At 37.6% G+C, this 120,867-nt stretch overlaps 8 protein-coding genes across 14 annotated transcripts; 1 reads left to right on the forward strand and 7 right to left on the reverse strand.

Moving 5' to 3' along the window:
* Positions 1-5,659: 5,659 nt before the first annotated feature.
* On the reverse strand, positions 5,660-6,871 carry LOC149001602 (salt tolerance receptor-like cytoplasmic kinase 1). Its single transcript, XM_089138488.1, has 2 exons — positions 6,491-6,871; positions 5,660-6,381 (listed from the first exon to the last, which is right to left on the reverse strand). The coding sequence occupies exons 1-2, from the start codon at positions 6,867-6,869 to the stop codon at positions 5,660-5,662; spliced, it is 1,101 nt and encodes a 366-aa protein (XP_088994614.1). The 5' UTR covers positions 6,870-6,871.
* Positions 6,872-10,984: 4,113 nt separating this feature from the next.
* Positions 10,985-12,133, reverse strand: LOC149001603 (F-box protein At2g26160-like). The gene has a single exon (XM_089137092.1). It carries the CDS (start codon positions 12,131-12,133, stop codon positions 10,985-10,987), a length of 1,149 nt encoding a protein of 382 aa, XP_088993218.1.
* A 7,015-nt stretch (positions 12,134-19,148) lies between these two features.
* LOC149001604 (F-box protein At2g26160-like) lies at positions 19,149-20,240 on the forward strand. Its single transcript, XM_089137094.1, has one exon. The coding sequence runs from the start codon at positions 19,149-19,151 to the stop codon at positions 20,238-20,240; it is 1,092 nt and encodes a 363-aa protein (XP_088993220.1).
* A 1,933-nt stretch (positions 20,241-22,173) lies between these two features.
* Positions 22,174-23,339, reverse strand: LOC149001605 (F-box/kelch-repeat protein At1g57790-like). The gene is made up of 2 exons (XM_089137099.1): positions 22,882-23,339; positions 22,174-22,795 (listed from the first exon to the last, which is right to left on the reverse strand). The coding sequence occupies exons 1-2, from the start codon at positions 23,337-23,339 to the stop codon at positions 22,174-22,176; spliced, it is 1,080 nt and encodes a 359-aa protein (XP_088993225.1).
* A 16,443-nt stretch (positions 23,340-39,782) lies between these two features.
* On the reverse strand, positions 39,783-40,856 carry LOC149001606 (F-box protein At2g26160-like). The gene has a single exon (XM_089137100.1). It carries the CDS (start codon positions 40,854-40,856, stop codon positions 39,783-39,785), a length of 1,074 nt encoding a protein of 357 aa, XP_088993226.1.
* A 10,994-nt stretch (positions 40,857-51,850) lies between these two features.
* LOC149001607 (zinc finger CCCH domain-containing protein 30-like) lies at positions 51,851-56,746 on the reverse strand. Its single transcript, XM_089137413.1, has 2 exons — positions 56,403-56,746; positions 51,851-55,601 (listed from the first exon to the last, which is right to left on the reverse strand). Exons 1-2 carry the CDS (start codon positions 56,419-56,421, stop codon positions 53,392-53,394), a joined length of 2,229 nt encoding a protein of 742 aa, XP_088993539.1. The 5' UTR covers positions 56,422-56,746; the 3' UTR covers positions 51,851-53,391.
* Positions 56,747-71,150: 14,404 nt separating this feature from the next.
* On the reverse strand, positions 71,151-106,179 carry LOC149001608 (folate-sensitive fragile site protein). Of its 7 annotated transcripts, none has more exons than XR_016170431.1 (12): positions 106,033-106,177; positions 105,882-105,949; positions 99,713-99,794; positions 95,365-95,448; positions 92,963-93,002; positions 89,516-89,561; positions 87,419-87,477; positions 81,643-81,710; positions 78,960-79,043; positions 78,724-78,788; positions 72,858-73,196; positions 71,151-72,636 (listed from the first exon to the last, which is right to left on the reverse strand). XR_016170431.1 is itself a non-coding variant. In XM_089138864.1 (12 exons), the coding sequence occupies exons 1-11, from the start codon at positions 106,086-106,088 to the stop codon at positions 73,102-73,104; spliced, it is 747 nt and encodes a 248-aa protein (XP_088994990.1). In that variant the 5' UTR covers positions 106,089-106,177; the 3' UTR covers positions 71,151-73,001; positions 73,071-73,101. The 7 variants fall into 7 exon arrangements, 6 of the variants coding, with proteins under 6 accessions (XP_088994990.1, XP_088994989.1, XP_088994988.1 ...); XM_089138864.1 differs by having other exon boundaries at positions 71,151-73,001; positions 73,071-73,196; XM_089138863.1 differs by having other exon boundaries at positions 71,151-73,009; positions 73,071-73,196.
* A 642-nt stretch (positions 106,180-106,821) lies between these two features.
* Positions 106,822-111,213, reverse strand: LOC149001609 (curculin-like (mannose-binding) lectin family protein / PAN domain-containing protein). The gene has a single exon (XM_089138281.1). The coding sequence runs from the start codon at positions 110,147-110,149 to the stop codon at positions 107,834-107,836; it is 2,316 nt and encodes a 771-aa protein (XP_088994407.1). The 5' UTR covers positions 110,150-111,213; the 3' UTR covers positions 106,822-107,833.
* Between the last annotated feature and the right edge of the window lie 9,654 nt (positions 111,214-120,867).

Here is a 120,867-nt window from a genome sequence, read left to right on the forward strand (position 1 = left end):
TATGAGTTATGAGTTATGTTTAGGGTTTTCTCTACCTAGTGCAGTCTGTTGCATGGTATATCTGCATGGAGTCATTAGTGTTGCATGGTTAGTGTGTCTAGGTATTTTGCATATTCTTTATTTGTTTTGTACTATGTTTTCTTTTGTCTTGTGTGTGCAGGTATACGTGGACGATGACGGTCGCATCCAATTCACTATAGTTAGTTCTTTGGGGATACAGATTAAGGGGGAGAATGTTGGGGTAATCTGGTAATCTTGTATTTAGTGATTGAACCGAACCGGTTTGTTTTGGTTCATGTGGTTCAAGTCTTATTATTAAGGCTGGGGTTTTTGGTTCGCACGAGTTATGTAACTCGGTTTTTCTGATTTCATTTTGCTCTCTGCTACGGGTTCTTGAAGCATCTTGAGGGTTTCGTTCATGGCTTCCATCTTCGATCTTCTGTACCTATGGTTCTAGGTGGTTGTTGATCATGGAAAGATAGGGCTTCTGATCGTGTGAACAAGGCGGTCGTTCGATGGTCTTATGAGAACCAGATACGTTGTATTACAGGTTATATGTTCCTTGCTGTTCTTCTTCTTTAGTTTGTAATCACCCAAACCTATAGTGGATTGGATTCACACTCGAGTCCCGGAGACGTAGGCTTAATAGCCGAACTCCGTCATCAGTTTGTTGTCTTCTCTGTTCTCTGTTTCGTTTTTACCCTTGTATGATTGGTCCGAAACGATTAGGGCATGAGGAATTTTGACCTTGCGATCACAATTAGGAACATCAAAGAATGTGAAGCAAACCCAAAAAGAACCCACCCTAAAAAAACAACCCCCCCCTGGGGGGGGGGGGGGGGGGGAACTTGATTTTGTTTGTAGGGGGGGGGGAACAAAAAAATTAACTCCTTCACAAACACGGGGCGGGGGGGGGGGGGGGGGGGGGGTGGTGGGGGCAAAAGAGGGAAAGTGGGGGGGGGGGGAGGGGGGAAGAGGAACCCCACACCAAAAAACAAAAATAATTAGATGAGAAAAAAATAAAATAAAAAATAACTTTTCACAACAAAACTGTTCTGTGGGGGTGGTGTTCTTCTTTTCTTTCTTTGGTTGTTGTGGGGGGTAAACATGAACCACCATCAGCTTCTTCATCGTTTACTACTACACTATTGGATTTGCGTCTAATCTTGAATTTCAGCAACTTGAAGCAGGCCATTATTGTGATTTGTGAAAGGTACTCAAACTTAAAGGAATCAAAGAAACAAATCTCTGAACAGAAGCTGTGGTCGTGAGGAATGGGATTATTAATACCACTGGATTCTTCTCAATAATGTATGGACGCCTAGTTGGTACGTTTTAAGCTGCCAAGAAAAAGAGAAAGAAAAAGAAGGAAATTTAATTCTAACAAAGGAAACTTGACATGGACACTACCTAGCTACTGACATGGAAACAAGCAAAAACACGAGTTTGTTGTTTAATTCAACTATTCAAGGATTAGGTGATTTGAAGAGTTAATCAAGATGGGAAAGGTTTATTAAAGGATTAATTAAGGTGGGAAAGATTTAATTAAGGTTGAGGGAGTATGACCTGACTCGAACACCCTTGCCAACCAGTAGTCATATCAGAATTTAATTCAATATATCAAAAGCCAAGCGTGTATAGAAAGTGTTGACCAACATTAAGATAATAATAACATTAAGAATTGGGAGGAAAAAATAAATAAAGAAAATTGATTCCATTGCCTTGGTTGTTAGCAGAGTAGGTAGTAGCAAATTGATATTCATGTTTAGATGAAGTCCACCATACCCATTGTATCCCAAAAAAAACATTTTAAATTCTAGAATAAGATAGAGATTACCAAACATTACTTAAAGAATAATGCAGAGGAATCTTTACCATGATAATATAACAATCTTTTAATCAATTTCAATTTGTAATTGAAGTGACAATATGATTAATATATGAAACAATGTGTGTATGTGTTTTTTTCTTTCATACAAAGTAAATGAAATAGTGTGTTTTTGGTCCCTCGTTTGGATGCCAAAATCTCTTTAAGGGATAGAGAGTTGGAGCTAGGTACATTATTGTGAGCATATCTCTTAATACTGATTGAAAATTTTCACTTTTATTTTATGAAAGAGGGTTTTAGTTAACAAGTGGGAAGGCATAACACACTTAATGGTCTCATAGGCTAAAAGACTACAACAATATTTATATGAGAAGATTCAGATATTTATAGAGACTTCAATAATCCTTAAATATGCTAGGAAAGATCAACAATTGATGTATAAATTTTGTCCCAAAACATCTAAATACATAAATACTTTGAGTTTTTTTTATTTATTTCTGCATTGTGTTCTTTCTTTCTCTACTGGTTGTTTTAAATTATTGGCTGAACAAAATCCTATTTTAAGTCTAGAAATTGTTTTTCTGCTTAACTCTCTATCTTGCTTTATTAGTTGGTTAGATTTCCATCTTGATCTCTGAATGAAACTGTATAGTAGGTTTAGGTTATTTAGTAATTTGTTAACTTCCTTTCCTTTTCTATTTCTAGTTTTGACTTATTCTAATTATATTTATCTATTAAATTCATGCCTTTCCTTGGGAAGTAGGTGGTGTAAGGCAATAGCTTGCCTCTGGCTGTGGCTGTCACGGTTTGTAGCTTTGTTTAATTTTATCATGAAGTTGCCTGCTTGGAATGTTATGGTTATTAATGGTAAATTCACTCAACAATGCATTGCAAAAATACTGATTAAAAATAAATCGTATCTTATTTTCCTTTGTGAAACAAAGTGTCGGGACCATCTAGCCTTTCTTTCTGCGAAGAGAAAACTCATTATTGGGTATACCCTAGTTGGTCATGATTCATGAAGCTAGCTCTAGTTCTAAAGGTCTACAGGATGAATCATGGTTTTATTTAATTTCGATTTTAAAGTTACACTAGTTCATTCGTATCCCTCCTCTTTTATGATCCGTTGTTATTCCAACAGGTATACCTACATTGTTGTGTTCATTTATGCCCCTCCTAACTATTTGGATTGAAAAGTCTTTTGGGCACATTTGGCATCCCTCCTTCAATCGTTAACAGAACCTTTTGTGATTATGCTAGACTTTCATGAACTTTTTGAGACCATAGATAAAATCATAGGCATTTTTAAAGCATCACTTACACTCTCTGCTTTAAAAACTATTAGCAATGAAGCCAATCTCACTTAAGTTTCTACACCTGGGAATTATTACACTTGGACAAATAGACAAAGACCCCCTAATCTTGTCAAGGAAAAATTGGATCGAATTTTTTCTTCCCCAAACTGGGTGATTCTAAAAATACAGGATGGAACACAGACCTCCTTTTGGTTCAATCCTTGGACACCATCAATAAGAACTTGTCTGACATCTTTACAAGATTTTTCTCTTTGTTCATGAAGGGCAACAATGGCCGAGGTTTTCCACGACTTTCAAACTTTGAACAAGGAGTTATCTCTACCTTCCTCTACTTCCCACCCCCTAATAACATTGTCAATATCACTAAGAATTCTCCATTTGGCATTGTCAATATCACTTTCTTAGTTAAAATATCTCTCCAAGAAGATTGAGTTCTTAACTTGGTAATTAAGTAATCCATCTGGGTAATCAAAACCCTTATCCTGAGCTAGAAGATCAAAGGGTTGTGATACATCTTTGCAACCTTAGAGGTATGAACTCAGTATATAAGCCAAATACTCAGTACAAATTAGGGTAAGCCCAATTACAATAATTCTGGCATTTATTCTCCTATAAGTTATAAAGAAGACATTCATTCATGGAGCATTTACTCTTCCATACGAGGATTGTGTCTTCTTGACATCATTGGAGGTAGTTTCCCATCCTCAGATGCGGTATACTCTCACTTAGATCCCGTTCTCTTTGATTCTCAGGAACCAAGCTTAGATCAGCCATAAACCAAACTACACTTAGTCAGATTTTGGAACAACAGAAATGAAAATGATAAATGAGGAAGCAGTGCAAGGAGAGAGTAAGCAAGTAAGTTCAGTAATCCCAATGGCTTTAGTAAACAAAAAAAAACAATAACCCCATTTGACAAAATCCCCACAAAATTCTCATTCTTAATTAACGTGAGGTTAAATTCAAATTAGGCATATAATCTGATTTCACAAGTATCCATAACAAGAAACAGATACAAAAAGGAAATAAAAAATCAAACCAATCTAGTAATCTAATTCACTGTATAGCTGGATGCCGCAAAGTTAATAATGAAGGAATAAGAAAAGACTGTAGCCAGACTAATGCGTTTCTTCTACCAGTTGACTCGAACATAGGAAAATCTTGGCCTTCCAAATCCTCTATAACACCTCTATAACGAAAAGAAGGTCCATGCAGTTACCTCTACATCTAGGGAAATCACGGGGCCACGGGCTGACAAAAATGAAGGTGGAACCAAACTTTGGAAAATATTTGGTCACCTAATCTCTTCACTTTTAGACATTTCTACCCAAAAAAAAACTCTCCACTTCAGTCCACTTGGCATTTATAATCTCGACATTTTAATAGGAAGTAACTCATCCTCAAAAGGAACTAACTAGTCATCATCATATTCAACCAGAAACGAATGAAGGTTCACAAAGATGGAACCTAGATGTTATTGTCCCAATATGTGCTTAATATTAATCTTAATGGTAGAATCTGTAGAACCACAAATGATGACAACTTTTTCAAAATGTCTTACTGTAACGTTTTGTTGCTTATAGAACATGACATCTAATGTGACATATTGATGTTCCTTTTCTTCTTGGTTGGGACTGTTTGATAATGCAGTTCGTCATGAAATGCACACGGCTTGTAATTGAATACGATCGACATAGAGATTGAGACACTTGGAAATCTCGTCTAATAACTCTTGTGGAAGATCTACCCAGTTTCCAGCTGCTGCCATTGTCAATACTGTGTTAAATTTGTAATTATGTTAGAACTCCACCCATCAAGAATTTCATTAAACTTGAGTAAAGTACGCATACACACACACACACACAAGAGACCTGGAGGAGATTGAGATCGACTCATTCTCAAGGAATGCTAAACGTAAAGAAGTGATTTGTACAATTCAAAGTAGGAAACTGGAAGAAAAAAAAAACGAAGAGATTAAGTGCAACTCAAACTGGGAAAGTAAATATATCGTAAGATGATAAGCATAATTCACAATTCAAAATTCAAAACTTACGTTACATTGTTGAGATATCTGGAGATCTGTTGAGAGAAGCAATGGTCATCTGTAGACCTGGTTTTCAGGAAGTTGCTAGATGTGATTATGACTTAGTCCAAATAAGAAACAAGTCATCTGAACTATAAGGAATTGACGAGAAAAGGGTACGTGTGCTCGGTGGGTACTGTTCTGGAAGATACAGAGTAGGTTAGTTTTCAAATCAAGGAGACTTTCGACAAAACAAACCAATTTAAGTAGGTTAATTTGGTGGAAACCTATTCAAAGTGAGAGTTCATATTCAACACAAAAGAAATTCATACTCGAGGTTCCTTTTCAGCCAGCGCTCTGGGGTTGAAACATCAATTCCAAACAGGTGCAAATGCTATGTACAAATGTTTATGTTTACATTCCATAAAACAACAACGAATATACAAAGAGAACTTGTTTCCTTACCAATGATTTTAATTTTAAAGTAAAGTACTATCGTTCATGGCCAGAAGTATACTTCAGTTTCCTTTGATTTGCATTTCCATCAACCTTGAGTCCTTCTACTTTAGAGACATAGGAGATGGGCTGGATCTTCTCCTTCATAGTATATATGATCTCAGTCATGGAAGGTCTTTGTATCGGATTCTTGGCAACACAAATTGTTGCTATATTAGCCATGGCTATGGCTTCTTGTGCATCAAATTGGCCTCCTAGACGAGTATCCATCATTTCTAGAATCTTGTTTGGATCTTGAAGTACTGGAGCTGCAATTGAAATCAGCAACTGTTCTTTTTCAGAGCAGAAAGCCTCCAGTCCCGTGAGTAACTCTAAGATGATCACTCCATAACTGTAGACATCATTCTTAGTTGATGGAATACCAGTCTTCAAGTAATAAGGATCCATATAACCTACAGAACCCATCATTGAAATCTTTGATGAGGGAACAACTGTTGATGAAAAACCCATCTTTGCAGACCCAAAATCACATAGCTTGCAGTTGAGTTTCTCATCAAGAAGAACGTTTGATGATTTGATATCGCCATTAATAATTTGGCCTGCACTGTTGGTGTGGAGGTAGTTGATGGCTTGGGCCAGTTGGTGAGCTATGGACATACGACTCTTCCAGGAAAGAACTGATCCTTTCCTTCCTTGATGGCGAAGCTTCTCGTGCAAAGTTCCATTGTTGACATATTCAAACGCTAAGATTCCTTGTTCTGCATCAAAATATTAATATTTTAATTTAGCTTTAAATGACTAAAATTAGAAACATCAAAGAATGTGAAGCCAACCAAGATAGAACTCATTCTTCAAAAGCAAACGCACCTTGCTCGTCGCTGTAGCCAAGAAACTTGACTATGTTTTCATGGCGGATGTGAAGCAATACTTCTAATTCTCTCTTAAACACTTCGCGGTTACGCTGGCTGTCACAGTGCATCTTGAGAACACCAAGAGTCGAATCTGGGAACTTGGCAAGATAGACGACACTGAACCCTCCAAATCCTATAACTTGTGAGAAGTTCATACTGAAATTTTCCATATCTTTCCAAGCAAATCTTTTCACCGAGGAAGTCGTCATCTTCTTCACTCCATCCCTGGTAGAATTACTGGATAAACATGAACCACCATCAGCTTCTTCATCGTTTACTACTACACGATTGGATTTGCGTCTAATCTTGAATTTCAGGAACTTGAAGCAGGCCATTGTGAAAAGAATTAATGCAAGCTTGAAGGAACCTCTGATCAGAAACTGTGGTCGTGAGAAATGGGTCTTATTAATACCATTGGACTCTCTCAATAATGGATTTTAAAAGATTTTCTTTGAATTTGGTCGTGTGGTTGGTAGTTGGTACGTTGAAGTACTGCACTGGAAGCTGCCAAGTGGGAAAGTTTGATTAGTGGAGATTCTAATGAAGGAAACTTAAGAAGAACACTACCCAACAGACATGGAAATCAACAGCAAATCACGAGTTAAATGAATGTCACCAGACACGCAGAAGCTGCCTTATGTTGTTTAATTCAAAGATTAGGTGATTTGGAGAGTTAATTAACATAGTAAAGGTTTATTAAAGGATTAATTAAGGTGGGAAAGATTTAGTTAAGCTTCAAGAGGAGACCATCGTAATAGTATATTAATATGACCTGACTTTGGACACCCTTGCCAACCAGCAGTCTGATCGGACTTCTATCGGTCAAAACGCAAACGTTTATTGGAAAGCTGTGGACATTTCTTTTAATTTTTCCAATGCATGGTGGTCAGGAAGGAAAATTTAAATAATCATGACTACACATTTACACTTACCAACAAAATAAAATAATAATGATGATTGCAAAGATATACATCAGTTATGAGAAAGAAGAAAAAAAAAATTCTTAAATCATTTTTTTTTGGGAATTGGAAGTATTTTATGTTAGAGGTCGAGATTATTATCTATAGGGGTTGGTCCAAGTGGTAAGCAATTTGGTCCACCTAAGCAAGATTTCGATATCAAATCTTTGTGGATATAAAAAATTCCAACTGGAGACTCACCCACCACAGCTAGGTGTGCGATAAAAATTAATGCCATGACTTATTCACTAAAAAGTGTTGATAATTATCGACGAAAGTTAATACCATGACTTATTCACTAAAAATGTTAGATAATTGTCAATTGAACAAACTTGTAATGATAGGACATATTTTTTAACTATTCACTGTGAGAACTAAGAAATAATGTGTATACTAATTAAAGAAGGCTTAAAAAATGATACATTAAAAAGTTTCTATCTCTCTTTTATTCTTATTTTTCTTTTAAAGGTTTCACCTTTAATTCAATTAAAAAAAGTGAATTCTTAAGTCTTATCTTATCTTTTTCTTTGAGTCAAGATTTCAAATCTATAGAATCTATGGAGTCATAATTTATAAAATTAACTGTTTGGTTAACCAAATATCTGAAATGAAATTTATGGATTCATCTGTTACGTTTATGAATGCACAAATATTTAGCATTTTTATAGTAAAGATGAAATCTCTGAATTTCCCCCTATACCCATAAATCTATAGATTCACATTTTCAAGTGTAAAAAGAAGAATCTCTAGATTTCATGAATCAAAATTTTCCCAAAGGGTAAATCATCTCCGATTCATGAACGTCCAGATTCTTTCTTGGTCGATTAAAGGTTAATTGATTTATCATTTATAAGGTCGGAATTTTATAGTTATATATTAATCAGACAGGGGAGAAATTGTGATCTAAAGGTTATTTTGAGAAATACAAAAACCTTTATAGTAGGTTGCAACATCTTTTCTTCTTGTTTGTGTGGGGTCTAGTGGATCCATCCTAATTTTTAGAATAAGAAAGAGACTATCAAAGTAGACACCATTGTTTATTCAGGAGGATATAACAGAATCTTTACCAAGATAATGTAGTCATCTATCAATTAATTGCTCTTTTAATAGAAATGACAATTTGATTAATTTATGATACAATTTATTCTTCTTAACCAAATAAACAAAACAATGTGTTTTTTTGTCCCTCTCCTTTGGACATGATTTATTTTCACAGATGAGAGCGATAGAGAGTGGAAGGTGTTATTGCAAGCATATCCTTCCTTCTTGATTGAGAACATTCACCTTTAATTAATGGAAAAGAGGGTCTGATTAACACAAATCGTGCGGCATAATACTAATACTATTTCTTCCACAGTTGAATATAATGCTGAGGAAAAAAATGTTCAACTGTGGAAAAAATGGTGTTTAGCAATGGCGTGTGTTTCATCTTCTTCTTATTCTTCGTGGCCGGCTTCGATGATTCTCTGATCATTAAATAGCTCGTTGGAGATGGGAATATGATATAACCCATGAGGCAATAAGAGAATATGTTGCTGAATCGCTCACCCACTTGGGTGAAGAATGAGATTAATCCATGACTTAAACCCATCACACCATGAGTGCCATGGAAGCTCGCACCTGAAAGACTTGGAATAGAGATTTGAAACCCACAACCAAGAGCAGAGAAGAGGATATTAGTTCTTCTCCAAATTTACTCCCTGAGGATTGGCTGGCCATGGCTTCATTCACTTATCTCCCAAGTCAAACATAAGAAGAGCTTGGCCTTTGGAACCCTCCATAAGAGCTACATGGCAATAGTAACGTCCGAAATATGAGCAGTTGCTTCTACATGCATGGAAATACCGTGTTGAACTGCAATTCCATTGTTGGTTTTACAAGATTTAAACTGTGATGTGAAGATTGTCGTGTGTATTGAATTTTTTCCACTGACTGATTTTCTGGTTTGGGTTTTTCCCCCTCTACCTAGTTCTGCAATCTGGTGTAATTCATTTGTACCCCTACCATCATATAATAGGAGATCTCACCATGTTCAACTTTCAGAGATGGGATCTCTACCTGATTGCTTACGTATGGTCTAACTAGGGAAACCATCATGATTGCTAGATTAATAAGATAGAGAGATGATTAGTGTAAACCCCATTATTTACTATGAGGAGAAAACAAAAGAACTTTTAATTACCCAGATACTAAAACAATTAATCTCTTTAATTATGTCTGAGTAGCTGAAGATCTTTCTTGACAAGGAAGAAAGAAAGAGGTACAATGGAAGTGTCCAAAGGACCACCTGGTAGAGCAGGTTCCAAATTAGATGGGAGATATCAGATATAGGCAATTACCTCTACATCCAGGGAAATTGCAGGTCTGAGAAATATGAAAAGAAGACTCAGTGGAGAATACATTTGATCACCAAAGCTCTTCACTTCCACCTAATTGCTTATGTAAGGTCTAAGGGAACATTAGCATTCAGGATTTTACTTTCCTGTCCATTAAATCAAGGGGGGAAGTTTGGGGTATCCAAGGACTCATATATAGAGGTCTTCAACCATGGTGGTTTGGTGATCATATGTGTGATCTAAATTAACAAATGTGTCCTGATTTTGTCAGAATCTGAGAGATCTATTCTAGCATAACATATTGTTTGGTGCTAAGTAGATCATCATCCAATAAACAAAGTCATTTTATTTTCTAAATAGAAATATGGATCATCATAAATCTAATCAACAACTGGAAAAGAACTTCACTTTGATTCCCTTGACAGTATGGAATTAGCCCTAAAAATAGGTAACAAAGATAGAGATTTTATTATATTTCTAGCTAGTTTTTTGCAGCCACTGACACAGCAGAGATTCTAGCTAGTTTTTTGTAGTCACTGACACAGTAGAGAATTGAAAAGAAGAACAAAGCAAAGACTTCTAGTGAAGAACATAGAAAGATGGTGAATAAAACTAAGGAAAATAACTGAGACTGTAGTTCTACACATTCGATGTAGAAGTGCAGAAATACTTAGTTCTTAGGACTGAATTAAGTAACAGCTTAATAGTACTTTGCCCAGTTTTTTAATTCTATCAAAACTCACGTACTTTTTGAGGAGAGCTAAAATTTTGGAAGAAGTTCAACAATGCCACAGATACTACAGCAGCATGTTTCAATGAACAAAAGCAAAAGAAGAATAAACAATTTACTGGACTAAGACAACCAGAACCATTGAGATGATGTTGTATGCTACAATGCACCATTTTTAGCAGGGAAAAAGTACTAATCACAAAGGATAGTATCAATACATAATTCTCAATCTTAACATGAGCTTAAGATCAAATAAGAGATAGCTGATGTAATCTCACCAATCATAACATGGAAAAGATACATGTTAAACTACCAAAGACACCATAAATCAAACCAATCTACTTAACCATCTAGCTAGATATATGCCACAAAATTAATAGAGCATAGGAAGAAAAAATTGCAGCTAGACAGTGATTATATATAGATTAAACTGGGCTTGGTGTAATCCAGATGCATTCCCATTTCCCAATGACTGTCCGAGGAAATGCTGGCCATGGCTTAATCCGATTGTCTTCCAAATCGAGCAGAGCAGGAGCATCATCATCGGAGAGGTAAAAAGTTCCCATACAGAGTGGGAAGTATAAGCAGTTACCTTTACATTCAGGGAATTCATGGGATGAGAAATATGAAGGTGGACTCAGATATGGAAAATACATCCGGTTACCTAGGCTCTCCACTTGAGACCACTCCACATTTATAATCCCTGTGCTGTGCTTGTTCCAATCCAACTTATAAACTGTATACCCTATTTGTGTAATTCCATCATCAAACCAAGACATCTCATTAAGAACTAACAAGTCGTCATCGTCACATTCGACCAGAAACTTATCATAGCTAAAATAGTTGGAAGCTAGATGTGGTGGTGGTTGCAGTATCTGCTTAACATTAATCTCAATGGTAGAATTTCTTTGACCACCAACTACTTCTCTTATGACAATCTCTCCAGGAAAGCATAGAGTAATGACTTGTTGCTTGTAGAATATGACATCTAATAAAGTACGTTCAGGTCGTTCTTCAATTAGAGTCCATCTCCTATCTTCATATCTACAGATTAACAAACACAAGGGACCAGAGAGAGAGGCAACTGCCATGAAATCAAAAGAAGATGGGCTTGCTGACAGTACTACCTTAGATAGTCTATGTGCATCTTCATAATATGTGTACACGGATGGAAGCTTTATGTGTGCTTTGGTGAAAGGATTGAAGAGGCCAAGGGACGACTTCTCATTCATAAATAGCCAACCATTGCAGGAAGTAGAAAGGAAATTGTTGGTGAGAATAGCCCCACCAGGGTAGTAAGTAGGAAAGAAATTCTTACTGATCTCCAAGGGAAAATCCAGGAAATAGGATTTCTTTTCGGCAATGCTGTAGAATTCAAAGGTTGTTCCTCCCATTGGATCACAAGGAAACATTAAAAGAGGGAACTGGCGAGGGAGTTGTTTGGGAGTCTTTGGTAAGACTGATTGCCATGAAATGCAGACTGCTCGTAATCGAATATAATCGGCATAGAGAGTGAGGCACTTTGCAATCTTGTCTAACAACTCTGGTGGAAGATCCGCCCAGTTTACTGCCATCGCCGATCCCCTCTGTGTGGATTGCTACGGAAAAATAATTTCTTGATTAGAAGGGTAGAGAAGTAGTAACCATGGAAGGAAATCAAACTGAACTGAATGTTTCATTTTATTGTCATAAAAATAACTTGAATCCAAGAAAAAAAAACAAAATCAGATTGTGGCATTAGATAACATCTGAGGTCAAGCATTAAGAGTGGTTCATAGAAATTTATCTCCACAGCAATCAACATCATAATATAAATACAAACAGTATCCCACATGTTTCCAAGTTAGAACAATTAAAGTAGACAACCCCTCACAAGAAAAAAACCCCACTCCACATGATTCCAAGTTAGAACTAGCCACTTTTTGGGCTCCTAATCATAAAGAGTTCCAAATCATGGGCTGAAACAGAGATGCAGATTAAGTGGAGTAACTCTCTGTTACTGAATTTGGGTCTAGTAAAGGTGCACCGAGGAGGGTTTGATTTCATTTTCAGTGACTCAAGACAATTTTTGTTAGGGGTTTGAACTTTCTAGTGTGGACCTGATTCCTAACTGAGAACATTACTCTGAAACAGAGACTACCCCAAGAAGCAAGGTTGAAGAGCTAAGTAGCTCTTACAAACCCAACAGTGCAGCCCTCATTAAAGTTCAGCAGATAAGAAAATAACAATCAATTTAACAGGATTTTCTACTAGTGAAAAGAAGAAAAAAAACCATGGTGATGAATTTGCCCATTTACCTTAATTTGATGTGCATTACTGTATCAGCGAAAAGTTGAAATCAAACAATTTGACCAAAAGAGAGAGAGAGAGAAAAATCAAACCTTATTGCTAAGGGGTTCTTCCGTGTCTCCAGACATGAAGCCAAATCTATCAACACTTTTCAAAATACCTGTTTCTGATTATCTGGAACGACTATCTGAAATGGCATAGATTCACTAAATATACAGGAGTACAAACCCATTTTATGAACACTTCATAAAGAACAGGATTTTTAACCCACAGAGACAGAAACAGAGAGAAGGAATAACAAACATGCTCAGATCAATCTTCTAGTGTTGGCAACCATCTTTAGACCCAAAACATGGGCAGATCAAACAAAAATACAAGAAAACCGGGGAAAAAAAAAAATTGAAAATTACTTTGAAATGCAGTGGTGGTGTTAGTCTTCATGACACTCTATTTCTAAGCAGGATTCGATTGAGATTTATAAGAATAAACTAAAAAACTCAGTTCAGAACTCACGATATCTAATGAAACAACCTTGAAAGTTTTCAAGCTCAGAAGTCCGGAAGAAAGCAAGCAGAGATTCTATGTGATCAACCCATCTAGGAATCTGGTGCTCTGTAGCCCCAATGCCTCTGAAAACCTATATCCCTTGCTTTGTTTGCCATGTTGAGTTGAGCTGTAATTCATGCAGGATATTTACTGTCACTTTTGGAGATTGCAGTGTTGATTCAAAATTTAATTTCCAAAATCAACACCTCTCACAACAACCAATAAACAGCCCTCATAAACTCTTATGTTCTACAATCTGGCGGAATTCTTGAGGTCTGTCTATGAATTGAAGCGACAAATGGTCATCGATTCAGAAATGATTCATAAACTTTGACTTACAGGACCTGTGCAGCATAAATAGGAGGCATGATGGCAGTTACACATCTACTTCAAATTAATAATTTTTTTACTAATTTATTTCTACTCATTTGCCTTCTTTTGTGCAGGATTGAAACTGGAAGTGGACCTTTGAGCTTTCACAAAACTAATCCAAAAAAATTATGGAATGAAAAATATATTCCAGAACAACTATAAATAATTTTATAATATATATTTTTTGAAATGAATGCAAATCGATAGTATTTAAGTAGAAATTAACAGCCTTATGTGAATAGAGAACATGAAGAGATAATATATTTAACTTCGCGAATTAATGAAAAATTACCAGTCTTTGTAATCTGTTTATAGTCTTTTAATCATTCACACACTCTGTCACATCAGATTTCTCTCTTTCTAGATCCTTAGTCACCCTAATCAACAAATGAAACAATTCAATCCAATAAAACTAAAAAGGTTGATTCCCTTCGATATGTATGGTAGTTTCATTAAGTAACAAACTCAGCTGATAAACGTTAGTCATCCCGACCGGGGGGGGGGGGGGGGCCCCCCCGGGGGGGGGGACAGGCACAGGGGGGGGGGGGGGGGGGGGGGGGGGGGGGGGGGGGGGGGGGGGGGGGGGGGGGTGATCCCCATGGTTTATCTTGCTTCAATTCTTGAATTAAGAGCCATTAGAGATGCTTTTCATTTTGCTTCTGATTTAAGTTTTAATTATATTCAGGTGTTCTCCAATTGTCAATGTGCTGTAACAGCCCTTAATGGGGCAAGTTCAATGTTTAGACTAGAACTATATGGGGACTGGTTCAGGAGATTTTATGTTTGTCAAATTGCTTTTGATTCATTGTGTTTTGTTTATGTGCTTAGGTCTCTAAATGTTAAGCACAGACTATTTGGGTATAGGGTCACATCTGTAGAGGTGGTCGTATTTTTGGTGGCAAAACTCACCAGCTTTTCTCAGTAAACTCATCATTTGATGCCTTAGATAGAGTCTTCTTAAATTAATCTCTTCTTTTTATAAAGCAAATCGACTTCGATTATTGAATAATCCACATCACTTCTGGTTCTATTGTAACAAAAGATTCTCTTTTTATATGGAAAAGGTCCAAATCAATAATTATGATCTTACGTATGGACAATTCCTCAATATCTTGTTCATTTGGTCTTCAAGATCAAAATTTTAAAAGAAAATTTAGGAATTGATGTTTTAGTTTTTATTGTGTTTTAATTTTTTTTATTTAAAACTAAGAAGAAAAAAAAAGGATGGATAATCAACCCAAAACGGAATACCAAAAACAGTTGAACTTGAATAGAGGATCCATGTATGTATCAATCCCAATTGAGTGCATCAATCCTCATATTTTAGTTTCTATTCGATCGACATAATCACCTTTATGTTTGCTATTCCTGGGAGTTGAGTCCTCCAAGTCTCTTGTGGCCACTACAAGTCAAGAATAATTCAAAATTCAACATGAAATGAAAAGCTAGGCCATCATTCTAGGGGTCCTAAGGATCAACCCAATGCTCTCTTGAATCCTATCCCTCACTTTGATTGCCGTATTGGATTGCAATTCAAGGTTTGGATTTTCAGCCCTATTCCCAGTTCTGCAATCTAGTGAATTTTTTTTTTTTTTTTTTTTTTTTTGAGGGGTAGAAATTTGGTGGAGTTGTTAATGCAGGATTGTTTAGTTGGTAAGATTAATACCAAATAGTGAATAGGTTTTAGGTTTGATTATTGTTGTTGGCATATTGGCACGGGTAATATTCACATTCCCTTTATATATTAAAAATCTCACTTGTACCCCAAAAAAGGGAAAACTGTTGAAGTTTTTTATACAAATTCTACGGTACTCTAAGTTTCACTACTATTAGGGCCTATTTGCAGAGACGGGTGATTGCAGAGAAACATTATCAACGATTTTCTTCAAGGTGGTTTGTAGAATTCAAGCCAAGGTAGAGATTGTTGGGTTTTGTAAGGGTGTCAATTTGGTTAAAAACCGAAACCGACCGCCAACCGAAACCACCGAACCGCCAAATTCGGCACGGTTCACCGATTTGGACGCAATTCAAGGCAACCGCGGTAAATACCGACCGTACCGACCGAACGAACCATTTACCGACCAACACCGAAAGATATTAACCCTTTAAAGTTAAACCCTAAACTATCTCGGAGAGCACGCCCCCGAAGAACGGAGGACAAGAGCACAAAGATAGAGACACGCAGGTTGGGAGCATAGAGAGTGATATATATAATGCTTGAGGTAAGTAACTAATCAAATGTTATAGATCTAATAATATTTACACCCATCCGTTGAAAACGTGGACATGGACAGCAAGCAAGAGACCCGAAGGGGCAATGGAATAGATAGAAATCTAGTGAATGAATTGGAAGTCTTGAGAGAAGAATTCCCTCTCCCTGGATGACAAGCGAAGCGAAAATAATGGATAGATTTAATGATTGCTCTTATGGGTTTTGTAGATCATGGCAATGTTGCTGAGCCAAGCATTCCAGAGCCTTAGCAATTGCATATCAAGCATATGTGGCTTCTTCCACCATCACAACTAGACAAAAAAGCAAGAACGCCCCACATAAAAACCCAACAAGGACAAAACAAGAAGAAGAGGGCAACGAGAAGCAAGACAAACCGAACAAAAGACCGACGACGCGTCCATCCGATTATACCGTCATACCGGTTTAAATCGCACGATAAATAGGACGGGAGTATGGTTTGAGGTTTTCAAATTCAATACCGTACCATATCGTCCGCGTTATCGAATCGACACCCTTAGGTGTTGTGGGTCAATGTAATTATAATTTGATTGTATTTAGAATTGAAACAGTGTTTGGGTCAATTACTAGTACATGAGTAAGATTTTAATTACATTGGAATTAGGGTTTTTAGATTTCCGTATAAATAGTCTCTGTGGGATAACCTATAGGCATCAATCCCTATAAGGGATTGGAGAATCCATAATGAAGATGAGGATTGGAAGAAAGTAAAAGGTAATACTTTGTGGGTGTGAGAATATACATAGTGTGGGTTTTCTGAAATAATAGAATTTCTTATCTCTGGTGGACGTAGGCATGGTTTTGTCGAACTACGTTAAATCCCTCTTCTGTGCTTTGTTTGTGTTATTCTCCTTTCGTAGTCGTGCATCTATTATCCCTAAAAGATTCAACATGGGGGATTGAATAATGAGACCTCAAATCACCTCTACATTGGGAAGCATTAATGTTTTTTCACCATACATATTATGTGAGACTCAGTGAGGTCTTATATTTGAATTATGTTATCATATTCAGTCTTGGAACTTATATGTATTTGTGTGGGACCCATATATTAAAAATATAAATAAATTATTAAAGGATCAAAATATAGATAACACAACTATAAGTATATTATTAAAATATATTAAAATAAAGCATGAAAGAGCTAAAATTGTTCGAGTAGATTTGTTAAACTTTAAAAAATCACGAAGAGCTGTTAGGGCCTGTTTGGTTACATGAATCCAGAGATTTCAAATCTCTGGATTCATGAATCTGAGAATTATACCCGTTTGGTTGTAAAAACCTAGATTTATGAAATCTATAGATTCACCTTTACACAAAACGAACAGATAGGAAAGGGTGAAACAGAGATTTAAAAAGATACATTGCATATTCACAAAAATCATGTTTATCAAATAATTTTTTAGGATGAATCCATAGATTTCATTCCACAACCAAACATTTAATTTTATAAATTATGATTCTATAGATTTAAAATTTATAGATTTGAAATCTTTAGATATTTGAAATCTCCAAACTCAGGTAACCAAACAGGCCCTTACTTAATTTATGAGTAAATTATTGAGAAAAAATTTTAAGATAAAAAGGTACCAGGACCGTGGTGACTCGTGAGAATTAGTTAGCATACATTTATAGAAATCAATCACTCATTTTAGTAAAGTAAATCTCACGAGTTGAAAAAACAAAGAAAGAGAAAATACTCCCATCCATAAATAAAGCAGGAAAGAAAAAACACCAAAAAAAAAAAAAAATTTTTTTTTTTTTTTTTTTTTTTTTTTTTTTTTTTTTTTTTTTTTTTTTTTTTTATGATTAATTTTTTTTTAACAAAGGGTCTATATTAAGCTGGGCTCAGGGATGAGATATTAATATGCGTAAGCAAGAGTCGAACCCATGACCTCTTCACTAAAATGTGTTGGTTTCAACCACTAGAACAACTCTGCGTCCGCTCAATGGTTTATGATTAGATCCGTTGAAATTCCAAATGTCCTATTAATGTATCAACACAGACATCATGTTACCAACTTCCCTAGATTTTAGATAGTTAAATCAATAGTTGAAATTACAACCGTTCTAAAAAGGGTGAGGTTTGTTCGCATTGAGAGAGAAGTGAACAAACCTGCTGACTAGATGTTTATGGTGCAACTTTATTCCTCATACCCATGGACATTGGTTTCAGATCCTTCAGTTGGGGTAAAAGAAATCCTCATGGTGGATATAGAGTTTTGTTTAAGTTAAATTTTCAGCTTTTTCTTTTGGGTTGTTTAGCGGAATTCGATCAGGTTGGACCATTCATTTCTCTCTAGGAGGACACATATCCGAAGGTTCAAATTAAATTAGAATAAAAAAATTTATATCTTCTAAATATTATCTCAATCTTTTGATATGATTGATAAACATGTACCTTTCATTGAAAGGTGATTTTGGAATAGCTTCAATGCACAGCCGTGGCAAAGCTGCAAACACTACCGGTGTTGTTGGCACTGTGGATTACTTTGGTTCGAGTCCGGATCAACTATCCGTCGGGGGAGCACTCTGCCGACAACTTTACCACCATAAATACAGAGGGACCCAGGGATTGGATGATGGGATTTTTTTTTAATTTTTTATTTTTTACCTGTGGGTTCCACAAGATTTGTTGTGGTAAAGCCGTTGGGCCTGATGGAGTGATCATCCGGATTCGCTCTTGAATTGATTCAAGCAGGAAAAACTTTTGCAAAAACTGATGTGTTTGGGTTTGAACTTTAAGTTCTCAAGAGAAGGAATAAGTCGAAGAATCCGACGCTTGTGATTAAATATAATAAAATGAAGGGCCAAAAATTGAGAAACGTCGAACTAACCTATTCTCACGACCGTTCAGATCCTTGACTTTTTCTTATTTAAAACTAAGAATAGAAAAACAAGGATGGAACTATGTTTTCAACTCAATCACGTTGAATGCTTAATCTAAATTTTGAATTTTGAACTTTGAATTGTTAGGATCCCTATCATATTACTTACAATGTATTCTATTTCCCATTTTGAGTTGCATATAATCTCTTCATATTTTTAGTTTCTTATTCTGAATCGTACAGAATCACTTCAAGTCTCTTATATGCATATATAACACAATCACTTCAAGTCTCTTGTATGCAATGGCAGCAGCAGCAGGAAACTGGGCAGACCTTCCTCAAGAATTGTTAGACGAGATTGCAAAGCGCCTCACTTTCTTTGCCGATCTCATTCGATTACGAGCCGTCTGCGTTTCATGGCTATCTGCGTTACCAAATACTCCCAAACTATTTCCTCCCCGGTTCCCTCTTTTGATGATTCCTAGTGATTCAACAGGAGAAACAACCTATGAGTTCTTCAGCATTGCAGAAAACAAATCCTACTTCCTCGATTTCCCCTTGGAGATGAGTAAAAAGAAGTTCCTTGCTAGATCCTCCCATGGTTGTCTTGTTATCAACGATGAGTCGTCCCTTGGCCTCTTCAATCCTTTCACCAGAGTTTACATAAGGCTTCCATCCGTGTACAAATATTGTCTGGGACATGAAGATTTTCGATTTAAGTTAGAATTCTCAGCAAGCCCATGTTCTGATTTCCTGGCAGTTTTGTTCTTTGCTCCCTTGCTCTTGTTAATATGTAGATGTGGAGATAAGAGTTGGACTGCTATTGAAGACGCAGGTTTCACAGAAGATGTCATGTTCCACAAGCAACAAATCATTACACTAACAAATCATGGAGAAGTTGTCATAAGAGAAGTCGTTTGTGGTAATGGAAATTCTAGTATTAAGATTCATATCAAGCAAATATTGCAACAACCACCACATCTAGCTTCCTCCAGACTTGAGTTTCTTTGTTCGTTCTTGGATGAATATGATGATGACTTGTTAGTTCTTTTTCAGTATGATTTCACATCATGTGAAGTTTACAAGTTACATTGGAACAAGAACGCTACAAGGGATATAAATGCCGAGTGGTCTGAAATGAAGAGCTTAGCTAATCGAATGTATTTTCAAGGTATAAGTCCACCTTCATGTTTTTTAGCCCGTGATTTCCCTGGATGTAGAGGTAACTGCTTATATTTCAGACCTTCTCCTTACTTTGCATCTCCTACGGAGGATTCAAAAGCCCAAGGTTTTCCTATGTTCGATTTGGCAGATAAGCGAGTGAAACCATGGCCAGCCTATCCTCAGGGAGTGTTTGAGAAGGAATGCATCTGGATTACACCAACCCTAGTTTGATCTATATATATTACAGTGTATCCACAATTCTTTCTTCCTGTATTCTAAACCTTGTGGCATATAACTAGATAGTGAAGTAAATCGAGACCAAGAAGGAACCACTGATCCCAACAAAAAGGGGAATTTTTTGGATACAATGATTTTGTTTTCCTGATCTCCATGATAATATTATCTTCTGATTGATTCAGAACATAAGTCTAACAATAGAATCTAAAAACCGAGTTTCAATACTTGATTAATCATCTCTTTTTGGTTTTTGATTAATGGACTGGAACCCCAAGTGATCTGAAGTCCTCAAAGCAGCAATAGTTTTTGACGTTTCATTCATAAATCTCATGTTCTTGTTAACTTTCTGTTCCTTTTTTGAAGAGGAGTTTTAACACATTGTAGGTCGATGGTTCTGTTCGTGTTAGTTCTGTAAATTGTTTATTCTTTTTTGCTTTTGTTCGTTGAAAAATAGTGTAAAGAAATGCTCAGAAAAAAAAAAAAAAGGTACTGATATCAATTGCACGTCCAGTACTGCAAGGTCCAATAAGATTCTGGAAATGATGATCCATCATTTAGGAAGCCATTTTGATGCAGATGAGGAAGCTCTAGCCATGGCTAACATAGCAGCAACGGTTTGCATAAGATTACGTGCACTCCCCCAAGAATAATAAAATGCTCCTAAGCACCGGTGGTTTGATAGTTCTCACGTCTCAAGTAGGGGTATAAATGGATCGGATTCGAATTAGATAGTAGTAATACCATCTCCGCATCTAATTCAGATAATATCTAATTGATTTTCAGACGGATTTAATTAGATTAGAATGATAACCGGATAGTTTATCTTCTTAAGTACATTCTTTTGAATTGACATGAATACAGATTGAATACAAGTTTTCAACTACCTGTTGGTAACAATTTGTTGCTTATAAAATATGACATCTAATATGTCATGCTGAGATAGTTCTTCAATAGAAGTCCAATTCCTATCTCCATATCTGTAGATTAACACAAGGCAAGGAAAACAGAAGAAAGCAAACTGTCAAGAAATCAAAAGAAGATGGGCTTGCTGATAAGACTACCTTGCATAGAGAACCTACAGCTGCACCTAGCTCCAAAATAAGAGGTATATATGGATGGAAGTTTTATGTAGGCTTTGGTGCAAGGGTTGAAGAGGCCAAGGGGTGAATCATCTTCATCTTTGATAGCAAGCCAACCATGGCAGGATGTAGAAAGGAATTTCTTTTGACTCATCTCCAAGGGGACAAGCCAACCATGGCAGGATGTAGAAAAGAACTCATTTTTACTCATCTCCAAGGGGACATCGAGGAGGAAGTAGGATTTGTTTTCTGCAATGCTTAAGAACTCATAGGTTGTTTCTCCTCTTGAATTACGAGGAAACATTAAAAGAGGGAACTGACGAGGAAGTTGGTTCGGAGTGTTTGGTAATGCAGATCGCCATGAAACGTAGACCAGTCATAAGCTAACATGTCTCAAGAGGAACTGATGAGAGAGTTGATTGGGAGTCTATGGTAATCCAGATTTATATGAAACGCAGACCTAGCAGGTAATGCAAAGCGTCCACGAATTTGTAAATGCATGCATAATAATCTTTTTCTTGGAATGAGGTAAACAGATAAAAGCTATTCATCTTCCAAGACACCAATTCGTTTACATACAACATTGTTATGCTTTTCGTTCTGAGTTTGAAGTGGGGAGAAAAAGCAAACCCAAGAACACTACTGCTGCGCTGCATCTGGAACTCTCAACCAATCAAAACATGAAACAAATACATGTTATGTAACCAAAGACACCAAAATGAAATAGATACACGATTAAACAACCAAAGACACCATAACTCAAACCGATCTACTTGATAATCTAGTTAGATACCACAAAGTTAATATAGGAAGAAAAAGTTGCAGCTAGACAGTGACATATATATAGATTAAACTGGGCTTGGTGTAATCCAGATGCGTTCCACCTTCCCAATGATTGCCGGAGGAAACGCTGGCCATGGCTTAATCTGATTGTCTTCCAAATCGAAGAGAGCTGGAGCATCAGCATCGGAATCATCCACATAATAATTCGGGTAAAAAGTTCCCATACAAAGTGGAAAATATAAGCAATTACCTCTACATTCAGGGAATTCATGGGACGAGAAACATGAAGGTGGATTCAGATATGGAAAATACATCCGGTCACCTAAGCTCTGCACATGAGACCACTCGGCATTTATAATCCCTGTGCTGTTCTTGTTCCAATCCAACTTATGAACTTTGTACCCTAGTTCATATTCAAGCGTCATCTCACTAAGAACTAACAAGTCATCATTATATTCAACCAGAAACCGTCCATAGCAGAAACGGATGGAATCTATATGTGGTGGTGGTCGCAGTATCTGCTTAACATTAATCTCAGTAGGAGAATTTCTATGACCACCAACAACTTCTCTTATGACAATTTCGGCTCTTTTAGCTATAGTAATGACTTGTTGCTTGTAGAATATGACATCTTGTAAAATTTGTTCAGATTGTTCTTCAATAAGAGTCCATCTCGTATCCCCATATCTACAGATAATCAAATGCGAGTGATCATAGAGAAAAGCAACTGCCATGAAATCAAAAGAAGATGGGCTTGTTGTATGCTTGCTGACAGTACAACTTTAGATAGACGATATGCATCTTCATAATACTTGTACACGGATGGAAGCTTTATGTGTGCTTTGGTGAAAGGATTGAAGAGGCCAAGGGACGACTTCTCATTCATAAATAGCCAACCATTGCAGGAAGTAGAAAGGAAATTGTTGGTGAAAGCAGCCCCACCAGGGTAGTAAATAGGAAAGAAATTCTTACTGATCTCCAAGGGAAAGTCAAGGAAATAGGATTTATTTTCTGCAATGCTGTAGAATTCAAAGGTTGTTCCTCCCATTGGATTACAAAGAAACATTAAAAGAGGGAACTGACGAGGGAGTTGTTTGGGAGTCTTTGGTAGGGCTGATTGCCATGAAACGCAGACGGCTCGTAATCGAATATAATCGGGATAGAGAGTGAGGAGTGCAATCTTGTCTACCAACTCTGGTGGAAGATCCGCCCAGTTTTGGGCTGTTGCCATTGGCGATCCCCTCCTTGCAGGTCGCTACAGAAAAATTATTTCTTGATTAGAAGGGTATAGAAGCTGTAAGAATGGAAGGAAATCAAACTGAACTGAAATTGTTTCATGTTACTGTCATAGTATAACTTGAATCCAAGAAAAAACAAAATCAGATTGTGGTATTAGATAACATCTGAGATCAAACATTAAGAGTGCTTCATAGAAATTTATCTATAGAGCAGTCAACATCATAACATAGATACATAACAGGATCCTACATGTTTTCAAATAAGAATAATAGAAGTTACCCTCACAAGAAAAAACCTTCACTCCATTATTCCAAGTTAGAAGCAGCCACTTTTTTGGGCTGAAACAGAGATCCCAAATATGAATCATTTCACCGGGATCAAATAAAAATAATACTGAAGCAAGGTTGAAGAGCTAAGTAGTTTTTATAAACGCGACAGTGAAAAAGTTAAATAGATGTGTAATGCTGTATCAGGGAAAAGTTGGTATCAAACCTGAAATCTAAGGGGTTCTTCCCTGTCTCCAGCCATGAAAAGCCAAAACTATCTTCACTTTCCAAAACATCCGCAGATATAGTATTTTCTATTCTTATTATCTGGAACGAGTACCTGAAAGTACACAGACTAAATTTACAGATGAACAAACCCATTTTAAAAAAAGGATCAGATTTCACAAGAAAAACCCGGGCAGATCAATCTTCTAGTGTTGGCAACCACATATCTTCAGACCCAAATCTTGCGCGGATCAAACAAGAATACACGAAAACCGAGAAATAATTCTAAGTGAAAACTACTTTGAAATGCAGTGGGTGGTGTTAGTCTTAATGAAAGACACTCTATTTCTAAGCAGGACTCCATTGAGATTTAACTCAGTTCAGAACTCACGGTATCCAATGAAACAACCTTCAAGTTTTTGAAGCTCAGAAGTCCGGAAGAAAGCGAGCAGAGCTTCTTATGTGACCAAATCCTCGGATCAGACAGAACCCATCTAGGATCGTTCTGTGAGCTAAAGGGTGCTTCAGTGGCTATTTCATTTACTTGCTGCATGCAATGTTTTTCAGCTTGCAATATGTTCCTTTCTGAAAACCTATCCCTAGCTTTGGTTGCCGTGTTGAGTTGAGCTGTAATTCATGCAAGATATTTACTGTCATTTGGAGATTCCATGTTGACTGAACTTTTTCCACTGAGTGCGATTTTCAAAATGAATAACTCATATGTTTAATTTTCCAAAATTAGCACCTCCCACAACAACCAATTGAGTGTTATAGACAGCACTCATAAACTCAGTCGGTCTCTAGTTCTGCAATCTGACGGAGTTCTTGAGGTCTGTCTATAAATTGGAGCGACAAGTGGTGATCGATCGAGCGAGAAATGATTCATGAACTTGACTTTAGAATCCCTACATGAACAGCATAAATACAACGCGTGATAGCAGAACCCAACCTGCCTAAGTCCTCCTTCTTTGATACTCACTTAAGGCATCACACACGACCTGTTCGTGTCAGGCAAGGCCAGTTTGAGAATATATACTAAAACACATACAAAACGGAAGATTTATCGGAAAAAAATGAGAACAAAAATCCAAGGTTTGAGTGAATTATCGACACAATGATACATCGATTGTATCAAGACAAGCTGAGTTAGATCCCAAATCCAAGGTTTGAGTGAATTATCACCTTATTGATCAAAGTATCACATCAAGCATGACCGAATAGCAATAGAGATCTTCTAATGCACCATGAGCAATGCAAATTCAAAAAGCGAAGCCACCCAGATGCAAGAATATTTCTTGAATTAAGATGTAGTACCCACAAAAATATTTAGATGCAAGAATTTGAAAAAATAGCAGGTAAGCTAGTTTGTCAGACACACATAGATTAAAAATACTATTTTTTTTACTAAAATAAATAAATAAAATTTAGAAGACTAAATTACTATTGATTTACTTGTTAACAAGGTTTTGAATAGGGATTTCTTCTTTTTTAATTCAATAGGATATTAATTTATCAAACAATTGTGAATGAAAATATACTTACCTATGGCTCAACTTTGAAGATAAACTTCTCATTTATCAGATCCCTTCTAATGTTTCTAAATTTACAAAAGAACTCCAGTGTGACCTTCTCTACAATTAGATTGGATTTTCAAATCTGTCTAAAGTTAATTTCAATTATTCTCTCTACCTAGTTCTCTTTCATGGATAATCTCTACTCTTTGCCTCTGGAGGAAAATCATAAAAGGGAAATATAACAGAAAAGAGAGAGGGAGAGAGAAACATGGGGAAAGATAGACTCTAGTTGTCACGCCCTCCCAGCCGGTACCCTATCTGGCATACCCGAGAGTGTGATCCACAGCCCGAAGATCAGGTATCGAGTGATTAACCTCCCACATAAACAATAACATAATCATGAACAACCATAACAAGAGTGCGGAAGATAAATCATAGATCCAATAATGAAAGAATGAATCATAAAGGAAAGGAAAAAAAAAAAAAAAGGGGGGGGGGAAAAAAAAAAGTAAAGTGAAGCAAAAATCCCACTTTACATCCAGCGGAAAAGTAGCTCGAAAGAATAAACTAGATAAAAGCTAATCCCAGTAGCAAGTACATTGGGTAACTAAATTATTCTCCACTTTGTAGACGACATCCTTGTAGGTGTAGATCTCATAGATAGCACAAGGACGCTTCCACTCAATGGTCGGACTAAGCATCGTACGGAGCATAACCACCCGTGGAATCTTCAGAGTAATTGTGGTAACCGCAATCACCTTCCCGGAGACATGCCTCTTCGCCTTGCGCTTCTTCATAGGGACCGTCATAGTATTCCGTACTGCAGGATAGTCTAACAACATTGTACAATAAAGGAATGAGTTTCAAAGAAACTCAAGAAGGCGCTTAAAATCCATAATAACATAAATGGCGTAATTCCGAACAAACATAAATGCAATATGATATGAGACAAACAATGAATGAATGATTCTAACTCTATGTATGCTGGTCTCTATTGCAGACATGCTTTAAGTCATAGCACCGTACTTCTTTAGGAAAGTCCACTCACATCCTCAACCATTTAAGATATCTTGGATTCCCTCCAACCATTTAAGATATCTCGGGCGACCGATTGGTAATGGGTCCTTCATCCCTCGAGACAAACCTTGGCGGGGTTAAGTCAACACACTCTCTCACAACCATTTGGTATAAGTACCGGCGCATGTCGTGGTAATACCTAGCCAAATGCAAGTCTTCTACTTGGTTACATCAAGTCAGATCCAGATACTTCCATTCCTCGTCCCCGACGATCCTTTCCGGTATCCTTCACACTAGAGTCCTCATAGTCCCCGACTACGGACTCACCAACCCTATTGATCATCCACATATGGTAAACGGGAAGCTCTCACGTCCTCTCACGGGTTGGTTACCGGTCTTAAGCGCCCGTGAGCCCAAGTCTAACCATATGCAACCCTACCAATAAATGGCCCCCACAATGTGATTCCTGTCCTCTCACGGGTTGGTTACCGGTCTTGAGCGCCCATGAATCCCCATTGCTACCACGGGTCGTTCGGTCTCAATACCCCTCCGATTAGGGTTCGACATAACAGACATCCTAGCCAAACACTACTAGACAATCCATATATGTCATCCAACAGTTTAGGAAGGTGTCCAGAGGGCATCTCCGGAAACATCCCATAATATTCCCGTAGTAGTCCAAGGACAGAAATGTCAAAAGGACACCTCTCCTTTCCAAACCATACGTAAGCATACACATGCATCAATTCATATCATCACATATATGGTAACTCCATATATGGAAAGAAATCAATATTTACAATCATTTGTATAACATTGGTAAGTAAATCATACATGAATCAATTCAATATGAATAAGTAATGCTACGTAATCAAAGTTATGCAACAGTAGTATATCATTGTAAGAATCTAATTTAGGAAACATATTAATGATATTCAAATATAGAAACTAGATTCATGCTATCTATGTAATTAAGGAAATAACCATCCTTACCTTTTATAACTCGCAAAGAATCCTAAGAAATCAAGTAAGATCTTGGCAAACTTGAGAAGAAGGTCCTAAACAAGTATATACAACATATTAGGAAAGATCCCTAACAGAAAATATAGCAAAGCATCCAAAATGACCAATCGGAGTTCTGTACTCATTGGTCGAGTGGATTGGTCGAGTGGTCCGATCGACCAATCGATCGACCAATGCGAGATGATAGCTTAGAAAATCAGAGTTTTGAGATATGAAATCCGAATTTGGTGGTTCAAAAGGGTACTAATCAAGGGGTAGACTACATCAGTAGTATTCTAGCATATAGGGGACCTCAAAACACTAATCAAATCAAGGTATCAAGATCCAAATTAGGAAACAAAAAGTTACCATAAATAAATCAAACATGGATCTTGATGAATTTTGAAATAGAAAACAAGGACAAGAACAATAGGAGGATGGATCATCGCTTTCGGTAATGAAAACATGAAAACATGCATAGGTCTTCATAGAATAAGGCTTAGAAGCATAAATCTAAATAAGGAAATAAAACCTACCATATATGTACTATCATGCATTATGAAGAACACATAGTAAGGTAGAAGAGAACAACTAGAATTCTATGGATTATGGATCATAGAAAGAAAACACAACCATTAACCACTAACATGATCAATGAAAGAAGATCCAAAGAGATCAGAATTCAGATTAGGAAATTAACAGAGATTAAATCATGGTTTGATCATGAATCCTTCAAAAGCTTGCAATGATCATGGTTAAGATCATTGTTCTAGCCTTAAATCCTTAGGATGATCATGAGAACATGTTCAGAGATGTTTGCAACAGAGGATGCAGCATCTCTTCTACTGTCTCAACTCAAAAAGGAAAGAAAAACAAAGATGTAGGAGAAGAAGAGAGAGTAGACATACCTTTTGATGCAAAAAGAAGAGTTCCGACGAAGATCCGCCAAGAAAACTCCAAGGATGCAAGAGAGATGACTTGCAGAGGTCTTTGGTCCGTTCCAGAGGGTTTGGAGGCAGCAAATACGAAGTGGACTCGAGGTTAGACTTAAATAGAGCAAGAATCAACCTAATTGCCAAAGACAGACCCATTGGTCGAGTGGATTGGTCGATCGGCCCGCCGACCAATCGGTCGACCAATGCAACAAGAAGGCCAAAACAGGGAATTGAAGGCCCAGATCAAATCCAAACCTAAAGGGGTTTTGCACACAAGTCAAGTGACTTACCTAGTAGGTAGAAATGCCTTCAAACCAAGATAGAGAGCACTCCAAGTCCATCAACTAATTAGATCTTCATCGGGATTCTGTTTCCATAAATAGAACCTCATCATCAACCTTCATGGATTCAAAGCCGACATCAAGTCCTCTCTTGGGATGGCCCAAAGCTGACTTCTTACTTTACTTCGGGTCATCGGACCTACAAATAACAAGGTTTCCGGGTCAAGGTTAGGGCTGGGTTTCACATTCTCCCCCCTTAAAGAAATTTCGTCCCCGAAATTGAAAGCGTACTGTGCTTCCAAAGAGGTAAGGAAACTTCTCCTTCATGTCTTCTTCCTTCTCCCAAGAAGCTTCTTCAGGGGTATGGTTCTTCCACCGAATCTTCACCAAAGGAATGGCGCAATTCCGCAGCTGCTTGTCCTTCCTATCCAGGATTTCGGCCGGTTCTTCATCATAGGTCAAATCAGCACTAAGTCCTTCAGTGCTTGCTGCAAAATGTGTTCCGGATTCTCTATGTATTTTCGGAGCATCGAAATATGGAACACATTGTGCACACCAGCAAGAGACGGAGGTAATGCTAATCGATACGCAACAGTCCAACCTTTTCCAAAATCTCGAAAGGTCCAATGTAACGAGGGCTAAGCTTACCCTTAACATTGAATCTCATCACACCCTTCATTGGTGAGACCTTCGAGAAAACTTTCTCTCCAACTTGAAATTCCAAATCGGTCCTTCTCTTATCAGGATAAGATTTGTCCCGATCAAGGGACTTAATCCTTTCTCTTATCATATCTACCATAGCACTTGTAGCTTCAATCATCTCGGGACCTAAGACTTTTCTTTCACCTGCCTCACCAAGACAAAGGTGTCCTACAAGTACTACCATACAAAGCCTTGAATGGAGCCATGCCTATTGTTGCTTGATAACCGTTGTTATAGGCAAACTCAACCAAAGCTAGGTGTTCATCCCAATTACCACCCATATCCACCACGCAAGATCCGAGCATGTCTTCCAATGTCTGAATTGTCCGCTCGGATTGTCCATCGACCGTGGATGATGAGCTGTACTCAAGTTCAATTGGGTTCCCAAGGCCTTCGCAAACTGTTCCAAAACCTTGAGGTGAACCTAGGATCACGATCCGAAACAATACTCAAAGGCACACCATGCGGACAAACCACATTATCCACATAAAGCCTGGCTAGCTTATCCAGAGTATGAGTGATCTTCATAGGAATGAAATGGGCTGATTTGGTCAACCTATCAACAATCACCCACACAAGTGTCATTGCCTTTACTTGTCCGAGGCAAGCTAGTCACAAAGTCCATGGAGATATCTTCCCACTTCCAACTAGGAATAGGAAGGGGTTGAAGTAATCCGAGATGGAGGTTGTCGAACGGCTTTAACACGTTGGCAAGTCTCACACTTGGCAACAAAATCGTCAACATCCGCCTTTAACCAATCCACCAAAAATGTTCCTTCAAGTCCTTGTACATCTTGGTGCTTCCCGGTGTACAAAGAAAGACCGATCGGTGTGCTTCCTTCAATATTTCATTCTTAACTTCATCGTTTGGTGCACACACAGCCTTCCTCTAAACAACAAAGCACCATCCATGGATATACCAAAGTCGGGTCCGACTCGGGATTCAAGAAATCTTCTCAACTTTGGTCAAAAACTCGATCGAACTCGCAGAGCAACAATCTTATCTCTAAGACCAGATCTTGCCGTCATGGCAGAAAGAATAAAATCGAATTCTGGGGACGATTTCCAAACCAAAACTCTCAATAGAAGACCACAATGGTAAACTCAAAGCATTTAAATCCAAAGTCTTCTTCGGTTCTTCCTACTAAGAGCATCGGCAACAACATTTGCTTTCCCAGGATGATACCGAATATCACAATCATAATCGGAGACGAGTTCCAACCATCTCCTTTGTCTCATGTTCAACTCCTTTTGGGTAAAGAAGTATTTCAAACTCTTATGATCCGTGAAAATGGCAATCTTCTCACCGTAAAGATAATGTCTCCAAATCTTCAAAGTAAAGACAACGGCGGCAAGTTCTAGATCGTGAGTGGGGTAATTCCGCTCATAATCCTTCAATTGCCGAGAAGCATAGGCTACGACCTTGCCATGTTGCATCAGACACAACCCAAACCAATCTTTGACGATCGGTATAAATCGCCATACCACCGGAACTATCGGTATAGTCAAAACCGGGCACTTGTCAATCTATCTTTCAACTCTTGGAAATTCTTCTCACAAAGGCGCGACCAAACAAACTTCTCTTCTTTCCTGGTCAACTTAGTCATAGGAGCAGCCAACCGAGAAAAGTTCTCAATAAACCTTCGGTAGTAACCCGCCAATCCAAGAAAACTTCTTATTTCCGTTACTGACTTCGGTCTCTCCCAATCAGCCACAGCTTGGACCTTTTCAAGATCGACACGAATACCTTCGGCTGAAACTACATGACCAAGGAAAACCACTCTCTTAAGCCGAAATCACACTTGCTAAACTTAGCAAAAAAAAACGACCTCTGAATAGATAGGCATCAATGAAAAATAAAAAAGAACAGGCAGAAAGGGCAACAAGGAAAGGAAAGGAAGAAACGACCACGGAAAAAACCGATCAAGAGACAGAGGTGATACATCTTGATAGTCAACTATTCAACAGGGGATAAGTGAAGAGCAAAACACAATGAGCTCATTAATGACCTAGGCAAAGCTAGAAGAGAAAGAGATCAATAGAGAAGAAGGGAGGCAGAAGAATGGAAGACATAAAGAAGAGATTTACTAACGAGAAGATCATCCACAGGCGAGGATTAAAACCAAAAGAACTATGAAATCTTCTTTGGGAACAAAGGAACAAGAGGCCAACAATCAAAATAACATAAGTCCTGAGAACACAAAATGGCTAAGTTCTCCACCAAAACAGAAGATAACCCCTATGTAAGAAGGTGACAATCAAAAAAACAGACAACGGGATTAGGTAGTCGTGAAATGAGGAAGAGAGAGAAAATAAGAAAAGAAAGAGAAAAGATGAAAATATGGGAGGGAAACAAGGAGAGCACAAGGGAGAAGAAGACTAGAAGAAAGGGACAAGGAAAGGAAACAAAAGCAACAGCATGGTGGGGAAGAAAGGAAAGAACACAAGTAGGAGTGGGGTAGGGTGTAGGCACAAAACATGGTCCAGAACAAAGGCGAGCACCGTTTCCCAACGCGGCCAAAGGGGGGAGATAAGCTAATGGGGATGAAGAACTCCGAGGTCTCCTTTAAAAAGAGCAAAGAAATGAATGAACGTGACAACAGAAAAGTGAGGAACAAAACGCTGCATCCTAGCTGAAAGTAGTCAAAAAGCCTTGAAAACCAAGAAACAGCAAACCTTCCAAGGAGTGGAGATCCACAGCAGCGGCAACGAGAAAAAAACTGAGCGAGAGGAGGAAAGCCTAAAGTTAGAAAAAGGGCAAAAGAAAGTGGGAGATTGAAAATCCATGAGTATGAGGAGAAAGAGGACAAAGAGGGCTAAGAGTCATGAAACAAACAGGGAAGGGGGATATAGCAAAAGGAAAAAACAAAGAGGGGAAGAGTAGATGATTTGGAAACGGGAACCACCGGATACACCGACGGATTCACAGCCCACCGAGAAAGAAAAGAGAACATCAAAAAGAATAAGATAACATAAACCACAAGTCCAAATGATTTGAAAACTAAATCATGCTCAAAAATATCCATATAGTCATCAAACAATATTCCATAAGGAAAAATCACATTTTCCAAAAATCAAAGCAAATGAGGTCACGGACATTGGTGAGTGGTGGTAGGAGAAATCGACAAGAAGAGAATAGAAAATTGATATAAGCATTTCCACATCAACCCATTCAACTTCTTCAAGGTAGAGAGCTCTAGAAAATATCCAAGAGTTCAAAGTGTCAGGTGATAGTGCAACAACAAAAACAAACACCACCACAAACAAGGAAATCCATCTCATTTCATCTTCTCATGTGCATTTCAATAAAACATGCTTACTTGTATCCAATCTAGAAATCATGTAGGAAGCTAGAAACATATTCCAGGTAAACACAAGAAGAGAAAAGTTTAAACATGGGCCATCGAAAGTTAAGAAAGAATAGAAAAAGTTCTAAAGGAAAGAGAGATAAAGCTACATGCCAAGATGACATGAGATAGGTCCATACAAGATTTAACAATTTAACTTTAAAAAAATTGACCTAAATGCAAAATAAAGAATAAAAGGATCGATTTTCATCAAAAAACTAAGAAGAAAAAGTGTGACATGCTAGTATGTCAAATCAAATTCCAAATGAAATTGAAAAATAGAAAATACCAAATCTGAAATAGCACTAATGGAAGTTGTCTCATACATCATAGAGAGAGGAGGAAGGTAGAGGGATGTAGGAGGTGGGAGAAGAGGAGGTTAGGAGACGGACCTGAACACAGGACAGGCTACACAGAACATGAGATGGCACTTCACACGAGCGAGCGATAGGTGACACTACGGGGACTCACCCAGAGGAGGGATACGGAGCTAGTGAGGTTGTTCTTGGAACCTACACAGAGGAGGCTGGCGGACATCCACTGGACTTGTCCTGGAGGGGGTCCAGACTGATTGTCCCAGAAGGAGATCTGGGTCCCACACCACAAGGGGGGATACGAGGAGGGAGGAAAGATGGTAGAGCGAGATATGCCACGCTATGGGATAGCGGATGCTTCACACCGTGGACAGGGAGGATGACGGGTGCACGATACGGGCATAGTGGCGGAACATCATGCGAAGGGACATCACCATCGGGTCACGGTGATGGAGGCCTGGTCATTACGCATCTACATGGGCTTGAGATCGATCTCTCCTACATCATTCAGCAGGTCATGGGACTTAGTTCTGCGCAGATAACCGCTATGGGAGGCTGACTTTGATCTTCGGGCATTTGGGGTGAGTTTGAGGATACCCGATGGACACTAGATCACGGGATACCCCATTGGGACGGACCATTCGAGGATGAGACTACATCGGAGAGAGATCTGGTAGAGGGTGAGGATGATGATGAATCAGAGGATGAGGATGAGGATCGGAGGATGGAGGAGAGGATATCGGTCGATAGTGATGATCAGGGGAGATGATACGAGATATGCGGAGGGAGCCGTGCATCACGAGTTTCCTTCATCACACTTCGAGGCGGGTGGCCCTTCACATGCGGTTCCGGAGACTCGGATCTTAGTGCACGAGATGAGATCGATGACTTCCATGCTGGAGAGGATGGAGGTCGGGACGAGGAGCAGATGTACGAGAGGATGGAGTCTCGACGGGACGAGATAGAGCATCGGGTGACTCGGCTAGCGAGAGGAGTTCGGAGCATATAGAGATCGAGTAGATCACCTAGATAGACTGTACCTTAGGATTTCCCATTTATGCATTTCAGATGTAATCATTGTAAAAACTTTTGAAATTAATGAAGTTCATTTTGTTTCTCTTTAATTATTGTATGTTATGCACTTTTCTTTTCCTTGCATTAGTGTCATTTGTTCAAGTATAATTATGGTATGTTATTCGGAAATGTTTGTTATGCCTCAAAGTTCAAGTTTCTAATTCGGTGTTCTATTATTCACTTCTAAGAGTAGAAGAGTCATTTCAGATCAATGACTCGGGAATGTTCGATTGTTGTCTTTTGTGGTTAGGATCTCCTCGAACCTTGGGCTCGATACCAATCATCACGCCCTCCCAGCCGGTACCCTATCGGCATACCCGAGAGTGTGATCCACGGCCCAAGATCAGGTATCGAGTGATCAACCTCCCACATAAACAATAACATAATCATGAACAACCATAACAAGAGTGCGGAAGATAAATCATAGATCCAATAATGAAAGAATGAATCATAAACGAAACGGAATAATAGATATAATCGAGTGTCAAACAGATAAGTAAAGTGAAGCAAAAATCCCACTTTACATCCGGCGGAAAAGTAGCTCGAAAGAATAAACTAGATAAAAGCTAATCCCAGTAGCAAGTACATTGGGTAACTAAATTATTCTCCACTTTGTAGACGACATCCTTGTAGGTGTAGATCTCATAGATAGCACAAGGACGCTTCCACTCAATGGTCGGACTAAGCATCGTACGGAGCATAACCACCGTGGAATCTTCGAGTAATTGTGGTAACCGCAATCACCTTCCGGAGACATGCCTCTTCGCCTTGCGCTTCTTCATAGGGACCGTCATAGTATTCCGTACCTGCAGGATAGTCTAACAACATTGTACAATAAAGGAATGAGTTTCAAAGAAACTCAAGTAAGGCGATTAAAATCCATAATAACATAAATGGCAGAATTCCGGAACAAACATAAATGCAATATGATATGAGACAAACAATGAATGAATGATTCTAACTCTATGTATGCTGGTCTCTATTGGCGAGACATGCTTTAAGTCATAGCACCGTACTTCTTTAGGAAAGTCCACTCACATCCTCAACCATTTAAGATATCTTGGATTCCCTCCAACCATTTAAGATATCTCGGGCGACCGATTGGTAATGGGTCCTTCATCCCTCGGGACAAACCTTGGCGGGGTTAAGTCAACACACTCTCTCACAACCATTTGGTATAAGTACTGGCGCATGTCGGGGTAATACCTAGCCAAATGCAAGTCTTCTACTTGGTTACATCAAGTCGGATCCAGATACTTCCATTCCTCGTCCCCGACGATCCTTTCCGGTATCCTTCACACTAGAGTCCTCATAGTCCCCGACTACGGACTCACCAACCCTATTGATCATCCACATATGGTAAACGGGAAGCTCTCACGTCCTCTCACGGGTTGGTTACCGGTCTTAAGCGCCCGTGAGCCCAAGTCTAACCATATGCAACCCTACCAATAAATGGCCCCCACAATGTGATTCCTGTCCTCTCACGGGTTGGTTACCGGTCTTGAGCGCCCATGAATCCCCATTGCTACCACGGGTCGTTCGGTCTCAATACCCCTCCGATTAGGGTCGACATAACAGGACATCCTAGCCAAACACTACTAGACAATCCTATATATGTCATCCAACAGTTTAGGAAGGTGTCCGAGAGGGCATCTCCGGAAACATCCCATAATATTCCCGTAGTAGTCCAAGGACAGAAATGTCAAAAGGACACCTCTCCTTTCCAAACCATACGTAAGCATACACATGCATCAATTCATATCATCACATATATGGTAACTCCATATATGGAAAGAAATCAATATTTACAATCATTTGTATAACATTGGTAAGTAAATCATACATGAATCAATTCAATATGAATAAGTAATGCTACTGTAATCAAAGTTATGCAACAGTAGTATATCATTGTAAGAATCTAATTTAGGAAACATATTAATGATATTCAAATATAGAAACTAGATTCATGCTATCTATGTAATTAAGGAAATAACCATCCTTACCTTTTATAACTCGCAAAGAATCCTAAGAAATCAAGTAAGATCTTGGCAAACTTGAGAAGAAGGTCCTAAACAAGTATATACAACATATTAGGAAAGATCCCTAACAGAAAATATAGCAAAGCATCCGAAACAGACCAATCCTGGAGTTGCTGTACTCATTGGTCGAGTGGATTGGTCGAGTGGTCCAGTCGACCAATCAGTCGACCAATGCAGACAGTAGCTTAGAAAATCAGAGTTTTGAGATATGAAATCCGAATTTGGTGGTTCAAAAGGGTACTAATCAAGGGGTAGACTACATCAGTAGTATTCTAGCATATAGGGGACCTCAAAACACTAATCAAATCAAGGTATCAAGATCCAAATTAGGAAACAAAAAGTTACCATAAATAAATCAAACATGGATCTTGATGAATTTTGAAATAGAAAACAAGGACAAGAACAATAGGAGGATGGATCATCGCTTGGTAATGAAAACATGAAAACATGCATAGGTCTTCATAGAATAAGGCTTAGAAGCATAAATCTAAATAAGGAAATAAAACCTACCATATATGTACTATCATGCATTATGAAGAACACATAGTAAGGTAGAAGAGAACAACTAGAATTCTATGGATTATGGATCATAGAAAGAAAACACAACCATTAACCACTAACATGATCAATGAAAGAAGATCCAAAGAGATCAGAATTCAGATTAGGAAATTAACAGAGATTAAATCATGGTTTGATCATGAATCCTTCAAAAGCTTGCAATGATCATGGTTAAGATCATTGTTCTAGCCTTAAATCCTTAGGATGATCATGAGAACATGTTCAGAGATGTTTGCAACGAGAGGATGCAGCATCTCTTCTACTGTCTCAACTCAAAAAGGAAAGAAAAACAAAGATGTAGGAGAAGAAGAGAGAGTAGACATACCTTTTGATGCAAAAAGAAGAGTTCCGACGAAGATCCGCCAAGAAAACTCCAAGGATGCAAGAGAGATGACTTGCAGAGGTCTTTGGTTCGTTCCGAGGGTTTGGAGGCAGCAAATACGAAGTGGACTCGAGGTTAGACTTAAATAGAGCAAGAATCAACCTAATTGCCAAAGACAACACCCATTGGTCGAGTGGATTGGTCGACGGCCCGATCGACCAATCAGTCGACCAATGCAGACAAAGGCCAAAACGGGGAATTGAAGGCCCGGATCAAATCCAAACCTAAAGGGGTTTTGCACACAAGTCAAGTGACTTACCTAGTAGGTAGAAATGCCTTCAAACCAAGATAGAGAGCACTCCAAGTCCATCAACTAATTAGATCTTCATCAGGATTCTGTTTCCATAAATAGAACCTCATCATCAACCTTCATGGATTCAAAGCCAGACATCAAGTCCTCTACTGGGATGGCCCAAAGCTGACTTCTTACTTTACTTCGGGTCATCGGACCTACAAATAACAAGGTTTCTGGGTCAAGGTTAGGGCTGGGTTTCACACTAGTGAAGTTCGACCACTCTATTTGAAATTGAAAATTGAGATAAGGTTTTTTTTTTTTTTTTTTTTTTTTTGAGATTATATATAATAACCCTAATTTTTATCGAGTAGCAAATTAGAAAACCCTAGAAAAGAGGGATTGCACTATTTTAGAGAAGACAATGAACTAGGGACAACTGATGAAGTGGGACCGCACAATAACCTCAAACAAATTGAAGAAGATGACCTATTTTTCAATATATATATATATATATATATATATATATATATATATATATATATATTACACCTTAATACCATATCGACAACTCATATTGCACACAAGCTTATGCTGCTGCAAGGTGATATTATTTTTAATACTTTAATACCATATGGACAACTTAGATTAGACCTAAGTTTTTTTTTTCTTGTATAAAAACTAAGATTTTAATAAACACAGGATTATGTATTGCTGTTCAAAACTAATGCCAATCTGTCAGCCCAGTCAAGGACAATCAGGGAGGGAATGGGCTTGGCCTGGCCTGTAGAGCTTTGGGTCAGAGACATAAATCATTGGCCCTGAATTAATATGGTTAGAACAGAAATGGGCATAGATTAGAATATATAGGGCTAGACTTGAGATTGTAAAAGCCCGGGTTAGCCCGTCTCTGCTGCAGCCCTATCAAGTGTTCTAGACTTCTATCACACTAACCAATATATTTTGGTATAATATAATACTTGCCTTCGAAAAAAAGAAAAAAACGTAAAAACAAAATCACACATAGATTGATATTGATTGTATTGTATCCATTGTATTCAATATGGTCGATTGATTTAGTACTTTTTTTTTTTCTCTTTCTTCTTTTGGCCACAGCCAAAGAAGCTGCCATGACCTATGATGAAGCTGCAAGAGAAGTACGGACTTGATGCTTACCTCAATCTACCATACCTCCAACCGTATTCGACTCCTTGACCAAATCCCAGAAGTTCAAATGGTTCCATCCAGGAACGTCTTCATTTCCATATTTCCTTCGTACTGCATGCTAAATTAGAGTGCCCAACCCAGTGCTCGTGACATTCATCAAAGAATCGAAGAGTTCAAGAAAATTTTGGCTCAGAGTCAATCTTCACCATCATAATCATCCTCATCTCTCTTTGACTTGAAATCTGCGTTTCAGATCACTGATGATAATGTCCACATGGAAAATTCACTAAGTTATACTACTTTCTCTGCTGTCTTCCTTTGTGCAGGATTGGAACTGGCAGGGAATTCTATATTCTTGATGACTCGTCCAATTAATGGAAGGAATAGATGCCACTGGGTGCTGCTTTTGGCACTTGTACCTGTGGTATCTAGGCTGTGCTGTATCTTTAGTTGTTGTTTAGGGTATACGTAGTGATGCCCGTCACACTTCAATATGACATCTTTGTAACCCTCAAATTGTTTCTTCTGAGATCAAATGGAAGAGTCATTCTTTAAATTTAGTCATTCAGTCCCAATAATCCTGTATATTTCAAGTGATTCTTCTCAAGAATGTTGGATATCTTTTACAAGGATAGACGATTATGGTCCCAAAGATCTAGAACCATTTGATATTGATGATACATTATTTTCACTAACCTACGAAGGAGATGGACTGATCTTCTTCCCAGTGTATAAGATCTCGGTCATGGGAGGCCTTTGGGTTGGCTTCTTTCTTATGCAAAGTGCTGCTATGATAGCCATGGCTAGAGCTTCGTCTGCATCAAAATGGCTTCCTAAATGATGGATCATCATTTCCAGAATCTTATTTGGATCTTGCACTACTGGTCATGCAGTTGATATCAGTAACTGTTCTTTTGCTGAGCATTTCTTTACACTATATTTCAATGAACAAAAGCAAAAGAAGAATAAACAATTTACAGAACTAAAGTGACCAGAACCATTGACCCACAAAGTGTGTTACTCCCCTTCGGAGAAAAGGAACAGAAAGTTAATAAGACCATGAGATTTATGACTTATGAGTGAAACTTCAAACACTAAAGCTGCTTTGAGGACTACAGATCACATAGGGTTCCAATCCATTAATCTAAAACCAAAAAGAGATGATTAATCAAGTATTGCAACCCGGTTTTCAGATTCTATAAATTCAATCTAGGCATAGATATTCTAATCTCACCAATCAATCTATGAAACTGAGTATATGTTAAATAATTAAAAGACATTAAAAATCAAACATATTTTACTTCACTATCTATATCTAGCCATATGCCAGAAGGTTTAGAGTCTTGGAAGGAGTTGTAGATAGACTGTAATACATATAGATCAAGCAGGGCTTGGTGTAATCCAGATGCATTTCTTCCCAAAGGCTCCCTGAGGATGGACTGGCCATGTCTTCATTTGCTTATCTGCCAAATCGAACATATGAAAAGCCTGGCATTTGGAATCCTCCATAAGACTTGCATCGTGACAAGAAGGTCCGAAATATAAGCAGTTACCTCTGCATCCAGGGAAATCAAGTGCTGAAAAATGTGAAGGTGGACTTAACTTTGGAAAATACATTAGGTCACCCAAGCTCTTCACTTCAGAGAACTTGGCATTCATATCCCCTGTGCTATTCTTGCTCCAATTTAACTTACAAACTGCAAATGAATTTGTATGATTATACTCAAAAAGAACTAACAAGCCATCATCATATTCACCCAAGAACGAATTAAATTTGACGAAGGTGGAAGCTAGATGTGGTGACTGCAATATCTGCAAAATATTAATCTCAATATAAGAATTTCCATGACCACAAACGATTTTTCTTATGACAACTTCTCCACATTCACTTAGTGTAATGATTTGTTGCTGATGGAAGATGACATCTTCTATGAGATATGCACCTTCAATAGAAGTCCACCTTCTATCTCTACGGCTACAGATTAACAAGCTATAGGGAGCATTGAGCAAGACAACTGCGGCCAGAAAATAAGAAGAAGATGGGCTTGCTGAGAATACTACCTTAAATGGAATACCTATGCCATAGACGGGTGGAAGCTTTTTGTGGGCTTGGGTGAAAGGATTGAAGAGGCCGAGGGACGACTTCTCATTGATAAACAGCCAACCATTGTAGGATGTATGAAGGAACTTCTTCTTACTCATCTCCAAGGGAAAATCGAGGAAAAAGGATTTGTTTTCAGCAATGCTGAAGAACTCATAGGTTGTTTTTTCTCTTGAATCACAAGTAAACATCACAAGAGGAAACTGGTTGGAAGTCTTTGGTAAGGCAGATCGCCATGAAACGCAGACAGCTTGTAATCGAATGTGATCGGCATAGAGAGTGAGGCGCTTTGCAATCTCGTCTAACAATTCTTGATGAAGATCTGCCCAGTTTCCTCCTGCTGCTGCTGCCATTGCCAATGCTATATTAATTAACATACATACAAGAGAGTTGGACTCAATCTCAGTAAACGCTATAATAGTAAACGTAAAGAGGTGATTGTGTGCAATTTAAAATAGAAAATTAAAAATATGAAGAGATTATGTACAACTCAAACTGGGAAACTGAATACATCGTACGTAATATGAAAGGTATCACAATCTTTTTTCGGTAAACGGGATCATCACAATTTCAAAGTCCAAAACATTAAAACTTAAATTAGGTCTTCAACGTGATTGGGTTGAAAACCTAGGCCCATCCTTAAGAATCAGCCCAAGTATAGCCCAAACTAAAAGGTCAGGTAGAGGTTAAACCGTTATGGCTTTGGATTTGATTGAGTTAAGGCTTAAATATAGGTGTCGAGGGTCAAGTGATTGTAAAGATGTATTGTCCTGTATTGAATATATTGTATCATGCGAATCAGAATCCGGATCTTCTCCCGGTCAGGGGAGCACCCCATGGCTTCCTGACCACAAACATCAGTGGGTCCCACTGGTGAAAAAAAAAACTTTTTTTATTTTTTCCAAAAAGTGTTTTTCACCGTGGGCCCCACTGATGTTTGTGGTTAGGAAGCGTGTTTGTGCTCCCCATACGGGTTGCTAATCCGGACTCTGCGAATCAATATATTCATATATTCTAATACATGCTTTTGAAAGGAGGGAGGAATAAATAAATACACTTTTTCTAACAGAATGCAACTCAATTGTATGCACTGGATCAAGGTTTAAAGTATCCCACGATACCAAACGATACTAGCCGATACATATCTATATTTGACCCAACCGATACGATACATCTCGATACGTCTCTCCATTGAATTACATTAAAATACATTAGTTAGAGCGATACAATACTCAATACAGGACGATATGTCTCTTAAAATCACCTGACCGATATGATACTCGATACCGATACTTTAAACCTTGCACTGGATAGCCAAAACATCCAAATGCATAACGACCACGGCAGTGCCTAATAAGTTTAACTTCTACTTTTATGGTAGTAATTTAGTTTTCTCCTTATTGGAGAGTGAATGGAGTTGGATTAAAAAAACATTTCATGTGAAATTAAGTTGCAAATTTTGCTATCAAGATAATGTTGTATGCCAAATAGAACCATTTTCAGTAGGAAAAATAATAATCACAAAGGACAATATCAATACATAATTCTCAATCTTAACATGAGGTTAAGATCAAATTAGACATAGCTAATGTAATTTCACCAATCATAACATGAAAAAGATACATGTTGAATAACCAAAGACACCATAAATCAAACTGATCTACCTGGTCTACCCAAACAAATTGATTTACTTAGCCATCTAGCTAGATGCCACAAAATTTATATAGAGTATAGGATGAAAAAGTTGCAGCTAGACAGTGATGTATATAGATTAAACTGGGCTTGATGTATCAGAGGTGTTCCACCTTTCCATTGATTGCCGGAGGATATGCTGACCATGGCTTAATCCGATTGTCATCCAAATCAAGCAGAGCAGGGGCATTGCCATCGGAATCATCCACAAAATAATTAGGGTAAAAAGTTCGATCCCATGCAAAGTGGGAAATATAAGCAGTTACCTCTACATTTAGGAAATTCACGGGATGAGAAATATGAAAAAGAATCCAGACTTCAATGGGATGAACCCTCTTTGAACAGAAGTTATTAGAAAAAGAATTTGGATCATTTGAGGTTATGGGTATTCAACTCCCTTTTTTAATTTTTTGGAGAGAAAGAAAAACATTTGACGTTATTATCCCTAGATTTCAACTAGAATATTGAATTTGAAAATGATTTTTCCAATGTACAGTTAGAAATCAATTTAGAGACAATAGAAGGCAATGCTTTATCTTTCCTTTAACTAGGATGCATACCATTCTCCCTAGAAAATTATCGTTTCTTCTCTTGCGTTTGTCTTTATTTTATTGCATATCGAGATATCTCATAAAATAATTTCAAAGATGTCACTCTCTCAATCCTTCATATATGGTCACGTGCATTTGCACGTGTATAAGTTTGCTAGTGTGTGTGTGTGTGTGCATGCGTGTCACTCTCTCAATCCTTCATATATGGTCACGTGCATTTGAACGTGTATAAGTTTGCTAGTGTATATGTGTGTGTGTGTGCGCACGTGCGCGTGTATGAAGTGTGTGTGTGTGTGTGTGTGTGTGCGCGTGTGCATGTGTGCGCGTGCGTGTGCGTGCGTGCGTGCCCGTGTGTGTGTGTGTGTGCGTGTGCGTGTGCGTGTGTGAAGTGTGTGTGAAGTGTGTGTGTGTGTGTGTGTGTGTGAAGTGTGCGTGCATGTGTGTGTGTGTGTGTGTGTGTGTGCGTGCATGCATGTGTACATTAAAGAAAGGCCAAGAAGAGAAAGTATCAAATTAAAGAAGGCATTGTATGGCTTAAAGCAAGCACCAAGAGCTTTGAACCTGAGGATTGGTGCACATTTCTAGCATAACAGCTTCATAAAGAGTCTTTACGAGCATATCTTATATACGAAGATAAATGGAGATGGAGATACCATGTTCATTTGTCTCCATGTAGACGACATGATTTTCACAGAAATAATCCAGGTATGTTTGAAGACTTTAAGAAAATCATGACATGGAAATTTGAGATGACAAATATTAGAGCGATGTCATACTTTCTTGGAATAGAGGTTACTCAAGCAAAGGAAGGAATCTTCATCTTATAGAAAAAGTATGCCAAACAAGTACTCAAGAAGTTCAAAACTGATCAATGCAACCCAATAGAAACACCAACAGATGCAAAGGTGAAGCTGAGGCGTGATTCAGAAGAGCAGCATATCAATCCTCTTTACAGAAGCCTGGTCATAAGTTTAAGGTACTTAAAGACCAAATATCATGTATATAGTTGGTGTCATTAGCAGCTACATGAAAGAACCAAAGCAGTGTCATTTCATGGCAGCAAAAAGAATTCTAAGGTACATAAGAGGTACAACTTCTCAAGGTTTGTTTTACACTCAATCAAAGAATCCAAGACTAGTTGGCTACACAAACAGCGATTATGGGGGGAGATCTATATACAAGAAAAAGTACTTCAAGGTACGTATTTCTAATTGGGTCTGTAGTAGTTCATGGTCCTCAAAAAAGCAATCAACTGTGGCCCTCTCATCATATGAAGCAGAATACATTACAATGGCATCAAGTACATGCCAAGCGATATGGTTGAGGAATATTATGCAAGAAATGCATCATTCCCAAGGTCTAACAACCATTTATATTGACAATAAATCAATGCCCTCCTCGCAAAGAATCCTATAGCTCATAGCAAAACCAAACACATTGACTATTGCCTAAGGCAAAGGGAACATGAATTCATCCACAACTTGGAAGATTCCATCAAGGTGGATAAGGGAGCAGCTGGTACTATTGAATATAACTAAGGAATCAGTTTATATTTATTTTGAAAATGCAAATCATTCTTTGTGCTACAACCTGATTATTCATAGGAGGGGGGAGGAAGAATGATGAATTCATTATAGTTTAAGTCACTCTTTTCTTTCCTGCAGTGACAAAATATGTATTCCTAACAATGCAATTATCATCTCCAGAAACTTTTAGGAGATTTAACGATCAAATCAAACCCAACAGTAACAAAACCCAAAAAAAAAAAAAACCATGGTGATAAATTTGCCCGTTTGCCTCAGTATCAGCCAAAAGTTGAGACCAAACCTGAAAGCTCAGGGGTTCTTCCATGTCTCCAGCCATGAGAAGCCAAATCCGTCTGTTTCTGCTTATCTGGAACGTGTACCTGAAACCGCACAGATTCACTAAATATATAGAAGAACAAACCCATTTTTTTTATGAAGCGATGAACACACCCATTTGATGAAAACTTCATAAATGACAAGATTTTTAACCAAGCGATAAGTACGGGAAGAATAAACTAGAAAACTCAGTTCAGAACTCACGACATCTAATGATACAACCTTGAAGTTTTGAAGTTTAGAAGCCCGGTCGATGTACAATAGCTTCAGAAGCTACTAATAAATCCACAGAAACGTCTCAGTGAAATGAGTTGGAATCCTGAGCCTACGTGTTGGAGTGAAATTTAGAACGAGACCACCTTTCCTTTTTCCCTTTCTGAGGAATATTTCATGTCGAAGTCGACTTGCAGAGCCCCATTAATAAGGCGACGAGTGATTTCAGGTTCAAGCTCTAATGCGGGTTAGGGTTGAGGGCCTGAGGCATGACAGTTGTGGTGGATTAGGAAGCTCACCATCATTACTGTTGCTATGGAGTGCTGTGTAATCCCAATGCTCTCCTCTCTGCATCCTATCCCTTGCATTGGTTGCTGTGTTGAGCTATGATCCATGCAAGATTTTTACTGTCATTATGTCGATTGAATCTTTTCCATTGAGTGTGATTTTCTGGTTTAGGGTGAGTCCGGATCTGCGACCCATCGGGGGAGACGGCTTACCACCACAAAAAACAGGGGGGCCAGGGTGGCGATGGGAGGTTTTTTTTTTTTTTTTTTCATATTTTAGGTGGTGGGCCCCACCTTTTTTGTGGTGGAAAACCCGACGCTCTATGCTCCCCGTCGGGGGTGATGATCCAGATTCGTGAGAGTACTCCCCATCGGGGGTGATGATCCGGATTCGTTTAGGGTATACACCAAAAACTCTGCCAGATTGTAAAAGTCGATATGTGACAGAATTTATGAGGGCTGCCTATTGACTGTTATGACTAGTGAGAGGTGTTCATGATGCATTCTCACTCTCTACGGTAGTAAAGAAAAAAGATAATAATAACAATAATAATAATAATAATAATAATAATTATTATTATTATTATTATTATTATTATTATTATTATTAATAAGCTCAAAGATGAAAAAAGCCCAGGGCAGGGTTGAAGCAAAGCCTCAGGACAGGCCCAACCCATCTAGGATTAGGGATCCAAACCTTAGACTACCTTTCAAAGACGAAAAAAGCCCATCCCAGCCCAGTCCAGCTCATATGGTCAATGGGGGCCTGAGCTGGCCGGCCCACACTAATACCCCTAGTTGTGGGCCCTTTACATGAAAGAATCCAATGGAATTAGAGTATCTCCTCCTCACCAATCCATTTGCCAACCAATTCAATGGGTCGCTAGTGAGAGACCACCAACCCATTTCCCAAAAGCAGATTTTATAAAGATACAGGTCAGAACTCAACTCAAAGCCTCGGGCCAGGCCCAGCCCATCTGGGAATCTAAACCCTAGACTATCTTTTGGTGTGAGAAGCCCAACCCAACCCAGCCCAGCACAGCCCTTATGGTAGCTAGGGGGCCTGAGCTCACTGGGCCAAACCTATTAAAAAAAAAGTTGAAAATTTCAAGGACACTTCATGATAAGGGGTGGCACCCCAAAGTTATGCCAAATTAGCAACAACACCCTCAAAATACCTTTTAAATTTGCACAATAGCACATTTCATTAACAAACTCCGTTAAGTTATGGATAATTTCACAATTCTTGTATTGCCCTTAATCTCTTGGTACTTTACGATATTGTTTGCAATAAAATAGAAACTTACGTTTCATCTCCTTTCGGTTCTTTCTTCTTCCTCTGTTCATCATTTTATATTACAAAATATAGAATAATACAATAAGGATTTATTCGTCATTTTTCCTAACTAATTGACAGTTCTAATAAAAAATTCAGTGCTAGCTAGTATAAATTCACACACTCTTCATACCATTTCGTATAGAAAGTGTTTTGAGTGTAGCTAGCTAGAGATCGATCGATCACAGAGAAGGAAAAGAGGTTATCCATGGTGTCCAGTGTTGAAAACCCAGGAGCAGGACTGAGTGCAGGTGAGCAGTCCATGAAGCCGGCGAAGAAGAATGTCTGCACCTTCACCATGTACAATCACGACATCATGACTCGGCATATCGAGACTCAGCACATCGAGACTCAGCACGCATACGTGCATAGCCACAGCCACGACTTCGTGCCTCGCCACAACCACGCCTTTCTCCATTGATGGGTCGTGTGTGTTTCAGTGTGTGTGTAATTAGGCGAATAAAACTGCTAATTGGATGTCGAAGATTCGTCTCGAACAAGGCTTATCTTCGGTGTTCATCGGATCTTCCATCCTTGCTTAGATCGACGTAGATCTTGAGGCAGATTGGGGTGTTTGTTAGGTCTATCGTTGGTTGTTGTCTTAGGGCTTTCTTTCGGGCCCATTTATGTAATAAAGAAAAGTTGTGTGCCTTTTACGATTCGGACTCTTTCATTGCATGCTTGCTTCTCTTAGGTTGTAAGATCTCATTATTCCAACCGAACCGTGAACGTTGGAATTTGAGGTCTCACGAACTACTACTTGCTATGGAGGACATAGCTTACAATCATCGGCTTTGATCTTGCCACTAGGCATTTGATTAGGACATTGCACAATGATCCGAACACTTTGTTGCAATTTTTCTACACAGATACAGTAACGTCATAACGATCTCCTCTACTAACTATTGGTACGTCAGGATCCAACAAAATGAATTGATGACTCGAAAACCTTTGGCCCTTAATCTTTGAACCGCTCGCTACGACGTCAGTTTGCTAACTCAACGAATCAAGAGGCCCATTTCCTATTGAAGTGGTCTTTTTTCTGTATCTACTTATTTTGCCTTAAAAAGATGGTTTTGCTCCCCCTTTTCTCAATAGGGAACTCTTGAATGAAAATTCTACCGTCTCAAGTGAACAAGCCTCCCTCTTCCCTCTCCATTGGCGAATCTTTTTCTGCATGTTGAAATATCTATACTTTTCGCCGATTATCTTTGGGTGTTCCTAAAATTTCTCAAATTTCATTATTTTTTAAGGAGATTGATCATCAATGTCAACCAACCCACATCCCTATTGTTCTTTTTTCAATTTTTTTGGGTAACCCATCCCTAATGTTCATGATCATGGCTGGAAACACCTTTCTCCAAATCAATAAAAGGGTCAAATGGAGTAGACAAGATTTTCTATTTTAATGTGGGGAGAGTTATTGGATCCAATATATATATATATGAAGCAGATCTACTAGTCCTGTTTTGATTTGACATTGTTGAACCATGTACTCTGTTTGTGGTCCTTTTTAATCATTCACACACACTTGTCACTCCAGATTCCTCTTTACTCTGTTCTAAATCCTTATCCAGCCTATCAAAAGGAAAAGCAAACTAACAAACACTACAAGGAACAGAACAATCCATTAAAGCAAAAAAGTTAATCCCTTCCAACATATATAATAGTTTTGATTAAGAAAAAAATCTCATAGTTCATAATCTCTAAGTCATCACATACTATTAAACAAATCTTCTCTTTGGACCTAGCTATCATTTGAACACAAATTCATCAAAGAACAAGTAAACTAATTCCACTAGCCCCCAAATAGCTTAGAACACCGAAAAGATAATAATTGTGTTTTAAAAAGAATAATTAAGTGGTAAGCTTTCTTAATTCAATATTGTTAATGGAGTTACTAGTCCAACTAAATAAACTAAACCAAAGGTGGTGCATGTTCTACCTATCACCAAAGAAAGTTGTATAATTAATTTTATCTTCACCACTAGGTCCAAACACTTGTCTTTTAAATGAGATTTAGGTAAACACTTTCATCTTTATTGCCCCCAGTAATTTGATTTTATTACTAATAAAATTCTGTTCTTTATGAAATTATTGTTGCTCCCTTTCCTTATAACGGTGTTAAATAGCCGTTAAGTTTGAATATGTAATGTCTAATTTGCCCTTCATTAAAATTAAGAAATTCAAAGATGATGCAACCCCATGTATAAAAATCCGATTAAATGTCAATTTTACCCTAAATTTAATTATTTTGAATTAATCAAATGGGCAAAATCCAAATCTGATTTGGTTTCCCACCTTCACTAAACTTCATTTATTTTGAAAATATATTAGGTGATATTCAGTTTCCAACTTGAGTTGAATTCGATTTTCCTTCCGCTTCAGATTCTATTTGAGTTTTATTCAATCATTCTTTCTTTATTTTGTGGTTTTTTTTTTTAATAAAACGCATTCTAGTTATTTTTTTCTCTACAATTAATTAAGGGTACTACTATAACTTGACAAAAGGTTAAATAAATAAAAAAAAATAAGTATAAAGGTATTTTGGGATTTTTGAGAAAATATAAAGATGCCACATCATCATTAAACTAATAGAACTTTAACGGTAGGGGGGCAATAGTAATTGTAGACAAAGTTAAAGGTTGGATTAGTAATTTTGAAAAATACAGGGGATACAGTAGTAATAAAATCAAAGTATAGGGGGCCAATAGTAATTATCCCAACAATTTATAATTCCTACCATCACTATGACTTTTTCTTTAACACAGGTTTCTAGACCTTTATTCAACTATTCCTATGGGTTATGGGTTATATTAATTCATAATTTTTCTTGTGACCATCGGACCCAAAATCTCGGTTAAAATTGAATCTCGACCGTCTGGTTTGACAGTACTGCACACTAAATGCGCAGGACCCAAGCAAAGTCCATTAATCCGACTATCTTATTAATCAGGTCATACCAAAGGTTGAATGAGAATCATTCAACTTTTATTGGAACCAGTAAAGAATGCTAAACACTCTCGTATGAGTAGTTCCAAAGATACAAAGATTTGAACTTAGAACCTCACGCTTGATCTTTTATTGACTTGACTAACTCCCTCCTTGGAGTTTGTTTGATGTGATTTTACAGGAAAAAAAAATTACTAAGAGAAGTTAATTGATTATTTAACTTTGTGAGAGATTTTGCTTCAATCCTGCGCATTTAATGCATAGTACCGTCAAACAAGTCATTTTGATCAAAATCTTGATCGAGATTTAGATTTCAACCCTTGACATTCAAACGGTCGAGAATTCGATCCAATGGACTGAAATCTTGCTTGATCGTAAATGCGCATGACTCAAGTAATTTCGTTTGTGAGAGCTTTTTTTTATTCTTTCTTTTGGTACCCTGTTGCTTAGTAATGATGAAAATCATGAAGAATCATATGATTCATGAATGGAGTCTTTATTCAAGCAGATCACTTTCGTGGATGTAAATATAATAATATAGTTCTATCAAAATATATTTATATAATAATAATAATGATGATATTGTTTCAATTTTATAGTAATAAAACTGACACTAATGTGATTCAATTGTAAACTAATTAGACCCATTTATTGATGCCTCTGAAATCTGGAAAAACAGTTTCCCTTGCTCTTTTTATGTCGGTTACACTTAGATAGTTACATGAGATCTCCATTATTGAATTAAAATAACTAATCTCTTCTCATAATAAATAAATAACAATTATTATTTCTTGTTTGTAATTATTTTATAGTGCATTTAAGGCCTATTAAAATATAGTGCAAGAGCTAGCTATGTTGTTGATGTGAGATTGGATATCGCCAAATAGGGCCCACCTTTCAGGAGTTAAGTTGGAAAGAGAACTGACTTAAACTGAATAATGGGAATTGAACCAAACAGAATTTGGTTAAAATTTGAACCAAGAACAGAAACCAGGCCGGACTTTCTCACTTATCAGTTTCAACATTGGAATTCCCAGATGGCAATTTACATACAGAATGCTACTTAGTTTGGAGTGCTGCCCTGTTCCAAAAACAAACAATTTAAAAAATGCAATTCTTAGAGGTGGTTGAGTTTGTAAAAAATGAAATTTTCATGTAGGAGGTCAAAGTTCAAATCTCCTCAGGGTCAGGAACAAAATAACGCCTATATTATTTATATAAGAACTCCCCTGAGGATGTAGTCTAGGTGCACGTAAGCTGACCTGGATGAACCTTAAATTAAAAAAAAAAAAAAATATCTATTTGAAAATTGTTGCTTCATCCACATTGAAAGGTAAGGTTTCCAATGCCTAAATTATTTTGTGTATACAAGAGGTAACATTCTTTTTTCCCCTCTTTTTCTTGGAGATTTTCCAACCATCGTCTTTATATTCCCGTCATACTTCTGTTAACCTCAGTTGTATTTGGGGGAGAGCTTTATCCTCTATTTGGCCATGCTTTAAATGCTCTTATAGGTTACACAAGATTTATCGTGGATTTTAAGATCCTTCTTTAGCACTTCCATGACCTCATGGGCAAACTAGTTTTTGTAGCAACAATTCACCACTTATGGGAAAAGCGTAATTTTAGGAGATGAACCTCTAGCTCTAGGTTTCTCGAGTTGATTAAGAAAGCAAATCACTTTGATATCTCTTTCAGATTTCACTCATTTCTCAATTCTCAACTCCCCTGTCTCCGACTACCCAAGGTTTGAATTCCTCTCTAATCTCTAAGGTTTGAATTCCTCTCTCTAATCTAGTAGCTAAATATCCCCCCCCCCCCCCCAAAAAAAAAAAAAACCAATCCTTGTATATTTCCCCTTCCAGGCTTTTGCCAATGAAATAGTTCATGAAACATCGAACCATTTACAGAGGCAACAAAAATAAAATAATAAAAAAAAAAGGTTAATAAAAACCCAAAAGGTTCTGTATGCTACGTTCTCAAATGGTTTGCTCCCTTGCAGAAGCAGAGATAATGAGAAGATACATAATACTCACTAGAAATCATATTTCTCAAGATTCTATTTATTTCATTTGTAAAACTTACTTGGAATATTTCACTCCAAATAATTGTAAAGAGGTAATAAGAAGGAAAAAAAGGCACATTTTCCATCTCAAGACATTAACATTTTACCGAAAATAAATAATTAAGAAGGTAAAGCGAAAGACTAGTCGAACTGGCCAAAACAGTCAGTCGGTAATCGACATTTTCGGTCCTGTGGTATACGTAATAATTCTAAAAAAAAAAAAAAAAAAAAAAAAAAAAAAAAAAAAAAATATATATATAATATATATATATATATATAATAAAATGAAATAAAATAAAATAAAAGGAAAAAAATACCAAAAGTGATTTAGAATTTCAAAATTATCATGTACTTCAAAATTTCTACAGGTTTCTAAGTGCTGAATACCATTCACCTAGAATTTTCTAGGGTTGGTAAGCCATCAAAATCTTATGGTGAACCTGCACACAAGTACAGTGCATAACATTTAAACGCTATTCAGAAAAACACATTAACATCAATGTTCCTTCCAACTAAACAACCCATTCCAAGTTCAACCTCTCAGCCTCATTTTCCACCAAACCTTACATCAATGTTATTTCCAACCAACCAAAAACCCCTTTCAAAGTTCTCAGGTCTCATTTTCTACCAAACCTTACATCAATCTACAGAATTTTTACAATGCAAAACAAGCAAAAGGTCTCATCCAGGCACCAACCAGAAATTGAGTAATGGATGAATGCTCATTCTTAGGTCTGTGCTTCAGTCATGTGAAACCGTCAGATCCAAAATCTCACTCTGACTATCAAAACAATTTCATCTTTCTTAGGTCCTTTAAGAATTGATTTAGGGAATTACCCTAAACAATAAATAATGAAATGAAAAATTAATTTGTAAGTGAACAGTAACAGATAATTTTCTAATGTCTTTATAAATAGAATGTAAGTTACCAAAAAGACCAGATCCAAATCCCAACTCAATTAAAACAGTTACTTTCACCATGAAACTTAGGTGCAGAGTCCACAAAAGAGACAAGACCTCAAGACTCGCATGACCACAACATGTGCTCAGTGCTAAAGCCCATCAGATTAGATTCACATCTCTCAACCCAGACATAATAAATTTGAAGAATCATAGTGCAGATCCTTCCATTCCCAGCCATACTGCCCAACTACCATCTCTTCACACTATTGAGATCAACTCTCTTAAAACCCAGGAAACACCCATTAATCGTTGCTCACAGTAAGAGAGGCAAAGAGAAAGCAAAAAGAGACAGCAACAAAATTATGGAAAAAATAAAGGTATTGAAATAATAATAATAAGCTTCCAATTCAATGTTACATCACCAGAGGACAATAAGGTACCCTACCCTGAATAATAATTCAGTCTTCAATGGAACACGTCAGTTAAAACACATCTTGTTTTCTTCCCCAACCTCTATCAATGTGTCCCATTCCCACAATGCACAAAGACCCAGTCAACACACTTGACTCAATGAGGGCCTTGTGAAACACAATGATTTCCCTCTGTTCATCCCTGTTACAGATTTACTAGAAGACAATAATAAATTGAAGAGAAAAAAAATTAAAAAAGATGAGTAAGGGAGAGAAAAGCTTTGGTAGCTCAAAGAAAAGAAAAAAAACTAAAATCCGAGATGCAGGGAGAAAACCACCTAGCCAATACTGGGTCATCGAATTTAACCCAGGGAGGTAGTCTTTTTCTTCCACTCACTTCTGCTGTAATAAATTGTGAAAAATAAATCTTTACCTGAAAAATTCCGGAACTCTTTTTTTTCTTCCCCTTTTTAGTGTGCTCCTTTACCTGTCTTTCCCTTCCTACCACCACATCCCCACCAATGAACCCCAATAAATATTTATATATAATATTTACTAAAATGATTGATGATCTAATACCTCATAGCCCCATAACCCAGTAAAAAAAATTTTGATTTTTACTGAGCAACGAGCTGATCAAGCTGCATCTGCTCCAGCCAGGCTCCCAAAACTGAGTGATCAATGGCGTCCAAGTGAGGATTTGAATTTGTGACTTCTCCGGACTGTGCAGCTACAGAGGTTGGAACAGCCAACTTCTCTTTCAGCTCTGGAGGTGACTCTTTCACCAGTGACTGGACCCATGATAAATCGGGCTCTTCACTGTTGTTCCCAAGCTCGAATGATCTTCTAATACCACCCAATTCATCTCCATGAACAGCCCAATCTAGCTTACCGTTTGGGGAACCCCATTTGGTCCAAGAATTAACAGGGGAACCAACAATTCCTGCAGTGCTGGATCCAAGTTCGCGTGAACTCAGGCTACGGAGCTTCTCACGCTGTGCAAGAGCAGAGAGTCTTGTGCTCATGGGAGACTGAGCATCTACGCTTCGAGGAGACATCCTTCCTGGTGAAGGAACACCAAAGGAGGCTTGGAGGTAAGGATGATCAACGTTCTTTGGAGAATATACATTTGTGTTGATGGGTGCTAGCATACTCTGCTGCTGCTGGAATTGGTTGAGAACAGCTGACTTGTGTGAGGGAGAGAACACGGCTGAAGAAGCCTGATCAGAGTACCTAGGAGACGAGGAGATTTCTGCAGTGAAAAGGTCATCTAGGTTTGCCGGAGCTAAGGTTTTTGATCGGCCTACTCGGTTCACAGAGGCTGAACCAAGACGAGTTTGGGAGTAGCCAGACAGATCGCTGAGTAGCTGCTGTTGGGAATCATAATCCTGTAACAAGTTGAGGTCATCTGCTGGAATATCTCTTGCACTAAGGGATGATCTCAGACGACTGGATTGGAAATTACTTCCAGGAAGATGCAAAGTTGGGACATTTGGTTGTGGCCAAGCCAAGGAGGAGTGAGATATTCCATTAGCTGATGGAGACATGGGTGGAGTGAATGGAGAGGGTGACATAACCGAAACTGACGATGGAGATCCAGGTAAGAGACTCATGGCTGCAGCCATCTCCATGGCAGTAGCTGCAGAAGCAGCTGAACGAGGAGATGGAACAGCAGAGCCTGTAGATACATAAAGGGGACGAAGTTCTTCAGATGTGTGGGCAAAGAAGCAAACCCTCCGCATGCAATTAGTTCCATCTTTGCAAAGGCGAGTCCTGTACTGTGCTGGATGAAGCCAACACTCGAACACTCCGTGAGCATATTCACACATATCGCCTCTTCTACAAGCACCCTTGCGAAAATCAGGGCATGGAACACAACTGTAATGATACTTACGAGGGTCCCTCCGGCGAGCGTTCTCTCCAGGATGAACAAAGGGGCACTCAGTCCAGTCATGGGAGTAAGCTCGAGAACAAGGTCGAACCTTGAACGAGAACATGCGGAATTCATCTGTTGAGTAGATGCTGTTCTTGATATCCGGTAGAGATGGATCAATCGGGTACTCTTTCCTCTCAGTTGCAGAGGATGCAGTGAGATCACTGTACTTCAGAGTCATCGGTGAAGACGAAGAATCAGATGCCGAAGAAGGAGATCCGTTCTCCGGAGAAGACGAGAGCGGAGGTGAATTTGAATTAGAAGTTGCAGTGGAGAGACGAAGGTCGCGTTGAGCAACACAACCATCAGAACCAGTGCTTGAGAGAAACTCCTCCAGATCGGCTTTCACGTTCGGTAACTTTGGAGAGACAACAATAACATCCGCAGGACGGCATCCATTGGCATCAACACAGTTAGGATCAGCACCTGAGACTAAAAGTAGCTTCACAACATCAACAGCATTCACAGATCCACCAGAAGCAGCACAGTGGAGAGCAGTAGTTTTATCTGGGCCGCAAGACCGATTTACATCGGCCTCAGATAAAGAGAGGATCAGCTTAAGAACATCAACGCTACCATAGGTTGCAGCAACCATCAAGGGAGTCCTTTCTTCCAGGACCATCTGTTTGGAGCCCTTTTGGCGGCCATACCAGAGACTAATCTCGTCAATAGCAGAGGCATCACGCTCAATTGAGCGCTTGAAGCCTTCAAGGTCATTGTTAGCGGCAAGCTCAAGCAAGCTTGCAAAAGAATCATCAGTTTCAACAGTCAAGTGATTCATGTCTTTGGATGAAGATATTGTTTGATCAGAAGATGATGGAGACGAAGATTGCGAGGACGTGCTTTTCAAGTGTTCCGGACCACCGCACATGCTTCGATCATATGGAAATCCACCTGAAGGAAAAGAAATTTCTCACAACAAAGATACAAAAATAGAAACGCAGTGCACCAAACTAGAAGGATCGGACACCCAAACAAAATAAACAGGAAAACTACCGGTGATATAATTAGGCTAAAGAAACATCAATTCTTGCAAGAAGATTTAGAGTGACAAAACTTCACGAAAAGTTATTGACCAGGTAGCCAGAATTCCAAAAGAAGCGCAAGTAAACAATTGCGGCAAAAATGTCGGAAGTATAAAAATCGACCAATAACACAGAGTTGACAAAGAAAAATCGGAATTGTCTCGCATGAACTTTGAGATGATTTTCAACACTTCCTCAAGAACTGAAAGAGAAAAGTCTACTAACAAACGAAATGCGGAAAAAGAAATGATTCAATCATCTGAAACAGTCATCTCCGGATTAGATTATCTACAGAAAAGCACCATGTCTTCAGCCACATCAACTACACAACAAAATCAGAAAAACAGAACTAGCATTAAAAACACAGTAAGCGAAGCAGAAAACCTACTGTAGATGTGAACAAGAAATACAGATTTTTTTTTCCAGATAAATAGACGAACTTCATAAAGAAAAACAAAATCTGAAAGTCATTATATTGCCAGACGCCCAGAATCCAACTAACAGATCAACATAGACACAAAAAGGGAGACAAACGTTTAAACACCGTTTTCCAGTCTTGACGAACTAACTGAAAAAAGGGAAAGAAAAAAAAAAAAAGCCCAATCCTCGAGTAACAGTCGCACAAAGTCACCGATCATTAACACCATAGATTGATGAAGCAAGTACTCACCGATTTCCAGAGTAAACATTATTTATCAACAACTCCATTAAAGATCCACAGATCTGCAAATGAACCATCACCGATCCAAAAATAATGAAGATAAACCAAAATCGGAAGCCGAGAGAGCCTTGTAAACCAGGCGACAAGAACGATGAAACCGCAGAGAAGAACAAAAGAGAAGCAAAGGTTCGATTGCCATGCCTGCTTCACTTCCAACAAACCCCCAAAAGCCAATCGAAAGAGCACAGCGAGGGGAAACCGAGAAACATGACTTCAACGTCTCCAAATTAAAATGAAATGAAACGCTTCCAAATGAACATAAATTTGAAATAAATTTAACTCCTCTCTCTCTCTCTCCCTTCTTGGGCCAAATTCGCATAGAAATACATCCCAAATTCACTCCACATGAGAGTTAAATTCAGGAATTCAAACTGAGGGTGGAAACCGGTCTGATGGGTAAAAAGTGGGTGAAGATCACCGGTTAGGTAAACATCTCAAGATTCTCAACCCACTTTTAATAATTTGAGAGCTGCATTTGGTTCGAGACATTACCGGATGAGCCGGTACTGTCCGAGCGGATTTCTCTAGAAGATTATGCTGTATTTAAATCACAATGGCGTCCGCGAATAAGAGGCGCGCTTCTTGCGTATTAATGGATTTCAAATATTTTTCAGATCCAATTAATTGTGGAGTCAAATCGAAAGAAAAGGCATGGGACACCAACGACACATAAAAAGAAAATAATCTTTAAATACGATAAAATAAATATTTTCAAAAGCACACGCGCGCGTGATATGAACGAACGGTTCAGATTATTTGGATATCGCGGAACATTATATAAAGTCTCACTGTACGGTAAAGTTATCCTACACGTCCATGAACCACACGCGCAAGTTTTATAAAATATTAAATCGAAAGTGAGCCATGGTGAAACCTTAACTCAAACACCAGCGTCCTTCAGACACAAAGCCGCCCCCATTGACTAATAATATCTTTGTTTTACTATTATTATTATTTACTTATTTAATAATATCTTATATTAAAAATGGAAAAAATTTGAAAATAAATACATTTTGGATAAGAAAAATAAAAATCTGCTAAATAATTATAACTCGTTAAATCTTAGATATTTTTTTGAGCTTTTTACACGTTGCACGCTTTAGTGGGACGTAAACTTTGGATTGCGCACTTTATTGCCCCAATTTATAGATTGTACGTTTTCAAAATTACAAGTTGCACATTCCTAACATGTTATTCAAGATTCTGATAAGTAACGAGTAAAATGATTATATTATCCCCATTAAAATCGAATGACATAATTACCCCCATTTAAACATTCTCATACCTAATCCTTAGGTAGATGAAGGCATTCATCAATCTTCTACCCACACCTTGTCAAAAATTGCCCACCGCCATTGCTGGAAAACCAACCCAACCCCTCCCCCTCCCCCTGTCGTCAACCACCTCCCTCACATTCCCTTAATTTAAAATCTCCAATCCAATTTGAACATCAAGTTTTTCAATTCATCATATAGATGTAAAGAGAAAAATTGGGTACCAGCTGCCAAGGATGAAACCAAACGGAGAGTACCGATTATAGACATTAAGGGGAGAGAGAGAGGCTGGTCGAGAACAAGAACAGGATTGGTTTAAAGTCACACATTTCAAGTCTTCTATTCACCTTCCAAATAACGAGGGGGAGGTTGTTTATTAACGGCTTTTGATTACGATTATGATTTCGATTTCAGTTGCCTCTCTCCCCCTTAGATTGGAAATTGGAAAAAGAAGCCTTGATTGATTGCTAGAGTCAATTTTTATTGCATATTAATGGCATATCGAAGAAGGCAAGGTCTCACTAAGGCTTCAACGTTTAAGGAAGAGATTCAACATCCTCTGGTAGAAAGCTCCTCTTCGTCTCTTGCCGCTTAAGCCATCCTTGCTTCTTTCGCTCATCATGATTCCTCTTTCTCTTTTGCCTATGCTGAATCTGCACTCGCCTCCACTTATAAAGAACCCAGTTGCCAAAGATCTTTTGATTCTAGATAGGTCAGTTCAACAAGCTTCTGCCTCACCACCACAAACCATCAAACCCTAGATGTTAGGGAAGGTGAAGGCAGTGGTCGCCGACAAGGGAGGGTTGGGGTCGCTTCTAACAACAGCAGTGGGCAATTTCCAGTGAGGTGTAGGTTGAAGATGGGTCATCCACCTAAGGGTTGGGTATGTGAGGATTTAAATGGGGGTAGTTGTCATTTGACTCTAATGAGAGTAATATGGTCATTCTACTCATTACTTAACAGAATCCTTGATGGAATGTTAGGAGTGTGCAAAAGTAAAAATTTTTATTTGATCGAGTGGATTTAATTTAACCAAGAAAAGTTTCACTACCTTAAACATAAAAAAAGGGAAGTCGAGATTCGTGGCAATCAAATTAGACCTTTCAAAAGCCTATGAACAAGTTGAATGGGGTTTGATCATTTTTATTCTTCATACTTTAGGCCTAGGATTCCAATCCGTCTGCCTTATCCAAACCCTACTAACTTCGTCTTCTTTCTCAATTAAACGTAATGGATCACACTTCGATTATTTTGTACCTTCCTGAGGGCTTAGGCTGGGTAGTCGTCCAAGTCGTTACTTGTTCATCTGTCTTATGGAAGTTCTCTTTAGAATCTTATTATCCATTTGTGAGCTCAATTGGTTTACAGGAATAAAGATTGGTCGAGATGCTCCGGAAATCACACAGTTTTTCTTCACTGATGTTGTTTTCTTGTGTTATAGAGCTTCCACAAATGACTTGTATGCCATTAAAGAGCCCCTTGATCTTTTCTCTAATTTTTTTTGTCAGGACATTAATTTCTCCAAAAGTTGACTATTTTTTAGCTCTAGTGTTCCCCATGATCTACATGATTCCTTGTCTCAGATATTAGGGATCCCTGAATAGAGGTTTCAACAAAAATGTTTGGGTACTTATCTCTTCAACTCTCGATCCTGCTCCAATGACTTGCAACTTCTTGTTGACAAAATGGCATCAAAATTGAGCGGTTGGAAGTCAAGTATGTTCTCACATGCAAGTAGACAGGTTCTGATATGGGGTATTTTGAATTCCCCAATACTATCTGTGATAAGTTGGATAATATTATGTATCGATTTTGGATTGGAAATGTGGGAGCTACTAGGAAACTCCATCTCACCAAGAGATCCCTTTTACTCACCCCCACTCTTGAAGGGGGGCTTGGCTTTCAACTATCCAAAATCCATAACCAAGCACTCTTGCTTAAGCTAGGATGCCATTTGATATCGGAACCCAAGTCAATGTGGGTGAAGGTTTTTAAAGGCAAATACTTCCCTTGAACCTTACCCTTCGAGCTTGCGATTCTGAAAAAGTGGGGTTCCAGGACCTGGAATTCCATTGCCTCAATACTACCTAGGCTTAACTTGTTGCTAACTCGGGAGATACACAATGGAACTAACACAACTTCTTGGGTGGACCCTTGGGTTCCCAATGTTGCCTCTAAGAGTATCCCCCAAGATCTCTCCCCAATGAACTCGATTAAACAGGTCTCACAGGTCATCACTCATGGGACTCAGGACATTCAGGCTCTTTATTCTCTCTTCCCTATTCACTTACTTTGTCTCTAATATTGTTTCAACCAAGATCAATGACAATGAAGATAAGTGGATATGCGCTCTAGTTTGGGGCACCAAATTATGTACATAGAAAGCTACTTTACTCCTCTCTTTTCATACAAGTTTTGGTGGAGTTAAATATTTTAAATGGTGGCAATTTTTTCATAAACAATTTAGACTTCATCAACTCGAGATCACGAGTGAATGAACTACCATCACTTGCTTTAGTAGTTTGGCTGTATTTTTATTGCCGTTGTTAATCCATCTGTATGATGAACTCTCAATCTCAAAATCTCTATGTTTCCCTCTAAAACCATACTTGTAAATATTCAGGCCATATATATAATAATAGATAGGTTGGATATGTATGGTGTACTAAAAATGTAATATTTATGTAGTTTCCCTACTCATTAATGAAGGTGTGATTCGCATCATAAAAAAAAAAAAAAAAAGTCTCTTTATGTAATATATGTATAATTATATATTAGGAAATTTTGTTCCCTTATTTACCAAAGAAAAGAAATTGTGTTCTCTTTACAAACATAGCCTTATATCAATACCAATTCCTACCAAAAAATATATGAAAGCTTCAAAGTAGGATAAAATTCTTTGTTGACCCTAATTCCCATGCCTTCTCATGTAAGTTCTACTATTATTATCTTTGGTTCCCCATAATAATACTAGTCAACTTACATCATTTACATTTCATTGATTTCAATTGTTTTTATACTTAATTATGATTTATTTTGTATTATTATTATTATTATATACTCAGGGAAGGTAACCTTACTTTAATTATTGTATTCCAAATGCAAGTAAAAAAAAATAAAAATCCCAACATCCATTTTGATGTTGCTTTATTTTGAAAAAATTATTGTTGAGGTTAACCCTAATAATTATTACAATAAAAATATAATATATCTAGATATTAACTTAATTCAATTTTATTTATTTTACTATCGATCAAATGGTAGTAGGAGACAATAACAAAAGCTAAAGAATGTGATTTAAAACAAAGAAGATGCATTATGAAGACAAAAGACAATCCTGAAAAAGATTATTACAACACACAAATGATTAATCAATATAAACAAGAACCACTATATATATTAGCTCTGTAAATTCATTCGAGATTTATTTATCTATTTTTGAAAGTTCTCTTTGTAGTATTCAAATGTGAGAACTACTTAGTTTTCACCTCAGTTAGATATAGATGATTGATTATATTAATCTTCCTTTAGTCACTGATATTTTAAAGTCATACTTGATACATGGCCTAAACTCTGCATTTTCTCATGAACTTTGTGATGTCATTTTATGTCTATTTTTAATTTATTTAATCTAAATTAAGTCACTTCTCTATATTGGAACCTACGAAGCCTCCATTAGCTTTGCCATGTCACTTCAAATAAAAAAAATTCTTGTAGCTTATCATGTATTAGAGTTATTTCCGAACCAATTCCATTATGCCTTTGATTCTTTACTTTATCACATTAGCCTTACATGTCATCCATCTCGATAACCTCATTATCATTATATATACGATACAACATAGTCGGTCATAAGACTATTATATCAAATTCTCTTTTTAAGTTTTAAATAAATAAACTAATGACATGATTACACAAAACTCCAAACATATCTATGTGGATTCCATTAGAAAAAAAATTAGTGTGATTTTTTATCAAATAGAAGGCTGAGATTAAAAGTTTAATTTTAGATTTTAAAAACCCTGAATAGTCTTGTATTTGCTTTGCTTTGCTTTCTCAGCCAACCATTTGATGTATATGTGCACTGCTGTCGACAGAGACTTGTACACAACAAATGATGTTTTCCGGATCCATCTCTTCGAGATATTATAGATGATTTGATCATTTTCTGAAAGTAAAACCCGGAATAATATAAAACTATTTTGTGAGGTAACAAGAACTAAAAAACATAATAAACTAATTCTTGTCATCTTTTCTTGGGTGGTGATAGAATGGTGTGTACTTGAACACATTAAAGATATTGAGCAAAAAAAATTGATACTATGGCTTCCTAAGGAGTAAAAGGTGGTTTTTCCACATTTAGTAATTAACGAATGGAAGCCATTGGTTACTCAGAAAAGAGAATTAGTTACAAGGGACACATTTTACTTTATGGAATGAATAATCACAATGCCTAATCTTCAAGCTTACTATCATATGAATATTCGTTGAAGATGATTTTTTTCCTCCATGAATGAAAGGAAAGTACACAAATTTGGGATCACTATAAAGGTATGTATGTTTCTATCATATACAGTTGATAGTAGTTTTCTATTATTCTCTAATATGCTTTCCATCTGAGTGCCTCAAATAAAACATTTTCTATATGAAAGAATCTAAACTATTTAATGAGAAGAGGACACTAAAAATGGATTTGTAAATTTGAAGACTTTTATCAAACGATATGACCACCCACAATCTTATTATAAATTGTTTTCACATATTTTAAAGAATTTTTTTTGTTTTTATTTTTAACAAAATCATCAACCTTTAAAATGAAGGAACATAGTAACATATAACTAATAAAACTTTGACCATACAAAACATCCTAAAGGACTTTATGGTGCAAGTTTCACAGGTTCTACTCTCTGTGTTTTTTTTTTGGTTTAGGGGGGACCAAGAGAAATGGTGGGTCTTTATAAACTCTAAACTTGACAAAATCAAATTTTCTTAGTTTGGGGGTGGGAGGGGGGACCAAGAGGAAGGATTGTAAATGTCTTTAAAGCATTCATAAAGATAAGCTAAGCTATAAGTTATCTTTGCACTTCTCTTAATCCTAGTTATTATATTAATCATTTCAATATTATAGACTTCATGTTTCAAGAGGAGGGAAGCGTGAATTAGATTTTCATCTTCAGGTTTTCTATGCAGAATACACAAATCGATGATCTCTTCCTCTTGATATCTTCTTAATGCTAACAAAGATATTCCTTTAGCTATATATCATGATTTTGTATCGTATGAAAAGATACATGTGACATAGTTCACACCAAAATGGAAGAGCGAGGAAACCCTAAAGCAAAAGAACGAAGGCGAGAAAACCCTAAAGCGCCGACCTTTTGAGGCGGAGAGAACTTGATGCCTCTGTCTCTCCGCCTCCTCTTCTTTCTCCCCCTCCTCGCTCCCCCCGGGCGGGCGGGGCAGGGGGCACCGGCGGCCCGGGGGGTTAATGTCTCTCGAGCCTTGCCTCTGTCATCTGGCCTGGGTAGCTCAACAGCTCCGAGCTCCGTCCTCCGCTTCTACTTTTGGAACTTCATCCAGGTGAAGATTTGGCGAAGGAAAGGTTAACGTTGTCGAAGCACTAGCTTGTTCGTTATTCTCACAAAGTCGAGCGGTGAAACTTCCCTGCAATTCTATCTTTCATATTGATCTAGTAGATATTCAAGATGTAGCTTTTCCGCCCTTGGGGCATGATTTCCCTCCAGTGTCAATTTTCTTTCTTTGTGGCACGTTTGAGCTTATTCGTTGCTGCTGTAGTTATAACTTTATTCCTAAGGTTTTATTGGGTTCTACCCATCCTTTAGCTTGGACGACCTTGTCTAATGCATGCATGACAGTTTGGTCAAATTCCTCTCAATAGTTTCAAATGTTTATATTTAAACCTTGTATTTCCATGCATCTATCCTTCTGTATTTCTTTTTGTTGGGTGTGTTTCTATATCTTATTTCTTTAAATTTATGAATGAAGTTTTTCTTCTTTCAAAAAAAGATAAATAAAAGAGAAAAGACACATGTGACAACCATAAATTCTTCACCTGTCCAACTCTCATTCATGTATTCTTGATAGCTGAATAGTTTCTAAAATTATCACTTTTTCGAAACCCTTTTCGAAATCCTTTTCCATTAGTTTCTAAAAAAAGAAGAAAAAAAAAAAAAAAAACAGAAAGAAGAAAACAAAGGAGAGTGAAAAAGACCATTATTTGCATTACTTTTTAGGCCACTCACTCATGGAGGCACAATTTCTTCTTCTTCTGATCTTGATATCACTTTAGAGAATATGAAGAAAAACTACATCTTGAAAAAAAAAAGCATCATAGAAGAGATTTAGTGCGAATAAAATTATTTTATTCTTTTCATGAAACCCCACTAGATTCTTAGGGAACTTATATGATCTCAACCCCTAAATGATACAATTATGTTAAATATATCGACACTATATCATGCTTGTATTGCTATAAGTCACTACTTAACTTGGTGCAATTTTGGTACAATATGGTTCATTTTTATCATTTTATCCGTATCAATATCATATCAAATATTTATACTATACAGGTATGTAAGATACATACCAAATTCACTTGGTATTATACGATACACTAAAATAGTACGAATGAAATGTTTACTTCGTCCTCTGTCACATAGATTAATATTCCTTACTCGGAATAAATGAAGAGCTCGATAGAATAGACCCTAGATACCTAATGCACGCACTAACAATTCAAAAGAATCTATTAGCTTTGAGATTGGCATCATACATTAAAGTTTTTATGCCTGAAAAGGGATACATAGTCACCTACTAGGTATTATCTTAAAAAGAAAACTATATATAAGAGGGTCGACGTTTGAAATTCGAAACACCATTAATTCTTATTTCCTTTGAGTTTTTTCTTCTCATTTGGGTTTGGGGGGGGGGGGGGGAGATATTTCATTAGGTTTTCAATAGTGACATTTCTCATAAAATTCTTCTACATGATAAAAACAAATAATGCCTTATATGGAGAAATAAAGAGATTGCCAAAAAATGGCAAAATGTACTCGAAGATCGATTTGGCCACAACAAAAGATCGAGTCCGGATCAGCTCCCCCGACGGTTTTTGACCACACAAAGCAGTGGGGCCCACGGTAAAAACACTTTTTGAAAAACACAAAAAAAAAAAATTTTAAATTTTACCTGTGGGCCCCATGTTTTGTGTGGTCAGGAACCCTTCGGGGAGCACTCATGTGCTACCCCGACGGGGTGAGGATCCAGATTCCAAAAGATCGAGTCATTTTCAAGGTAGGCCACTCTATTTTTGACACATGTAAGCTTCTTTTCCTTTATCTTCCACTCAAAAAATTACGAAATAAGCCCTCCGAACATTTATGATTCGCTATTAAAGCGTCGAGACAAAAGCACGAAAGAAACAGTTGTCCTAACATCAATCCACATACATACGCTTAATATTTCCACATCTATTAGTCGCATCTTTGTGAGATAAGGACTTGTGGGGGATTTTGAAACTTTGCATCTCTTCAATAGTCCATTTCAACTAATCTTTGATCTTAGCTTGGAGAAGACATTTATTATTATTATTATTATTATTATTATTATTATTTTTAAATCAATATTAAAAAAATACTTAAAGATGATAAAAACCCATTTGGGCCCACCACCATGGATGCCTATTCCTTTTATTTGTGGTGGTGGGCCCTCTTCATGAGATGGTGATGTTTGGTGTCTTTGTCTCAATGTCAAGTTCTCATCCAACCATGATGGTTGAATTTGGGGAATCATATCTCTATCACCATCCACTTGGCATCTTTTGATTGATTTGATTTTGGATATTGTGATGTTTTATAAACTTTTCTAGGTTCTTCTTCACAATTTTGATTGTGGAAATCGACTTTGATTCGATCCATTTGTTTGGTTCTTTTGGGTCCAAAAGTAGTGGTTTGCATGACATGATCCATGTAAGATGCTTCCAAGATCCACACAAGGTTTGGCTGAAAAGCTTCCAAATGTCACTGATCCTAGCCATTGATTAAATTGTCCAATCGAATGGCTCAAGAAAGTCTACATTTTGATTCATTACTTTTAAATTTAAATGATTTTTCTAGAATCTAGGGTGGAACCAACCACATAGGTTTGGAATTTGGGTCTCATTGACCCGACCCATTTTGTTAGGGTTGAACAAACACTGTTTGATTGGAAGTAAAAGAAAACAAAAACAAGCAAAATTATATTTTGTTGAAAGAAGAAAGAAAATTTTATGAGACAAGATTCATGCACCGGAGATTTTTCCATCGAATCTATCTTTATCGTGGGTGCAGTGTTTCGATTATTTTGAATGAGTCTAATTTACCTGTAGTATCACATGCGACGCCGTGCATGAAAAGTATTATTTAAGTTATAATCATGATTGTATAATTTATGTAAAAAATTCTAAAAATTATATTTATTTTACTTTAAAAAAATGAAATAATACTTTAATTTAGTTCATTCTAGGGTAATTCATTACGAGGTGAAAGATTAGGATTAGTTGACTATGATTTCACTTTCTTTCTTTTTTTTCTACAATAGTTTTCTAGTTTGATATGAAAATTGATATTTCGAAAGATTTTATTGAATTGTTGACTCAATTTCGGAGGACGGAATTTGTCTCGTTAGTATATTTATATTACAAGTAGAATGTTATATTAATTTTTTTCATGTATATACATACATATAACTTAATAATACAAATTTAAAAACCTAACTCCAACCATTAGAGACCAAAGTCCATGACATGGATTTACAGTTGATGACATAAAATACCCAAAAGTCTAATGGAAGAATGGAGAGAGGAGAGAGAGAGAGAGAGAGAGAGAGAAAGATTGTTTTTTATATCTTTGTGATGTGGCGATTGAAAAAGATTGGAAGTTAAATGGGGCTTAAAGTGACCGACCATAATAGAAAAAAAGGAGAGGAAGAAAAGATAAAGAAGACCTAATTGAATAAATCCAAAGATTAAAAAGGAGGTTTAAGGTATAATCCAAATAAACTAACATGTTACTAGCGTATAACAGTTGTTAGTTATGAGTGACAACAGAGATTAAAAAAATTATTAGATGATTAAGGAGACAAAGAAAATGACATTTGAGGTCCCCTCTGTATTTAATTTTCTGGACCCCACAGTAGGTGTATCATCTGTTGACTAATCCTTCTCACATGACAAAGCATTTCATACGATGTTAATCAAATCATTAAATCAAAATTAATGGTTGTGATGAATTATATGTCAATGATAGAAAATCTCTTTTGACTATCGCGGGGCGGCGTAGTTGGCAAAAGATTAACGCTTTTATATAAAAGGTCAGAATTCAAATCCCCTCGGGATCAGGGGGTAAAACTCGCTTAATGAATAGTCAAAGTGTGCTTGTTGGCCCGAGCGAACCTCTCTTCAAAAAAAAAGAAAAAGAAAAAGAAAAAGGAGCTGTTTGGTTTTTTGAATCTAGAGATTTCAAAAGTCTAGAGATTTGAAATCTAAGAAATCATAGTTCATAAAATTAATTGTTTGGTTAGCCTGAATTTTCGGAATAAAATTTGTACATTTATCCTAAAGAAACATCTATGGAATCATGGTTCAAATGTTTAACATTTTTATAGTATAGGTGAAATATCTGGATTTCACATCATACCCATAAATCTATATATTCACGTTTTTAGTGTAAAAAAGTGAATCCCATAGATTTCATGAAATCTAGGGATTCACACAATCAAACGGGTATAAATCTCCCATTTGTGAATCTAGACATTTCAAATATTTGGATTTATATAACAAAACAGGCCTTAAGATGTGAAAATATAACTTACATGAAAATCTTCTCCATTGGAAGTAGAATATTATTATTTTTTTAATTCTTTTAAATTACAATGACACGCCTTATGTTTGCAAATAATTATATTTACACTCCTAAAATATATTTTATACAAACACCCCCTTTGCTTAACGCCATTAGTTTTAGTTACAAAAATGTATATTTATCCTTAAGATGCGACATAATAAAATGGGATAGAAAAAAAAGGCAAAAAAACGTACATAAAATCTCAAAACATGGTTTCAAATAAAAAAGGGCCATATTAAAAATTTAAAAAATATAATACATGTTGACTCATCACTTAATTTCATTATTCTATGAGTAGGGATATGATTGTTGTATAATTCAAACACAAAAGATGTAAATGTAAAAAAATAAATCTAGGGGTGTAAGCATAATTGTTTGTAAAATACAGGAGGGTGTCAACGTAATTTGCTCTATATTTTTAAAGACAGTAATACCCTTCACAATGCAGCTTCAAATAGCTGTATTGGGTAGCAAGACTGACATGGGCTTTCATGGGCCCAAAATGAAACCCTACCAACATAAACTGTCTTGTTCAATTTTGGTAAGCTTCACTATGGTCTGTACCAAAAGATGTATTATCATCTTGTTCATTCATATTGATCAGGTTCTTGTCTTGCTTTTCCAAGAGGAAAGATTTGAGAGTTGGTCCTAATCTTCAGCATTTCTTCAATGGATTGGGTATGTTCAAGCTTGAGTGGTGCTAAACTCTATCAGATCAGCAAGAAAGCTTTCTTTAAGTTTGTTGAATCTAATGGATCCAAACTTGAACCGCGGTCTGATCCACGAAAACAAGGTTCGAAGAACCAAATTGGATTAAAAACAAGGGAACATGCCGACTCAAATCGGAATTGACCAACCGGATCGGATTGAATCACGAATCGGCCAACTCAATTCACCATGGGAAGCTAATATTGAGAAAAACCTTCCAAAGCTAAAATAAAGAATGAACCAAGAGGAGGGGGCTTTGGCAAAAACCCATAGAAGCTTTACATAGAATAATACAGGAGTGGAAAGATAACTGACCAAGTCACACTAGTATCTAAGAACTGGAGATTGAAGAAGTCTACAAACATAACCTCACATAAGTTTTGTACACTGGAATTAAATGCAAGAGCCTTCATGCACATAAAAAATCAGTTTTATTGTAACAAGAAATGTATAATACATAACATTGTTAGGGATAATGGATGTATAACTACGAACAAAGAAGAACACAAGCAAAGCATACAAAGGGAATTTAACGTGGTTCGGCAAAACCCTGCCTACGTCCATCAGAGAGAAAAAGAGTTTCACTATTTCTAGGAAACCTCACACAACTCTCACACTCCTTAAAGTATTACCCTTTGCTTCCGTGTTTACTACGTTATCCCACAGAGATTATTTATAGGGAAACCTAAAATCCTAATCCCAATATAATTATAATTTTACCACAATGCTAGTAATTGATCCAAACCATGTTTCAATTATAAATACAACCAAAACCATAATTACATGAACCCAAGAATAAAAAACACCAAACCAAACAAATACAAACTCAGATGTATAACGATCATACAAAACTACAAATGAACTAACCTTCCATTTTGAAGAGCAGATACAAATCTGAGCAATAGGAGAAAGCATAAACTAATCCTTAGTCAAAAAGGCTAATCTTCTTCTTTTTTTTTTAATTTTTTCCTGATTCTAAAAAAAAAAAAAAATGCAAGTAGCCCAGATTTGAAATTTGGCATCTGAAAGATTTCTGTTTCCCAATTTTGCACCAGACAGAGCGGTGAGGTTGAAACTTTGAAACATGACCCATTAATGCACCAAAACAACCAACAAAAGGAGAGGACCCATTGAAGGAAGACATTATTGATGGAAGGACCATTCATCCTAGCAAGTAGCAACCAATTCAAATAACAAAACTCCTTTGATTGCTACCCAACAACAACTTCCAGCTTTGGTTCAACTAACTGCCCCTAAAAGTCCAACTGAAATCCTGCAACACTGTACCCTTACCTGCATTTAAGTGGAATTCATCTTTAGCTTTGTCAACCACCATCCTTGTTTTAAAGCTTTATGGGCCCTAGTTGGGTCAGAACTGGGCCACCTTAAGACTGTGAATCGCTAGATACTGAGTGCACTTCTAAATTTTTTTTGTTAGGGTTAGGAGGGTGGATAGGGGAAGGAGATTCTCAGCTTGACCCCCTGAGGTCTGTTCAAAATTAATTTCAATCTTCCAAGTTTTTGAAATTACAACTGCACCATTACTTTCTTTTCTATGTGAAAACTCTTTGCCTCAAAAAAAAAAAATATAAAAATAAAATAAAATAAAATAAAATAAAATAAAATAAAATAAAAATAAAAATAAAAATCAATCAGTGTTGAGATTAATATGTTTAATTAATTGGTTGGGCTAGTCTTGAGTATCTCATTAAATGAATCACAATTAAAAGTGAGACTGGCGGAAAAAAAGACGTTAATGTCACTATAGCAGCAACTAATTATACATGGAACATTTTTTGAATCAATTCTCATTATTTATTTTGCCTATTTTAAATAAATGAGACAATATTACAAAGGGTGAAAAATTATTTCTATAGTTTGATCCATGGCCTAAAGATGGTCATTTCCTCTCAAGTCTTGATTTTGTTGCAGATGATTCTCTGGCTAGAAACCCATACTCCCGTGTCAAGGACATTCTCACAAATGACCGAGTCTAGATCAACCATGTGCATAATTCTATATTGCAACACAAATGGAATGATATTTCTAGCATCAAGACTCTAAGGAGAATACTTGAAGATACTCCTATTTGGACACCTTCACCTTCAGGTAAATTCACTCTTCGATCTGCCTATGAATTAACTCAAGAACAGCAACCAAAAGTTTCTTGGCATCATTTAATTTGGTTCCCAACAACTCAAAAACGATATGCCTTCATCTCTTGGTTAGCATGCCTCCAACGACTTTCAACTAAGGACCGTAATATATCTTAGGGTTGTTCAATTGACCCAATTTGTCTTTTATATAAAATGGAAAGTGGATCCCATGTTCACCTCTTTTTTAAATGCTTATACTCTTTTGCAATCTCTTTTTTAAATGCTTATACTCTTCTGCAATTTGACAACAAATATTGAATCTTCATGGCTATCACAGAAGAGTAAACTTTGGGAGGACAGATGAAATTCAATGGTTATGTGATCACTTCACTAGTGACGATGTGTTAGCCAATATATGCCGGTTTAGTCTAATCACAATTATTTACTATCTCTCGGCTTAACGAAATAGAAGATTATATCAACAGAAGAATCGATCATCGATTGTTGTTTTTCAAATAATTACCAATGTGATTGATCCCGATTCTCTAATATCAGAACCTCTGTGGTTGATTCACCTCATCACCGAAGTTTCTATGCTTCTTGGAATATTCAAGTTAATTTCACACTTAATCGGGAGATTGTTCACTTTTGGCTACCCCACAATCTGGAGTTGTTCTTATTAATTGTGACGGATCCCTGTGCGGAGATTTTGGTGGTTTTGGTACAATAGGGAGAGACTCTAATGGTGATGTTATATTTGCTACTGTTGGTGGAATAAAGAACATATCTATTCTTCAGGCTGAGATGATTGCCATTAAGACTTGTTTGCTTTTTGCTTTTCAAAGGGGATTACCCAATGTCATCATTCAGTCAAATTCGTTGGTAGCCGTTAACACTATTTTGGGAACCTATCAGACTCATTGGTCCACACTTGACATCCTTTAAGACATTCTTGATTTGAAAAGTTCTTTCAATAATTGTGTAATTCATCATGGAGTTAAGGAGACTAATAAGTGTTCTTATTTACTTACATGACTTCTTAATGTTGAGCAAATAATTGCTTTTGACCCTGACATACTTCCTGGCCGCCTTGTCCTCTTCATTCATGAAGAGAGACAAGGTCAGTGTTTCTACAGAATGTAACACCCCCTTATATTCAATATAAATCTCCATTATCTCCAAATAAATAAATAAATGATTGGTATGTCAAAATAAAAAATGAAAAATAGTTCAGTAATTTCTATTTAAAATAATTATAAACAAAAAAATAAGTTTGGTATGTCAAAATAAAAAATTAATAACACATTATAAGGGTATTATGGATTTTGAGGCTCTTTTTTTAACTAAGTTTTAAATTGGGTGCCAAACATATTTAAAAAATGAATAATATAAAAAAAATAAAAATAAAAATTGATACAAAAAAGCCCTTATATTTATTTCGTATATTATGGTGTCTTCGAATGGATTCAATACGATTAATATAGCTCTTAACTATAATTTACATTTTTTTTTCCAAAATCTTTGAAGATGCCGTTAGAATTGAACTATGATGCTTTTGCAGTGCTTAGAGCAAAATATCAACCAAACTCATTGTCACGGCCTGTTTGAAATCACAGCTAATTTATTTTTTGGTTAACAGTTAAAATTTTATTCTCAGAACCATAATTTTCACAAGCAAAATTTTTCGCACAAATGAAGCACAGGAACTCTTGGCGTATGGTATTATGATGGGATGCCCTTCTGTTTCAACAAATATCTTCTCTAGAAAGGACAATTTTTCTAGCAAAAAGACATGTAAGTCAGGCAGATCCATACACACACAGTGAACTGGTCCGTATTCACTAACTAGATATCTCAGAACAGCCCAAATTATGTAGAGAGATCTCTGCAGAACAGGTTACTTTATTACACTCATTTAGAAACTTTGATACTCTACATGTCAGGTATCACTACCTTTCCCTTTTCACAAAATATGCTAAGTACAGAAGAACTCCCCATTTTCCTACCCAAGAATCCATTACTACTGTTAAGCATGGCACCAACTACTAGACACCTTCCTCAACTTTCTAAACCACCAAATGTCCAAATCTCCATCTTCACATCTAGCAAAGAAGACAAGGGTCTTGTAGATATCCAAAACAGGATGGTTGGACCACCACCATCCTATTCTATCCTGTCAGAAAGGCCCAAAACTACACCACAACTGAAAAATAGGAGAAGGTAAAAGAAAAAAATGAACCAGCATCTTTACCAGTTTGCCAGTAAGAGAACGCATACAAATACCATAATGATAATAAGAAAGGTCTTAGAAACGATGACAATAATGATAAAAGAAGCCCCATAAGCCATCTTGTTTCTACTAATTTCTGATTATGGCATCGAGCATTAAACTGAGTTGTATGAGTTCATGCATAGAGGGTGTACCTCAGTGCAATCTAGCGGAGAGGCTATGTCCCAACTTGAACGTGCAACCACTAAGTCACAATGACACGAGCCTTGTGCACTAGGTACTCCCTTTTTACAGAGCTTTAGAGGTGGCATTTTTTTAGCTGCTTCAACTCTTCCCAACTAATGAACTGAAATAATCATTAGGAAAACTTATATTTTACATAGATCTATTTTGAGTATAGTGTATACCTATTTTCAGACGAACAAGCCATCACTAAAATCAGGGGAACATTCCTTCAAGAAACTCATCAAAATTTTCATCTTCATCGGTCCTGTGTTCATCTGTTGATATTGGAGCCTTTTTCCCTGGCACAACTTCAAATATGTGAAGGCTTTAGTGCAAAGACCAGAAAAGAACTATGGTAGAAATCCGTTTTCAGAATAGTCAATCTGAAAACAGTTTTAAAAACACAGTGTTTTTAAAATTGAAACTTTTGTTACCACCAAGATAAGAACCACAAGAAAAAAGGTATCAGAAACTTTATTATATTGTGGAAAGATTAGTCATATGATAATATTACATATTATTCGAAGATCATGACCAGCTCATAATAAATAGCACATGAATTAAAAACATCATCTTAAGTTCAAATCGACCCCATCTTGGTGTCCAATACGGACAACTACGCAACAGCAGAAAAAGAAAATGAAACCAACAAAATACTGCAGCATTGAGTAATATGGAACTTACTGTTGCTACTGCTGCAACCCCACCACAAAACCCACCCCCCAATCCGCCAAAAAAAAAAAAAAAAAAACTTTTCCTCTTGCTTGCATCATTCAATTTTCCCTTTCTTCACCATTTTTCATAATATTCATTTCATTTTCATACCATGTTTTTCTTTGATCCATGCAGTTGACCCCATAAGGTTGGCATAAAACTCAGTCTTCCTTTTTGGTTGTTGATGATGATGTTTGCTTAAAGATTTTTTCTTCTAATATTGATTGAGCATACTCAATAGGGGATTTCTTTTGTTTGTTCTGTGCATTGCATTTTTCATCAAACTAGTTCCTCAAATTTCCCTCAGCAGAATAGAGTGGATGGACGAAAAAGTCGATATCTATCAGAGATTTCTTGCTCATTGCTAATTCATATGAATGTTTGTAAGATATTTTGGTGGGCATCATTTTGACTATTTACTATCTTACTAATCACATACATACCTTCCTGTTTTTTTTGTCACAGTCAATTTCTTATTTCTGCTGTATTTCTTACTTCTCCATTGTTTGGTTTACCACTCAAGTTTTTGTTGCGCTTGTTTTTCCTATAACTGTGGCCTAACATTAATAAATTAGCTCCCTGGGCCCTCACAAGTTCTTTCTTGGGAATTCTTGACTGCAAAATGGTATTGTAAGCTTGTTACAGTTATCAAATCTTGCAATCATTTTTAACCACTGCATATTCTTTTTCCAAGTGTCTTGTCCCAGAAACTGAATCTTTCAGCTCTCTCCCCATTCAAACATTGATTCCTCTCACAGATTCAAATTACATCTTGGTTAGCACCAAGACAAGTGCAGATATGCTCTCCCATGCAATCTCCTCCAGTTATAACTTACAGTTGCTCTTCTCTACCAGCCTTCACATAGTTAAAGACTCTTTTTTGGGAACATTCTCCCCAGAACCATTGACTTACCTGTTGTCCCAAGGAGAGGTAGTTGATCATGTCCTAAAAAATCCCCTGTTGCTTTATCTTATAGAATCTTATCTTATCCACAATTAACTAACTCAACATAACTTAATCTCTCAAATAACTTTCAAACCACTAACTCAACCCCCCTCCCCCCCAAAAAAAAAGAGTAGATCCACGACCCTTGGATCGAGGGGAATCTATCCAAACCCATATTGAGCCCTAAAAAGGGGCTGGTACCGTTGGGGGGCGGGCACTCGGCCAGCTTGGATTGCTCATTTGGATATGGATTTTGGAACCCAATTATTATTATTATTTTATTTTATTTTTTTGGGGGTGGCGGATGGGTTGGAGTCCTTATGTTCACATCAATACTCCACTTCTTGAAAACATTCATCTCCTGATGAATGTGCTTGTCATGTGTCTCTAGATCAATCATTTGAAGAGCTGGCATGTGAACTCGACCTCTTATCATGCAGTGGGGAGGAACTAGTAGGTACAAGGCAGCCAATACTATGCCTAGACAGAACTCTGAAAAGATGATGGATTGATGGATGTGATCTTCAAGTCTAGGAGCCTCTTTTTTAACGAACTAGGGGCATTTCGGAAGTGGCTGGTGAAGCTTTTGGCGTCCTTCTATGTCACCACCTCTATGAATAGGATGGCCATGGGAGCAGCATCTTCTCCAAGGTACGAGGGACATAAGGGGCCCTCAATGGTGTAGGTACCTCTTTATCTCTGACTGGTGCTGCTGGTTTGGTCATGCTTCTACACCTTGTGAGGGCATCTTTGTCAATCAACATGCGCTGGACTTCAAGGACTTGAATCTCCCTCTGGTGCTTCGCTGTTCTAGCCTTAGGGTCACCATCTAGACCTTCTAATGTGTCTAGTTGTCAGAAACAACAGCTGTCTCCGGTGTCAAGTCACTAAGAACATGGAACTGGGCCAAAAGTGCTACCTTACCAATGGAGTCATTTAGGGCTGCCTATGATGGTGGCCATGGGGTCTCTTGCTTAGAAGTTGGTGGATGAGAGTTGGGGACAGCAACTGCCATTCTTTGAAGAGACTCCCTGGCCAAGTGTTCTACTCCAAAGTCAACTTTATCAATCTTCTCTAGCATTTCTTCTGGAGGAAGCTTCTGACTGGGTGGGGCTGGTCTTCTATCTGATTTGGCCTACTCTGTAGTCTCACTCAAAGTGCTACCTTCTATATGTAGAGTCTTCTGGGTTGGAGCTTCTGGCCTCAATTCTTCTTGGACTGGAAGGGGCTTGACTTCAAGCTGATCTTCAGTTTGAGGTGCAAGACTCTGACTGAGTCCATACACCTCGTTCTCTACCTTCCTCTTTTAGAGTCAAGGGAAGGAATACTATATTCTTGTCCCTATGCCTAAAGTTACAAGCGTTTTCCTGCCCATGGATGGTTACATCATTCTCATAAAGCCAGTCTACCCAAAATTACATCAGACTGCTATGGGCATTACATCACACGAGACCTCATCATCATAAGAATGTAAGCTAGTTGGAACTAAACACCTAAATTTTACCTTGACAATTTCATGGTTGAGGAGGCTGACTGTATAGCGCGTTGGGTGTTCTTCCATTGGTAGCTTGGCCTTCTGTACAGTTGCTTCAGAGATAGTATTAGTGTTGCAACTGTTGTCAATAATGGCTCTAACCACAGATCTACCAGCCTGCGATCGTGTACGGAAAAGGCTGCTCTTCTCCAATCTTCATCTTCAGAAACAATAATCTTGGAAAGAAAGATCATGGATGGACCATACTCAAAGCACCCATCAAAAGGGAGACCATTATCTAGCTCTTCCATGTTTCAGGTTATTGAGGATGCATCAAGGATGGTACTAGGGCTGCTGAAAACCAGAGCTGCGATACCAATTGACATAAAACAGGCTCTAGGGCTAAGGGTAATGCTGTAATTTCCCTAGATTTATGGTTGCCCAAGAAGTTCCAGCAAAGAAGAGTGAGAATTCTAGGGTTTCAGAGGGTGTTTTCACACTCACAAACTTAGCCACAGTGTGAACGGCTTTCTGGCTTTTATCAGAAATCAGAAATTATGGTTTTTAGCAGGTTCGGCTGTGGTAGATGGGGACCTATCTTTGCTGGTTCTACAGTTTCAGAACCAGGGCTCAATCGGTCAGAGGGTTTAGAAGGTCTGGATAAATCTAAACGTAGGGTTTTAGAAGCTTTTAAAATTCTGCAGAATTCTTCTAAAGGAAGAAGATGAAGTGCAGAATTTTCAGACTTTAGGGAATTTTGGGTTTAGACAGTCCGATCAGGTAGAAACTAGGAGGAAAGGTCACTAAGGAGAGGGGGATAATGTTCCTAAAGTTTGGGACAGATCCAACAGTTAGATTGCCATAGAGTTGACCTTGAATTTCAGATCAGGTCTAGGAAAAAGTCCGAAAATTACAGAAAATTAGAAAAGGGGTGATAAGGGCATTGGATCATGGATTTAGGGTTTGGAGGGTGGCTACGGGTAGGGAAGGGGTTGGGGTTGTACTTACTTGATGAGGGAAGGAGAACAGTTGAAGGCTGCTAGAATTTTGAAAGTTCTTGGACTGTCACAAGCTTGAAGAAGAAGAAGAACTTTAAGAAACTTGAATGAAAATGCTGAAGATTGAACTCTTTTCAAAATCCACCAAGGCCCCCCAAAAAATAGGAACCCCGGTCCTTAATAACTTTTCATTCAATAATCCAGACCAAAAATTACAATGCAAGAAGAGGCTATTTATAGCTTAAAATAAAAGACCCTGATTGGGGTTGGAAAACCGTAATAGATAAGGTTTCAAACTCTAGACTACTACACTTAAAAAGGAATCAAATTACTACAAGACCACAACCCTAGGATTGAAATATTGTAAAGACACTTGACTTGAGACTCAAGCTACACTTCCAAATAAAAATTAACACTAAAGATAAGAACTCCTTTGGACAAGAAATCTCATTTTATCGACACTTAACTAAACACAACTTAAACTCTCAAATTCAAACCACTAACTCAAAAAAAAAAAAAAAAAAAAAAAAAATCAAAAGTACATCCATGACCCTTGGATTGAGGAAAATCTATCTAGACCCATATTGAGCTCTAAAAAGGGGCTGGAAAATGATCAAAATACCCTTGTGGGGCATTCGGTCAGCTTGGATTTGCCATTTAGATATGGATTTTGGAACCCAATTATTATTATTATTATTATTATTATTTTTTTTATTTTGTGGGGGGGGGGGGGGGGGTGTGTTCCTAGTGTCCACATCATTGTGACACATGGGACTCTTGTTGATTTACAAGGAGATCACAAAATATTGTGTTCGGTGTATAGAATTAACTAATTAAAGTATGACTCTTAATGGTTCTATTAAGCACCTTGAAGCTCGGTTGCTAAGGGTGGGATTGATCATTTTGAAATATTTTCTCTCATAGAACATCAGAACTTTCGTTATGTCTTCTAAATTATTCACAAGCCCATAAAAAAGAAAAGCATTCATAAAACACCTACTGCAGTAGTACACAAAGAAATGTCAAAACTAATCTGAGACAAAAGGGCTACTAAATGGCATGTTTCCCTGATAGGCCTTTTTGACAGGTGGCTTGTTCATTCGGCCTTGGATTTAAAACACAACGCCCCCCCCCCCGGGGGGTCTTTTAACCTAGGTTCACCTGATGCTTTGACAACCATGCTTCCCCTTCCTCTCTCTTCTTTAGACCTCCTGGTCTGGATGTCATTGAGAACCCCCCCCCCATTTCTCTGCTCTCAAACTAAAAAAGTGTTAGGCACAGTTGGATTGGCACTAGCTAGAGTTCGTAGCATATAGACCTCAGGTTTGAGATCAAAGAAGTGGGAACCGCAATGTAAGAGTTCATACCGTGTTCTCCTCAATCATTAAATACAAGTGACTTTAATACAACCAGTATAACCGTAACTAATGTTTAAAAGACACAGATACAACTTATCCAATATCACAATAACAGCTGTACAAGTATATATCACAACAGCGTATGTGCAGAATAAGAAAGTTGGTATTACATCTAGACGATTTTAAAATAAGAAGCAAGCCAAAAGGTACCCTGCTTGCTTCCAACAGAAGACAATGTACAAGTAAAGGAATGAAATAAATGTAAAACAGATAATACATAAAAGGTACAATTTCAGAACATTTTTCCAGACAGAATATATAGGATAAACAGTAGGAAGACAGTACCTTTTCTTCTTCTCTCATTAGTCACAACATTCTCATCATCTGTGTCACCACCATTTGTTCTTTCCCTACAATCAGGCCTGGAAGTCAGCTTTTAACTGAGACAGGAAAATAGGAACACACTGTAACTCCATTCCTTACTACAAAAATGAAGAGCAGGAAAACGTCCATAGATCTATTCCTTTTATCTTTAGTTAAGTTGAAAAAACCAAAAAACCAGAAAGCATTGCAATTAGAACCTTTTTCTTTTCCGCTTCTCCTTGTGTCTTCCATCTAAAAGCTCTTTTTCTTTCTGTTTTTTATATACGAGTTTCTCAGCACATCTTCAGCAGAATGTTCATTCAAAAACAAATACAGTAAGTGCGTGGAATACAGATTAAATGGGACTAACCCAACAGAAACTATACTGCTGGTGAAAATTATAATGAAAATGATGAGCATGCATAACGGAAGTCAGCTCATCGCTATTTAAAGACTAGTTTACAAGAGACAAATATAGTTGTTGTCAGAAAACAAGCTTTAAATTTTCAAAATAGCAACTGAACTTGAACAGAGAAAAGAGAGAAAGAACCAGCAGAAGAGGCCTGTGATTCTAGCTAAAGAGTCTAATACTGTGCATGCCAATATGTGCCTGAATCTATTAACTTATTTCCTCTTGTATGCTAGTGTGAAAAGGAAGTGGCATCTCCCTATCCACTAGAACAAGAGGAGACTTAAAGTTGGTGTAATTGAAAAATGACCAAATGTATGGAATGGCCCTCTAACATGCTCTTGCCAGCAACCCTTTTCACCAAGTCCTATATGGTTGATATACAGCAATACACTACCAATTTGGTAGGTGGTCCAATGCATCATCTTAACAAGGACAAATTTCCTGCTTGACAATTTAACCAAAAATAAAAACTCGCAAGTCAATACCAAAACCAATTATAAGAAAAACAATGAAAAATGGAGCATAAAAGGAGATGGACCAAAAATAGTGTATTACACATAACAACCAAAAATGATGCAGATTTAGGGTACATAAAACAGAAAAAAATATCACCAGATCCATGCCAAGGCCTAGGCAGAGAGTTAACCATGGCTCGGATCCTAGCTTGGGCCAGTCGTACGCCAGTGCACATGGACCTTTGTTTGGGTTGTTCATATTTTTGTATGAGCACTGGAGGAAATCCTACTTAGCTTCGTAGCCAAGTAATCCCACTCTGTCCCAAAGCATAAGAGGATTACAATTTCAAAGTTGGTTGTTTGGTTACTATAAATACAGATGATGCATGCTACCCATGAATTGATGATTGAATAAATGCTCTTGTAAGACTATGCTGCAGTGGTGACTCAGTTGCAAAGCAGATGCTGGGTTGTGATGCAGTGAAGCCAACCGTTAGTTAGGCGGTACCAAGTCATATCCCCCTATCTTTTCTTTCCTTCTTCTTTCCCTTCATTGTTCAATTGATTCTATCAACCCTTTTCATGCTATTGTTCTGCGGGTGATTTCTGAAGCTAATTGTGTTTTATTTATCTGTAATTACTATTGTTATCTTCCACTTATTTTTTGCTGCTGAGGTTTTCTCAGTTTTTCTAGCCTAAGATTCCTGTATTATTCCAATCTATTAGAGGAACTTTGTACCTTCAGTCCATCTGAACAATAGCGATCAGAACTTAAGTTTTACATGCATAGGGAGGACCAACTGACCATGCTAAGGTCCTAGGCTAGAAGTTAACCCACAGTTCTGGTCCTAAGTTAGGGTCGATAAAAGGTAGAACAAAAGACTCCTTGCTTAGCCAGCTCCTTAGCCATCCCACTTACCACTCTGAGCCTAACCAATTGTGCAAACTCAATACCTTTGAAATGGTAATCAGGGACAAGATGCTGTCAAGGCTCACCACATAGGATACAAAGTACCAGACTGAAGTGATAAGGACCATTTAAATGTCCAGTGGACCATTTAAATTTCAAACTGGACAAATAGGTACATACAATGTTATTCAAGACACCATATGACGAAGAACATAAAATCATCCGAAATTCATCCCAATGAAAATCCAAATAATAAAAATGCATGATTGAGAATGAGCTTGATAGCATAGTCCTCGACTATAGTTGCAGCACTTGCACAAAATTTAGAATTTATAAATGACATAGTCAAGGACCACCCTGACTGAAGATTAGCACTAGCTTTTTTAGCAGCATCATTTCATTTTACAAATGCTATTCCAGAATTGTCTGAAAATACATGCAGATCAAATCAATGATCTGCCAGTGGGTTTTCTGATCGCAGGCTGGAGAAGCAGAAAGTAAAGAACGATAAAAGGTTAAAGAGGAAAAACAAGATTGAGGAGGTTGTGTGGTGGACTTAGGCCTCCTAAATTGCTTTAAATAACTGAAACTAAAACAAGATATCAATGACCTAATGCAGCAGTAACCTAAACTGACTAAAATAATAAGGGAAAGATAAAAGGAAATTCTCCTATGTTCATACAGAAAAAGGAGTGACCGGATTAACTTAACTACCTAAAATGTAACCCCAATACATAGGAAATTCTCCAGTCGCCAGAGTAATTTTTTAAGGATTCCACAACTCTCAAAGATGAAACCAAACAGAAAATGCGTCCCGGGGGGGGGGGGGTTCATCTAATATTGGCTTTCTTTCAGTTTTCTAATCTACCTTAACAATTTAATCAACAAAGCAGAAAACCAACCAAATGGTATCCAACTTCAGCTCACTAACCTAATAAATAATTAGATAAACAAAACTGACCCAAAACCAGAACCTTGATCACTCTCCTGCACTATAGAGAGAGATAAGAGAGAGGTCGCCAACTTGACAATATGAGAAAATATAAATGCATTTTCGCAATTCTACAAAGTAGTCAAGAAAACAATCTTATGAATAACAACATCCTTGAAATATACAAACCAACCTCTGACACGTCACCAACTTCACTAGAGCCTGTTTGTTTTCTCCTGCTTCAAAGTAAGAAAAGTTTACCTGAAAAGTGGAAAAAACAAATAAAAATGATCAAGTAAACAGCTGTATGGACATCAGCCAGTTAATACAGAACCAAAAGTAAGTGAAGTATGAACTATAAGTTATCAAGACGGACAAGCTTTGCAACTTATGATGCCCGAAATACGAGTGTTTGATGAAACAGCATCAATTTATAGGGACCATGGCTTTCAGGATCAGAAATAATTCTGTCATATCAGCCAACAATACTAATATTGAATGGGACAGACTCAATCTGTCTCACCAAATAGCAGTATTTGAATTTTGCTAACTGGACCATGCAAGAATGATTTGTCCCATCCAACTTCTATACTTTGCAGGATGCTAGAAGTAAACTCGGATCAGACAGGAATGAAGGCATTAAAACAACCCTCCCTCTCCACAAACTCTCACTCAAAATAGTTTGGTCAAAATAAATGCTCATCAAAGGTTAAAATAGCTCCATTTATGTGCTTGTCATGAAAACACAAAGCAAGAACAGAAAAGCCCCGACCCCCTCCCCCCCCCCCCCCGGCGCGAATAGTCTTGCTTAGTTTCTATGTTTATACAATAGTTTAGAGCTGCAATAGCAATAAATACATAAATTAATGAGTCAAACGATGAAGATGTGGGAGAGGGTAATTGAAACCCACGTGAAAAAGGAAACTAAAATTTGAGAGAACAAATTTGGTCTTGTGCAAGGAAGATCCATGACAGAAGCTATTTCATTGCTTAGGAGACTCATGGAAAGATATAGAGAGGGCAAGAAGGATCTCCACATCAGTTTTGTTGACATGGAAAAACATACCATAGACATGTTTTTGAGTTAATATGGCATACGGAATTGAATAGAAGGGTGTCATCTAGATATGTGGAAATAATTAAAGATATGTATGAGGTGTAGTGACTAACATAAGAATTGTGAGGTGTCCAGGCAGTGAATTCCCAATTATAATTGAACAATTTGAGTTATATCAAGGATTAGCCCTGAATCCTAATTTGTTTGTGCCTATCTTGATTAACCAAAAACACACAAGGTGAGGTTGCTTGGTCCATGCTTTTCGCCGATGATATTGTTTTGGAGGATTGAGGGGGGTAAAAAAATAAAAATAAAAAACTAGGATTAACTCCAAGATGGAATTATGGACCAAAGCTTGGAATCGAAAGGTCTTAAGTAGAACAAACACAATGCATATGGTTTGTAACTTTAGCCACACTTACAAGGTCAACGAGGTGGTGAATACTAGTGAGAGAGATTCCACAAAGTGATTATTTTAGATATATGAGCTCAATCATAAATTAAAAAAAAGGTGATATGGAAGATGATGTTACCCAAAGAATTTAAAATACGGTGCAGAAAGCGGTGTATACGTGCATGTGCATCTAAAGTGCTCTATGTGGGTGTATACGTTTGAAGCTAGAACCACCTTATATTGTGAAGCCCAAGTGTTATTTTTTTGTTCTTATTATTACATCATCTTCTTCATCCATTAACAAGTACTCATCCATTTTCTTGTAACTAGAACCTTTGCTTTTTGAGATGCAACTCAACTATTGGATCATGCTCAAATACAAGTTGAATCTCAAGAACCATAATGATCCGAACAATTGGGTTGCTTAATCTCTAAGAAGTAAAAACATATAACATATAACAAAGGTTTTAGTTGCAGGAATTAGAAGAATACTTTTTAATGGATACAAAAGATAATGGGATCTGAGAATAAGAAAAAAACAAGACTTCGGTTTTATGTCTTAAGGTGGTTCAGTTGGATTAGATACCAACCTTCCTAGACAGCACACAAGGGATCCCTTGATCAAACACAGGAAATTTTAAATACACAAAGGCAACAAATGCTGCAATTTCTTTACTAGATCCATGAACAATGATGACTGACCTTACAAACTAAACATAGAAAACTCAGGTCAAACCCAATCCGTAAGTGAAAAGGTAACCTAAATTGACAGAAAATTTGAAAAGATTTAAGGAACAAAATTCAAAACCAGACTGGACTAATACAATCCTAAACCAACCTACCTAAGACATCAAATAACAAATACTCGCAACATAAAATGAACCACATACAACTGGTCGAATTACAAACCCAAAACAACAGAAAAATAAAAACAAGTATGTGAAACTCAAGTCCTAATAAAGCCCATATGCAGACTTCCTACCCATGGTTTATGGCCATTAATGTGACCTATTACATTTTGAAAACCCCATGGACTAAGGGTCCAACATGTATAAAACCCAACCCTATGCCTATTCCGAATAATACAAGCCCTTTTTGGTGATGTACCAGCATCAACTAAGCCATATTGACCCAAAATAATAGTTGTAAAACCAATAAATATGTTCATTAGAGGGAGACTTCAAGGCATGGTTCAAGGCCTTAGCTGAGATTTCTGATACTTCGAAAGGCCGAGATGGGGTGACTTGCAAAACTCAGGAAGTTCTAAATCTTGGCCACCATCTCAGTTGAGTTGGCCCCCTTAAAAGAACCCCCTCTCGTTGAGTTGAGAAGAGAGTCTCTCGTCTCATCTCACGTCTGCTCAACCTCCTTTAGACCCCAACTTGTTTTTCTTCCATTTTTGGCTGGATTTTTTTTGCCAAATAGCTCAGATCTTCCCTTACATTGCATCAACTACCCATTTGGGTCATCTAGAACAAGTAATCAACAAGGATCAATTGACTTTGATGCCATCCCTCAAGGAAGGTGAGTTTTCTTCCCTAATTTCGTTTTCTTCAAATAATATGTTCTACATTAGGTGTTTGTAAGAAAATATCTTTGCCTGATCTAAACTTTCATGGAGCCCAAATTATTTTTCTATTGTTTTTTTTTTTTTTTTTCTTTTTTTTGAATTGTTGGATTTAGAAAATAATATTTTATACAAAAAACCCACAAAGATGGGCCCTCAAGTTCACCCGAGTTGAGTTTTATAACAGATATTGGTTTTTTGGTTGGCCAAGATCTAGGTCGAGACTGATATCTCAAAACTGTGCTTCAAGGGGGCAAAAGTGAAAAGCCCCAAGCTCCATAGGAGAAATGCCTAGGCTTCATCATCAATCTAATCAAACTTTTGAATGCATGCTTGAAAGTGCTATGTATATTACAGAAAGCAAACACGTGTAAATCCGGTATAGGTCTGGCCACGCAAAACGCCAGCCCTCGCTGGTGTGACTTTGAACTGACAAACTATGTCCTAGTCAATTGACTAAAAATCCCAGTCGGCATAATTTTTTGGCAAATTCATGTTTTAAAGGATCCAACTTGCATCCCTTATAATTTGTGTCACTATTTGCTCTGACTGTACCAGAGGAGAATGGATATAGGGCTACAAAACAAATTGAAACAGTCCAACCACTGTAATGGGCACAATTCGCAAGAACTTTAATGTAATGATCACATTTGAACATTAACATGACAAATATGCAAGTGGCACGCATAAAATCATAGGTTTTTTTTTTTGGCTGGGGGGTGGGGTGGGGTGAAGAAAATTCCATAAACATCTACTCCCTAAACCCAGTAAATTAAATTCAACAAATGCAAAAACAAATATCTACTGAGAAGTAAAGAGGACCATGGTATGAGAAGTCACAAAGATCTTGGTAATATCTCTTCTACTTCATTTTCTTTTTGTGTCGCTTTTCTAGAACGGGGGGAGATTCCAAGATGAATGTCCCACAAATTAATATCTCAGTAATAGTTATCTTAGTGAGATCATATATCTCAGACTTTTAATATAATTTTATGCTTCCCATCCAAATATGGCTTTGATTTCAACCCAACAAAAATGTGCGCCAACTCAGTTTTTATAACACCAAGTTGGCATCTGAAATCGAATTTGTGAACCATGAAAAGAGCACAATATCAGGTTTGGAAAATGATACTGCAATTCACCTCGTGCCCTTGGGGTTACCCCTGGATTAATGGTGGTTCCTCAATTTATTTGTGGCTAGATCATCGGCACCCTCTCAGAGTCTTCTACCCTTGGTCGGAGCTGGAGTTATTTAAGATGTAAACTTTTGTGAGATGAGTCTGGTTATAACATTCTGAGGCTGGCTGGTCGGGCTCCCCCCAAAACATCCTTAACACCACAGTTGCCTCCAAACACAGTTCTTCATCCTTCAAAGACACATCTCGGTTTCCCCTTCTTGCAGTCTTTGTCAGAATCATTGTGAAGATGTGCAGCATCTCTTATTAGCCTGTCTGATCTTTATGGTTTGGAAAGGGCTTATGGCTAAGTATTGGCCTACAGGAAAGAGTATTCTTTCCTTCTCTTTAAGGATTTTGATGGAAATGACATTTGCCGACAAGACAGTTTGTGGTCTGGCGGGCATGGGATGCAACCTTTGGAATTGTCAAAGAGCTCAAGATCTCTCCAGCAGATTTTGCATTCTATTGAGTTTGATGTCACAGCAAGGACTATGGATGAAACCCAAGGAAACAGGGCCATTTGTCTCCTTGCTTCAACACCCCTCACCCAAAACAAATGAAAAACAACCCCCCCCCCAGGCCTAGAAGAGAAGGGGGTTTTGGGGTGGGGGGGGGGGGGGGACATAAAAGGAAAACAAAAGAAGACCTAGGCGAAATTTCTCCATCTCGGTACTAGGCGAAATGATATTCCCACCGAAATTGAAAAGTTTCAGATTTCAGTAAAATTTCAGTAATTTTGCAGAAATTTCGGAAATTATGTTGAAATCTTGAAAATTCCAGTGAAATTTTGAAATCCATGGGGTTGTACCATACAGGGCCTATGGCTTTGGATATGGATATGGTGGAGCCTATGGTGGTTCATCTGCTGATTGTAGTAGCATCTCTGTATATGGGTGTGGAAATGGATCAGGTGTATCATTTATTAAGTGTATTATTTGTGGACTCCATCTTTGGATATCTATTAGGACCGACATAACCAGTTATGCCAGTTATGAACCATATGGATCACTTTATCTATACCATGTCATGCCAGTGCTTATGTCCAGTATTCATAGTACTCCTCCATAACCTAGGGGATGGATCCAACCCAACACATACTTGTATATTGAATTCTACTTTTTGTATTTGTCGTATCTTAATGAAATTTTTAGCATTGTCTTGCATAAATCCATATTTACATTGGCTAAAATTCATGTTCCAGATGTCCAGTTTTGCCCGCATATAGCCGAGCATGTGCCGATCACGAATATTACTTTGGATTAGGTTTTAGGCAAAAATAACACTCCCAATATGTTTATTGACCTCAAATTAGACTAGACACCGAAAAACAAGCTAAAATATCCCAAAAAAAACCCACTGAAATTAAGAGTCGAAATTTAAAAGAAGATTTCAAAATTTCGGCAAGATTTCAAGGAATTTTGGTTTTTCGGTCATCTCGGTAGGTACCTAGATGACCAAAACTAGCGAAATTTCACACCTTGTATATGATCTTCTTCCTTTCTCCCCCTGTTGTAGGGCTTCTTGTTTCCTTCTATACTGTGGTAATGAAATTATTATTCATCCAAAAAAGAAAAACCAGAAAGAGCATGATAGGGCATCTACATCTATATTATGATATCTGTCTATCCACCCTAAGCTCACAATAAAACTATTATGGCATGCAAGCAAATGAATTCTATGTTACCAAGAATCATAGCTCAAAGGAACAACTGATGAAAGATAATTAAGAAACTAAATGTGAAAGATAATAAAGAAACTAAAATGATTACTTACTTCATAGCTTGCTAAACCAGTTTTTTCTTCACAATGTTTGTTACCGCATATAAACTGTCCTGTTCAAAACTGTTGTAAGTCATTCCCAAGCATGAAGCTGTTAATAAGTATCACAAAGCTAGAACTTATATCAAGAAAATATGCAAAAAATTTAAGTGACATGGATTTTAGTATTGGGAACAATTTTCACAACAAAGTGATTTAGGCAACATTTCCTTAATTCCTTTCATGTAAATTTTACATAATAATTTCAGGATTTTTTTGGACTGAGACAACCAAACATATCTTATTATTTATCTAAAACTCTGTTAACAACATAGGACTCAAATTTTTTTCCAGAAATCGATGTATGAAAATAAGGGGGAAGCAAATTGTTATTTACCCCCCCCCCCCCAAAAAAAAAAAAGATAGGACAAAAGAAAAAAAAAAAAATTACAAGGGATGAGGACATTGAGGGATGGGAAATTTATTTCTGCAGCTTAATGAATGATTATCTGGAAGACTGCATCATCATCTGGATCTTCTTTCTGAGACAACAGCTCGCCCAGATCTTCTTTCTTGTATTCCTAATCTGGCAGATGTGGTGAAGAACACAATGCTATTACCATTCCATCATCTGACAAGTTAAAGGCAGCGATTGACCTTGATCTAGATAGTGTCCCTGTTCTAGGCAAGTTCCAAGGTGTATTTTCTGGCATTGCTGGAATTTTATAAATAAATCCTTCAAGGATGGAATCACCACTAAGGGATTATACAGCAACTTCGTAATTTAAATCCCGAAGGTCAGAGTTCAATATCCATAGATAAATTTAGGGCAAATGTTTGGTCAATATTATATAAATGTTAATTCCTAAGCTCAGGGCATCGAGATCACCTAGTTGTTATTGAAAAGCTGATTTCAGAAGAAAAGGGTGTATTTCAACAAGGAAAAGTCTTTTTTCTTTTTTTTTTCAAACATCAGTATGGCTTCAGAATCACTGAATTTTTTGCATTATGAAGTGAATGGAGGCAGTGGCCTTAAAGTGGATTAGGACAAATGTCTGATACACTGAATTGAATATTTTGCTTGATGTTTAAAAAATATATTGGTCTTTTAGCTGCTTGGATTAATTGGACTCATCAGCTTCTCTCCCCAGCTAGACTGCCTACTTTTTTCAATGGAATTCCAGCTGGAATTTTTGGAGTTAAGGGTGGTGTTTGCCAAGGGGACCCTCTGGCCCCAACTGCTAGTGATAAGAGATTCTCCTACTGTACTACAGATGAAAAATGGAATACAACGTACCTTTTTAATAGGTTACAGTCAGCTCAGTGTGGGAGGCAACTCAACAAATGCTGGCCATTGGATGAGGTCTGCTGATTTGGCGGCCTAATAATCCTTTCTTTGGATTAGATTCACTCAGACTCTTCTGATACAACTGAATTGCTTGTCCAATTAAATATCAAGGCTGATGACTCAACAAGCTGAAGATTCAGTTTCTGCTGCAACAGGGTTGCATCCCTATTTTTCAAATGAGGAACAAGTTTTCTAAGAAATTGACTTGGAGTAAACTAGCATCTCTATGTCTGTGGAATGTCCTTGTTGCCCTCTCTTGTATGATATCATTGTAATGCACTTAATAGGTGTGCTTCTCATGCTGCTTGTTCAGAAGACCCTCATGCTTAATTAACATACCACTATTTCAATCATAGTTATGAAGATGTCTCGAAGACCCAAGGCATTCTAGAGGCGCTTAGGCGAAGGCCTGCCTAGGTTTCCCTAGGCAGGGATTAATTTATATACGTAAATTTACTGAAGTATGGAAGCCATATGAAGCAATACGATCCAAATATCCTAATAATGCCTAATATTAGAAAACCAATATATAATAGACAAAGCATAACTACAATGTAAGCACGTGCATTAAAAACAGAAAAAGAAGAAGCAATAAATATGAATCAATGTGAAGTGGTGAAATGTCAACAGAGTCTTGCCACCTTCAACCCAAGAGCCAGATCCCTAGGCAATGCCTTGAATCGATGAATTCAATAATTTTCTTCAGTAAATAAATTCCTACTTACAAAGAAGGGGAAAAAGGAATTGAGACAAATGTATGACACCTTTTCCAGATATGACTTCCTTTTCTGTTCTCCACCTTAGGCCAATCTGCAAAGTAACTTTGCAAGTCAGAGATTCACCCACTATACTTGCAGAGTTTTAATTCTAACAAAATTACAAATTTAAAAAAAAAATTAACAAATTTCCAATAGTTTTAACTTTATTTTGTTGGAGACATCCATAAAAAACCAAATATCCTTAAAGTAGCATATATAATATAAAGCCTTAGCTGTTCAAGTAAACAGATTGGGAAAATCACAATTTGATATGAATGACGCAAGATACTATGGATAATCACTAAAACAGATACTTGTTTTCTCTAAAAATCACCTTCGTTTACGAACAAAACTATGAATAAAAAATTGAAGTCAGATCTCAATTCTAAAAAGACAAACCACTCTAGTAGTAGAAATAATATTTGTCAACAAAAAAGAATAGCAAGTAGTTTGTTACAACCAAGTACAATGGGTAGCACACAGCTTCAGTCGTATGAAGAGCAGAGAAAAAAATTCACAGATGGACGAATTTCTTCTGTTATGTTGTTAATAGAAAAATTATGATAAATTCATTCTTTTACTAGCTTCAGTAGGACTAGATTCTAGATCTGTCATAGCCTTTCAGGAGATTTTCCTTCTATTTTTATTTTTTCTTATAATGTCCATCAATAAATTGGAAAAAGCAGACTAGTTACATCTGATGGATTTTTTTTGGATGAGTAATATCATATTAAAAACCTCAAAAGGGGGCAGAGAAGAGAATACACAAGGGAGGCAAGAAAAGAAAGAAGGCGCAGCCGGGGGGTTGTCTTTAGCCACTAGGTTGCATGGTTGTCAAAGCGTCTGCCTAGGCGGCAAGGCGGTTTTTCAACCGCCTTGTTTAGAACCGCTTTGTTAACATGCAATTTTTTTGCCGCTTTTTCACCTAATTGCTACCACTTTGTCACCTTATGTGCCTTATTGCCGCCTAGATGCCAAAACGGTCACCTTTTTGACATTTTGTAGATGATAATATTTTTTCTTATTTCTTTAAAAATCAAATTTTATTTTACATAGCCGTATACGAAATTAATAGTTATTCATTTTGGAATTGGGAATCAATGAATCATTAAATGGATAAGACACTTATTTGGCAACACACTACGGTAAATAAAAATGGAAAATTACTACTTTCATTTTCATACTTATAATTTGATATAGTTTAGTCATATTGATGCTTGATGAAATGAACTTATGTTTGTGTTATTTTTTTTTAATGTTTCATAATCAATGATTCTTGAGTGCTTGTTTTTTTTAGATGAATGTGATTTTTGAATGTTTATTTAGCTTATAATAGAAATTTATTAGCTAAAAAGTAGCTGTATTGAAAAAAAATTGACCCAACCGCTTTGGTCACCTTATTGCCGCCTAGGCATTGATTTGTCGCCTAATTGCCTGGGTGAAGCCCCAACCGCTTTGGTTGCCTTGCTGCTTTGACAACCTTGCTAGGCTGAAGAGAGGAGGCTAAGCCCCAGGTAAGAACGATGTCCCTGTTCCTTAGGCTGTCCACAACAGGGATATGAGGGGGATAACTGAAACTTTGAGGAGACATTAAAATAGATCGCTTTCCAAATTGAGTCTAACGACCTACTTCTAAGTTTTCTCTACCACCATAAATGATGAATGGTGGCTCCAAAAACCAACCTACCACAAGATCACAAATTGAAGAGCTAGGGAAAGATCTCAAGATCCACAACCAATCACAAACAAATCCATAAGAGCATCTAGCACGGGGCCAGATGGAGGATAAGGCTTTGATGGGTAGGTAATTAAAGATTGAAGGATCTTTGATGGGTGAGGGAGTCAGGTGGTATGTGACCTTTGAATTGAAACACGGGGGACCAAGCGACTTTTTGGGCAAGGGTGTAGACGAGGTTCCAAGTTGAAGAAGTGGAGAAGAGGATACCGAGCGGATGCCAATGGTGGAGATAGAGGAATCATTAGAGACTCAGGTGATAATGGCTGAGAAAGCACGGGGCCTAAGGAGAAGAAGCTCCCTCCAGATCTAGGAGTGGCTATAGGGGAGAGAGACAACCCAAATGGATCTTTCAAGAGATGATCCTAGACCCAATTAACCCAAATCTAGTCATCTTTGGAGGAGATTTTGCAAATCAACTCCATTAGTCTTGCACACTTGTAGTCTTGGTTTTGGTGGATACCAACACCTCATTCATTTTTGGGTGATAGACAATTGACCAACTGATGGGGTGAAGAAATCGATTTAATTCCTGGCCCTTCCAAGGTAAGGTACCAAAGCGGGCCCATTTCTTTGATGGTGGCTTTAGAGATGGAAAAGATGTCCACTAGTAGGTGTAGGAGGATTAGAAACAAATCTAATGAGGACTACTCTACCAGCAAAGGATAGAAGCTTACCCTTCCAAAGTTGGAGTTTCTTTTGAATATGATACGGCATTGGGTTGCAATGGTGATCAATAAGCCTCCTAGGGATGAGAGAAATCTAAGTAGACAACATGAAGGCAGCTAGGAGAGAAATCTGTAAGTAGGAGGAGGGAGGCCTTGATAGATTCCAAGACACCAGCAAAGAAGAGGGTAGACATCTCAAGATTGATGTGGAGGCTATAGAGGGACTCAAAGAGGGCTAGGAAGGAGGAATGGGGGAGATGGAAGAGGAGGAAGCTTTAGAGAAGATAATGAGATCATCCGCAAAAGCCAACAAGGTCAACTTAAGGGCTTTACATTAGGGGATGGGGGAGATGAGAAGCTGATCAGTATTTAATTGGAGGATTTTGGAGAAGACTTCCAAGGCCAGAGAGGAAAGATAAGGTTAAAGTGGGCATCCTTAGCGGATTCCCACATGGGGTGGAAAGAATCTTGTAAGGGATCCGATGGTGATGATGGAGAACTATAGAGTAAAGATGCCAATTTTGACCCAATGGACGAAGGTGGGAGGAAACCCCATAAGGGAGAGGACACACATTGATGATATCCCACGGTCGGTGGGGCAGTTGAAGGCATAGATAAGGGAGAGAAAGAAGTGGGAGGGGGAGGAAGGGAAGGAAAAGCAAAGGTGTAGGATTTAAGAGGGGAGGGTGGGTGAGACTCTTGTGGCCTGCTTCATATGATAATCAGTTTGATGCATCCCAACTAAAGAAGAAAGCAAGTGCTTGCTAGGAAAGGCTGCATCCTGAGCCCATGCACAAGGCTATCACATTTAGCAAGTGCTTTCTAGGATAAGAAGCAAAAAGTACTTCGATTCAAAAAAATAAGAGTACTCGAGACAAGCAAATACTTAGAAAGAAACACTGAATATCTATCATTTTTCACACAGCAATCTATTCAGAATAACTAAACAGAACAAAAATCCCCACTGAATAACTGTGACAACTGATAACAAATAACAAATGCAACCGTATCTTCCATTTAGAAGAGAATATACATTAGGAGAAACTATACCTTCCCACTCTTGTATTGTGACATGTCAGCTATGCAATATCTTCAGAAAGTTTAAGGCCACTAACAAGAGCCACCAATAACTTCTATGACTGGAAAAATCTAAAATCAGGTTGAAACAACTAATGTCTGGGGAGATGAACAAAGCATACAAACACAAAGATATAATGGATAAGACATGTAAGTGGTCAAATCCAGAAAATAATGCAGAAAATGGACTTGGCAATTGAATAAGATAGAAGAGGGGGGGGGGTCAAAAGTTGCAACCAGTAAACTTCAATGGGAAAATATTCACTTTTTCATAATAGACAAACAACATTTTTCAAAAATGATGTATGGCATCCCTAGAAACTAGGGTATTCTACAGGGAAGTAGGATCCTAAGCTAGCTAAAACACTATTGAGAGATTTGGGGAGAGTTTTGCACAGCACACAATTAAATTCAAACTAAGAGAACAGTACAGAGTTAAAATTCAGCAAGCAAGAATATGAATAAAGTGCAAATATCTGAAGACTCGAGAAACAATTTAGAAACCTTATATGATCAATCCATGTTATTCGGCAAGGGTTAGGGGCATTACATTCAAATAAACAAAATTTCAGCAAAGTTGTAATATGACCAATTTCATTAAAGAGGGGCATGTTTTACATCCAACGTATAAAGACCAAAGAGAAACACAGACTCCTAAACCCAAACCAGTCAACAAAGGCATCAACAGATAATTCTATTTTTGATCAAGAAGTCAACAATATCAGCAAAGAAGGATTGGATGATAGCTAGAGCAGAAATTATGTAACGACTAGAAACAGAGCTGCAGTAACATCATATTCAGCAGAAAATAGAGAAGTGGAGAAAAGAAGAATGCAAGGCTATTGTAGGGTATTAAAGAGAATTACCCCTGCAGAAAATAGGTTAGAGAATGAAAAAAAGAAACTGAAGGAGATACTAGAGAAAGAAAATAGACTGACAGATGGGGGCTGCCATGAGGAACAACAGGGTAGGAAAGGGAAAGGAAGATGAAGAACAATAGAAAAAGAAAGAGAAGCAAAGAAGAGATGCCAACAGATAGAAGAATAGATGGCAGCAAGGTAGGAGACGAAAGAAACAGAAGAGAAAAAAAATTGGCAGGAACAAACTTGCCGTAAGGTTCACAAAGAGAGAGAGAAGGAAACAGGAGAGATTAGGCAAAAGAAATTGCTGGTTCTAGAAGAGGGAGAACTGCAGGAAATTTTCTAACTCAAGAGAAGTCGTAAGGAAAAAGAGGACTTACCTGTGAGAGAGAAGGGAGAAGATGGTTTACGCCAGGGGGGAGAGAGCTGCAAGTCAATGCCTTTTTTTCTAATTCTTCATATCAAGCACTGTTAGTGGTTAACAACTTAAAAGGAAAAGAACTTCCTAAAATAACCCCAAATAAAATAAAGGAACAAAGTGAAATCCTAGAACTCCAACATATGAAAATAAATCCCTAAACTACCCTTACAAAAATGATCCAACAAATACTAATCTTAATATATAAAAAACAAATACTAATCTTAATATATAAAAGAAAAAGAAAAAAAATAGGTGGTGTGGACCACAGTCCCAAGGGTCAAGATGACCTTTTCTAGTTGCCGAACCAAATGGAAAGGTTCTTTCGCCTCCGCTTCGGGTAGTAACAAGTGATGGGTGAGCATGTGATGTCCCATCACGAAGCCTACAATCAGGGAACCTAATAAGTTGCTTTTGTTCCATACTCCAAAAAAACTAGAACAAAATACCTTGCATGGTTCTGCGTAACTCTTCACCCACAACTTAAAACCATACATAAGTTTTTAGCCTTTTCATTAAAAAAAAAATTGTAAAACTATTTACACAGATTCAATTAGCAAACTTATTTTTCATTCCATGATCAATTATGCTATTAATTATCAAGTTGTAACGGAATAAATGAGAATGCGAAGTAACACCAAAAAGGGACTACACAAATCCTATTTTCCAATCTACTATCAATGGAGACATCACATGCCAACCCATCACTTGTTAGTTGTTACTACCGAAGGCAAAGGCGACAGAAACTTTCAATTTGGTTCACCACTAGGAAAGGGTCATCTAGACCCTCAGGACCATGACACACACCAAATCTTCTTTTTCTTTTCTTTTTTTCTTAGTATTAGTTTCTATTGGAGTATTTTTGTAAGGGTAATTTAGGGATTTCTTTTCATATCTTGGTGTCACGGGATTTTATTTTATTGACTTATTGAGGTTATTTTAGGCAAGCTTTTTTTCTTCTTGTTTCCTTTATTTCATTGGGGTTATTTTAGGAAGCTTCTTTCTTTTAATTTGCTAACAACCAGCAACGCACGACACATGAAATCAGAAAGAAAAGAAAACAGAGATCGCCAATTGCATATAATTGCAAAGGATACTCTTTGAAAAGTTTATCATAGTAGCGCTTCACAAGCTTTTGCTCCCAAGATGGATCCATATCATCTTCCTCAGAACGGATGAACCTTCATAGAATAACATTTAGTCAATAGATTAGCCATAGGCAAAACATTTTCAGTAAAGTTCGTAGCAGCTTTAAGACAGAAGGCCTTAGACTCTTAGAGAAACACAAGAGCCTGTTAGTTATCCAAGGCATGAGTTTTGCATACCATTTTTTTCACCAATAACTGAAGAGATCTTATTAATAGAAATGAAAAGTTAACGTTCACAATAATTGTTGAACATTGTGAAGTTCACTAGATGCTACATGGCATGTACTGTTGGAATGAATTGAGTCCATGTTATGCAGGATGTTTTACCAATCTCAGTCATCAAGTTCATCCAATAAAAGCACAAAACAGGGTAGAAAAAGTGGGTCAACCTAAATCAAATTGCACCACTACCTCTAACATGTAATAATAGAATCTGGGAACATACTTGTAGTTTTCATTGCTTTGGACATACATGGGCCCATATAAAAAGACTCAATTTATGTTGAAATAGGACATTTGAGATGGACAAAGTGCTTTTACAACATGAACAATGTCTGACATCATATCAATAAATCAATAAAATGTTGAAATGTGTAAAGTAAACTTCACCAACCTTTGCTAAATTTGTCAGAACTCAGTATGCTAAACCATAATGGTCAAGGCATAGCCTAAGCAACCAGGTGCTGAAGTTGCCTGGGAACCTAGGTGCCTTGTTGGTGTTGCCTTGCTTCTATCCCACACACCACCACCACCATCACCCCCCAAAAAAAAAATTTCTAGACATCATGACCACCAAAGATTATACGCTTAACTTCATAGTATGTTTGTAGGGATGAATGTCCTCTCAGAAAGGGCCACTAAAAAGATCTGAGTCACATGCTGACTGATAACTATTCTTGTTAGCACCCTAGGCAGCAGCTTCCCATCCAGGACATTGCTGGGACTTTGTTTGCAGGTGTTGCGTTGGTGGCCTAGGCAACACCTTTTCACCTTATTGATGCCTTTGTTTTCTTCCCCCTCAAACACCTATACACCATGACAACAAATCATCACAAGTAATTGGAGAAGAACATCATACTCCTGTCTCTACTAAAAGAGGGACGTTACCTAGTGGTGGGTCTGAGGTGTGCTCCAAGAAACCAAGCTCTGAGACTACATGAAAGAGATTGAAAAGTGCCCTCAATAAGGCACCAGTAAGGGGTCCTATGGATATGCATGTTAAACGCACTCCTGAGGAAGTTGTTGATGAAAGGAGGGGGCAAAGAGTGCTACTAAGACAACAATCTTGAATAGAATGAGATTCACGGAAGAAAAGAAGCGAGTGGATAACCACATCGCTGATTGGATGTATTAGTGCATTCCATTCAATGCAATTAAAGCTAAAAGCTTTGAGGTGATGATCGAGTCTGTTGCACAATATGGTTCTAGGTATAAGCCCCCAACTTACCATGAAGTCAGGGTGCCTTTATTGAAGAATGTGAAAGAAAGAACGTTGAAGATGAGGAAAGGTTATGAAAGGTATTGGAAGATGTATGGATGCACACTCATGTCGGATGGGTGGACTGACAAAAAGGGTAGGCACCTCATCAATTTTTTTGTCAATTGTCCAGAGGGAAAATTCTTCCTTGGTGCTGTGGATGCATCTAGCCATGTGCAAGATGCAAAAATGCTCTTTCAATTATTGGAAAACAATGTTTAAGAAACTCGGGAAGAGCATGCAATTCACGTGGTGATTGATAATGCCTCAAATTACAAAGCAGCAGGGGCATTATTAATGGAGAAGATGACTACATTTTATTGGACTCCCTGTGCAGCCCACTATCTTATTTGATGCTAGAGGACATTGAGAGTTTGAAACAATATAAGGACATAATTCAAGGGAAGAGAATAACCACTTTCATTTCCAACCCTATCTTTTCCCACCCAACGCCTTGGGTTAGTGTGAAGCTATATGTCTGTTGTGTAACTTCTCTTTATGGTTTAATGGATATTATTATTAATATTTGAGTGCGGAGGAATTCTCTGCTGCTCTAACTCTCCCGCGGACAAGAGATCAGATTCCCCTTCCAGAGGTATCAGTTACATAGGCACACAAGATTGCTTGAGGACTTGAGCCAGAAGACAAATGGCAGGGATCTTTTGAGGGTTGTAGTGACTAGATTTGCCACTTCATTCTTGACACTCCAAAGCTTATTGAAATATAAAGATGACTTCAGGCACTTATTCATTTTTTAGGAGTGGACAAAATCCAATTTGTCCAAGACAAAAGCAAGGAAGAGAGTAGCTGAAACAACATTTTCTACATCATTTTGGCATGGTGTGGAGGATTGCATTAGAGCATCACAACCTCTTATGATTGTATTGGGGATTGTAGATGTTGATGAAAGACCCGCATTGCCTGAAGTGTTTGTAGCCATGCAAGAGGCTAAAAGAAGAATAAAGGATAATTTTGGAGACAAAGAACAACTCTAGAAGAAAGTCATACAAATAATTGATAGGCAATGGGAGTGTCAGATGGAAAGATCTCTATATGGTGCAACCTTATTTTTGAATCTTGGGAAGTTCTACAGTTGTAGATGATTGTGAGTTGATTAGTTCTCTCCAAACTTCTTTCAATAAAGTTGTTGGAAGACTAGTGCTTGATGTAAATCTACAAGATAAAGTATTCCACCAGGCAAGTGAATACAAGTAAGTTAGAGGTCCTTTCTCCACAAGTATGGCTATCAAACAGTGTACAACCATGAGTCCTCGTAAGTTTTTACTTGTATGTATTTATTTTTAGTTATACTTATTTGGTTTATAACTCTAGCTTTTATGTTAATCTATTTTTTTTATACTATAGTTACATGGTGGGATACACATGGAGGAAATGCTTTTGAGCTTACAAGGATTGCACAGAGGATACTAGGGCTTTGTTGTTCCTCCTCTGGTTGTGAATGGAATTGGATCACATTTGAGTTTGTAAGTATTAAGTGGTTTAAGTATTTAAAATACTTTTAAGTTTAAATTTTGGAAGAATGACTTGGGATTCTTTGCAATTGCTTATGAATTCAGATTCACACCAAGAAGAGGAATTGGCTAGAACATGAGCGGCTGAATTATCTAGTTTTTATTTAGTACAATCACCGTCTTCAAGAAAGGTTCAATAAAAGGCGATTACAAAATAGAAATTATGATCCACTACTCTTTGATGAGCTTGACTAGAGCAGTGAGTGGATGGTTAGTCAGCCTGATGATTTAGTCCATCCTGAGGGTGATCTTACTTGGAGCACTGCTGATAGAGCTATGGGGGCATCTGCATCACTTGAGGACCAGAACAGACCGAGGAGAGGTCAACCAAGTGAATCAACATCCGCTGGAGTTAATATATGTTACTCACGTCGCAGGTCTTTGGAGAGGGTGGTTGAGGAACATGATCTGAGTTTGATGGAGACATGGAAGTAGTGGAAGATTTGCATGATGATGAGGACATTGTAGATGATTATGGTTTGTGGTCTAGGACAAGAACCTCTTCGAAGCAACAACTTCGAAAAGACCTCCCATTTGCTACCAATTTGCTTGATGATGATTATAACTAGTTGACTTATACTTTTCTATTGGGAATTTTGGATATAGATTGTGGATTTTTATTGGGAATTTTGGATATGGATGTTTTGTTATATTTGGGATTTGGACTTTAGATTTTAGATATAAGTGGGATTGTTTGCCTAAATATTTAAAACTTTCTATTTATATATTTGGCTATATGCTTTGTTTCATTTTCTTCTTCTACTTGTGAGGATATTTGGCTAGAGCTCGACAATGTAGAGGAGGTGGAGCTGTAGGTACCGGTGGAGGTGGAGATGTAGATGGTGCTAGTGTTGGTGACGTTTAATGAAGGTATGTTGTCTACTTGTTTTGTTTATGCATCTATGTGTTTACCATTTAGTCCCATTTTATCATATCTTGATTCTTGAATTCAATTGTTAATGATAGTATGCTACTTGGAATTAATTTAGAATCTACTATGTGTGGTTTGTAGTGTGTTGGATGACTTAAGGTAGGCTAATATTAGTTTTTTTATTAAAAAAGATATGATAGATTTATAATGAATTAGAGTGTATAAGATGTACACTAAAAATTTCAATTTAAAAGCCTCGACCGCCTCGGAGGGCGCCTCGTCAACTCATCACCTCAATTAGCCTTGTCGCCTTGTCGCCGTGCCGTGACAACTATGGTTATAATTGTCATATTGATAGTCATACTCAATACATGAACAACAAAGACCAACTGAATAAAAGGGATGTGATGATCAAACCTGTAGCCTTCTCTAAGAGTGTCACGATCAGTCTTAATAGGCAACTTGTCTGGTGTACTGTTGCCGTTTCCATAGAAATCAACTGCAGAACATAAATATAGAGGCTGAAATGCAATCTATACTGTAACAATTACATAATTTTCAAGAAAATAAGGGGCGAAGGTAAATTAAAGAAGAAAAAAAATACCTACCATACAACAATGTCAAACTCAAATTCCAGATCAGGTTATAACCAATTAGTTAGCAAGAAAGAATAATAATTATATCATAAGTAAATAAAAAGCAAGATGACACAAGGAGAAAAAGGGAAAAATTAGTCACATTAGAAGAGACAAGAAACCATGTCCAAAAGCCTAATGTAAAGCATCAAGGATCCCAATATCGCCCATTACATAAGGAAGTATTGAAACATGCAAAACTCCCTGCACCTCAATAGATGAACTACTGTATATTAGTTCTTTCAACCATTGCAACCACAGAGGATTCTTTAATTGCACCAACAGAACTCGTCCTACAGTTCTGTTCACTAGTCAAGCCATAGAAGTTGGACGTTGTCTTCCTCAATTGCACCATTTAAGTATTATTGTTGATTATCAGTTAGTGATAGTTTTCCATTACAATTCTGCATAAGTTCTTGGGTTATTTCAAAACATTTGTGATCTGTTTTCCTCGGAATATCTTTGATGTACCTATGTTCCTTTAGGTATAACAAATCAAAATCCCAAATGGAAATGACTTTTGTCTCTCCAATGTAGTTCCAGATTGGAAGCAAATTAGAAGCCAATAGCCAGCATCTGATATGAACAGGTAGGTTTGGATATGTCAAAGCAATTTTAGCATTAAAAGTGATAACAGGGTTGTGTCAGATGAAAGTAGGATGGTCTGTCAATTAAGTAGCACTGGAACTGATTGGCAGCAGAAGTAGAGTTAGGGTTGTGTTCTAGACAGGTGAAATGTCTGGGAACATAGGGTTTACAATGTGACACGGTTTGCATAAAATGTTCCCAAGGGGAGAACAAGGCACCCAATCACTTTAGGGTGAATTTCTGATGGCTGGAATGTTCTAAGCAAAAGTTAGGGTTTTGGGATAGTAATTGAGAGTGTCATTTGTCAGGGTTTTAGTGACAGGATGGAGGCAGGCTCCGGATTGAGTTAGCCAATAGGGTGCTATAGTATTTCTTGAAATATGGGCAGGCTTTGATGGTTGAATGGGTCTGGTGAAGAATTTGAGAAAACAGGATGATGTAAGGAAATGGTTAGTACGCTATGCTTTGGCTGGTTTTGTGATTAAGGTGAAGAAGGGTTAGGGTTGGGATCGACCAGACGCACTGCTATTTCAGGTTCTTCTCAGCAGCAGCTTGTTTGGCAGAGAACTTGAAGAAAGATTGAATCATGACGTTGGACTTGAAGCAGATCTTCAAAGAACACCCTGCTGACCTTGATCAAACACAAGAAAAAAGTCTCGATGAAGTGAACGTTGCAGACAGCAGCTTGCAAAGACAGTTTTCAAGATTCAGAGACAAGAATGACCCCTCCACTGAATTCCTTTATTTATAATACGACCAAAAGCCTAGGCTGTATCTTTCTTCCAAATTTGTGGAGGTGTGGAGAATAAAAAGACGACTAAAAGGGAATATTCCAAAACAGCTTAAACTGAACCACTGGTTCAAACCAGAAAAACCAGTTCCATTTACTGCATCTAGAAAGTATACATAACCATCCATAATTTAGGTCCATAAATGTGGCCAATTACCTCAAAAACCCACAGGATCAAAGGCAGACATGCATACAACCCAACCCAAGTATTATTCCCAAACAAAGAAGCCCAATTTGGTGATGAATATGCATCATCCCATCTAAGATTGTATGGTTCTGTTAGGATGTCATATTAGATCAAAAGCATGAAATATACACGTGTACGACATGTTACTATAGGACTTCATAGAAAAAATGGAGGTGATACCAAGAATCAGCATTGTGAGTGAAACAACAATAAAAGCAAAAAATTATTAATGTAATTAGATCATAAGAGTTTCGATGGAATGTCTTTGAAGACGGCCACTATCTTTTGCCTACTGAGATGGCAGTTGTTTCTTTGTCAACTCTTAGAAGTTGGTGGGCTGGCGCTACCTAATTCTTTCATTGTACTAGAGATAGTAGTATTGATTTGTCATCACTTGGGAATTAAACCTCTGCAATCAAAATCAAAACCACATTTCCACTAATCAGTTTCCTATAAAAATTTTGAATTTTTTAGCTCACATGGTGATTTTTAAGGTCATTTTTTGTAATGGCTCACCAGATTAGTGAAAAACACAACCTAAATTGTTGCATCGAACAAAACTTTTATATCAACTTTACACTGATTTGTGCATCTAAACCTGAAATCTTCCTCAAACCAAAAAGGAATTCTTTTTTCTTTCATTTTTTTGGGTTAGGGCATGTACAAAACCTCATCCTCTATACATAATCAATTGATTGCACATGTCTCTCCATACTTTGTTCTCCTCGTTATACATTATAAAGTTTTATTATTCACAGTGTTTTATGCTTTAAAACTGTTTTTACATGTATCCTAAGCATTTCCTTGCTTATCTTTAACAAATATTTCGTCTCTCCAGTATGACACAATAGATCTCTTAAATTCACCTTTCCAATAGACTACGTTATACCAATACTCTAAGCCTTCGATCCACCCTAACTATTATTGTCCTGTACATGATGCTTTGCAACTTTCAAACCTTCCTGCTGCTATTTGTGAGTGTTTTCTTCACTGGTTTTCTCAGTTCATACTACTAATAGTGCTGCCACTTCGGCAATGAGATTGATCATCTCTTATTCTACCTCCTACCACAACTGCTGATTATGATACAGGAGCATCTTATCCAGTGTTGTCTTGCTCTCTGGCTCCTGTGGTCTGGATTTGTGTTTTCATCTACAATTTGCTACTGTTATTGAAGGATTTTGATAATGCATTTAGTGTTGCAACGGTTACTGATCAGATCTGTGCCCTTAAAATTGTTTTCTTGCTTCACTGCCTGGATGATCCTTTGAGTTGGAGACAAGTTTGTATTCACTGATTGTTTTTAAGAACTTAACTTTACTGCATGGTCGGAGCAGAACTGTCCAATACAGACAAGGATTGGAGTATTCTTTTAAATTATGTGACCTGATCATCATAAAGGTTCAATAGTAGTTGTTGGTATTCATTCTAAATACTCTAGGAAAGCATGTCACACTTGATTTTTCCTGCAAATTCAGGACTTACAAGTCATTTTGTCCATTGGCACTCGACTAGATGTTTAGCTTCACCAGAGTCCTGATTGTCAAGATATCATGATTCTTCTCTATAATGCTACCATTTTGGAGGTCTTCTTGATGTGGTAGTTGCTGGATTGCAGTTTCATTGTCTATACATGTTCTGTAGCTGTTGAGGAAGTGTTTATTCCTTGGTCTACACTTGTTATTCTACTAATTGTTGATTATAGTTACTGGTCAGTCCTCTTTTCTGATTTGCCATTAAATTTCTACCAAACATTGTGGATACCTTCTACTGTTTGCAAGGCTGCGAAAGTACAATATGATCAACTTCCCGTCTGTGATATCCTACGAGACTTCTAATATCATCTGATGTCAATTATTTTTCATCATAATTTTTTTGTTTCTTCTCTGCAATTGGATTTGGCCTCATATTTATCTTCATCTGCTGGTTTTACTGGTGTTCATTATCCTTTAATATGGAATGGCTTATTTGAGTTGGTATAGGTTGTTGCAGCACTATTGGGACCGCACAAATTCGTCTTTTGTTTTTGTACCCTGAATTATTTGTTCACTCGTTTTGCTATTCATGAAGGGGACAATATGATAATGCCGGAAGAAGGATTTCTTCCTGTTGCATTATCTACCTGTCTTCCTATGGAGATTTTGCCTGTCTTACTCGTGAATACAATTGTTTGTCCCTCATTTGGAGATTTATTAACTGTCTTTATATAGTATTATATGTTATCTTCTTTATGGAGATTTATTATTATGGATTTCTTCTTATCGAATATTTCTTATCTGTCTGTTGAATACTTTTTCATACTGTTTTGTCTGAAATTCTTCTAGTTAAAAATTTCAAAATTTTTTGCATGCAGCAATCATTGCCCATCTTCCACTGTTGCTTTTCTGAGATTTTTCTATTTGACGATTTTTGTCCTGCAGTGTTGATTTTGTCCAGTATTGCTACTGTTTTATGGGCTGTTCATAACATTCTCGCTGCTTAAATTATTAACTAGATTCTTCTTCACATATTTCTGTGTTGATACTGATGGTGACTGATATATTTAGAAAGTGGTGCAAGTAAAGGAGGATTTCTTATGTAATTATGTTATCCAAAGGTCATCGGCTTCTACAATAGTTTGGCTGTGGAGATTATTGTCCCTGTCATTCCAAGTTGAAGCATAGGAGATATATATGCTCTGGTCCTTGTTTATAAACTGTGGCTCTTGCAAGCGCAACAACGACAATAGCAACAAGAAAACTTGTCCCAACTAAACTGGGTTGGCTACATGGATCTTTGCCTTCCAATCAGCTCTGTGGTTCTTGCTATTAGTTACCGTCTATCTTTAAAAGAATGTTGTGTTGTCTACCAAAGGATGATGGTGCCTACAATCTTTCTTGTAGTACTCAAATCTTTTACTATAAATAGGGTGAATGACATCCTACTATCCCTGACCATTTAAGAGATTAAACATTCTCAAAGTTTCATATTTGATGCTTGGGATACCTAATTACCTACATCAAGATAAGATTAACCGGTTAATTAATTTATTTTTTTCCTATTTCCGTTTTACTCTTATTGTGTACGAGGCCACCCTTCCCTAAATTTCTATTTTTAATTTCCATTTTTACCTTTAATTAAGTTTTTTCGCAAATCTTGAGTAAAAACAAGTTTTTCCCTAAAATGAATCTCAGATGAAAAAGAAAAAAATTAGTAATCTAGATAACCGCTTCTTCTTATCTTAATTTAGGTATGCCAAACATCATATACTAAATGCTGGGAATGTTAACTGCGATTTCTTAAAACATCAGTTATTATGGATATCATTTACCCTTCTAAATATGATAGCATGTCTAAAGGTTTTAGAGCTAACCAGAACCATGAATTTCTTCCCAATATTTTCTCTCTCTTACGTCTAGTCCCTTCCCCCTTCTCTTCTCCTTCTTGCTCCCTTCTACTGATTGTCTTCTTCTCTTCTTAATCTTCTTTGATCGTAGACAAAAACTATGATTTTGTAACAGTATCATTAGATGCTAGTATTAAATTCAACAAAGCAGCGTAAGTACAACAGACTAATTTATTTAACTGTAAATGTGAGGATGTGTGTAGCCCCCTCCTATCTTTGGTAGAGGAGATTGTTCACCATCCATTTGTTTTAGGACACTAGGATTGAACAAATAGAAAGCTCACTATCTGCATATTTCCATCATGTCCATCATATACAGTCCCCCCCCCCCCCCCTCCCAAAGAAAAAGAAAAAAAGAAAAAAAAAGAACCTCAGTTTTAGCACTTGGAACAGGTGAAAAAGCATGAAGCTGGAAGACAATAACACAAGCCAGAGTAACTGTGCAACGGAGACTCATGTTGACCTTCTCCAGAGCACTCTGCCTGGCTGAGGAGCTTTTATCTAGAATTCAAATAAAGTTTCAAGCAAGAGGGGAAGTAGTACCAAGAAGGTCATTAGCACTGTTTATCGTATCAAACAATACCCACTCAAATGCGTTCCTTCCGAAAGGGCCAACACCATGATAGAAATGTAAATTACACATTGAGACTGCCCAAACAATGAAATATTAAATGTGACTTTGCATTGGTATCAATTGATCAGGCAGAACACCATCAGTGCTCCAAGTCATTGCAGCCATCCTCCCAAATAAAAAGAGGAGGTTTAAACTCTAGACCCATCATGATATTATCTACGGAACATTACTAAACACCAAATGGTACCGCTGACCATTAACCTAGAACACAAACTTAGAAAAGCAAATCTAATCATCTAAAGTGAGGAATGAAAAAAGTCTCACTTATAGTGAAAACGAACCCTAAGGAATAATAATAGAAAATTAAAACGGAGAAAAGCATCCGAAGAAAAGCAAGAAAAAAAGATCTAAATGAAGGTAACATTACCGTAATCCTTCAAAAATTTCTTGTGACGATCGTATGCGTTGAGTCCTCGAATGTGAGATTGATACTGTCTGCGGAAACAAGTTATCAGGTGACTTTTGCTGAAAAAATAATTACCAGTCTCAGGAATCAAATGTCATTTTTGAAGGCTTACTGCTTTCTCTCTTCCTTCTCGAATATTGTGGACTTCAGAGACCCGAACGACGCCATAATTACTCTTCGAGCTACTTAGCGTTTTGTCCCAGAGAAGAACAACGCTAGGAACTCATGAGGGTTGCCAAGTTCAGAATTCTTGAAGAGTTGGCATATTTGACTCCGTCGCAAATGTATTCGATCGGTTCGATTTTGGTTCGACCTGAGGGAGCGCCTACTAGCGTGAACCGACCAAATTGAAAACTGATTCGATTTTGAAATTTTTATAGGGAAATTTTCAAAGACACCCTTGGGTTCCCTAAACTTAATTCCGCCAATGGAGTTATTCAATTTATCAATCAGACACTGATAAGGTAAAAATGCATCAAAAACACTCATGTCCTTAGGGCCTGTTTGGTTGTCAGAATCTAGGAAGATTCATGAATCGAATACTTATACCTGTTTGGTTGTAAAACATCAATATATTCATTAAATTCAAAGATTTCACTATTTTCCCTAAAAACATGAATTGAGCCATTATTGGGTATTGGGTGAAATCCATGAATTCCACTTTAAGTATAAAATTGATGAAATTTGCGGATTCATGTGGAGTAACTCAACGGAACTCTATAAACTCAATAGATTTGAGGCTAATCAAACAGTTGAATCTGTATATTTGAAATGTATAGATTTAAAATCTCATTTCATTTCAAATCCTTGGATTCATGTAACCAAATAAGCCGTAAGAAAATTTCAAACCTAGAATTGACACCTATATGAATGATTTTTTTATTTTTTTTTTCGGAATAAAGAGCTTGTATTAAGAGAGTAACTAAATAAGAGGATTACAAAATATAGTATGATTTTTTTATATTTTTTTTTCCATCATCATCAATCCAGTCACAATTTGACCAACTTACAATCACTTTGACTAATATTTTAAGGATAAAAAAAAGAGGGAGAGAGAATTGAACCATTATACACAAGAGGTTACACAGAGAAGCACTTTCTTTTGCCTTCAACTGGATGACTAGAAAATTCTACCAAAACAAATTACAACGCCGTGGAATGTTCCTTACCTCTCAATGTGGGTTTGTACCAAAATTTGATGATGGCCGCTCATATATATAGACTAGAAAAACAATCTAGATCAGATCAGTCAACACTAGTTTGTCTAAATGTTTGACCATAGGGTCGCCTTCACAACCAACCCAACAAACTAATAACAGAGACGTGAGGAAGAAAGAAGAAGAAAATACAACCCATGGTGATTGGTTAGTTTCATTTAAACATAGACTGAGACAACACCTTACAGAATCAAAGAATGAATACAAAGAATACAAAGGCATCAGTGGGTATTGCTTGCAGAGACCCACATCATTTCTTCAGAATCACCTGCCATAATTAACCTCAGTTTCCTCTTTTGGAGACTTTAATCTTGAAGAGACCAAGGTTTTAATTTACAGCCTGCACAGGGCTTGAATTCACATTAAGCAAACCAAAATCTTCTCAACTTCCCCAGGTTTGGGTTTCAAGATATGACAGAGTTTAGGACTTCTTCTAAGCTCAAATGCATTTCAGGCAACAAGCTTGAAATAAAGCCTGACTCACTTGAATCTGGAAGCAACTGAGGTGTAAGCAAAATCGAAACCTCTAATGTTCCCATCATTTGGGTTTCAAAATCTGGTCTCCTTTTTAGTTCTAACATCGATTGCCCTTCAGCTTAACAGTTTAAAAGAAAAGAGTGACATGAATCTACAAGTATCTGAGATGGGTTAGTCTCCAACAGTAAACAAAACCAAAAGTTAAACTTCCTCCAGATATTATGTTTCAAGGTCAGATTCTAAGTCATCTTCTTCCACTGGCTGGCGGCATATGAAAGGAGGCGGTGGAGGATCGACAGGTGATGAGCCATCCAGCACCATCACCACCTCCTCCATTGAAGGCCTCAGCCTCTCATCACCTTGTAGACACCAAAATGCAATTCTCAAAGCACGCTCTAACTCATTCTCATCTACTCCATCTACAATCTTACTGTCTACTACTCTCTGTGCCCTTCCCTCTGCCCACTCCTTGTATACCCACTCACAGACATTCTCGGCCCCTCGACAACCAGTCACCATCACCAGCACCATCTCCCCAAAGCTCCCGATATCTCCTGCTGCCCCAGCACTAGCTTTAGAGCTGCTACATAGCCTCTCTAGTCCAAATTCAGTCACCTTTGCTGCCAATTCTTCATCCAAAACCACATAATCCCAGTTCAGATTTCCATGGCTCACAAATTCCCTACACCCTGTGTGCAAGTAGGCCATGGCCTTAGCCACTCCGAAACATATCTCCATTCTCTTACTCCATGTTAGCCTACTGCTAGGATTTGCTTCTTCCAACCATTTCCCAACAGAACCATTCTTAGCAAATTCATAGACCAAGTATTTGTGCCCTGACTCACAACAGAAACCTTCAAGCTTCACCAGGTTTCTGTGGTGAATGCTGCCTATAACTGAAACCACACACCTGAACTGTTTCTCTGTAATGGTAGCCCTCATATCCTTGATAGCAACTGGTCTACTGTCAGAAAGGAAACCCTTAAACGTTTTAGACCCAATTCGACTTTTGAAGTTCCCTGTGAGATCCTTGATCTCAGTATAAGAAAAGACTACCAAACCATGTGAATGAGGACTCTTGTAAGCTACAGCAGAGCCTTTTTTGATAGCTCTTCTTCTGATGAAGATGTAGACACCAATCCCAATCTGAATTATCACAAAGGCACCTACCGTGCCAGCTGCTGCTCCGATCAGACAAGGAATGCAGTAAACAGAAGACCTTTTGAGCTTAGAAGACTCTGGAGATGAAGGGGAGGATGTTGGAGCATTTCTGGGCAACACAGCTATGGGGTCTTCATCTGAACACTTCTTGACAAAGGAAACGGATCTCAGGGAGGGATATGAGTAGCCTGAGATGTAAATGGTTTGCTTTGCTATGCATCGGGCTGTACCATCGTTTGCTACTGTCACAGATGTGCAAAGAGAATCATTCAAACATGAGGTTTTGCATTGATCCAAATTGGTGAAGGTGACTGAATCATTGGGAGGGTAGAGTCCATAGAGGGTAGTGTGTTCAAGCTTGATCATGGTGTTGCCATTTACACACTTAGGCTTAGATGGTGCTAGGCATTTCGAATTGGAATCATTGTTTAATCCATATGGGCATTTGCAGATAGTGGATCCAGCCTCGGTGAAGACACAGATGCCACAGAGGCCGCAGGTGGCGAAAACATCACATTGATTAGGTATTGCTTGCCATACTGGGCGCCATGACCTGGAAGCTTCAACCCATGAATACATTCTAAGATTCCCATCTACATCTAACCTGAGAAATCGAAAACTCACCGAGGAATCGTTATGGTCTGCACCAAAAACTGTCCAGATGGGTCTGTATCTTTGGTCGAGAAGTTGCAGGGCACCATTGGAGGTGAGAGAAACTCTATTGCGCCCTGTAGATGAATTTTCACTTCCACTAGTCCAGTACACGACATCGCTTTCCCACCTGAGCCGTAGATAACCTGAGGAATTCATGGAAAGACTATAGTAACTGGAGATGGAATTCTTGCTTGCAGCTCTGAGAGTTTCGGAGATGGAGAAATTCTGGCCAGGAAGAAGGGTATCAGATGGAGTCTTGAAGCTTTGCCAAACGACCTGTTTGTCTCTGTTATGAAGAATAAGGTTCCCATTGTCAAGCAAAGCTGCTGAAGCAACAGCAGAATGGCTAGTGTTGCTGGTCCAGATAGTCATTCCTGTCAACGAATCAAACAGAACCAGATCTCCAGCTTGTGTAAGCTCAAGATAGGAATTGCCGCCAACGGAAACACCAGCAGCTGCCACCCAAACAAAGGTTCGTTTGCTCACAGGAATAGAGTCTGAATTGAATACGATCCCCGCACTATGCTGGTTAGGCTGATCAGAGCTGTTGAAGAACCCAAATGCGAAATCCCCATTTGAAGAGACCCAATGGTTATTTGATGCAACAGATACTTTAGAACCAAGAGGAATTTCTGAAGAAACAACCAACGAAAGTAGAAACCAGAGACCAAAACAGACAAGTAGAGGCAAATTAAACACAATCTTCTCTCGTTCAAGCATCTCTCTTCCTCAGAGACACAGACAATGGTAACCAATGTTACAACATCAACCGGGCAAGTCAAAGATATAGAGGAAACAGCTGACCTGTTTGCAGGTGTGGTGGCTTTGGTGAGGGATTAAAAACATAAACAATTCAACTGCCCATGGAAGCTATGCATTTGTTAATACCAAAAATCCTCAAAAGCGATAGTCAAAACCTGGACTTCCAGAAGCTCAAGCTTCGGCTGGAGGAGGGAAGAACCGCCCCGTCTGTCTGGAAAAATACTCGAAGGGAGGAAAACAGGTGACGCAGCAGGAGCTCTTAGATTCAGGATTTGACACGAATGGGAGATAAAGAAACAAATTTCAGCACCAAACGAAATGAAAATTTGGGTTTAGATGAGATGAACTCCAACAACCTTCAACCCAGGAAGAAATCTGACAAAATTTTGAAAGAAAATAAAATCAAAATAGAATTTTTATACCAACTGGGACCCAACTAGGCCAGCGGTATCCGCATTTCGCCAGCAAAGATCACTATCAAGAGATAAAAGATGCAAAGAAGATATATTTCTGAACAAAGAAAATTCAAACATACCAAGAAGAGAAATTTCGAGAATACTTAAACCACTATAAAATCGAAAATCCAATCTAAGTTTTGAAATGGATAACTCGAATGAGAAAATTTTAGAACTACGGCAGACTCCGAAGTAGGTAAACCCAGAGAAAAAGCAAGAGACTATCTTGAAATCAAACCCCAACGTCAAAGAACAGCCGCATTGGATGAAACGTAGCAACAGAAGAATTTGCCAGGAAACAAGAACCTAAATTGAAGAGCCATGGGGAAGTGCTACGCATAAAGAGAACATCGTTAGTGGTTGCTCGTGGAGGTGAAGAACCAAAAGTCAAAAAGTAGATTACAGACTTCAATGCTGTCTCTCAGCCTTTCAGACAAATGGGTAGGCGGAGGCTACTATTTCCGGCAATGTCACCGGAAAGTCAAGAAATTACAGTAAAGAAGAGTACCGCGAAACGCCATTAAAGCTCTCTTTGATCAGAAATCATTAGAACCCAGAAGAATTGAAGAATTGACGAATTGTAACTGGTGAGAATAGAAAAAAGAAAGATGGGTTAGGAAGAGATTCCCTGACAACAGTCAAAATGTCTTTGTCAATAAAACATAATACCCTTGCTTTCTACAAGAATAACGAAAATGCCACTGAAAAGCGACGTCTGCGTCTCACGTGTGTAAAGTCTAAGTGCAGGTACTGAGTCCGAGTCAGAATGGTGTCACGCGACTCACAACGGACAAATGGATTTTCCTGGGAAAGGAATCTGTTTTCCATAATTTAATAGGAAAATGGGTTGCACATGTGAATGTCCACGCATGAGTGCGTAACAGTAGCTGCTTTGCATGGAGCAGATAAAAAGTTAGAGGCTAAAAGATGACAAAAATATATTTGAAATCCAAGGACCACTCATCGCATTGTACCACCAAACACTGTCGTACTTTCTTTTAATTAGAGTAGGATTCTGTTTGGATACTGAGAAATTTATAGAAAATATAGAAAAAAAGTGAGCATAGGTGAAGCCAATATTTTTATGGGAACAAATATTGTATCCAATATGGAAAACAACAAATCCCATTGTAGTCTGTCACCCTATGGTTTATTATTAAAAGGTTAGCTCTAAGGAAGAGGTCAATAATTAGAAATCAAACAAGAATCCTACAAATAATTTATCCAACTACTAAGAATGATTGCCTAACCTCAAGGGTTAGCTCAATTGGTAAATCCAACACTTCATAATATGAGGTCGGCAGTTTGAATTTCCTTAGACTTAGAGACGTATATAAAAAATAGTTATCGCTCCGTCACCCACCTCATTTATGTATATTATCTTCTGAGGATTAGTCGAGATCCACAGAGCGAACCTCAATTCCAAAAGCCACCGATAGAAACAAAAAAAATTGTATTTACGAGGATAGAATAGTTATTTGTCGGTGACAAGCTAACTTTTTTGCCAAGTAGACCCTAATCCTATTTGGGTTATGGATTTCACTTCAAATTAGACAAGAGACCTTAACATTTCCCTTTCAAGAATGATTAGCGGAATGCCTCGTGGATCTGCATCATTGCAAAATTGACCAAATGCATCTGTAAAGCAATTTAAGAAATTGATAACTGGAGTAATTCAATCTTAATACGTGCAACATTTTCAAATCCGCCAAAGAACTGGATAAGATGTCACTTAGGACTAATGGACAAAAATTCACCTAAAATTATAGGTGAACATGTAATTTAGGCTTCATACAATGAGCAAATACAACCCAAGTGTTTGTAAGAGGGCTCTTGCAAGGTCTTCAAAAAAGGGGAAAGAAAGAAAGAAAGGAGAAGAAGAAGCATATGTCTAAGTGTGAAAGCCATTATATGCACACAACAAGGTAGGATTCTTTCTTCATTATTTCATTATTGAAAAGAACATAGTAGATATTTACTAGAATTCCTTTCCTTGAATTTTGTCTTTGATTTCCTTCCTAAAGTTAACTTTTACCCTCCCTCCATCCTTGATATTTTAAAGTGCTCCAGTTACCTTTCGTTCACGTATGTTAAATTTGTCAACCAATACCTTAATTTAAAATTAAGCAGTTCAAAAGGTTATTACCAAATCATACACTCTTTTTCCTTAAACTTCTACCTAATCACACAGAACAAGGTTGGAGGAATCACAAATCATGGTACAAGCTATCAATAATTTTTATTTCAATTAACTCCAAAATTGTTGATTCATCCTATGAATTTCTCTGTTTTTGGGCATGCGGATTAATTATAGGATTCTTGAAGGCCAAATGCATTTCAAATTCTAGGTTTTATAGCCTTACATATTGAATTTGATAGATGGAGATTTGTGCTCTCTCACCTTTGTTTATCACATATAAGAGGGGGGGGTCCATTGAAAATTTACTTCGGATTTCTTATGAAAATTCAAAAATATATCCCTTAATAGGTGTGGAGAGATGTGGGAGAATCACAAATCAAGGTAAAGAATTCGAGCATTTACAATTACCCATATGGGAGAACAGGAATGACCCTATAAGAGTCCATATCCTCTTCAGATGTACATTTCATCTAAAATTTTGTCTTACAGTCCATCTGACAATAGATGGACTCAAAGTGCTTGTGTCAATGAATTGTAAAATACTAATGAATAGAAGGTGTGAAATGAGTAAAGAAAATTCAAATCAACCCTATAATAGACCCACAAATTAAATCATCTCATGATTTAAGGGCCTGTTTGGTTACATGAATCTAGAGATTTCAAATCTCTGGATTTATGAATCTGAGAATTGTACCCGTTTGGTTGTAAAAATCTCTAAATTCATAAAATCTAGAGATTCAACTTTTTACACTAAAAACGTAAATCTGTAGATTTATGGGTAACGGGTGATATCCAGAGATTTCAAAAAAGCTATACATTTGCACATTCACAAAAATCACGTCGATCAAATAGTTTTTTAGGATGAATCCACATATTTCATTCCACAACCAAACATTTAATTTTATAAATTATGACTCCACAGATTTGAAATCTCTAGATATTTGAAATCTCCAGACTCATGTAACCAAACAGGCCCTAAGATTATGAGTTCATAGTAGCCGAAAGCTCGTTTGTCACATTTGACATTAAAAGAAAATCTATTCAACTTCAGTGCTGCGCCTTTAACATTGTGCTGCCAACTGTCGAGATCAAAACTAACGTATTGTGCATTCATTCAAGTCTCACTGAAGAAAACACCCTGATCAATGAGAGAAATAACATGCGGATTATGAAAATGTATTGGATGATCAAATAGATGAAAGCAATCCCACTAAGATATGCTTTGTGCTTACCAAAGCTAAGACTAAATAATGATACCTATCAAGTAGGGGGATATTGTGTAATCATCAGTGTATGATCATTGCATTTCAATGATGGTTATTTTGATTTTTCAAAATCAAAATTATTTTTAATTAAAAGATATCCTAACAAGGATGGACAGCTCAGAGAGGCCTGTTTGGAATCTTTGATAACATTATCCGACCTATTTTTAGTGGAGTTACTTCATCATCATGGAATCCAGTTTGATAAGAACGAGGGAATCCAAGGTGTAGTCAACACAGTCATCATCTTCTAATGCTATGTTTGGGCGTGAAGGAAAGAAGAAAAAGTAGAAAATTTTGAGGAGGGAAATGGACAAATCTCACACTGCACTAGCATGATTTTCCTAGCAAATTATTTATTTTTCTTGGCATGTAGCCTAAGCATTTCCTAGATAAAACAACTCTAACATTATGGATTTTTTTATTTTTTTTAAGTAGAAAGAAAGACTTCTTTACCCCCCAAAACTTCATCCAAAAAACTTCAAAGAAATTAAGAAATACATTAAAAAAAAAATGTATATATAAAAAAAAAGCACACGAAAAAAAAGAAAAGAAAAAAGACAGAAAGATAGTTGTATCATGTATGCAACTACAAGATTCGAACAGGAATCTAACACCAAGGAAAGAAATTGACCAAATTATCATACATGCAATAGAAAGGGTCGTCCGGATTAAGGTATGGGTCAATCCCAATAAAACCTTATATGAAATTATAAATACAGCAACAACTAATAAGCTCAAAAAATGCAAAACAGGCGTCCACCACTACAAGCGTCCAAATAAGCAAAAACACGTTGCAAAGGAAGAGACTAATACCACAAGGCAGAGAGAGAACACACCGTAGGGGCGCAGAGATAACACGCCACAAAGGCGGGAGATAACAAGCCATAGGGGCAGAGAAATACACGTGCAAGGAAGTTCTATCGATTGACTTCGTGAGAAGAGCGAATTGGAAAGTGCTTCAGCATCAGTGCCTTAACCTTTGCTAGATTGATGGCTGGATGATGCGGCAGCAAAGGCTCGCAGCATCAAAACTTCCAATCCTGAGAGACAAACATCTAAATCTGGCAAATGGATAGTCAAAGATCTGAATAGCCGGATCTGTGACCACTAACATAGTCAAAACCTGCAATTTCCTTCTAATCTAAAACCGAAACAGATTGATGCATATGTCCTTCACAACAAACCAAACCAAAACAATCAAACTAACAACACAAATTAGAGATAGAGAAAGAAGAAGAAACAACAAACAGCAAAACCCTTCGATTGAAGAAAAACAGAGAAAAAATAAATCTGGGGAGAAGAGAGGAAGGACGGCGGAGAAAAGGAGAACGAGGGAGAAGAATAAGAAGAGGCGGAAAGACAGAGGCAAGAGACCGCCGGGTTCTTTCTGCCTCAAAACAGAGCCAGCACTATGTTTCTCAAAGCCAGAGAGAGGCAATGTGGGTGAGAGGCGCAAGACTCCAACATGATGGAACCAAAACCCAAATCAAACAAACATTTAACTCCTGACGTCCTTAGGCTCAAATCAATGTTGAGTGTTTTGTTCTTAGAGAGTGTGTGCTCGTGACTTTTCTTTCCCTGTCTCCTACAATTTTCCCCTTCTTTCAATTCTCTCTTGTTAAGAAGCTCACTTACCAGACCCTCTCTAAGGCTCATGATGTCAGCTATGAGGTAATCTGTATTCTCTCTAAAGTTCAGTTTTAGCAACAAGCGTTCATATAAGCAAATTAAATAAATATTTAAAAAGAACAACAAACCTACTCGATTTGTTTCTGCCTTTACCGTTGTGACTTTCTCCTCTCCTAACCATAAATCTTTACCAAATTTGTCATACTTATGTCATACATAATATTTTTAAACTCTAACTAATACTAACGGTGTTAGTCACACAACCGAGATTTAATTGATCCTAACTGATCCCAATCTGAACAGATCTGCATTAGCCAATCCAACCATCTTTCAATCGCAGCTTGCAAAGAAAGCCTGGGCATCCGACCCACATGCATTCTCGAAATAGTTGAATCAAAGGATGTAATCTCAAGAAAGACCTAAGATTGAGCGATACCAGAATCACCTTATGCCATCCTAATATAGGAAGAGTGGGCAGAAACTGATCAAAACTCCCAAAAGAACAAATATTTCAGCATAGCAGAGAACAGAATACAGAATCAATAACATCTAGTAATCTCACCAACAGAGAGTTTTGAAGCTTGAATATGTGCCTAAAACCTTGACTCATCCAAAACAGAGAGCAACATTAAATGGAAGCTTAAGAAACAGCAAACTAGGAAGTGAGGAGAAAACTATTGCAACCTTCGAACTTACATTCTGATACACCCCAAACTAGGATTGGTAGAAATTGTCTGGGTGCAGAATAACATATTAAAATTTTCATAGCAGACTCTGATCCTTAGATATCAAAAAGAGATCTCAGTTATGAACTGAAAATAAATTCTGATAAATAAACCAGCAGATAAACCCAGGAGATGCAGTGGAGGGAAAAACAGAAATAGGAGAAGATGATCAAGGAACAAAAAGTTATGTCGGTATCCCACCTCCATGGAAGACAGCAAACCAGAACAGAAGCACGTAGGGCTATTACAGGTTCCAACTTTCTAAACAAACATGGATACTACAAAAGAAAGTAGAAAACTACAAATTCAAGCTAGTAGGAACCAACTAAATCAGCAACACAATCTCCCTTCTCTTGCTATCTTCAGTGGGGCCAAACGAACCTCAAGTGTTCCTTGGACTTCCTCCTCCAAGCAAGGGCTATGAGCAAACAGCACTGTTGACGTGAACAGTTATGCACACAATGTTTTGGTCCTCTTCTTTGTCATGCTTGGATCTAACATCATGAGCCCATGAATAAGCCCCCAAAGCAGGTTAAGGACAGTCCCACCAACGCGGGGCCGGAGGGAAAGCAGTCCTCGGCGCCAGCCGGGGGCCAGGAGGCATTTGGCCGCCCCCCGCACACGAGGCGAGTCACTCAATCCATCTATATATGATTGATGGTACGAAGCCTTTTTCAAAGCCCGAAGGCGGTAAAGAGGGGCCCCCCCCGGGGGGGGAAAAAAAAATCACAACAAACCGGAATGAGAGTGCTGTTGGTCCTATAAGATTCCCCATTATTCCATCCCTAACAACTAGGAAAAATATCTGAAGAATATGCTCCTTTGCAAAAGAATCGGGGCACCAACACCACAAGATCCCAATCAACTCACTTCGAAAAAGTCCAATCTTAATCAATCAATACCAACTTCTTTCACCACCTTCCCACAACAAATCCATAAAGGATGCAAAGGTGGGTTAGCTGATTTTCAATGTACTAGGATATGCATACGTCCAAAGTAAAGCATGTATTTGAAAAGGACTTTTAAAGCTAATCAAAGCACTTACATTGATAATCTTTCACTCTTCTAAACCAAATAGAACACAACTATAAACTTTCACTCTTCTAGACAAGATAGAACTCGCATGTCTCAGCAGGCCAGTAAGATAAACTTTCACTTGCCTACTTGAAATAGAATTAGAATCGTAACCAACCATCTGCTGACAAACTCCTGGCCAAAAAGGAAATAGATCCAAGTAATCCTACCTACTGGAACGCCATTTTTTAAGGAACTTTAAAACAACAACCTTCCTTTTTAAAAGGAATTCTATAAACAACTAATTCCATCCATTCTTGCATAGAGCCTAAAATTACCCCAAGCAAAACTAATTTTACAGAAAGACCTTAATACCCTAACTTAAGTTAGACCAAGAAATTACCAAATTTTTAGCTAAGTATAGGGCCTATTTAGGTAATGATTTCTTGGCCCTATTTCTCTGAACTTTCTTCTAGGCGTGGGTCTGCGGTACAGCATCACAGGATTTATTGGGATTAAAATCATGGTTAAGGGATGAAATAGAATAAATTCAAAAACAAAGCCTTTTTGAATGATTCTATAAGGAGTTGCCATCAAGTATAAAGGAGAGAATCTGGCATTTTCGGCATTATAACAGGAACGGTAACCAGTTGTGCTTGAATCAGGATGAAAATCAATACAACTCTATTCTCAAGCTTCCAAATAATGAAACTGTAGGATCAGGTTCCTAAACCCCTATGCCTCTTGGAATATGTTGACAATATCTAGCTGAAACAGATGTCAATGGTGGTTTAGAAACCAGGTCTGGTTATGCATTCAATTCTTCAGAGCAGTGTAGTGATGGGGACTAAGGTTCTGGGGTTTCAGTCACCTCCTATTGTTAGTTCAAGGCCCAAAGTTTCAGCCTAGCAGGCTCTCAGCCAGCAAACTATATCAATTCCCACCCCAGTACCACACATACAGAGCAACAGTAAATAATTTAAATATCTAGTGGAGGTTTATTAGAACAAATCAGACCTGGAGAATGAATGATCAAACAAAATCAATCCAGAAAGGAAACATCAGTAGAACCTGGCTTGAGTTCTCACAGCAACCATCTAAGGCAAACAAATTTTCAATAAAGTCTGTATATAACTGCTAGGTTTATAATTATAAGAGAGGAAAACTCACGCTCATACTCCATAACTAAAACAACTCAAACAAATTGCTACTTTTCCTACACACTTAACTTCCTTAATATAAATATAGCACACAGCAACAACAGTATAGCCTTGCACAATTAAATGGGGTTGCTACATGGGTCCTAAAAGAGAGAGTAGAAATAATAACTTTTAAGAAAAGGAGGTGGGTCACACAGCATGCCACATTGACACAAAGAAACTCTCTATTGACCCTTATTAGAATCTTCGTTTTGTTCTGGTTTGTTTCAATCTGGATTTAAAAATCAGGTCCCACCACTCTGTCCACACGTGCAACTGCAGTGTTTCTCCCCATTTGAAATGAGGTCGAGTTAAAATGATAAACAAAGATCATTCAATTTGCTCACAAACACAGAAAAGACCTAAACATCTGTTTCATCTCAATTTCCAAGAGGTTTTTAGCAGGAGGACGAATGATCTATAACCCATTGAGCTTGGAAAAAAAATAGGTACCCACAATGATGAGCCCCTTGTCAAAGAACCACGGTCAGCCAAGAAGGATGCCAAACCAAAGGGATAGACACTATCTATCAACTCCACCATGGGATCTGTGAGAACACATCCCAAGATCTTTGAAATTGTTTTTGTTCACCCAACCAACCTTGTAGGGGTGGGGATGCGGCTCTATCTTCAATCTAAGCCTGCAAACAGCATGGAGGGGACCTAAACAAAAAGGTCATCAAAATCTACACGATGCCTTGACAACTACTTTAGAAACAAGGCTGGTACAGCTGCTGTCAATCACCATAGTACCCAAACTGTCATCAGCTTACCCTGGTCTACCAGATGATGTTGCAAATCCAGTCAACATCTCCAAAGACTTCATATGTAACCAAAATATGATGACGAATGTAACATCATCGTTGCTTGCCATTCCTGCTATCATGATTGCCTTCCCTAGTCTCAGACTTTTGCCTCCGAATAAACTATATTGTTCTTCCATTGCTATTCTCAACAGTGCCCATGGGGGCATCTTATCAGCAAAGTAAACAACCCATTAGGACACCAAGCAAGGCAAAATGTCTATACCCCTAGCAAGTGAAGTAGCGTATCTCAGCCCTCTGACTTTGATGTAGGTTTGTTAAAACCCATTATTATCATGATAGACAGCACCGATAAAGAAAAAGTGACTGAATAGGAAAAAGAAAGATGGACTCATCATCTATAACATCCAACCCATCCACCCAGTGATTCTGAATCAGCAGATTATGTGAAAATTTCTCAAGTAATAACAATAAAAAACTGTTAACATTTAACTTCATTCACAAATGAAACACATAGAAGAGAGGCTGACGTGCTGTGTGTTGAGTGACTTCCCATATGAGAAGGATGCTTACTTGAACAATCACCCTTAGAGAAAGTGTCCGGGAAGCTACTCTAATTGTAAAGCATCTTCATACTCTAATCTTACAATCTTCATACTCTAATCTAACTGACACGCTATCTACAGTGTCATCCATCGTAAGAGTGATGCAGACCAAACACCGACTTGGATTACTTTACTTTGAAATCAACCTAGGGTTGATAGGTACCGGTGTTGGGCCTTTGTCCCAAAGATTTATGTCGTCATGGGCATATTCTATGAGCCTAAAAGTGGAGTGCCCGGGCTAAGTACGAAAATACATTAACTAATTGGTTTGATTTAATTGATCTAATTATGTAAATGCTGCCCAACTTAAGTTAAAAGGGAAAAATATATTTTTCTAATGTAATACTCAATTTTCAGGTGTCCAAATCATACATCTGTAAGAGTTATGTCTAATAGGATTGTTTAATTCTTTTAGGAGTTTTTTCTGTTTCTATTATAAGTTGCAAGGCTGTCTAGCCCTATCTAGACCCCCTGGAGGGATAAATAAACAACAGCTGATTTGATTAATTTTGCTATTGCAAAGTAAGACCTGATTGTCTTCTTGCATGAAGACTCCCTGGTGGAGATTGAGATCTTCCCTTGCTGCCCTAGTGGTTCAAGTCCAGGTAAGCTGCAAATGTGCTTAGAATTGAAACCTACATAAATTCTACCTTCATCTGTAAGGAGGCACGAAGAACTGATCTTCATCTTGCCTCTCCTATTACCCTTTTTTTATTTTTCTAGAACTAGAATTTCCGGACTCCTTAAAGCCCCCAACACAAAAAGCTTCATATCTTCCAAACCAGCCATTGAAAACCAACCAAACTTGGAGGGTAATATCCTTCTGTATGACTTACCTACATTCCAAGTTTTCCACCCGTTGTAACCACTCTAACCCTAG

The sequence above is a fragment of the Hakea prostrata genome, chromosome 10, assembly GCF_041222555.1.
Source record: "Hakea prostrata isolate BN-2017 chromosome 10, UWA_Hpros_2, whole genome shotgun sequence".
NCBI lineage: Eukaryota > Viridiplantae > Streptophyta > Magnoliopsida > Proteales > Proteaceae > Hakea > Hakea prostrata.

What these genes read in the sequence shown, in the direction of transcription:
- LOC149001602 (XM_089138488.1), bottom strand. Translation starts at nt 6,869, where the DNA reads ATGGCCTGCTTCAAGTTCCTGAAATTCAAGATTAGACGCAAATCCAAT. An exon ending in TGGCTACAGCGACGAGCAAG is followed by an intron (nt 6,382 to 6,490) that starts GTGCGTTTGCTT and finishes ATTTTGATGCAG; the next exon opens with AACAAGGAATCTTAGCGTTT.
- LOC149001603 (XM_089137092.1), bottom strand. Translation starts at nt 12,133, where the DNA reads ATGGCAGTAAACTGGGCGGATCTTCCACCAGAGTTGTTAGACAAGATT.
- LOC149001604 (XM_089137094.1), top strand. Translation starts at nt 19,149, where the DNA reads ATGGCAGCAGCAGCAGGAAACTGGGCAGACCTTCCTCAAGAATTGTTA.
- LOC149001605 (XM_089137099.1), bottom strand. Translation starts at nt 23,339, where the DNA reads ATGGCAACAGCCCAAAACTGGGCGGATCTTCCACCAGAGTTGGTAGAC. An exon ending in CGTCTATCTAAAGTTGTACT is followed by an intron (nt 22,796 to 22,881) that starts GTCAGCAAGCAT and finishes GATTATCTGTAG; the next exon opens with ATATGGGGATACGAGATGGA.
- LOC149001606 (XM_089137100.1), bottom strand. Translation starts at nt 40,856, where the DNA reads ATGGCAGCAGCAGCAGGAGGAAACTGGGCAGATCTTCATCAAGAATTG.
- LOC149001608 (XM_089138864.1), bottom strand. Translation starts at nt 106,088, where the DNA reads ATGGCGTCGTTCGGGTCTCTGAAGTCCACAATATTCGAGAAGGAAGAG. An exon ending in GAAATTTTTGAAGGATTACG is followed by an intron (nt 99,795 to 105,881) that starts GTAATGTTACCT and finishes TATGTTCTGCAG; the next exon opens with TTGATTTCTATGGAAACGGC. An exon ending in TATGATAAACTTTTCAAAGA is followed by an intron (nt 93,003 to 95,364) that starts GTATCCTTTGCA and finishes AACTTTCTGAAG; the next exon opens with ATATTGCATAGCTGACATGT.
- LOC149001609 (XM_089138281.1), bottom strand. Translation starts at nt 110,149, where the DNA reads ATGCTTGAACGAGAGAAGATTGTGTTTAATTTGCCTCTACTTGTCTGT.